The 135,799-nt window shown below is 42.7% G+C and overlaps 1 protein-coding gene across 3 annotated transcripts; it reads left to right on the forward strand.

The window, feature by feature from the left end:
- Positions 1 to 32,346: 32,346 nt before the first annotated feature.
- Positions 32,347 to 94,161, forward strand: LOC138645022 (lipopolysaccharide-induced tumor necrosis factor-alpha factor homolog). Of its 3 annotated transcripts, none has more exons than XM_069734011.1 (5): positions 32,347 to 32,488; positions 77,607 to 77,668; positions 81,684 to 81,743; positions 86,836 to 86,998; positions 93,407 to 94,161. In XM_069734011.1, exons 2-5 carry the CDS (start codon positions 77,623 to 77,625, stop codon positions 93,513 to 93,515), a joined length of 378 nt encoding a protein of 125 aa, XP_069590112.1. In that variant the 5' UTR covers positions 32,347 to 32,488; positions 77,607 to 77,622; the 3' UTR covers positions 93,516 to 94,161. The 3 variants fall into 3 exon arrangements, with proteins under 3 accessions (XP_069590112.1, XP_069590113.1, XP_069590114.1); XM_069734012.1 differs by lacking the exon at positions 32,347 to 32,488 and adding an exon at positions 57,637 to 57,656; XM_069734013.1 differs by lacking the exon at positions 32,347 to 32,488 and adding an exon at positions 73,002 to 73,148.
- The last annotated feature ends 41,638 nt before the right edge of the window (positions 94,162 to 135,799 follow it).

Here is a 135,799-nt window from a genome sequence, read left to right on the forward strand (position 1 = left end):
GGAGGCGCAGGATGGAGCAGCACATGACAGGATGGGGACGCAGGATGGAGCAGCGCATGACAGGATGGGGACGCAGGATGGAGCAGCACATGACAGGATGGGGACGCAGGATGGAGCAGCACATGACAGGATGGGGACGCAGGATGGGAGCAGCACATGACAGGATGGGGACGCAGGATGGGAGCAGCGCATCACAGGATGGGAGCAGCGCATCACAGGATGGGGATGCAGGATGGGAGCAGCGCATGACAGGATGAGGACGCAGGATGGGAGCAGCGCATGACAGGATGGGGACGCAGGATGGAGCAGCACATGACAGGATGGGGACGCAGGATGGAGCAGCGCATGACAGGATGGGGACGCAGGATGGGAGCAGCACATGACAGGATGGGGACGCAGGATGGAGCAGCACATACCTGGATGGAGACCATATACCAATATAAATGCTCGCCACCCGGGCGTAGAACGGGTTCAATAGCTAGTCATATATACTCTAAAATGGTAGCAATAAAAAAGTCAGCTCAGTGCAAAAATAACAACCCCTAAGACAGGTCTATTGTCAGAAAAATAAAACTATTTTTTTTAAAAATAATGACCTAAACCAATTTTTCTTTTTTTTATATTTTCCAAAAATGTTCACCTCTTAAATAATAAAGGAGAACTATGCAAGTTTGGCATCACTATAATCATCCAGATCCGGAAAATCTAGTTTCTAGTTCATTTTCACTTCACAATGACCATTAAAAAAAAAAACCAAAACAATTCTGGTAATTCAGAATGATTTTTTACCATTTCACTGCACATTTTTCAGTTCATTATATAATAAATTTAATGGTGTCATTCACAACTTCAACTCTTCACACAAAAACAAGTCCTCACGTCAATGATAATGTCAACGGAGTAATAAATTTTGAAAGAAGATGAGGAAAAATCGAATGGGCAAAAATGAACGAAAAATAAGATTAAAATTGCAATGTTGTTTGTGTTTTACAAGCACTTTGCAGTTTTTAATCATTATTGATGTTGAGACTGCCTCTTTAAGAATCCAGACTTTCAATAAGGGATCGACCCTAACAATACTTATTAGCACAATAGAGGCCTGAGATCATTTTCTCAACTAGTGGACAACAAATCATAATCTCATCACACTCTCCAAACTCTCAGAGACAAAGTCCATGAACTTCACATCCCAACATTTCCCTACTTACAGGCATCCGGCTACATTCATAACTGCTTATACCACTTCACTAATGCTGAGTGGACCTACACATTGTATGGTGCCTTGATCTTCCACAAGGGGAAGCTCTCCACCTTGTTAATGTGTCTTTTCACCTTTGTCAATCATAATACGGCCATAACAGGTCTTCTACACAAGAAGAGGAAGGTAGTCAGTGTAAATGTAAGTTACGTACTGGTAATATTGAAATATTTACTTAAACCCTCCTTTTAGCGAGATGTTTGGAGAAGATGGCTTTAAATATCTTCTATAGAACCTATATCACTTAATCTAGAGATTGGAAGATTGGAATAGGCTGTTGTGATGCATTAAATGTGGAGCGTCATAGAAGATTTGACCCACTGTTTGTGGTCCAGTTGGGTATTCCAGGATTTTTGGCCCATAAATCAGCAATTTATTCAAAAGCACCACATCAACAGTGTGCCTTTTAATATTATGTGGGGCTTCTTTGGTTGGGCACACCTAAAAAATTTAGATGCAACTTGGAAACTACTCCACCTGAGCTCCACAATAGGCTATACTCCTGACCTATACTGCTCCTTAGGCCGGGATCACACATACGCGAGTTACGGCCGAGTCTCGCAGGTTAAAACCCAGCTCTGGCGCTGGCACTCCGGAGCGGAGCGTGCAGCCGCACAGCAATACATGGAGCTGCATGCTCCGCTCCCAAGTGCCGGCGCCAGAGCTGGGTTTTCACCTGCGAGACTCGGACGTATCTCGCGTATGTGTGATCCCGGCCTTAAGCACCACCTTGCAGACCATTTTTGTAAAAAAAAAAATCTTATTTATTTTTGATGGACTAGGTGGAGGCATCAGTTTACAAAAATCTCAAGTATTTTGACCTCTGAGATACTGAAAAGGGATAAAATACACTTCTAACATGCAAGTTGGTATCTTGAAAGGGAAATACAGGATAACGTAGTGTTGGGGTCACAGTCAATGCTGTGGAGTACTACTTTTTATAGAGCAGGGATCAAATGTCAAATGTAGATGTTTGCTGCGACATGTCAGTGGGTTTTTAACACTACATTTATACATTAATGTATAATATTTGGATGTGCGGTCCATGTAATTTTTTTCTACAATATATTGCATAGCATATCTCCTTATTTTTTTTTTGCTTTCTTTGATATTGCTTTGTCTGTGGGGTGGTGGGGCCCTATGTATGGCGGCCAGGTAGTTGTGGCAACTGGCTGTTCTGTTCCCACACCCTGGCGCCTCACAGATAAAATACAATGTCCCTGTATGTGCAGCGTGCGCAGCAGTACACTTACATTCACTGCCAGGGTCCTCTCCAGTTCTGTCACTCCGATTCTGGGTTCCTGAACTCCACAAAACATCTCAGAGTCACAGTTCTTTTCCAACAGTTTAGCTTTACTATTCAGCAGGACATTCAACATACTGGCAGCACAGGTTATGCAAATAGACTTCTTCCAATCTTTCCCTGCCATCCAGCTAGCCCATATCCTTTCTATCAGCTCTGTCTCCCTTCTTGGGCAATCCCTGCTGTAATGTAATAATAATAATAATAATAATCTTTTATTTTTATATAGCGCTAAGATATTCTGCAGCGCTTTACAGCTTGCACACATTATCATTGCTGTCCCCATCTGTCTTTGGAATGTGGGAGGAAACCGGAGAACCTGGAGGAAACCCACACAAACAAAACACTATAGAGTTTGTCTATAGAGGGTGCAATATACAATATAGAGTCTGTATTTGGGGGGTGCATTATACTATATAGAGTCCACTTATGGGGGTGCTCATTATATTAGAGTGCCTATTGGGGGTGCATTATGCTATATAGACTAAAGAGGTAAATGACGCGCACTCTGTTGATATAGTTAGGTGCAGGCTGAACTTGGACCATGTCCAGAAATCTTCACCATGAGAAAACAGCCGCACTCAAAAATGTTTTGCTATAATTGCAGATAGAGAACACTAGAGTTTATTTTGTGTACAGTGTAATTTCACCTCAGGAAAATTATCAAGGTAGCGAGGGGAACGAGATAACGTTTTGACCCGGTTCCGGGTCTTTATCAAACCTCACTGTAAAAACAAACATACAAAAAATAAACATACAAAATAACATGCAAAAATAAATATGCTGTGCAAATATACTGTACATGTGGGTATAAAGCACAGACAGAACAATAACATGGTCTGAAAATATATTTTAATACATAGTCCCTAAGGTAGTAGTAACTAATGGAGCACATAATATCAGAGCAACAGCATAAATCATAATTACAAAAGAGATGCTTGGGAGATTAGGATCTATACATGTTTTAACACATTAGATGCTGATAGGTGAAGCGAAGACATGCTGGAAGGAGAAAATACTGACCTTAAGAAGTAGAGAAAGTCACCAATAAGTTGTACTAGACAAATAGAAAACGGAAAACAGAAGTCCCAGCTAACAGATCCTAATCTCCCAAGCATCTCTTTGCTAATTATGATTTAGTGGGTGTTCACTATATTAGAGTCTGCCTATGGGGAGGACATTATACAATATGGAGGCCTATGGGGAGTGCATTATACTGTATTGAGGACTATGGTGCATTATATGGTGCATTATACTAAATGGAGGCTATTTAGGGGGCCATCATACAGTGTGGGGATTACAGTGACATACAATGTTGGAGCCATCAAACAGTTTGGGGGACACTAAGAGATGAGCATATATACAGTGAGGGGGAAATTATACTGTGCATAAGAGAGCCTCATACTGTGTATAGGGGAACTATACAGGGGGAACTCAGGACATTATTAAATGTAAAGTGGTCACTTATTGTGACCACTTATTGTGGGCACACATAGGGCATTATTACTTTCTGGGGGCAAAATGTGGGCACTGTTTTCTAGGGCACTTGCACCCAGCATTACTATATTCTAAAGCAGGGGTCGGAAATCTTTTTTCTGCCAAGGGCCATTTGGATATTTATACCATCTTTCGGCGGGGCGTACAAACTACGCCCAGGATGAGGAGTTTGTGCAGGCTGGGAATAGTCCCATTGGTGACAGTGCTAAAAATATAAAACGTGAAATGTGCCTTTGTTGTAATCTATGCAGACGAGTAATGGCTGGAAGAAGTTGTCATGTCGGTCTGGGCCAGATGGAAAAGACGTGAAAAGTGAACGATTCCATCAGAAAGAACGTCAGTGGTAAGTCACCATCTGTAACTGTGCTGTGGTCGCTTATATGTTCGGTAGGACTGGTGTCTACCACTGACCATATGGCGGTAATATCGATATCGGTCTTTATATAGAGATTACTTTTAGCAACAGCATGGTCATCTGCTGAGGTTCTCCTACATCCACTATTAGGGTGCGTCACCAAGTTGTAATCAAGGTTACCTGGTTAGGGGCCCACTCAGAAGTTTTGCCCTTCCTGAACCAAAACCCTAGCTATGCCTCTGCCCTTGACCGATGTGTTTATTTTTGACTGTTGCTCTCCATCACTGAAGTTCTCATCATCTGGTCCTTGCCTACCATAGTCATCGGTAAAATGTGGCCTGTAAGGGCGTAGCACCCACTATAGCACAAGTCCACACACCCACTCATGACCCCCACCTTCATCTAGCATGCCGGGGCATAAGAGAGTACCTCACCCACGGCTCCGCCCAGCGCCACGTGTTTACACAGGCTTTGTGTGAAAAGACGTACGGTTTAAGGGTTTTTTCCAGTGTAAGGAGGTTACTTTGATGCAACAGTGCAGACAATGAAGAGACAGTGCTACTTAACCAACACTATTGATTAGACTAACACAAAAAGGAAAATCTATTTAGAAGTATAAATATATATAAGTAAGCACTCTATGGCGGGTTGCAGTAACAGGGTCAATGCAGTATATTATGACAGCAATGAGACTATGTACAATTTCTATGCAACATTTGATTACATACACCGTTCTTGTTATCTAGCAGTTGAACGACAGTTAATGCCTTTATGTCTCAACTTCACTGGCGTCACTCTGAGTACTAGGCCCATCCCCATCGTAGTCTCTATAAACACCTCTGATCATTACACTGGTCCTAGCAGGGGTCACCAGTATTTCCCCCTAAGCCGTAAGTCCTAGGTATGCGAGCCACTGGGTATACATATACATATCTGTACAAATCCCTAGTTAGACCGCACATGGAGTACCGTGTCCAGTTTTGGGCACCAGTGCTCAGGAAGGATATAATGGAACTAGAGAGAGTACAAAGGAGGGCAACAAAATTAATAAAGGGGATGGGAGAACTACAATACCCAGATAGATAAGCGAAATTAGAATTATTTAGTCTAGAAAAAAGACGACTGAGGGGCGATCTAATAACCATGTATAAGTATATAAGGGGACAATACAAATATCTCGCTGAGGATCTGTTTATACCAAGGCAGGTGACAGGCACAAGAGGGCATTCTTTGCGTCTGGAGGAGAGAAGGTTTTTCCACCAACATAGAAGAGGATTCTTTACTGTTAGGGCAGTGAGAATCTGGAATTGCTTGCCTGAGGAGGTGGTGATGGCGAACTCAGTCGAGGGGTTCAAGAGAGGCCTGGATGTCTTCCTGGAGCAGAACAATATTGTATCATACAATTAGGTTCTGTAGAAGGACGTAGATCTGGGGATTTATTATGATGGAATATAGGCTGAACTGGATGGACAAATGTCTTTTTTCTGCCTTACTAACTATGTTACTATGTTACTATGTATGCAGAGAGAAAAACAAGTAAAATAAAAAAAAAGATGCAAGTCATACAATGGCCAGAAGTGTTGTTATTCTTCAAGAACACCAATGCTAACCTTATGCTGGAAAATCACATAAAACAGGTTATACTTAATGTTAGATAATTACAGTAAATAAATGGTTACATGCCCTACCAATAACACCTAATTTGCAACACTTCTATATATATAATCGTCTAAGGGGCACTTCCGTCTGTTTGCCTGTCTGTCACGGAAATCCCGCGTCGCTGATTGGTGACCAATCAGTGCCTGGCACAGTCCGGCCACGAAATCGCCCCTTCCTACTCTCTGTCAGTGCCCCCTCCAGTCAGCGCTCACACAGGGTTAATGGCGGCATTACACCGCGTTATGCTGCGGTATAACGCAGTCCGTTAATGCTGCTATTAACCCTGTGTGACCAACTTTTTACTATTGATGCTGGCTATACAGCATCAATAGTAAAAAGATCTAATGTTAAAAATAATAAAAAAATAAAAAATCATTATATACTCACCTTCCGGCGCATTTCCCGCTCCTCACGACGCTCCGGGCCATGCATTGTGGTCTCGCAAGATGATGACGTAGCGGTCTCACGAGACCGCTATGTCATCTCGTGAGACCGCAATGCATTCTTGGGACTGGAGCATCGCGAGGAGCATCGCTAAACGCCTCGCCTGGATCCGGGGGCTGTGCTATATACTACGTGGCTGTGCTATATACTACGTGGGCTGTGCTATATGCTACGTGGGCTGTGTTATATACTACGTGGCCTGAGCTATATACTATGTGGCCTGTGCTATATGCTACGTGGCTGTGCTATATGCTACGTGGGCTGTGTTATATGCTACGTGGGCTGTGTTATATGCTACTTGGCTGTGGTATATTTCTCTGCTGTATCTGTGCATCATGAATCGTGGTATGTGTTAAAAAGGGAGGCCCACTGAGACTCTTTCGCCCGGAGCCCTCAAGAACCTGGAGCTGGCCCTGGCTTCACTGACTGGCCACACCCGGCTGGCCGCGAACAAGTAGCGACAGGCTCAGTCCGGACGCGAATTGGCGCAGAGTTTGAACCACGCTTCACTAATTGGTCGCGCCCAGCCGTCCGAATCCTGTGAATAATTGCATTATTCTGAAAACTTCATAAATAAACTACATACATATTCTAGATTACCCAATGCGTTAGAATCGGGCCACCATCTAGTATGCTATAAAGGCCATTAGTATGTTAATAAATTACAAAATTGTGGAAGCACCTTCTTAGACAGCACGAATGCAGTTTTAGCAAATTAAGCTTAAATATTATATGAAGAAAAGTTTTACAATCTACATCATTTCAGTGATCTCGTTAGCGCAGGAGAAAGTGTTAAAGAGGACAAGGCATCTGAGATCACCCTGTCATGCTGATTATAAGAGTGGACTGAGGCTGGTTCTGGAAATCATTGTCTTCTTCTGTTGTTACCACCAAGAAAACACATGCAATCACCGTTAGTTTGCATCAAAGGGCTTTACAGGCAAGGACATTGCTGTTTTAAAGATTTCCGTTAATTCGATCATTTATGGGATCATTGAAAACATAAAGAAACGTGGGTAAATAACTATGAAGAAAAATTTAGGGAGTCCAAGAAAGACTAGCAAGTTCCTGGACTGTCTCCATCTGCACACATAGTGAGGCAAAGGCTTTTGGAGGCTGTCCTGGTGTCAAAAAGGGCACAAAGAAGTCTCTCCAAGAAAAACATCAAGAAAAGACTGACATTCTGCAAGAACTACGGGGATTGCCCTGCAGAGGACTGGTGTAAAGTTATGTTAACTGATGTTGCTTTCTTTAGCTTGTTTTGGATATCTGGAAGAATGATTGGATGGAACAATAAAGGTCAGCGTTACCATGAGTTGTACCTTAGTCCAACAGTAAAGAATGCTGAGAGCATTCATTTATGGGATTTCTTTTCATCCAAGGGAGTGGGCTTACTCACAATTTTACCTTAAGGCCCCTTCACATTAAGCGACGCTGCAGCGATACCGACAACGATCCGGATCGCTGCAGCGTCGCTGTTTGGTCGCTGGAGAGCTGTCACACAGACCGCTCTCCAGCGACCAACGATGCCGGTAACCAGGGTAAACATCGGGTAACTAAGCGCAGGGCCGCGCTTAGTAACCCGATGTTTACCCTGGTTACCATGCTAAAAGTAAAAAAAAACAAACAGTACATACTTACCTACAGCTGTCCGTCCTCCAGCGCTGCGCTCTGCTTCTCTGCTCTCCTCCTGTACTGTCTGGGAGCCGGAAAGCAGAGCGGTGACGTCACCGCTCTGCTTTCCGGCTCACAGACAGTACAGGAGGAGAGCAGAGCACAGCGCTGGAGGACAGACGGCTGTAGGTAAGTATGTACTGTTTGTTTTTTTTTACTTTTAGCATGGTAACCAGGGTAAACATCGGGTTACTAAGCGCGGCCCTGCGCTTAGTTACCCGATGTTTACCCTGGTTACCAGTGAAGACATCGCTGGATCGGTGTCACACACGCCGATCCAGCGATGTCAGCAGGAGTCCAGCGACGAAATAAAGTTCTGGACTTTATTCAGCGACCAACGATCTCCCAGCAGGGGCCTGATCGTTGGTCGCTGTCACACATAACGATTTCATTAACGATATCGTTGCTACGTCACAAATAGCAACGATATCGTTAACAATATCGTTGTGTGTGAAGGTACCTTAAGAACACAGCCATGAATAAAGAACGGTATCTAATTATCCTCCAAGAGCAACTTCTCCCAAAGATTCAGTAGCAATTTGATGATGAGCGATGCTTTTTCCAGCATGATGCAGACCATGTCACGAGGCAAAAGTAACAACTAAGTAGTTTGAAATTTTGGGTCCATGGCCTGGAAGCACCCTATATCTCAATTACATTGAGAACCCATGGTCAATCCTCAAAAAATGAGTGGATAAATAAAAGCACAGAGATTGAAATAAAATCTAAACACTGATTAAACAATGAGGTCAAATCCCATTGCAAAAGTCTTGAAAAATAGTGGTTAACATAGTAAGTATTAACTCATTGCATAAACTGGATATATTTGTCAGTAAAGGTTTAAAAACGTATGAATGCTTATAAGGATACATGCCCACTATCAGAAATAGTAGCCTTTTGGACGCAGTTCACCTGAGCGGCATCCAAAATGCTGCGTTCTATGATGCAAGCACAATGGATGGGTTTATAGAAATCCTATGCCCACTGTGTCTCTATTTGCCTCTGTGTAATCTCACCTGTGGTGTGGGTTTACGAGCCACAGCATGTCAATTTCTGTTGAGGAAACACTAGTTCTCCACGACAGAATTTTCTACAATTGAATGTATTGTATGATGTAATTCCACATTGTTCAATAAGCACATGCAGATTTAACTGTGTGATTGAACGCAGCGTTTTGGACTCATCGAAAATACACTGCGTCCAAAGCGCTGCTATTTCCCTATCGTGGGCATGTACCCTAATTGCACTTCAGCAACTACAGAAGCATTTGACTAACAGATCTAAAAACACTCAAACAGTAAAGTTTGTGAAAACCCAAGTCCAGGCCAAAGAGGAAAATTAGATGTCACGCCGTGATGCAGTAAAACAATCAATCCTTTCTTTATTCATTACAAGTAGTACATGGATGCAGGGGAGAAGGTTCAGCGGAGGACAACGGCCAGGTCCTGTTGAAGCATCTGATCAACGCGAAACAACCATCGCCCTCCACTACATCCATGTACTACTTGTATTGAATAAAGAAATGATCGTTTTACTACATCACAGAGTACCATCTATGTTCTCCTCTTTGGCCTGAACTTTGTATGACGCTGATCATTTCAGGTGTTGCACCCAGGCTGCATTATACTCTATAGGGTGGCTGCATTGTATTTTATGAGGTGACTGCATTATACTCTATGGGGTGGCTGCTTTATACTCAGTGGTGTGGATGAATTACTCTCTGATGGGGCTGCATTATACTCTATCGAGGCCTGTGGGGTGCATTATACTATATGGGGGTGGCATTATACTCTGATAGGGGCTACATTATACTCTATCTTGGACTATGGGGAGTGTATTATACTATTTGGAGAATTTTGGGGAGTGTATTATACTTTATGGAGGACTATGGGGCACATTATACTATATGGAGGACTGTGGTGTACAATATACTATATGGAGGACTATGGTCACATTATACTATATAGAGTACTAAGGGGGTGCATTATTCTATATGGAGGAATATGGGGTTCCATTATACTATATAGAGGACAATGGCTCATTTTGCCCTTCTAGCCATCTAATTCTTCTCTTTTCCATTAAGTCTATGACATCACGTGGTTAAAAACTGACTAGCTGAATGCTTCTAAGCTCTATGTAGAAAGAGAAAGTCAATTTCCTTGTATGAGTCTTCACTGCAAAAGGCCTTGGCAGAGGGGAGGAGGGAGCAATGGGGTCAGGAATTAAGAGGATGATAAAAGCAGAGATAAGAGACATCTTGTTTCTACATAGAAAAGGGAAGAATGAACTGGGTAGAAGGGCAAAATGAGCAATTGTAAGTACACAGTGCTATATAGTATGATGACTGTAATATTTTAAGAGGTGGGAGCTTCTTTAAAATTTGTTTTAATGGTGACTTTTTCCATTGCGCCTTATTCATTATTTGATCCTTTTCTTTTTATCGTTAACTCTATTATGTGTGGTCTTTTTTTATTAACTCAACAACATGGGTGTGTTTTTTTTCTTATACAGATATTTTAGCCTTATTCATGATTTGAAATTTTTTTGAAATGTTGCAAGAAAAATTAGCATATTTGTCTTAGTGCAGAAATTCACAATCTCTTTAATACATTAACATCACCCTATTGTGTCATTACTATGGTTGGTGTCCATTAAGGGTGTTTTTTCTGATGCCCCGCCTTTTTATGGCTATGCAATTAAGTTGGCCTCAAATCATAAAAGTTTTTGGATGCCCTGGTCTTTGACAACCTCATCATCTAAGGTGTCTGATAAAGGTAGGAGCTCCTTGAGTCAGCCCCCTGTGATGAAATCCAATGTTCTTTTATGGCCTCACGGACCTCACACAGGACCTTTAATATGCCATGAATATGTCACTATTAGGCCATCTCAGCCTTAGTAGATTGCCTGCTTATAGAACACTAGCATTGCAATCAATAATGCTTTACAATATCATGGTATTCAAAGCATTCACGTATATCTGGCTAAGTTCCGTAATGGGGCAAAAAGAAGAAGAAAAACAATGGGAGAATTGCTGATTTTTTGCATATCATTTATGGTGGAGGTGTGGTGTTTAATACTGGAATGGGCTAGTGTGACTTGTCCACTGTACTCATGGTTGATTTGTATCTCAATCTTTGTGTAGTGCAGCAATTGCGCACTTAATTTTCTTAGACACTTTTTCCTATCGTTTGTTGTGCGTTTAATGAGGTTATCAGCTTTGCTTGCTATCTAAAAAAAAAAAAATCCTATATAGAAAAGAAATACCAATCAATATTTGATAAATAATCAATAGTAAATATTACCAATAGATATATACCCCAAAAAATATTTACTAAATAAATAAACTCAATTAAGTCAAATTATTTTATTATCATAAAAGGCAATATGACACAATATACAAATTAAGACGTAATGTTTTTATTAAAAATAATTAAAATTGATAACAAATAATTCCTGTGTGTGAGGGGGGGGGGGGGCACATCGGACTAATTGTAACGAGATTTATACATATATAAAATAATATAAATAATAAAAAATAATAATCATACAGATTAATAGAATATAATAAATCTCACATGACTGGAACATGAAAAGAAATATAAAATACTAGATGGCAGCCCGATTCTAAAGAATCGGGAGTCTAGAATCCATATATACTTTATTTATTCAAATGTAAGAATAATACAATTAATAAATAATAGTAAGAAAGAACAAAAATAATAGGCAGTATATGGAGAAAACACCAAACAAAAGTTCAAAATTGGTGTGAAAATGTCACTGAACCACTTCACAACTAAATATATATAGTTTTGGTAAATGGTATTATCATTTTTTTGACGAAATTCGGCAGGAGCTTGAAGAGCAACGTCACTGGGCCCGCCTCCACGCAGTAGAAACTTGCTGTGAGGTAAAAATTCAAAAATCACACCAAAATGGCGGGCGGAGTGTGTCACAGTACGGCACGTTTCTGATTGGTCGCTCGCAGCAGGCGGCAACCAATCAGACAGTGGACACTGTTGACGTCACTTATCTCCGGACATTAGCTCCGGACATTAGCTCCGGACATTATCTCCGCACATTAGCTCCGGACATTAGCTCCGGACAAAGCCACGGAAGTTGGCACAAATTGCAGGAAGTAGTATTCTAGGCAATTAATCTCCGGACATTAGCTCCGGACATTAGCTCCGGGCATTAGCTCCGGACAAAGCCACGGAAGTTGGCACAAATTGCAGGTAGTAGTATTCTAGGCAATTATATATTAGATATAAAATTGGTACAAGATCTTCTCAAAATTTCATATATAAACAAAGTACAGATGGTAGTAATAATATAGGAGTATATATCAACTGACAAATACGCACAATACAAAGAAATATATATAAAAAATACCGTAATATATGAAAAGTAATCAAAATCCAATCTTTGAAGTGCAATAGGGAAAAGTGGAAAAATAAATAAGTAGAATCCAATCTAAAAGAAGTAAAAATAACAAATTAAGTTGAGCTATAAGTATGCAATAATATTGAAAACGTGAATTTGTTGGATTATTAATAAAAGTAAAAAAATGTATACGGTATGTAAATATATGTATATGAAATATATAGTGGCCACTAAAAATGCATGATACTAAAAACTCATAATAATTGTTAATTAGAATTAATATGTTGTAAAAGAAAAATCAATATATGTAAAAAATTCATAGGTGTGATAGTGAATAATATATATTTCTATATAAATATCAAAAGGACATGTAGCCAAAAAGTATATAACCTAAGAAATATGTATATATAAAGGGCGGAGGAGCAAATAAATCGGTAGAAAATAAATCAATAAAAGACAAAAAAGCCAGACATGTGTATCAACCAAAATGACGTGCCGCAGCCCCCCGCACACACCACTCCAACGCACGATTCGCAACCGCTTCGTCAGAGAGCTATCAATTTTAATTATTTTTTAATAAAAACATTACGTCTTAATTTGTATATTGTGTCATATTGCTTTTTATGATAATAAAATAATTTGACTTCATTTGAGTTTATTTATTTAGTAAATATTTTATTGCATGCTATCTAACCTGAAAAATAATTTTTTTCTTTTGAAATTTGACAATTAAAGAGATGATCTGAATGCGAAATAATTTTTATTCTAAATCCCTATTTATTTAGTGCCATAGTCCAAACTATTTTCTAATATACTTTCAATAAAAATTCCCTTTCCTTCCCTAACTACACTATCTAACTGCTATTCTTTTTTTCCCTACTTCCTTCCTGATGATGCTTCATTTGAGAATCCCAGTGCATTCTGGGATACTTAAACGAAGCATCATCAGGGGGCTTAGGCTGTGTGCTTGTAAGTGTGTGTATCTTACCAGTTTGTGGTAATCATATAGCGTTGTCTACAATGTACTATATTAAAATATAACCTTTAATGATACACTGTGTGCAGAATTATTAGGCAAGTTGTATTGTGATCACATGATACTTTTTATACATGTTGTCCTACTCCAAGCTGTTCAGGTTTGAGAGCCAACTACCAATTAAGTAAATCAGGTGATGTGCATCTCTGTAATGAGGAGGGGTGTTGTCTAATGACATCAACACTCTATATAAGGTGTGCTTAATTATTAGGCAACTTCCTTTCCTTTGGCAAAATAGGTCAGAAGAGAGATTTGACAGGCTCCGAAAAGTCCAAAATTGTGAGATGTCTTGCAGAGGGATGCAGCAGTCTTGACATTGCCAAATTTTTGAAGCGTGATCACCAAACAATCAAGCGTTTCATGGTAAATAGCCAACAGGGTCGCAAGAAGCGTGTTGGGCAAAAAAGGCGCAAAATAACTGCCCATGAATTGAGGAAAATCAAGCGTGAAGCTGCCAAGATGCCATTTGCCACCAGTTTTGCCATATTTCAGAGCTGCAACGTTACTGGATTAACAAAAAGCACAAGGTGTGCGATACTCAGGGACATGGCCAAGGTGAGGAAGGCTGAAAAACGACCACCTTTGAATAAGAAGCATAAGATAAAACGTCAAGACTGGGCCAAGAAATATCTTAAGACTGACTTTTCAAAGGTGTTATGGACTGATGAAATGAGAGTGACTCTTGATGGGCCAGATGGATGGGCCAGAGGCTGGATCAGTAAAGGGCAGAGAGCTCCACTCCGACTCAGACACCAGCAAGGTGGAGGTGGGGTACTGTTATGGGCTGGTATCATCAAAGATGAAGTTGTGGGACCTTTTCAAGTTGAGGATGGAGTGAAGCTCAACTCCCAGACCTACTGCCAGTTTCTGGAAGACAACTTCTTCAAGCAGTGGTATAGGAAGAAGTCGGTATCGTTCAAGAAAAACATGATTTTCATGCAGGACAATGCTCCAGCACATGCCTCCAACTACTCCACAGCGTGGCTGGCCAGTAAAGGTTTCAAAGAAGAAAAAATAATGACATGGCCCCCTTGTTCACCTGATCTGAACCCCATAGAGAACCTGTGGTCCCTCATAAAATGTGAGATCTACAGGGAGGGAAAACAGTCCACCTCTCGGAACAGTGTCTGGGAGGCTGTGGTGGCTGCTGCACGCAATGTTGATCATAAACAGATCAAGCCACTGACAGAATCTATGGATGGAGGCTGCTGAGTGTCATCATAAAGAAAGGGGGGCTATATTGGTCACTAATTTTTTGGGGGGGTTTTGCATGTCAGAAATTTTTATTTCTAAATTTTCTGCAGTTATATTGGTTTACCTGGTGAAAATAAACAAGTGAGATGGGAATATATTTGTTTTTTTATTAAGTTGCCTAATAATTCTGCACAGTAATAGTTACCTGCACAAACAGATATCCTCCTAAGATAGCCAAATCTAAAAAAAAAACACTCCAACTTCCAAAAATATTAAGCTTTGTTATTTATGAGTCTTTTGGGTTGATTGAGAACATAGTTGTTGATCAATAAAAATAATCCTCTAAAATACAACACGCCTAATAATTCTGCACACGGTGTATATTCTTAAAAAATCTTTGTGATGTACAGATAAACAACAAAAGTTGAAAAAATAACCACAATTGTATATAAAAGGCTACTGTTACGTGTTACGGAACCACTCAGCACCCAGAATATATTGTGCAGTTATATGTATGTATAATAGCTTCCATGTGAGATGCATGTCCCTAATGCATCAGCCCACAGGCTGCGGCCCTGGGCAGAGGGGACACGATATTCCCCTTTTGTCCGCCCCCCCTTTTTTATTCCCACAGTAAATATCGCCACCTGCGGCTATTGTAATGTATGTCTGGCCTGCCGCTTTTCTATTGGCCTGCCCTCTGTATCTGTGTTATATATTCTGTGTCCTGTGAGTAAAGTGTTGTCAGACTGGAAATGCGTGATCTTTTATTTGCGCCCATGTAACTGTGGACCTCCGGAAACACGGGCTGGTACTGAAAGAGGTACCCCAGATTGGTAGACCCCGTTACAGCTACCAATTAGACATTTCCAATAGTCCAATCGGAAATGTATTTTTTGCTGAATTATAAGTAGAGGGATATAGTGTTGTTGACTGTTGTGCTTAGTTCCGGATTGGCAGGAGAAATGATTTTGCTCTTTACACAATGTACGTCATTCATCACTGGATTTTAGTGAGTCACCAAGGACTGGAGTACATTCCTTTACTTATGTCAACACTAATGAGGAAGCGCTGTTCCAAGGAAATTATACCATGATATAAAGTCATCTGATAGTGAAAGGGCACAGAATGACTGTTCAATCCAAGTACAGGCTCTCAATGCAGCCCTGGCACGGCCAATCATTTAAATGCATCTTCTTACCTGTTTGTTTCCCCCTATCTCCACCCGTCTCTGACTCTATAAAGACAGCACTGTCAAAGAAAGGGGTTGGTGGTAAGGGGAAACAAACAGGTGGGAAGGTGAACTTAAATGTTTGACCATGCCGAGGGTGCCCTAAGTGCCTGTAAACAGTCATCCTGTACTGACAGAGCCCCTTTAATTCATATCTACTAATTTCGGCAATATTTAAAGGGAATCTGTCAGCAGGTTTTTGCTATGTAATATTAGGGCAGCATGAGGTAGGGGCTGAAATACTGATTTCAGTGATGTGTCACTTATTAAGCTGTGTGCTGTTGTGTAAATACAATGAGTGTTTTGTCAGCAGGAGATTATCACTAGGGGACTAAAGCTTTTGTGCATCCTGGTCAAACGCCACCCCAGTACTGCTTATCAGCTCACTGCCTATAGACAATGTATATACAGAGCCTGGTGTGGGCGAGGGCAGCTTTCTGAGTTCTGTTACATGCTAAATCTAAAACTTCTGATTGTATCACAACAGCTGCACCCAGTAAACTAAGTGATACATTGTTGGATTCAGGGTCTCATTGCCTACATTATGTTGCTTTCAGATTAGGTGGTAAAAACCTGCTGGCAGATTCCCTTTATTCAAATTTGTTTTGCCTTGGCAGCTGCTCATTGTGAAAATATACGTGGGCAAAAGCTCCCAGCACATATGTTAAAGGAGTTGTCGAGGCCTACAGTCATGTGCTGCGGTTTGCTTCTTTCGATGGAAATGAATTAAGAGAAGTCATAAAAGTCATTGCAAGAATGCAAATCGCAAACATCCTGTGACCATCCACTCACACTGGGAATTGTGACAAGTGTGCACAATACTTGCTGTCACCATTCAGCAGGATGCGGTCACATAGAGTAGTGTCTGCAAGCTTTTGTCCCAAGTCTGTAATAAGGCTACTGTATATCCACATGTCCACTAATGATCCATTAGAATGGATCCAGCAGAAATCCGCAGACACAACTTTTTTTTTTAGTACATTAGTCACTAATTGATCTCTGCCGGATCCATTTTTTTAACATTGGCGTTAGGCTAACGGATCCATTAATGTGATATCCATTGTCGTCTATTTCTAATGGATCCAGCAAGAAAAGGCTTTGGGGCTCACAATCTAAATTCCTTATCAGTATGTCTTTGGAGTGTGGGAGGAAACCATAGTCTGTAAAGTGCTTTTGTAACAAGGTGGCACAGCACACTCACAGGCTCTGTCACAGGCTCTGTCAGATTCCCCTCAGCTGTTGCCACTTCAGAGAAGAGGTCTTTTTCCAACAGCTTAACCTAACTAGACAGCAGCGTATTCATCTCACAGACAGCACAGTTCAAACACAGAGACATCTTCTTATCTGCATTATCTCGTCAGCCCCTTGTCCGGTTCCAATAGGGAAAGGTACCGGGAACGACATCTCAGCCTCTCCCGCCCTGGTCATAGACCCCGGATCCTTCTTGGGGATGGTCCTGTTGAGCTGGTGTCCGATTGCACTATTCTTCAGCCAGGGGACCCCTTACTGTCATCTGCAGACTTATCCCCCACAGCCTGTAACTGTCTCACTGTATGCGTTCTGCCCCTTGGACAGATTGCCCGGGTGTCTGACAGAACCAGGAAATGTCTGTCCTATATCTCCCTGCTTTGTGCTGCTCTGCTGTCTGTGCCTAAACTAATACTATCCTATTTTCTATATCTAATGTGCCCCCTCTATTCTAATCCCCTTATGGTCCTATACTGTCCCTAAGCTTACACACAGTATATAACAAATGCATCACATTACAATACATGACACACATTAATGAACATTAGGGAACCGCACATTGCATTAGCATTAGTGAACATGAATAACTGTCGGGGTGCCGCAATTGACACATGGGAACAGCATTAAGGAGACAGGAAGCACAAGAGGGTCACTGCCTCCTCCTTACACTTTATAAGTATAAATCACCCTAACAAGAAACAGTCAAAAGTCTAAGTATGTAAGGATTACAAAAAACTTTATTAGTATCAACAGGCATAAAAGAGCAAATGGGAAATCCCCTGTGCCACCCTCAGCACGTACAATAGGACAGTCACAGGTGCATGTGGCAATACCTATCAATACCAGTACTGTTAATCACAGCCATAAATGTACATTGATACTCAGATCAAAAGATATTGCACACAGTATTGGCATGTGGTGTCACAAAAAACTAAACAAAAATTTGGATTGAACATTCAAGGTTCAAAATCAAGAGAATTATACCAAGAAACCTTGTAGCTAACCGATGCTGAATAAAATTACGTTTTTATTATTTAAAAACAACACAGCCACCATACACACAACCGTGCTTAACTACAACATAACCCTCACACTGTAAATAATCTAACTTTCCCTGCCTATACAGCGGAGGTTGGCACCCTAGATAAGTTCGAGATTGGCGCCCCCGCTCACCGGTGGCTGTCCCTTTTTCTCCTGTCCAGCCCCTGATAATGATGTGATGCAGTTAAATATCAATCAAACACGACAGGGAAAAATATGAAAAAGACAGTGATTGCTTTTAAACATATAACCTCCACAGTTAGGCAGGTTATCAGAGCAGGGAACAGTTGTAGAGAGGTACTCTATGTATGTTATGCACTATTTTGCACTTTTACATTAGTCTGTCATTCACCCTACCTCACACTGTCTATTTGATTGCTATAGATGATATATGTTTAAAAGCAATCACTGTCTTTTTCATATTTTTCCCTGTCGTGCTTGATTGATATTTAACTGCATCACATCATTATCAGGGGCTGGACAGGAGAAAAAGGGACAGCCACCGGTGAGCGGGGGCGCCAATCTCGAACTTATCTAGGGTGCCAACCTCCGCTGTATAGGCAGGGAAAGTTAGATTATTTACAGTGTGAGGGTTATGTTGTAGTTAAGCACGGTTGTGTGTATGGTGGCTGTGTTGTTTTTAAATAATAAAAACGTAATTTTATTCAGCATCGGTTAGCTACAAGGTTTCTTGGTATAATTTTCATGTGGTGTCACAGTCATATACAGATGTATAAAATATACATACCGATAGGCAGAATGGCAAAAGCACACAGACACCAGCTCCCGTCCACCCCGACGTGCGTTTCGGCAAATGCCTTCCTCAGGGGGAATAAAATAAATCGATAAAAAGTACACAGAAGAAACCCATCAAGCACATGGAGAACATACAAACTTATTGCAGATGTTGTCCTTGGTTGAATCACAGCAGTACAGCGCTACAAGGCAACCGTGCTAACCACTGAGCCAACGTGCTGCACTAGTTTGGATTAGTTTCCTCATTGTTTGGTCAGTGTGTTAGTTTTTGCCATCAGGATTTTTCACTTATAGATTCAAGGCTTCTATCTTCTGCAATGTTAATCAGATGAATTATACACCGATGCTATCCATGTGCCATGCGTGTGCTGTCTGTGATTTTCACGGACCCATAGACTTGTATCAGTACTTTTCATCCGTGCTGTCGATAAAAACCGGACATGTCTCCTTGATGTTTGCACGGACACACGGTCTACAAACAAAAGCACGGACATGGGAATAGCAAAATAGACTAAAATAGGCACATGTTCTATCAATGAAAATCACTGACACGTGTGAAAAATGGATGTCTGGATAGGGCCTTAGGCGGGAAGCAGTTGCTAAAGTAATATGAAGTGAAGTGTTTTGAGCCGCCTCTGCTGGTTAATAAAAATAAGATAAACCCCACCAAAATTTTATTTATTTATTTAATTATTAGATAAATACAAGTATATATATATATATATATATATATATATATATATATATATATATATATATATATATATTTACACACAGGTGCTTCTCACAAAATTAGAGTATCATCAAAAAGTTAATTTATTTAAGTTCAATACAAAAAGTGAAAATCATATATTAAATAGAGTTATTACAAACAGAGTGATCTATTTCAAGTGTTTATTTCTGTTTATGTTGATGATTATGGCTTACAGCCAATGAAAACCCAAAAGTCATTATCTCAGTAAATTAGAATAATTAACAAAAAACACCAAAGATCCCTTAGTCTGTTTCACTAGGCTCCACAATCATGGAGAAGACTGCTGACTTGACAGATGTCCAGAAGGCAGAGTCATTGACACACTCCACAAGGAGGGGAAGACACAAAAGATTATTGCTAAAGAAGCTGGCTGTTTACAGAGTGCTGTATCCAAGCATATTAATGGAAAGTTGAGTGGAAGGAAAAAGTGTGGTAGAAAAAGGTGCACAAGCAATCGGGATAACCGAAGCCTTGAAAGGATTGTTAAGAAAAGGCCATTCCAAAATTTGGGGGAGATTCATAAGGAGTGGACTGCTGCTGGAGTCAAGCTGCTTGAGGTCTAGTGTGAAGTTTCCACAATTAGTGATGGTTTGCGGATCCATGTCATCTGCTGGTGTAGGTTCACTGTGTTTTATCAACACCAAAGTCAGTGCAGCCGTCTACCAGGAAATTTTAGAGCACTTCATGCTTCCCTCTGCTGACAAGCTTTATGAAGATGAAAATTTCATTCTCCAGCAGGACTTGGCACCTGTCCACACTGCCAAAAGTACCAATACCTGGTTTAAAAACAATAGTATCACTGTTCTTGATTGACCTGCAAACTCGTCGGACCTTAACCCCATATAGAATCTATGGGGTATTGTCAAGAGGAAGATGAGAGACACCAGAACCAACAATGCAGACGAGCTGATGGCTGCTAACAGAGAATCTGAGCTTCCATAACACCTCAGCAGTGCCACAGGCTGATCACCTTCATGCCACGCCACAATGATGCAGTAAGGAGCCCCGACCAAGTATTGAGTGCATTTACTCAACATACATTTCAGTAGGCCAACATTTCGGATTTTAAAATCATTTTTCAAGCTGGTGTTATAAAGTATTCTAATTTACTGAGCATGACTTTTGGGTTTTCATTGGCTGTAAGCCATAATCATCAACATTAACAGAAATAAACACTTGAAATAGATCACTCTGTTTCTTATGACTCTATATAATTTATGAGATTCACTTTTTGTATTGAGGAACTGAAATAAATAAACTTTTAATGATATTCTAATTTTGTGAGAAGCACCTGTGTATTTGCATATACTGTATATATAGATATATATATATATCTATACGAGGGGTGATCCAAAAGTAATGATAATCGGTTATTTCTATTGCACACAGAAATTAAAATAAAATGTTTTCTTCTCTCTTAGGTACCCACTAGCCCAGGAAAAAAAAATTACTTAAATAGACCACGATTCCCGGGAGCTACATTCATTTGAATATGAACTGCCGAGGAGTGAACATCAAAATGGAAAAAAACGAGCTCAGAGCTGTCATCAAATACCTCTGCTTGAAAAAAAATGACTACCAAAGACATACACAGCGACTTGGTGGAAACATTGGGGGACTCTTCTCCTCCATATTCCACAGTTGCACGCTGGGCCAAGGAATTTAAGCTGGGAAGAACATCGACGGAAAATAACCATCGTGAAGGACGCCCATGCACGTCCCTCAATGAAGAAAACGTGAAAAAAGTTGAAGAAGTTGTATTGGCAGATCGAAGAGAGGGTCAAGATCAAGAATTTTTTTGGAAGGGAATTCTAAGTTTAGAAAAGAGATGGACTAAATGTATAGACTTGTTAGGAGACTATGTAGAAAAATAAATTTATTTTTTGACTATATTCATTGTGTTTAGTATTGATTATCATTACTTTTGGATCTCCCCTCGTATATATATTGTCCAGAAAGATGAAGGCAGCACTCCAGTAGAAAAAATAAGAGTATTTTATTGGCCCATGTGCCCATGTACTCTTATTTTTTCTACTGGAGTGCTGCCTTCATCTTTCAGGACAATAGCATGAGGTTTGGTATATACCTGGAAGAATTTTTTGCACCCTCTGTCTTCTTTTGGTGCTGCTTTTTGTTTTCTTTTTCTATATCTATATATATAATTGTCTAAGGGTTTTTCCGTCCGTCTGTCTGTCTTTCTGTCTGTCCTGGAAATCCCGCGACTCTGATTGGTCGAGGCCGCCAGGCCTCGACCAATCAGCAACAGGCACAGCGACGATGATGTCATAAAGGACGTAGACATCCCGCGTCTCTGATTGGTCGAGGCCGCCAGGCCTCGACCAATCAGCAACGGGCACAGCGACGATGGTCATAAAGGACGTAGAAATCCCACGTTTCTCATTCAGCGACGGGCACAGTATCGACGTAAATGTCATAATGGTTGCCATGGCGATGATGATGTCATAAAGGTTGCCTCGACCAATCAGCGACGGGCACAGTCTGCCGCGAATTCTGGAATCATCATTGTGCATATACTACGGGGACATGCATATTCTAGAATACCCGATGCGTTAGAATCGGGCCACAATCTAGTATATATATATATCTATACTAGATTGTGGCCCGATTCTAACGCATCGGGTATTCTAGAATATGCATGTCCCCGTAGTATATGGACAATGATGATTCCAGAATTCGCGGCAGACTGTGCTCGTCGCTGATTGGTCGAGGCAACCTTTATGACATCATCGTCGCCATGGCAACCATTATGACACCTACGTTGATACTGTGCTCGTTGCTGATTGGTCGAGGCCTGGCGGCCTTGACCAATCAGACGCGTGATGTCTACGTCCTTTAATGGTTGCCATGGCGATGATGATGTCATAAACTTTGCCTCGACCAATCAGCGACGGGCACAGTCTGCCGCGAATTCTGGAATCATCATTGTGCATATACTACGGGGACATGCATATTCTAGAATACCCGATGCGTTAGAATCGGGCCACAATCTAGTATATATATATATATATATATATATATATATACTAGATTGTGGCCCGATTCTAACGCATCGGGTATTCTAGAATATGCATGTCCCCGTAGTATATGCACAATGATGATTCCAGAATATATATATATCTATACTAGATTGTGGCCCGATTCTAACGCATCGGGTATTCTAGAATATGCATGTCCCCGTAGTATATGGACAATGATGATTCCAGAATTCGCGGCAGACTGTGCCCGTCGCTGATTGGTCGAGGCAACCTTTATGACATCATCGTCGCCATGGCAACCATTATGACATCATCGTCGCTGTGCCCGTTGCTGATTGGTCGAGGCCTGGCGGCCTCGACCAATCAGAGACGCGGGATATCTACGTCCTTTATGACATCATCGTCGCTGTGCTCGTTGCTGATTGGTCGCCAGAGACGCGGGATTTCTATGTCGATGCTGTGTCGGTCTCTGATTGGTCGAGGCCTGGCGGCCTCGACCAATCAGAGAGCCGGGATTTCCTGGACAGACAGACAGACGGAAAAACCCTTAGACAATTATATATATAGATTATATATATATAATTGTCTAAGGGTTTTTCCGTCTGTCTGTCTGTCCTGGAAATCCCGGCTCTCTGATTGGTCGAGGCCGCAAGGCGTCGACCAATCAGAAACGGGCACAGCATCGACGTAGAAATCCCGCGTCTCTGGCGACCAATCAGCAACGAGCACAGCAACGATGATGTCATAAAGGACGTAGATATCCCGCGTCTCTGATTGGTCGAGGCCGCCAGGCCTCGACCAATCAGCAACGGGCACAGCGACGATGATGTCATAATGGTTGCCATGGCGACGATGATGTCATAAAGGTTGCCTCGACCAATCAGCGACGGGCACAGTCTGCCGCGAATTCTGGAATCATCATTGTCCATATACTACGGGGACATGCATATTCTAGAATACCCGATGCGTTAGAATTGGGCCACAATCTAGTATATATATATACAGTATATACATACAGTGCTTTGCGAAAGTATTCAGCCCCCATGAACTTTTCAACCTTTTCCCACATATCATGCTTCAAACATAAAGATACCAAATGTAAATGTTTGGTGAAGAATCAACAACAAGTGGAACACAATTGTGAAGTTCAACGAAATTTATTGGTTATTTTAAATTTTGGTGGAAATTCAAACTGAAAAGTGGGGCGTGCAATGCTATTCGGCCCTTTTAACTTAATACTTTGTTGCGGCACCTTTTCCTTCGATTACAGCTGCAAGTCACTTGGGGTATGTCTCTATCAGTTTTGTACATCGAGAGACTGAAATTCTTGCCCATTCTTCCTTGGCAAACAGCTTGAGCTCAGTGAGGTTTGATGGAGATCGTTTGTGAACAGCAGTTTTCATCTCTTTCCACAGATTCTCGATTGGATTGAGGTCTGGACTGTGACTTGGCCATTCTAACACCTGAATGCGTTTATTTGTGAACCATTCCATTGTAGATTTTGCTTTATATTTGGGATCATTGTCTTGTTGGAAGACATCTCCGTCCCAGTCTCAGGTCTATTGCAGACTCCAACAGGTTTTCTTCAATGGTCCTGTATTTGGCTCCATCCATCTTCCTATCAATTTTAACCATCTTCCCTCTCCCTGCTGAAGAAAAGCAGGCCCAAACCATGATGCTGCCACCACCATGTTTGACAGTGGGGATGGTGTATTCAGGGTGATGAGCTGTATTACCTTTACGCCAAACATATCATTTAGCATTGATGCCAAAAAGTTTGATTTTGGTTTCATCTGACCAGAGCACCTTCTTCCACATGTTTGGTGTGTCTCCCAGGTGGCTTGTTGCAAACTTTAAATGACACTTTTTACGGATATCTTTGAGAAATGGCTTTCTTCTTGCCACTCTTCCATAAAGGCCAGATTTGTGCAGTGTACGACTGATTGTTGTCCTATGGCCAGACTGTCCCACCTCAGCTGTAGATCTCAGCAGTTCATCCAGAGTGATCATGGGCCTCTTGGCTGCATCTCTGATCAGTCTTCTCATTGTTTGAGATGAAAGTTTAGAGGGACGGCCGGGTCCTGGTAGATTTGCAGTGGTATGATACTCCTTCCATTTCAATATGATCGCTTGCACAGTGCTCCTTGGGATGTTTAAAGTTTTGAAAATCATTTTGCATCCAAATCCTGCTTTAAACTTCACAACAGTATCACGGACCTGCCTGTTGTGTTCCTTGGTCTTCATGATGCTCTCTGTGCTTCAAACAACCCTGAGACTATCACAGAGCAGGTGCATTTATACAGAGACTTGATTACACACAGGTGGATTATATTTATCATCATTAGGCATTTAGGACAACATTGGATCATTCAGAGATCCACAATGAACTTCTGGAGTGAGTTTGCTGCACTGAAAGTAAAGGGGCCGAATAATATTGCACACCCCACTTTTCAGTTTTTGAATTTCCACAAAAATTTTAAATAACCAATAAATTTTGTTCAACTTCACAATTGTGTTCCACTTGTTGATTCTTCACCAAAAAATTACATTTGGTATCTTTATGTTTGAAGCACGATATGTTGGAAAAGGTTGAAAAGTTCAAGGGGGCCCGAATACTTTTGCAAGGCACTGTATCTGACATAGTTCTATCTATCTTTTAATCTATCATCGTTCTCTGTCTTTGCACATCTTACACCTAAACATGTCATTGGCATTCTTCATTCTATTCCAGTACTTGTCAGACTGATGGTGCACATGGATGGTGTCATACGGTCACACCTCACCTATACTGTTTTTTCCAGTACTGGAAATATCAGGACGCGTGAAGTGGGCTTTAGGAATTATTTAGTTTGGCAAATTCCTCGCATTTTTTTCTTTATATCCTGGAATTTCATGATTTGTTTTTTAGCTTTCTAGAATTCTTGTGGTATAATATTCTTTAAGAAAATTATACCACAAGATAACACTGTCTAAAAATTAGGACTAGTAAATTTGCCCTATGAATTACAATTATCTGCTTACAGTAAGTTTTGGTTCCTCAGTGGTATCAGGATTGGGATTGGCTGCCCTAATATATGAAGTTGTGTGAAAAAGTGTTTGCCACCTTCCTGATTTCCTTTTCTTTTGTATGTTTTTCACACATAAATCTTTCAGATTACCAAACAAGTTTAAATAATAAACAAAGATAATATAAGTTTTTAAACTATGGTTTTTATTATTAAAGGAAAAAGAAATCCAAAACTTACAGACCCCTGCGTGAAAAAGTGATTGACCCCTAAACCTAATAACTGGTTGGATCACCATTTTCAGCTGCAATCAAGCCTTTATGATAACTGTCAATGAGGAACAATGTTCTGGAGGAATTTTGTCCCACTCATCTTTGCAGAATTGTTGTAATTCAGCCACATTGGAGAGTTTCCATGCATGAACCGCCTTTTTAAGATCCTGCCAAAGTGTCAATCGGATTAAGGTCAGGACTTTGACTAGGACAGTCCAAAGTCTTAATTTTGTTTTTCTTAAGCCATTCAGAGGTGAACTTGCTGGTGTGTTTTGGATCATTTTCCTGCTGAAAAACCCAAGGGCGCTTCACTTTTAGGTCATGAACAGATGGCCAGATATTCTTCAGTGTTTTTTTAGGTAGACAGCAGAATTCATGGGTCCATTTACCACAGCAAGTCTTCCAGGTCCTAAAGCAGCAAAACAGTGCCATACCATCACAGTATCACCACCATATTTTACTGTTGGTATGATGTTCCTTCTCTGAAATGCTGTGTTACTTCTGCGCCAGATATAATGGGACATACACCTTCCAAAAAGTTCAATTTTTGTCTTGTCAGTTCACAGAGTATTCTTCAAAAACTTTTCGGGCTCATCAAGATGTTTTCTGGTAAAACTGAGACAAGCCTTTATGTTCTTTTTGCTCAGCAGTGCTTTTTGTGTTGGAACTCTGCCATGCAGGCCAATGTTGCCCACTCTCTTTCTTTGGTGGAGTCGTGAATACTGACCCTAACTGAGGCAACTGAGGCCTGCAGTTCTTTGGGTGTTGTCATTGGGTCTTTTGTGACCTCTTGGATGAGTCTTCGCTGCACTTTTGGGGTAACTTTGGTCAGCCTGTCACTCCTGGAACGGTTCACCACTGTTCCATGTGTTTGACATTTGTTGATAATTGCTTGCACTGTGGTTCACTGGAGTTCAAAAGCTTTAGAAATGGCTTTATAACCTTTTACAGACTGATAGATTTAAATTACTGTGTGTCTCATTTGTTCCAGAATTTCTTTGGATTGCTGCATGATGTCTAGCTTTTGAGAAGCTTTTAGTCTACTTCACTTTGTCAGGCAATTCCTGTTTAAGTGATTTCTTGATTGAGAACAAGTTTGACATTAATCAGGCCTGGATATCGCTAGGGAATTTAAACTCAGCTTCCCAAATATGTGATAAACCACAGTTACCGTATACATGGGCGGACATACCGCCGGTTCAACCTGTGCAACTGCACCGGGGCCCGGAGCAGGAGGGGGCCCCGAATGACAGAGAAAGCAGGGCGGTGAATGACAGCTAACAGGAGAAGCAGGGGGCCGCTCTGCTGCACGCATGTGATATGAAGTTCAAAAGGGCCCCCTGCTGACCTCACGTGTTAGTATTCATTATGCTGCTGTCCGGCAGTCACTGGTGCGGTAGCCATGGTGACGGCAGACGCTGGAAGAGAGGAGCGAGGGAGAGGGAGGGGGAGTGTCCGTGAGTCACTGAAGCTTCCGCTCTGTTTGTGAGTCCCTGTGCTGCTGCTGTGCGCACACTCAGTGATCCCTCGGGACTGGGATACATGAGAATGGGGGGAGAGGGGGTGGGGAGGGATCACTAGGTTAGGTAGGAGAAGGGCCGGGTACTAAAATGATCCACTATATAGGGGGATGGGATGGGGATCCCCTGGTGCAATGTCTAAGATTACATGGAGTGCACAGTGACATCTGTGCATCGTTACCTCGGGGATGTCTGTGCTCTGGAGTCCGCAGCTTGGAGCGGGAAGCTGCTGCAGACTCAGTGCAGAGGACGAGTGTGGACCAGGCTGACAGAATCTTTGCTGCCTGGTGGAAATGATGTAAGTATACAGTTTTGTTTTGAAAAATAAAGAAACAACAATTTATATTTGAACCATGTTGGGAGTAGTGATCAAGTCATAAGCGAGCATGTTTGGATAAGGCGTTATCTGAGCATGCTCAAGTGCTAATGGAGCATCTTCGGCGTTGTCTTATAATATGTCCGAGTCTCCACTGCTGCACGATTCGTGGCTTTTTGACATCCGCAACACAAGCAGGAATGATTCCCTGTTTGTTAGGCAACCCCTGCATGTGTGGAACAGCCGCGAGACATGAAGGTGGGGAGTCGAAAATAAATATTATTTAAGCACGCCAAGAACACTCCGCACACAAGCATGTTCAGATAATGCCTTATCTGGGCACGTTCACTCTTCACTAATGCCGGAGACCTAAGGAAAGTGACATATCCTCATATTTAGTGCACAGTGGCCCGATAGTGACAGCACCAGCCTGGTCTTTGTCCGCTGCAATCTCTTTCACATAGACCATAAGGGTGTGTTTCCACATGGCGGATTTGCTGCGGATTGGACACTGTGTTCATCCACAGCGGCAGATGTTACAGCATAGTGGGGGATTTTATGAAATTCCCTCCCCACTATGCGTACAAAGACGCAGGTGGCAGACCTGTGTATACGCACATGCAGCACGGTATATCTATCTAAAGTGTATGTATGTACGGTATATCGGTATATGTATGTAAGGTGTATGTATGTACGGTATATGTATGTGTATCTGTGAATGTATGGTATATGTATGTACCGTGTGTATGTATGTACGGTATATGTATCTGTATGTATGTACGGTATATGTATGTAAGGTGTATGTATGTACGGTATATGTATGTGTATCTGTGTATGTATGGTATGTGTATGTACGGTGTGTGTGTGTATGTATGTATGGTATATGTATGTGTATCTGTATGTACGGTATATGTATGTAAGGTGTATGTATGCACGGTATGTGTATCTGTGTATGTACGGTATATCGGTATATGTATGTAAGTTGTATGTATGTACGGTATATGTATGTGTATCTGTATGTATGGTATGTGTATGTACGGTGTGTATGTATGTACGGTATATGTATGTATCTGTGTGTATGTATGGTATATCGGTATATGTACAGTATGTAAGTTGTATGTATGTACGTATGGTATACCGTATGTATGTGTATCTGTGTATGTATGTATGGTATGTATATGTACGGTGTGAGTATGTATGTACGGTATATGTATGTAAAGTGTATGTATGTACAGTATATGTATGAGTATCTGTGTGTATGTACGGTATATGTATGTACGATGCATATGTGATCCATCGGATCGTGGATAACTTGCTGATCACTGGGCATTTGGCAACTGCCCCCCAGAGATTCGGAGAACAGGGCTCATCCTAGATGGAGCAAAGTTGTGCATGCTCGGCCTCAGCTCTATTCATTATCTATAGAGCTGCTCAGCTATTTCCATTGGTTCCATAGACAATGAATAGAACAGACACCAGACATATAATGTAATATAATATATACATGGTCGGGCTCTGCCGTTTTCAGCAGTTATCACGTAAGCACGAGGATAGGCTTTATGCACTTGCTGTCATGTGCCAACTAGCGTGTCAGCCATGTCTGCAGTGTTCTATTCATTGACATAGCCGACACTAGTTGTCACTTGGCTGCAAGTCTGACTGCGCCGGACCCAGCAGAACCAAACGATAATCAATAGATATATATATATTTATTACCCACACATATCGTATACAGTGTGTATGTATGTATTAGATGGTGGCCCGATTCTAACGCAGACTAAACCAGACAGAAAGGCCCACAAACAAACAGCCACTGAAAACCACCGCAGTGAAGGCCGGGCAGAGCATCAAAAAGGAGGAAACACAGCGTCTGGTGATGTCCATGAGTTCAAGACTTCAGGCAGTCATTGCCAACAAAGGGTTTTCAACCAAGTACTATAAATGAACATTTTATTTAAAATTATTGAATCTGTCCAAATACTTTAGGTCCCTTTAAAAACAGGGTGGCACATGTTAAGGAGCTGAAACTCCTAAACCCTCCATCCAATATTAATGTGGATCCCCTCAAATGAAAGCTGAAATTCTGAACTTCAACTGCATCTGAATTGTTTTGTTTAAAATTCATTGTGGTAATGTCTACAACCAAAATTAGAAGAATGTTGTCTCTGTCCTAACTGTATTTTTTAGAGCTATGGGGAGGCCCAAATAGAACTTTTGCTATGTGGCCCTGTGATTACTATGTACTGCCCTGCTTGCAGGTGGATAATGAGGGAAATCTGCCTTGAGTCACACTACCGTAGATTACGGATGAGTGCTATGCGATAAAATAATTGCATAGCACTCGGACCAGTATTCCTCTATGGGGCAGCTCCCATCACCATATTTTTTCTCTGCTGTTTTCAGTGTGCGAGTGAAATCGTAGCATGCTGCGATTGTCACGGACACTCGGCCGAGTCTCGGCTCACTTGCACCCATATAAGCCTATAGGTGTGAGTGAGACAACGCACATCACTCAGATATCATCCGAGTGCTGTGCGATATACGCTGACCCCGGCAATGGAGGAGATGCAGAAAGTCATTTCTCCGCTTCCTCCGCAGCTGTGTTCCGATTCTGTGCGAGAGGCTCGGAGCACAGACGCATGACATTCGGCTCCTGTTCGCAGCAGAGCAGGAGACGGGGGTCATTAGCATATCGCATCTGATGCCGGCCTGCGCAGCATACCGGGCAGGGAGGGGGGCCCAGACACATTTCTTGAACAGGGGCCCCAAGCTGTTAGTGTCCGCCCCTGACCGTATATACTTGAGTATAAGCTGAGAATTTCAGCCCATTTTTTTAGGCTGAAATTGCCCCTCTCGCCTTATACTCGAGTCATACCCAGGGGTCGGCAGGGGAAGGGGAGCAGCAGCTGTGTAATAATACTCACCTGCTCCTGGCGCGGTGTCCCTGGTTCTCCGGTGCCAGCAGCTTCTTCCTGTAGTGAGCGGTCACATGGTACCTCTCATTACAGTAATGAATATGGACCCCACTCAATACAGGAAGAAGCTGCCGGCGCCGGAGAACCAGGGACACCGCGCCAGGAGCAAGTGAGTATAACACAGTGCACGATATTCGACTTGCTCCCCGTTCCACCATCGGCACCGCTGCGTCTTCCCCGTCCTCTGCAGTGACGCTCAGGTCAGAGAGCGTGGTGAAGCAATTAGTGTGCGCACCGCCCTCTGCCTGAACAGTCAGTGCAGAGGACGGGGAAGACACAGCAGCGCCGATGGTGGAACGCGGAGCAGGTGAATATAGCAAGTGCCGGGGGCCTGAGAGGTGAGTATGTCATTTTTTTTTTTTTAATCACAGCAACAGCATATGGGGCAAATGTCTGTTTGGAGCATCTTATGGGGCCATGTACAGCGTTATATGGGGCAAATATCTGTATGGGGCCATGTGCAGCATTATATGGGGCAAATATCTGTATGGAGCATCTTATGGGGCCATGTGCAGCATTATATGGGGCAAATATCTGTATGGGGCCATGTGCAGCATTATATGAGGCAAATATCTGTATGGAGCATCTTATGGGGCCATGTGCAGAATTATATGGGGCAAATATCTGTATGGGGCCATGTGCAGCATTATATGAGGCAAATATCTGTATGGAGCATCTTATGGGGCCATAATCGGCATTTATGGAGCATTATATGGGGCAAATGTGTCTATGGAGCATCTTATGGGGCCATAATCAGCATTTGTGCAACATTATATGGGGCATATTTTCATATGGAGCATCTTATGGGGCCTATCATAAACTGTATGGAGCTTTATATGGGGCTCCTGATTCAATATGGATATTCAAAAACACTTAACCTACTGATGTCTCAATTAATTTTACTTTTATTGGTATCTATTTTTATTTTTGACATTTACCGGTAGCTGCGTCATTTTCCACCCTAGGCTTATACTCGAGTCATTAAGTTCTCCCAGTTTTTTGTGGCAAAATTAGGGGTCTCGGCTTATACTCGGGTTGGCTTATACTCGAGTATATACGGTAATTTACGTTTTAAAGGGGGGTGGCAATCAGTTTACACACAGGACCCTGCAGGTTTGGATTTCTTTTTCCTTTAATAATAGAGACCTTAATTTAAAAACTGCATTTTATGTTACTTGTGTTATCTTTCTCTAATATTTAAATTTGTTTGATGACTCAAAACATTTAAGTGCAAAAGAATAGGAAATCAGGAAGGGGCACTTTTGTTCACACAACTGTAGTTCCTCATTTATCTGTTGGTTTAACCCAGGTCTGTTTTTTATTTTACAATTTTGAAGAAGTAGATAATTGTTTGTCCCGCCTCAGAAATAATCATGGGGTTGCTGATCTAAAAAGTCATGTGAATAAATAGCTCCTATTTTCTGGGCTGCCTGGAAGGACTGTAGAAGTGACAGGGTTCACTCTGGGCTGTGGTCCAATAGTGACATCACACTACAATTACAGGACGCTTCCTCTCCTTTCTTGTGCTAGTTGCTCTCCGTTCCTCCCTGAGCTGCAGTCTCAAGCGTCTGTTGGTGAGTTATTATTTTATTTTATTTATACCCAATGAGCATTATTTTTTTATTTCTTTCAATATTATGTTTTTTTTTTCTTATTATTTCTGTTTGTACCGTTCAGTGGTAGAAATGATTGTGTCTAGTCACAGTGCATGGTTATCATTCAAGCACACAGTTTTGTTATCTTATAAACATATTAATACTTGTGAATTGTCATGTAAGATTGCACGAGATCGTCATGTATGTGCCCAGCTTAAAGGGATTGCCAGAAGAATAAAAACACTATTTTTGTCTTCAATACATGGGGCTATGCTACTTTACAAGGCAGATAGCAGTTTATTGTCATTTGTATCTCATGCCTTTACAATGATTCTTTTGTACACCAGTATGTAAAACTCTACATCACATACAAATATCTATTCAGTATTGTTCCAGACTTTACATGGGTAATTCAATATAAAGCCATATTATTTAGCTGTCTTCGTCACCTGTGAATGATATGCCTTAAGGGTACGGCACCTTCACAAACAGCATTTTTGTGTTTTGTTTTATTTTTTTAATTTTCACTTTGTTTTATATCATTGTAACATTTTTTCGAAATCGCATTAGGCTGTAGGTTTGGACCTCTAATGTTTTTTTTTCTTGTGTTAAAAAACACTTACTTTAACGTGAATTGCCTCCTTGGTGGTGTTTGTGTTGCAGTTTTGACATTACAGCTCATATGATTCTACGGCTATGCTCCCACGATGAGCTTTTGTTGAGTTTTCGGCCCATTATTTAAATGAGGTTACTTGCGTTTTTTGTTGCCTTTTTTTAGCATGTATTTTTATTGTGCTTTTGTCTCTTTTTGGTATGTCACGCTTTGAGAAAAAAAACAGTTTTTTTTAATGGATTCTGGTATTTAGCATTGACAAAACTGTATTAATATGCATAGGTGCGGATTACGTGCGTTTACGTTGCAGAAACAAACTAAAGACACATTTGCGCTTCTTCCCTGCAGATGTTTTGCATTTATTGTAAGTTTATGGGGAAAATCCGCACATAAATGTCAGCTATCTACAAGAGAAATTGGCATGTTGAGGATTTGAAGTCCTCAGGTCAGTTTACACTGTGTAAAAAAGAAGAACAGTGGTCACGAGATCTCTATAAATGCCATTCATTTTGCAGGAACTGTTAGACGCTATCCTTTTTGATGCAGCAAAAAATACACAGGGTCAAAAATTCACCCAAAGCTCATCAAGGTTATTCATGCAAGTGTTCTTTTTTAAAAGGACAGCACACACAAACCCATCGAAGTCAATAGGGCGATTCTCTGATCTGTTTTTCTCTGACCCCTGTCCCCGGTCTGAGATAAGCCCCCTGCCTGTCCCATTCTGGTCTGTATTTTTCAATAAGACTCTCCCATTCAAATCTATGATGATGAGAAACAGCAGAATACCCCTGTCAGCCATGCATAGGTGATTTATTTTAATAGATCCGTTTTTTATTGCGGAAGCTAACTTGAACAGTTTCATCAGAATGTATTCATGGAGAAAACTTAGAATCACGTGATCTATGAAACCCATGATTTATAATGTCACAAATGCAACAGAAATAAAAAATAACCCCACTGGTTTAAAAGCATATTACCGCAGTTTTAAAAACACATAAAAAATGCAGCAAAATATACTTTTTTGAGCCTGAAAATACTGTTCAAATTATGTGTGCATGAAGCCATAAAGTAGGTATTTACACAGTCAACATCTATTATAGGAATATGCAGTAATAAATGTCTTGTTCCTGCATGATGAAATGTGATCCACCTTTCCTTTAATATAAAGCTCTGCGACTGTCCCCACCTTGTAGTTATAAAGGTTACATCAGGACAGAAAAGAAAAAACCATGAGGTTTAAGAGACTCCATGTACAAGCAACAGAATATAACTGAAGACCACATCTACTACAGGACTAGGCGTATAACTGAGGGCCAGATGTACAATCGCATGATCATGTACCGCCATACTGTGCCACTGTGAGACATGTCAGTGACCATGAGATACATTTGCAGGGGCTGCTGTCTATGTGCTGAGTATATTCCATGTGTATAGATTAATGGAAATATGTGCAAGCAATGGTAGCTGCATTTTACAGTATTAGTTAACAGGGGTTGTCCAGATTTGGAATAAAAGTCTGAAGTCACTCCACGATGTCATCCACGATGTCACTCCATGATGTCACTCCATGATGTCACTCCATGGTGTCACTCTATGATACTCCATGATGTCACTCTATGATGTCACTCCACGATGTCACTCCACGATGTCACTCCATGATGTCACTCCATGATGTCACACCATGATGTCACACCATGATGTCACTCCATGTAGTCACACCATGATGTCACTCCATGGTGTCACTCTATGATACTCCATGATGTCAATCTATGATGTCACTCCATGATGTCACTCAATGGTGTCACTCCATGTGACTGCAGGCTTCTGAATCCTCATGGCACACAGTCAGAGACCTGACTAAGTTTCCTCTAAGACTCATGTTAGTGTGTTTTTACAAATCTTTGACTATGGTTCTCGGGGCTAATTAAGTACAAGGTGCTGTAAAGGGCACCATGTGCAAAAAAGAAAAGATATAGATAGCACTCACCGGTCCTTAAAACTTCATGCTTTATTCAGATACCTAAAATATCATGGCTTGGAGAACGGGTTAACAGGGTGTGCGAGCCAGTGTTGACGACCGCCGTTTCGCGTTGCATGGCGCTTCAACAGGTCAACGCCGTGCAGCGCGAAACGGCCGTCGTCAACACTGGCTCGCACACCCTGTTAACCCATTCTCCAAGCCATGATATTTTAAGTATCTGAATGAAGCATGAAGTTTTAAGGACCGGTGAGTGCTAACTATATCTTTTCTTTTTTGCACATGGAATGTCTTGTTTTTCTGGATGAGCACCCGAAGTCTAGAAGTGCGGTATAACAGAAATCTAACGAAGAGGGTAACAACCATGCATGTTGAGGTCTAGGCCAAAAGGGTGCCGTTTTATAAATCTCTTTTCTTTTCCTGTAAAGGGTACATTCACATTTTTCCCGTTGAACTTGTGTGAAATCCTTGGCAAAATATCTAAAGGCTGACCTTAATATCTGTGCCTCAGATTCTCAGGATGCAGACTATGTGTGTGCCGACCAGCCATGGTCTGCGGTAGGAAGCAACAGTGTCAGTAAGGGATGTGTGTCACTTGCTAAATCACTTTTCAAATCTGCAGTGAAAAAATCCCCCCCTCTGTGAACAAGGCCACAGTTAGTGGTCATGCCAAAATTAGTGTTAAAAATCACTTTTAACAGTTAAAACCTACTTCATACAGCAATTTACCGCTAAACAGGTAGATTAGTGTGCGATAAAAGGTGAAATACTCTACCATATGGGTTTTATAGTTCCATTCAGGGCCGGACTGGCCTTTGGGCAGTTCTGGCAAATGCCAGAAGGGCCGGTGGCAGTAGTGGGCTGCTCGAGTGTGCCGCTGTCGGCACACTCCCCCTGCTGTCGGCACACTCCCGGGCCGGCATTCAACTGTACCGGCGTCATAGACGCCGGTACAGTTGAATGCAATGATGGAGGAGAGCGCGTCTGCTGTCGCTCCCTCTCCCATCATTCCCTGCTCTGCCTGCCGCTGACACTGCGGGTGCGCGATGACGTCATATCGCGCACCTGCTGTGTGACAGGGCGGGCAGACTGCAGCTGCTGAGACTGGAGCCAGGAGCAGCGTGGGGCAAGAGGAAAAGTGAGTAGAGTGGTTTTTTTTATTATTATATATCAATGAGTAATAACTGGATTGGGGGGGCTGCATTACATTCTATGGGGGCTGGCTGCATTACTTTCTATGGGGCTGTGCTGCTTTACATTCTATGGGCCTGTGCTGCATTACATTCTATGGGGACTGGCTGCATTACATTCTATGGGAGCTGTGCTGCATTACATTCTATGGGGGCTGTGCTGTATTACATTCTATGGGGGCTGTGCTGCATTACATTCTATGGGGGCTGGCTGCATTACATTCTATGGGGCTAGCTGCATTACATTCTATGGGGCTGGGCTGCATTACATTCTATGGGGCTGTGCTGCATTACATTCTATGGGGCTGGATGTATTACACTCTGTGGGAGCTGTGCTGTATTACATTCTATGGGGCTGGCTGTATTACACTCTATGGGGGTTGGCTGTATTACATTCTATGGGGGCTGGCTGTGTTACATTCTATGGGGGCTGTGCTGCATTACATTCTATGGGGGCTGTGCTGTATTACATTCTATGGGCCTGTGCTGTATTAAATTCTATGGGGGCTGTGCTGTATTATATTCTATGGGGGCTGTGCTGTATTACATTCTATGGGGCTGGCTGTATTACATTCTATGGGGGCTGTGCTGTATTATATTCTATGGGGGCTGTGCTGTATAAAATTCTATGGGGGCTGTGCTGTATTAAATTCTATGGGGGCTGTGCTGTATTACATTCTATGGGCCTGTGCTGTATTAAATTCTATGGGGGCTGTGCTGTATTATATTCTATGGGGGCTGTGCTGTATTACATTCTATGGGGCTGGCTGTATTACATTCTATGGGGGCTGTGCTGTATTATATTCTATGGGGGCTGTGCTGTATTACATTCTATGGCGGCTGGCTGTATTACATTCTATGGGGGCTGTGCTGCATTACATTCTATGGGGGCTGGCTGTATAACACTGTATAGGGGCTGTGCTTCACTACATTCTTTGGGGGCTGGCTGTATTACATTTTATGGGGGCTGGCTGTATTACATTCTATGGGGGCTGTGCTGCATTACATTCTATGGGGGCTGGCTGTATTACATTCTATGGGGCTGTGCTGTATTACATTCTATGGGGACTGAGCTGTATTACATTCTAATGGGGCTGGCTGCATTAGATTCTATGGGGCCTGGCTGTATTACATTCTATGGGGGCTGGCTGCATTACATTCTATGGGGGCTGGCTGTATTACATTCTATGGGGGCTGTGCTGCATTATATTATATGGGGGCTGGCTGCCTGCATTACATTCTATGGGGGCTGTGCTGTATTACATTCTATGGGGCTGGATGTATTACACTCTATGGGGGCTGTGCTGCATTACAATCTATGGGGGCTGGCTGTATTACACTCTATGGGGGCTGGCTGCATTACATTCTATGGGGGCTGGCTGTATTACACTCTATGGGGGCTGGCTTCATTACATTCTATGGGGCTGGGCTGCATTATATTGTATGGTGGCTGTGCTGCATTACATTCTATGGGGTCTGTGCTGCATTACATTCTATGGGGTCTGTGCTGCATTACATTCTATGGGGACTGGCTGCATCACATTCTATGGGGGCTGTGCTGTATTACATTCTATGGGGCTGGCTGTATTACCCTCTATGGGGGTTGGCTGTATTACATTCTATGGGGGCTGGCTGTATTACATTCTATGGGGGCTGTGCTGCATTACATTCTATGGGGGCTGGCTTCATTACATTCAATGGGGGCTGGCTGTATTACATTCTATGGGGGCTCTGCTGTATTACATTCTATGGGGGCTGTGCTGTATTACATTCTATGGGGGCTGTGCTGTATTACATTCTATAGGGGCTGTGCTGTATTATATTCTATGGGGGCTGTGCTGTATTACATTCTATGGGGGCTGTGCTACATTACATTCTATGGGGGCTGGCTGTATAACACTCTATAGGGGCTGTGCTTCACTACATTCTTTGGGGGCTGGCTGTATTACATTTTATGGGGGCTGTGCTGTATTACATTCTATAGGGGCTGTGCTGTATTACATTCTATGGGGATTGAGCTGTATTACATTCTATGGGGGCTGGCTGCATTACATTCTATGGGGGCTGGCTGCATTACATTCTATGGGGGCTGTGCTGTAGTACATTCTATAGGGGCTGTGCTGTATTACATTCTATGGGGATTGAGCTGTATTACATTCTATGGGGGCTGGCTGCATTACATTCTATGGGGGCTGGCTGTATTACATTCTATGGGGGCTGGCTGCATTACATTCTATGGGGGCTGGCTGTATTACATTCTATGGGGGCCGTGCTGCATTACATTCTATGGGGGTTGGCTGCATTACATTCTATGGGGGCTGTGCTGCATTACATTCTATGGGGGCTGGCTTCATTACATTCTATGGGGGCTGTGCTGCATTACATTCTATGGGGCCTGTGCTGTATTACATTCTATGGGGGAGGGCGGTATTACATTCTATGGGGGCTGCGCTGCATTACATTCTATGGGGCCTGTGCTGTATTACATTCTATGGGGGCTGGCTGCATTACATTCTATGGGGGCTGTGCTGCATTACATTCTATGGGGGCTGACTGCATTACATTCTATGGGGGCTGGCTGCATTACATTCTATAGGGGCTGGCTGCATTACATTCTATGGGGGCTGTGCTGCATTACATTCTATGGGGACTGAGCTGTAATGCTGGATACAGCTGTAATTATATGTTATATAGTCGTGTTACACTCCCCTCACTTCTTGTAACCTACAAGTGTACAAAGATATTATACAGTCACCATGTGACAAGTGCACCTGTGTAACTTCAAATGCCAGGGCTGAATTTTAGTCCCAGTCTGGCCCTGGTTCCATTTACTGAATATTAAGGCGGATAAAGAACTCCATTCCCGTTCCACCAATAAACTTGTCATGATGTGAAGTATTGTGAAATATTAGCTTCTTTGTGCTCATTAAAAATATATTAGCTTTTAGTGCGTGTTCCCGATGTAGACATGCCGGTAGTAATGCTTCATGTGCTGGAGCTTGGCTGGCCGGTTTTCTGGTTGTTACTACAGTACATCAGCTCCAGGAACTGAAGGCTGGATATAAAAAGAGGAGCATTGAGTTACTTATTAAATCATGAAATGTTCGGGGAGGAAGAACAAGAACATGATGGCATAATGAATATAGTATTTGCATACATTGCGATGCCCAAAGGTTCCCTGATTCACGTTGTGTGCCCTGTACGCCATATCCCCCCAGAAAATATAAAAATAAAAAAAATTCTGTTATCTGAAACTAGCCCAAAATATAATAAAGCCACCAGTACAGCTAAAAGGCATTTTCGTTATGAGCCATACATGCAGCAAGGTGGACACATTTTGGTTTAAGTTTTGCAACGCGCAAAGAAGCAACTCTTTTTTTGGGCACTTTAGGGGTTTTGAATCTGATTTAAAAGTCAATATACCCTATTCAATAAAGTGATCAAGAGAAAACATTTTGAAAAGTTTCTTAATTTTTTTGGCAACGCAAAGTTGCACAAAAATTTTGTGACTTTTTCACTTATCACGAGAGTTTGGGGCTTCTACACCAATATGGACAGAGATGGTGAAGTGTTGGGGTGGGACTGAACATAGCTAAGCCCACACTCCAAATTCATAAGTACATGTCATTTCGTATGCCAAAAATGTAACTCTATGTAACTTTCACTGCATAGAGGAGAACTCAATCAAAAACTGCAGTGGCATTTTCCATGTATGAGACCATTTCGTCCTCCTTAAGTAAAGACGACTAAGTTGTAATATCAGCCCATTAATGTAACGCAAAGCTGCTCAAAAATGTTGTGGCTTTTGGTGGAATGGGGGTGTGTAGGAAGGAGCATGGTGACGTTCCTTACCCCACAAATCTTAATCAAGCCATTTGTAACGAATCCCACGCAGAAGGGCACGCCACTTCACGCCTCGCCTGCCCCATTAAGAGGCATGGGCCTTACACTCCAACCCAACCTCCTCATCAAGACCGGCATGAAAAATGACAGTTTGATGAATTCTGCCCAAAGAATCTGCAAAGTTTCATGATAAACGCGAAATTCACCAGTTATTCACCAGAAAGTGATAACACAATAGATAAAGTGATCAAACTGCCTGGAATTAGCAATACTAATCATGAATGAAGCAAATCATGTAGAAATTCACAGATGTATGATTTATTTATACATGTTCCTGGCGTAACCTGGTTTATGTGACGAGTAATCTCCAACATGACAAACCACCATAAATCTTCTGAACCTTCTTTAGACAGCGCTTTGTGACATGCCCTACATTGCTATTATTAAAGTGTAGGGTTGTCAGCTATACAGGACCCCTTTAGTGGAGCGATGCTATAAAGAGCAACTGCCCCATGGATAAACCATTTATTTCAAGCGCTATGACTTTATACTCTGTACCTAAGAAGTCACAATTGATGTTGTTCAACAAATTTGAGTCTTTTTTTTTTTTAAATTTCACAAGTCATATATAAAATACTGAACAGGAGGCGCGGTCAGAAACGAGATAACATTTTAGTCAAATATATTAAGAAGAAAAATAAAAATGGTGCAAAAATATGCCTGCTCGTGCCTTCAATGTGCTTGAATTATTTTCTTTACATAGAATAGTGTGCTATCCTAGTCTCCATGAATGTGAACCACTGTGTTCTTTAATTAAACTCGGTGATACAGAACTACAGTATGTATGTCATATGCTTAATATACGCTCATGAAAAATAAGAAAATCCCAAAGTATCCACCTTCCCTGGTCCAGTTCTTCACCACTGCCTCTCCACCACAGCACACATCACTTCCGCAGCCAATCACAGAGCTCAGCAGTTTTGCTGATGTTGATGACACGAGCCACTTAGCACAGTGATTGGTTGCAGCGGTGATGGGCACTAACAGCACGACATCACTACTGCAGGTAAAAGAGCCTGTGGCGGTGAGATGGCATTGGATTCAAGTGGGGGGGTAATTAAAATCTTTTTGGGACTACTTTTAAAAGTGGAAACCCCCTTTAAGCATGGGTTGATCATATATTCCATTACAATGATTGGTTTGTATCACTTGCAGAATTCCTCTATACAGGTAGATCAACTAAGTAGACAATCAAAAAGCCAATGATCCATGCTACCCTTATGTGATATTTACAAGTCAATTAGACCAAGAGAAAACCTGTTGGATTCCTGGAAGAGTTAGTAATTCTCCTAGTTGCAGTTTAAACCTCCCTGAAACTTACCGGAAACTTCCTTTTCCAGATTTTTTTTTTTACATTATCAGAATACTGGCATTCATTCTTTCTTTTGTAGGTTGGGAATAGGGTGTGGCAGGGGTGGAAGACGGCCAAAGAAGGCTGTGGCCATTTATGTGCAAATAATGTTCAAACTCTAAGCTCCCGAGCAGCTGCTGCAAAACTCGTCAAATATACAAAGTATTTTCTGCAAGGGACAATATGGGATGAGATGAACCAGTGCTAATGTGGATCTATGTTCCATGGAGAGGGCCTCCTAATATCACAAATAGACATCTATAACCACTATGACTAGTTCCATTGCAAATAAAATCAAACTGATGTCTAATATTCAAACCTAAATACATCACTTGTGTAGGGATGTGGACTGTCCTACCCTGTTCCTGCCCCTGAACACAAACTTATACTCACCTCCTGTGCTAGCTCCTTTCCCATGGTGTTGGCACTCGCGGTCCTGTGGCCTTGATGCGGTGAAATGACACGTGATGCCCTGCGCCCAAATCAGCACTGGTGTCACTCACTCAGTCTTCGGACAATCTGAGCATGAAGTGGAAGTCCGGGCTACAGCTGATCTTAGACTTCATGTTCATTTTGACAGGAGGCGGAGACAGTGACGCCAGCTCTGATTGGGCAACGGACATCATGTGTCATTTCACCGCATCACAGCCCTGGGGAGAGCAAGTGCCTACCCGACAACGCGGGAACCGAGCTGGCATGGGAGGTGAGTGTAGGTTTATTTATTTTATCAGGGTCGAACATTTTAGTTTAAGAAGGGGTTTTCCTAGTAGTGGATAATCCCTTTAAGGATATAAGTGTGGCACCCCTAGGGGTATTTGCCACAAAAATAGTTACTGACAGTAAGTACAAATACTAAAATAGCAAGACTGCACTACCACCTCCGGCCAGAAGGGGGAGCTCCAGAGACTCCCCTTGATCCATTCTGGTCTGAGAGAAGAAATGGCAGTTGGGCCAAGGAGCTGATAGTGAGAGGTCATACAGTTGAATCTCTAACAGCCCTGTGACTGTTTCCAGGCCTAAATCACCGGCCTGAGGAGAAGAGGGATAGAGAAAAAGGACATTGTGAGAACCGGGTAGCATTAATCACTACCCAGAACAGGCGCAAAGACGGATACCGGATCCGTGGCTGTATTCATTATACATAATACAGCAACCGGAAAAACGTGAGGTGATATCAGCTTCACTAGGGTCGGATGCAGCAACAGACACAGAGTTCAGCGGTACTCCCAGAGGGGGTAAACCGATAAAAGGACTCGGGTTGCCCGTCGAACCAGGACCCGGAGGGGACAGATTGGGCCGGCAGCCAGTTCACATACAGCAGCAGGGCCACACAGAAATTGCGCACAATAAGAGGCGAAGACCCCGGCAGGGTCAAAGTAACTCAGAGTTCCCATACAGACTCCGGTGACAGGACTGGTTGTAAATCCTTTTATGTTAAAGTAAACTGGTTAAACGTTTCAGTGCCTCAGTCTTTCATTTGGACAATAGCCATCTATCCAGGATCGAGATCGTCACCGCTGGGAGAACCTACTGCTGATCAAGTAAGTGCCTGTCCCCTCATGATACCCCTTACACTGTGCATTGCCTGAGGCCACAGCACCGGGTCAAGCCACCCGTGACATCCCCCTCAAGAGACAGACTCCATTCGTCCGGTGCTGGGTATCTCGGTCTCCTGGGCGTCACAATTGGCGTCACGAACAGGATCTAGCCAGCCCGTATACCGGGTATTGTGTGCCGTGATTGGAGCCCAAAACTGTGAAAACTGGGATGAAAAATCTTGAAAATTGACTTTATTAAAGAAAAATCCATTCCCCATTGAAAACTATTGAAAGTGACTTTTCCCCATTGGTTATAATGGAGTAAAGATGGCCGCCATCCCCTGAGGTAATCACTTCATAACCGTTAGGCACGAGACTGTTAATTGAGCTACGCCATCACCTGAGCCCCAGTCTAACTGAAAAACTTCAGAATCCGCCATTACAGAGCGCGGTGGGTGGGAGCAGCAGGGGGCGTGTCATTGTTGGCGGCACCAAGCTGAGCGCTCTGACATCAGAGCAAGGGGAAAATCGATCCTGCTGCACAGCGGAACGAATCTACACTATCCCGACGGAAGCGGAGGACCGGAAGGGTCCGGATTAACTAAGGGGGCACAGTATGTCGCAGCACGGAGACGCCGCAGCACTCGGCAACGCTAATGCAGCTGAAAGACAGAGTGTCAATAGAGAGTCCGGCAGCGCAGCGGTGCAAGGAGTGGTGCCCATCATGCCGGTGCTGATGCCATATACCCCGGGTGGCCCATGGCTTCCAATGTATGAAGGTGAGCCTAATACCCTTGACGATTTCAGAGAAAAGATGCTGGCCCATTTTGACATGTTCCCTGTGGGTAAAGTTCAGCGTGTTAGTCTCCTGATGATGCAGTTAAGTGGCCATGCTAAGCGAGAAGTCACAGCATGGGCAGCTGATCTAAAAGGCACTGTTGAACGCATATTTGCTGGATTAAAAGCTACATTTGAAACCACGGCCAGCAGCAAAGCTAAAATACGATTCTTTAGTTGCAAACAAAAAGCTAATGAGGGCGTGAGAGACTTTGCCTTAAACCTGCAGGAAGCCCTTAAATCACTTACACTGGCTGAACCCATTTTTAACACCGGAGCGGATAAACTGCTAAGAGATCAATTTATTGAGGGACTCTACACCCCTTCTCACCGGGGGCATGTGAGCATGCTTGTTTTTAAGAACCCTGAATTGACATTTGCCCAATTAAAGGAGAGCGCTATACGTCTCCAGCTGGCAGAGGCACCTCGAGATCAGGATCCTGCGCAACCCATGGCAGAGGCACCTCAACAACAGGGAGTGCCAGTGACATCAGCTATGTCTGGGGCCATTGCTAAGCACCTGGGGCCCAGTACTAATGAGGCTCTTCAACAAAAGCTTGACTCTTTAGCTGATGTTGTTGCTTCAATGGCTAAAACCATGCAGGAGATGAGAGGACACAAGATGGAGTTGGCAAACTGTAGAGAGGATGTTCCATGGATGAGACCCCGGAGATACCCGACATGGAGAGGACGACCCCGCAACCGCTACCAACCAGATGGACAGCCCATTTGCCGCCGTTGCCAGCAGCCGGGCCACTTTGCACGAGATTGTGATTTAAACGGGAATCCCCTGGGAATGCGGGCCGCTTCGCAGGAATGAACTTTCAAGGCCCAACACCCTGGCACGACAGGTACATCGGAGGACGACCCATTATCCCTATCGTGCTGGACGGAATTCCCCTCAACGCTTTGCTGGACACAGGTTCCCAGATTTCATCTATACCGTATATCCTTTATAAGAGGTACTGGGCTGATGCAGATATTGATAAAGGGCCCTCTGATGTTGAACTAGATATATGGGCCAGTAATGGTAAGTTGGTACCGAAACTAGGATTCAGGGAGATGACCATAAAGATTGGTAAAGTAGAACTGAAGAAACAGGGTATAATTGTTGTTGATGTTGACCGGCGGAACTGTGAACCAACTGTATTGATAGGAATGAATGTGTTAGAGAACTGCTTTTCCGAAGTCATTTCTGTCTTACAGCAAATTGCTGAAACTGCCCAATCCTGCCAGCAGAGAGTTCTCCGGAGGGAAATAAAAGTATTGATGTTAAGGCAACAGGTAGAAGTTGCAGGTGGAGAAATCGGCAGTGTGAGGGTAAGTGATCCAACGTCTATTGTAATCCCACCAAAAACAGAAATGCTGGTATGGTGTAGAGCAGCCATTGGTACTAAGGGACGAGATTATCAAGCCTTAATAGAACCACTGTACACCGACAGCAGGCCCACTATACTCACAGCACGAGGGATAGTCGAGGTACACCGGGGACGAGTGCCGGTACGACTTTTGAACTGTGGAGAGGAAGAGGTCACTTTGCCAAGGTATGCTACAATGGCAAAGCTATATACTGTTGACAACAATGCCATCACAACCATTGAGCCCTTAGAACCAACCTGTCAGGTGGAAGGCAATGGCTCAGATGGAGAAATGGAGGATTGGTGCCAACAGCTACACGTGGGCATAAATTCAACACCTACCCATCAAAAACAAGGGGTGTATAGGCTAGTGACGGAATATGAACAAGTCTTCAGTAAACACCCATTGGACTTCGGACGGATAGAAGGGGTAGAACACACAATCCCCACAGGTGACCATCCCCCAATAAAAGAAAGATATAGACCCATACCGCCCGCTCACTATCAATGTGCAAAAGATATGCTGAGGGAAATGAAACAGGCCGGGGTAATAAGAGACAGCTGTAGCCCCTGGGCGGCCCCTCTAGTGATTGTCAAAAAAAAGGACGGAACCATGAGAATGTGCGTAGACTACCGGAAGATTAATAACATCACCCATAAAGACGCCTACCCCTTGCCTAGGATAGAAGAGTCCTTAACTGCTTTGAAATCTGCTAATTATTTTTCCACCTTAGACTTAACAAGCGGGTATTGGCAAGTCCCTGTGGCTGAGAGAGATAAGGAAAAGACGGCATTCATCACACCAATGGGTCTATGTGAATTTAATCGCATGCCGTTCGGACTCTGCAACGCATCCGGTACCTTCCAGCGGCTGATGGAATGCTGCCTCGGACACAAGAACTTCGAGACCGTCCTCCTGTACCTAGATGATGTGATCGTCTACTCAAAGACTTACGAACAACACTTAATAGACCTGGCAGAAGTGTTCGAAGCCTTATCCAGGTATGGCATGAAAGTCAAGCCATCCAAATGTCACCTTCTCAAGCCAAAGGTACAGTACCTGGGACACATCGTGAGTTCGGAGGGAGTAGCACCAGATCCCGAGAAAATAAGCGCCATAAGGGATTGGCCAAGACCTACCAGCGCAAAAGAAGTGAGACAATTCCTGGGATTGGTGGGTTACTATCGCAGATTTATAAAAGGATTTACCAAGTTGGCAGCACCCTTGCAAGACACCTTGGTAGGGCAGACGAAGAAACCTTCAAACCGAAACCCTCCTTTTCAGTGGAACGACGAAAGGGAAGACTCCTTTGAACAACTAAAGAAGGCACTAACCGGAGAAGAGGTTCTGGCATACCCAGATTACCATAAACCTTTCATCCTCTACACCGATGCCAGTAATGTGGGACTAGGAGCGGTGCTGTCACAAAAGCAAGAAGGTCGGGAGAAAGTCATCGCCTTTGCAAGTAGAAAGCTCCGGCCTACTGAAAGAAATTCAGAAAATTACAGCTCCTTCAAATTGGAACTACTGGCAGTAGTTTGGGCTGTGACGGAGCGTTTCAAACACTATCTGGCCGCTGCAGAATTTATTGTCTATACTGACAACAATCCGTTGACCCACCTGGACACAGCCAAATTAGGTGCGTTAGAACAGCGATGGATAGCCCGGTTATCTAATTACAACTTCATAATCAAGTATCGAGCAGGTCGCAAGAATGGAAATGCCGATGCCCTATCCCGGATGCCACACTTGAGAGATGTAGAAGAGGAAACGGGGGAGCTTGAAGAAATTGAACTACCAGCCTTCCATCGTCCCAAGGCAAAACATCATCAGTCAAGTACCTATCAGAAACAACAAGAGGTGAATTTTAATCCGTTAGCACACCATAGATGGGCTGACACCCAAGACAGCAATCCGGCTGTGAAGTTGGTGAAGGAACTGTTGACTGAGCAAAGTGCATATCCCTATGAGGATGCCCCAGAAGAGACGCATCAGCTCTGGAAAGAGAGAGGCAAAATGTTCCTTTATCAAGGGAAGCTCTGTAGAAGATACACCAATCCGAAAACACATGAATTGGTTTGGCAGATTATTGTGCCTAAACAAGATGTGAAGATGGTCCTCGAAGCTTACCATAATGGTGCTGGTCACTTCGGTTGGAAAAAGTTAGAAGTACTTCTAAGAGAAAGATTTTATTGGGTCGGGATGAGAAAATCAATCGAACAGTGGTGCAGAAATTGTGGCCCGTGCAACCTCAGAAGAAACGATCAAAAGAACCAAAGAGCACCACTGCAGCCCATAATCACCAAACAACCACTTGAACTTGTAGCCATGGACCACGTGAAGTTGACACCAAGCCGGTCCGGCTATGTCTATGCCTTGACCATCGTGGACCATTATTCACGTTTCTTGGTAGTAGTACCCGTAAAAGATCTGACAGCAAAAACAGCAGCCAAAGCGTTCCAAACGTACTTTTGTAGACCCCATGGATATCCGGAACAGGTTCTCACCGACCAAGGTACAGCCTTTGAATCAGAGATCTTCAGAGAATTCTGTAATATGTATGGTTGCAAAAAGATCCGGACGACGGCCTATCATCCACAAACAAACGGCTTATGCGAGAAGATGAACCATATTGTAATAGACCTACTAAAGACTTTACCTGAGACAGAAAGGAATCAATGGCCAGAGAAATTGCCTGACTTGGTGGATCTGTATAATCATGTCCCGGTGAGCTCCACCAACTGCACCCCAGCTTACCTTATGCGTGCAAGACCCGGCCAATTACCAATCGATCTAGAAATGGTAATTCTGAAACCAGACGCAGAAGTTCAAGACTCCAATTGGGATATCATACGGCAAAAGCAGTATCGCCAAGTGCAAGAGAGTGTGGAAAGAAGCCTTCAGCAAACTAGAGAAAGACAAGAGCGAACTTTCAACCAGAATGCTCTAGCGACCCCATTAAGACCGGGTGACCAAGTGCTCAAGAGAAATCGTCGAACCAATAAACTGGACAATCAGTGGGAAGCCGTACCCTACACAGTTTTACCAACAAGAGTGGATAATCCTAAAATGTGTCTCATTAGCAAATACGGAGGCTTAACATCTGTACTAGTGTCAAGAGACAATCTTAAATTATGTCCGGAAGCATTGAAAGAGCCAGACGTTGTCCAGCCAGAACCAGAAGTTATTCAACCCATACAGGTTCAACCAGTAAAGGAAAAAGAAGAGGAAGTGTATCACACCTGTATAGGAGACTTTCCCAAAACCCTACTAACATACCATGGTGCAGTAGTGGTTCCCATGGTGGCCTTTTACCCAACACCGAACCCAATACCAGAAGTCCCAAGACAGGAAGAGGCTGACCCCGTACTACAGGAGGTTCCAGGCCAGGAAGAACAGATTCCTGGTCAGAGTAATCCCATTCACGGTGGACTTGCCAACTCCATAGTCGTGGAATTATCTTTAGCAGAGCGGGCAGATACTACATCCGCAGTAGACAGTAGTACACCACATGAAGAGACACCGCTATTACGTAGATCACAGCGTAGTACCCAGGGTCAATTACCGGCCAGGTATGCAGATTACCAACTATAAAGCTCATAATGTGAATTGTATATATGTTATGCCGTATATAGTTAAACAGAAAATGTAGTATAGTCATTGCTATCAGTCTGCAACGTTTAAGCCCAGTGCCTACAGAGACTTGTCTGTATGAACTTATTGCATATTCTTGAACTTTTTATCAGCCCGGAGGCACTAAATCAAAGCTCCGGAAAGACTGCTTTTTGAACTTTGCTTTTTGCTCTTTTTGAACTTTCTTTAGACTTTATATTGATAACTCCGTTGGAAAAATGGAACTAAATTCCTGGACACTAAGTACAGTGCCGTTCCTAATACCTTCAAGGATAGAACTGTATTAATGGACGCTATTTGAAGTGACTTTTTACAGAACTCTATTTTTGTTTCCTTGAGTGGTTTTTGTAACTTTTCATTTTTAAGACTCTGTACATATTAATTGTTATTTCAAAATGTTATTGTCCCACAGTCCCGGAGTACTGTTCTTAACTAAGGGGGAATGTGGCACCCCTAGGGGTATTTGCCACAAAAATAGTTACTGACAGTAAGTACAAATACTAAAATAGCAAGACTGCACTACCACCTCCGGCCAGAAGGGGGAGCTCCAGAGACTCCCCTTGATCCATTCTGGTCTGAGAGAAGAAATGGCAGTTGGGCCAAGGAGCTGATAGTGAGAGGTCATACAGTTGAATCTCTAACAGCCCTGTGACTGTTACCAGGCCTAAATCACCGGCCTGAGGAGAAGAGGGATAGAGAAAAAGGACATTGTGAGAACCGGGTAGCATTAATCACTACCCAGAACAGGCGCAAAGACGGATACCGGATCCGTGGCTGTATTCATTATACATAATACAGCAACCGGAAAAACGTGAGGTGATATCAGCTTCACTAGGGTCGGATGCAGCAACAGACACAGAGTTCAGCGGTACTCCCAGAGGGGGTAAACCGATAAAAGGACTCGGGTTGCCCGTCGAACCAGGACCCGGAGGGGACAGATTGGGCCGGCAGCCAGTTCACATACAGCAGCAGGGCCACACAGAAATTGCGCACAATAAGAGGCGAAGACCCCGGCAGGGTCAAAGTAACTCAGAGTTCCCATACAGACTCCGGTGACAGGACTGGTTGTAAATCCTTTTATGTTAAAGTAAACTGGTTAAACGTTTCAGTGCCTCAGTCTTTCATTTGGACAATAGCCATCTATCCAGGATCGAGATCGTCACCGCTGGGAGAACCTACTGCTGATCAAGTAAGTGCCTGTCCCCTCATGATACCCCTTACACTGTGCATTGCCTGAGGCCACAGCACCGGGTCAAGCCACCCGTGACATCCCCCTCAAGAGACAGACTCCATTCGTCCGGTGCTGGGTATCCCGATCTCCTGGGCGTCACATAAGCAACCCAGTGGGTGGGAACTAGTGTAAATAATAGAGGGACACTTCTGCCAGTGAGTGGTTAGAGAAGTGCAGTGTCAAGGTCAAGTTCAGGTGCAGTAATTTGCTAGGGGTAGCATGGGCCAATTGTTCAAGGCAGTGGGAGGCCATACTGATATCCCTGATGCACATTCCTGTAACGTCTAGAGCCTAGGGCTCGATCCAGGTACCAAGGAGCGGGCCTGGTTTTCTGACACGTTGAGCTCAGTGGACGTGGAATTACATGGGGGCATGTCGCTGATCCCGGGTGCACTGCTGAAGGGGAAAGAAGATCTCTGAGGCTGATGGAGTCAAAGGGCTTGGGGGTAGTCTAGGACGAACACCTGGTAGGGCTGAAGAGTTACTGTACTAATGAGGGAAGAAACATGAAATGCTGTGCCCTATCACAATTATCACCACCTGATGAACTTGAATTGACTAGTAATCGTTTGCCTGTTGTAAAGAACTTGGTGTCCCCTGAATTGTGGGTGGCATCTCCCGAGGATGGAAGCCTCGAGACAGCAGAGGCCTGTGGCCTACAAGCGAGTGTGATGCACTCCAAACTTGATAGCACACTGGACACCATTCGTCTGTAAAGTGCTAAAGCGTAACTGGACAGCAACTCGGTCAAGACTACCTACCACTCTCGCGCACTTTACATTTGCATAAGCTTATGCAGGCCAATATTTCGGAAAAAGCAGAGCAAATTTAGATACAGACTATACATTAGTAAGTGAAATAAGTTAAAAATTTGCACGCACTTTTTAAAAATCAGAAAACCCCAATAATTGTTGAAATATTGGTAATTTATGTTATTTGTATTATGCTGAGAAGGAGGAGAATAACACCATCCCTGCCTTCCCCATGCAATTATGGGAGCTTATAGGGTATTTGCACTTTTAAAATAAATAGTTTAATTGTTTAAATAAAAATGTCCCCAAGCAGTCTTGGATTTTTTTGTTAATATTTTTTTTAGCCTGCAGACTTCCAAAGGTTAAAAATAACAAACAAAGGCTTAATCATGGGCTCCTGTCTGCATCACTGCTCCTGGTAATTGTGTACTGGCTGCAGTGGTAATGTGTATTTGTGATATTACGGCTGCACCCTATAAACAGTTAGGCCATGTTCACACAGTGCGTTTTTTACCGCGGAACCGCGGCGGTTTTGCCGCTGCGGTTCCGCAGCTGTTTTCCATGCAGGGTACAGTACACTGTACCCTATGGAAAACAGGACACACTGTGCACATGGTCCGGAAATTGTAAAAAAAAAGCCGCGCTGAATAGCTCCCGGAAAAAAGAAGGAGCATGTCAATTCTTCTTCCTGAACCGCAGCGGTTCTGCACCCATAGACCTCCATTGTGAGGTCAAAATCGCAGTAAAACCCGCAGATCAAAAATATATCTGCGGGTTTTACTGCGATTTGATGTGCAGAACCGCTGCAGCAGGAAGTGCGGGGTAGCGGGCGGAAGTGCGTGGGCGGAGTGTGGCTGCCCCCCCGTGCTCCGATCCCGCCCCCCCGTGCTCCGATGCCCCCCCCCCGTGCTCCGATGCCCCCCCCCCCAGTGCTCCGATGCCCCCCCGTGCCCTAATCTCCCCCCCTTATACTTACCCGGCGTCCCGGTGTCCGTCCGGCCGTCTTCTCCCTGGGCGCCGCCATTTTGCAAAATATAACCTATCTCAGTGATCAAAATAAAAAAATAGTAAATGACACCCCCCCCCCACTTTGTCACCCCCATTGGTAGGGACAATAAAAAAATTAAGAATTTTTTTTTTTTTTTTTTTCACTAAGGTTAGAATAGGGTTAGGGTTAGGGGTAGGGTTAGGGGTAGGGTTAGGGGTAGGGTTAGGGGTAGGGTTAGGGTTAGGGGTAGGGTTAGGGGTAGGGTTAGGGTTAGGGTTAGGGGTAGGGTTAGGGGTAGGGGTAGGGTTAGGGTTAGGGGTAGGGTTAGGGGTAGGGTTAGGGGTAGGGGTAGGGTTAGGGGTAGGGGTAGGGTTAGGGGTAGGGGTAGGGGTAGGGGTAGGGTTAGGGTATTTTCAGCCATTTTAGCCCTAAAAAGCTTCCTAGGAAACACAGTAAAAAAAGGATAAAAAAACGCATCAAAAACGCATCAAAAAAGGACAAAAAAAGGACCTGCGTTTTCTGCCAAGAGCTGCAGTTTTTTAAAAAAACTGTCCTGAAAAAAAAAGGATGGAAATCCTGAACGTGTGAACATACCCTTACTGGGAGCAGAGGAGAGGTGGAGAGGCCACGCTGGAGCAAGGGTGGTGAGAAAACCCATGGAAGCTTAAAGGCTAAAAATTGTATAATCGTAAAACTTCCTTAGGGTATGTTCACACGTTCAGGATTTCCATCCTTTTTTTTTCCTGACTGTTTTTTAAAAAACTGCAGCTCTTGGCAGAAAACGCAGGTCCTTTTTTTGGTCCTTTTTTGGTCCGTTTTTGATGCGTTTTTTGATGCGTTTTTTGATGCGTTTTTTTGATGCAGTTTTCTAGCCAGAGTCTGTGTGTTTTCTAGGAATTTTTTTAGGGTTAAAATGGCTGAAAATACCCTAACCCTACCCCTACCCCTAACCCTAACCCTAACCCTAACCCTAACCCTAACCCTACCCCTAACCCTACCCCTACCCCTATTCTAACCTTAGTGAAAAAAAAAAAAAAAAAAATTCTTTATTTTTTTTATTGTCCCTACCTATGGGGGTGACAAAGGGGGGGGGGTGTCATTTACTATTTTTTTATTTTGATCACTGAGATAGGTTATATCTCAGTGATCAAAATGCACTTTGGAACGAATCTGCCAGCCGGCAGATTCGGCGGGCGCACTGCGCATGCGCCCGCCATTTTGCAAGATGGCGGCGCCCAGGGAGAAGACGGCCGGACGGACACCGGGACGCCGGGTGAGTATAAGGGGGGGAGATTAGGGCACGGGGGGGGCATCGGAGCACTGGGGGGGGGCATCGGAGCACTGGGGGGGGGCATCGGAGCACGGGGGGGGCGGGATCGGAACACGGGGGGGGGGGCAGCCACACTCCGCCCACGCACTTCCGCCCGCTCCCCGCACTTCCTGCTGCAGCGGTTCTGCACATCAAATCGCAGTAAAACCCGCAGATATATTTTTGATCTGCGGGTTTTACTGCGGTTTGGACCTCACAATGGAGGTCTATGGGTGCAGAACCGCTGCGGCTCCGGAAAAAGAATTGACATGCTCCTTCTTTTTTCCGGGAGCTATTCAGCGCGTCTTTTTTTTAACAATTTCCGGACCATGTGCACAGTGTGTCCTGTTTTCCATAGGGTACAGTGTACTGTACCCTGCATGGAAAACAGCTGCGGAACCGCAGCGGCAAAACCGCCGCGGTTCCGCGGTAAAAAACGCACTGTGTGAACATGGCCTTAAAATATTCTCCTGTTTTGTGTATACAGCTCCAATGCAGAATAATATTTTTGCTTTTGTGTACGCTTTTCTTTCTGATACTTTTTTGGTAACCTACAGAACAAAGATATGGCAAGCAAAAGAGATTAACATGCGGCATAAAACTTTACCTTGAGTATTTTATAGTTGATAACTATGTTTAGAAAAAGAGGAAATTTGGAGTCCTTAACCCCTTTCTGACATATGACGTACTATCCCGTCGAGGTGGGGTTGGCTCGTATGACCACCGACGGGATAATACGTTCCGGACCGCTCCTGGCACATTAACCCCTGGAACACCGCAATCAAACATCGCATGTTCCGGCGATATAAGGAAGCATCGCGCAGGAAGGGGGCTCCCTGCGTGCTTCCCTGAGACCCTCGGAGCAACGCGATGTGCTTGCGTTGCTCTGAGGGTCTTCTATCTCCTCCCTGCTGGCCCCGGATCCAAAATGGCCAAGGGGCTGCTTCCTGGTCCTGCAGGGAGGTGACTTACCAGCGCCTGCTCAGAGCAGGCGCTGGTAAGCCTGCAGCCTTGCCTGTCAGATCGCTGATCTGACACCGTGCTGTGCAAAGTGTCAGATCAGCGATCTGACCCTATAACATGATGCCCCCCTGGGGCAAAGTTATAGTGTACAAAAAAAAATATTCAGGTGTGTAAAAAAAAAAATCCTAAATAAAGAAAAAAATAAAAATATTGTTCCCATAAATAATACATTTCTTTATCTAAATTAAAAAAAAACAATAAAAGTACACATATTTAGTATCACCGCATCCGTAACGACCCAACCTATAAAACTGTCCCACTAGTTAACCCCTTCAGTGAACACCGTAAAAAAAGGCAAAAAACAACGCTTTATTATCATACCTCCAAACATAAAGTGGAATAACACGCGATCAAAAGACGGATATAAATAACCATGGTGCCACTGAAAACGTCATCTTGTCCCGCAAAAAATGAGCCGCCATACAGCATCATCAGCGAAAAAATAAAAAAGTTATAGTCCTCAGAATAAAGCGATGCAAAAATAATTATTTTTTATATAAAATAGTTTTTATCGTATAAAAGCGCGAAAGCAAAAAAAAACATATAAATGAGGTATCGCTGTAATTGTACTGACCCGAAGAGTAAAACTGCTTTATCAATTTTACGAAACGTGGAACGGTATAAATGCTCCCCCCCAAAAGAAATTCTTGAATAGCTGGTTTTTGGTCATTCTGCCTCACAAAAATCAGAAATTATAAGCAATCAAAAAATGTCACATGCCCAAAAATGGTACCAATAAAAATGTCAACTCGTCCCGCAAAAAACAAGACCTCACATGACTCTGTGGACCAAAGTATGGAAAAATTTGAGCTCCCAAAATGTGGAGACGCAAAAACTATTTCTTGCAATAAAAAGCATCTTTTGGTGTGTGACAGCTGCCAATCATAAAAATCCGCTAAAAAACCCGCTATAAAAAATAATCAACCCCCCCTTCATCACCCCCTTAGTTAGGGAAAAATAATAAAATTAAAGAAAAATGTAAATATTTCCATTTTCCCATTAGGGTTAGGGCTAGGGTTAGGGCCAGGGTTGGTGCTAGAGTTGGGGTTGGGGCTGGGGTTGGGGCTAGGGTTGGGGTGGGGCTAGGGTTGGGGTTAGGGCTACAGTTAGGGTTGGGGCTAAAGTTAGGGTTGGGGCTAAATTTAGGGTTGGGGCTAAAGTTAGGTTTAGGGTTTGGATTACATTTACGGTTGGGATTACGGTTAGGGGTGTGTCAGGGTTAGGGGTGTGGTTAGGGTTATGGTTGGGATTAGTGTTAGGGGTGTGTTGGATTTAGGGGTGTGGTTAGGGTTAGGGGTGTGTTGGAGTTGGGTGTGGTTGGGGTTAGGGGTGTGGTTGGGTTTTAGGGTTAGGGGCATGTTTGGATTAGGGGTGTGTTTGGGTTAGGGTTTCAGTTAGAATTGAAGGTTTCCACTGTTTAGGCACAACAAGGGCTCTCCAAACGCGACATGGCGTCCAATCTCAATTCCAGCCAATTCTACTTTGGAAAAGTAAAACAGTGCTCCTTCCCTTTCGAGCTCTCCCATGCGCCCAAACAGGGGTTTACCCTAACATATGGGGTATCATCGTACTCAGGACAAATTGCACAACAACTTTTGGGGTCCAATTTCTTCTGTTACCCTTGGGAAAATAAAAAATAGTGGGCAAAAAGATAATTTTTGCTATGCATTATAAACTTCTTTGAAGCACTTGGTGGGTCAAAGTGCTCACCACACATCTAGATAAGTTCCTTAGGCGGTCTACTTTCCAAAATAGTGTCATTTGTGGGGGGTTTCAATGTTTAGGCACATCAGAGGCTCTCCAAACGCGACATGGCATCCCATCTCAATTTCAGTCAATTTTGCATTGAAAAGTCAAATGGCGCTTATTCCCTTCTGAGCTCTGCCATGTACCCAAACAGTGGATTACCCCCACATATGGGGTATCATCATACTGAGGACAAATTTCACAACAACTTTTGGGGTCCAATTTCTTCTCTTCCCCCTGGGAAAATAAAAAGTTGGGGGCGAAAAGATCATTTTTTTGAAAAAATATGATTTTTTATTTTTACGGCTCTGCATTATAAACTTCTGTGAAGCACTTAGTGGGTTAAATTTCTCACCACACATCTAGATCAGTTCCTTAGGGGGTCTACTTTCCAAAATGGTGTCACTTTTGGGGGGGTTTCAATGTTTAGGCACATCAGGGGCTCTCCAAACGCAACATGGCGTCCCATCTCAATTCCAGTCAATTTTGCATTGAAAAGTCAAACGGCGCTCCTTCCCTTCCAAGCTCTGCCATGCGCCCAAACAGTGGTTTACCCCCACATATGGGATATCGGCGTACTCAGAACAAGTTGTACAACAACTTTTGGGGTCCATTTTCCCCTTTTACTCTTGGTAGAATAAAACAAATTGGAGCTGAATTAAATTTTTTGTGAAAAAAGTTAAATGTTAATTTTTTTTAAACATTCCAAAAATTCCTGGGAAACACCTGAAGGGTTAATAAACTTCTTGAATGTGGTTTTGAGCACCTTGATGGGTGCAGTTTTTAGAATGGTGTCACACTTGGTTATTTTCTATCATATAGACCCCTCAAAATTACTTCAAATGTGATGTGGTCCCTAAAAAAAATGGTGTTGTAAAAACGAGAAATTGCTGGTCAACTTTTAACCCTTATAACTCCCTAACAAAAAAAAATTTTGGTTCCAAAATTGTGCTGATGTAAAGTAGACATGTGGGAAATGTTACTTATTAAGTATTTTGTGTGACATGTCTCTGTGATTTAAGGGCATAAAAATTCAAAGTTGGAAAATTGCAAAATTTTCGCCAAATTTCTGTTTTTTCACAAATAAACACAGGTAATATCAAAGAAATGTTACCACTACCATGAAGTACAATATGTCTTGAGTAAACAGTGTCAGAATCATCAGGATCCGTTGAAGCGTTCCAGAGTTATAACCTCATAAAGGGACAGTGGTCAGAATTGTAAAAATTGGCCCGGTCATTAACGTGCAAACCACCCTTGGGGGTAAAGGGGTTAAATGCTTCAAAGGTACAAAACATTTTTTTGATACACAGCAATGAAAAATGCAAGAGAACAGAGAATAAAGTTATCACAGCAAAAGTCTGACAAAGTATATGGTGCCAAAATGTCAGGCAAAATATTTAATAACCCAGACCCACAACAAAAATGGCAATCATGATCTCATAGCCTTTATTATGAAATGAATGAACCTTTTGTGTGTGAAAGTTATAAGCATGCAATGACTCAATCTGGTACAGAAGAAGTCAGTTAGGAAAGCACCCCAGGGTCCCCGATGCACGTTTCACATATTACACTTTATCGTGGGGGATGGTGTGCGCTTCTTCTGACAGGACCTTAAATACCCTGGGTAACCAGTATAGCGTACAATGAATATGACTGGGGCGCGGGAGCGAGGACACGTCTGCATGGCTCTAAGGTATGCGCACCCATCACAGAGAAGTCATGGGATGGAAAGGACGCTTCACAGGAGGGCGCATGTGCACATCATAAGACATCGCTGGAGAGAATACCATGGTACCATGTTGTAATAGTTTACAGTGTGTAGTGTTTTTGGCTCTATTGTAACTATGTAGACACATGGGTCTTCGTAAGGACTGTATGCACAACTTGGTAGAATGCAGCAATAAATATAACAGGTTACAGGAGAATTTGGATACACTGCATATTTTTTTAAAGGGAATCTATCAGTAAGATGGACCTTACAAAGCCATCTATATGGGCATGTAGGTTATAAGAAGCTGATTAAAATGATACCTTGATATCTGCGATCAAATGACTTATTCAACAGGAATCCACATTTTTCTTATATGTGAATAAGCTGTTAAGATCAAGGCATTGAACAAAGATCTGCATAAGAATCTGCCTTCAGAGCTTATTTTAAATGAAAGGGGGCATTACCAGTGTGAGCAATGTAATTACTGACAGTCTGCTCTCCACATCTCACTATAGAGATGTTAGTGATGATAGCTAACACAGTACATCAGAGCTAGGCTTTGATTCATTACAAACACATGTGCAGTTGCAGTTGTCCTTTCATAGTGCTATCAGCTCTGAAGCAGTGCTGTGCCTGACTACAACTAACACTTTTTCAGCTTCCATCTCACATGTAGCCAGTGTGGAAGAGGGGCAGTACAACTAATATAACAGCACTGTGAGGAGAGCTGCAGATGTTTTCGTAATGAGGCACAACTCAATGCTGCTATATAATCACAATAAAGAAGCAAAGAAGGCAAATATAAAACTTAACTTTTACGTAATAGGTTAAAATTAGTCAACCACATAAGGTAAAAAACGGGTTACTCGCATCACATAAGTACATACGCACAAATACAGAAAATCCCAATCTCCCTGTATTGGACAAAACTGACAATGGTGTGCCTAAGGCAAAAGGTCTCACTTCCGTTGAGACCCATAATAATTAAATTACTTTACTCTAAGTTATAAAATCATACCTGTCAAGTCAATTAATGTGCACAACTGACAATAATAGGTAATGAAGGGAACAATCTCACCCAATTATGATGTAAGTGGAGTAGTCGCCAATGGTCTGAGTCTCCATGGTTCCTGTGGCCAGTGTAGGAGGAGTCCTGATGTTACCCTTGAGAGTTCCTATGATAACCGACTGACCTTTAGCATCCTCAAAGACTCACGTCCTTACAAGGACAGTCTACAGCTGACCTTCACGTGCTGAGTGGTCGTGGCCTGACCTTATGTGCCTCTCGTGCCTCCCTTTGTGCATCTCCGTATGTATTTAGGTGATGCAGGTGACCCATTTTTTATTTTATGTGGTTGACTAATTTTAGCCTGTTAAATTTTATATTCACCTTCCTTACTTCTTTATTGTGTTTATTTGGCCAATGAATGTGTATTTTAGAGGGGTGAAGCTTTTTCACCCTCCATCTTTGTGCTTTATCTGTCTAGTTCTAATCACACTCAACTCTTCAGTGAAATCAGGAGACCAGACTGTCGGTCATTACATGTCTCACACTGGTAACTCCCCCTTTAATTTAAAATAAGCTCTGGAGGCAGACTCTCAGGAAGATCAGTGTCCAGCCCATAGATCTTAACAGCTCATTTACATATTAAGAAAAACCTGGAAGATTAAGACATTAGATTGCAGATTTAATGGTATGATTTAATTTAACCTAAGAGGACCTTCATATAGGAGGGTGGATCCCACTGATAAATTCCCTCTAAGGAAAAACAGCTACATTATTGTGACTTTTTGTTTATAGTAATTTTAATTATATCTTTTGGGGATAAAAAATACATGTTGGCCAGATGGCTGTTTTGAATTATAAAATATACTACATACAATGTGGCTTATTTATCTATGCTGTGTAATCCATAGACAGTGCAATCTTAGATTAGACAGTAGAGATGGTGCATATAGATTCGCAGGAGTCGGTCCTATGACTCCGTTAATAATTTGTGGCTGCCGGATGGGAGCCAGGTGAACCGCCTCCTACCAGAGATCACCCCTGCCTTCTTTTTTGATTAGCCAACCTGGCACAATGTAATTGTTGCTGCATGATGTACATGTGATGTTACATCAGGCCAGCTAACCGAAAGAAATGTAGGTCCTACATGTAGAAGACAGTATTCTGGGCTACCTCCAGCAACAATAGATAACTGATGTGGTCGTTGGATTGGGATCTTCGAATCGATTTGCACCATCTCTACTAGACAGTTAGAAAATGTGCCAAATTTCTCAGAGTCTTTTGCTATTTGATAAATCTGACTGTCTAGTCTAAGTTTACACCACCAATTAGTTCATCTACTTTGTACCAGAAATTTACCGTACATCAAACTTGGTCGTGGCACATGGTGTCACAGAGTACACCATGTATCTTCCTAACAAACCATACCTATTACTTGTCAGCCCATATTCCCTTATACAGTGGGGCAAAAAAGTATTTAGTCAGTCAGCAATAGTTCAAGTTCCACCACTTAAAAAGATGAGAGGCGTCTGTAATTTACATCATAGGTAGACCTCAACTATGGGAGACAAACTGAGAAAAAAAAATCCAGAAAATCACATTGTCTGTTTTTTTAACATTTTATTTGCATATTATGGTGGAAAATAAGTATTTGGTCAGAAACAAAATTTCATCTCAATACTTTGTAATATATCCTTTGTTGGCAATGACAGAGGTCAAACGTTTTCTGTAAGTCTTCACAAGGTTGCCACACACTGTTGTTGGTATGTTGGCCCATTCCTCCATGCAGATCTCCTCTAGAGCAGTGATGTTTTTGGCTTTTCGCTTGGCAACACGGACTTTCAACTCCCTCCAAAGGTTTTCCATAGGGTTGAGATCTGGAGACTGGCTAGGCCACTCCAGGACATTGAAATGCTTCTTACGAAGCCACTCCTTCGTTGCCCTGGCGGTGTGCTTTGGATCATTGTCATGTTGAAAGACCCAGCCACGTTTCATCTTCAATGCCCTTGCTGATGGAAGGAGGTTTGCACTCAAAATCTCACGATACATGGCCCCATTCATTCTTTCATGTACCCGGATCAGTCGTCCTGGCCCCTTTGCAGAGAAACAGCCCCAAAGCATGATGTTTCCACCACCATGCTTTACAGTAGGTATGGTGTTTGATGGATGCAACTCAGTATTCTTTTTCCTCCAAACACGACAAGTTGTGTTTCTACCAAACAGTTCCAGTTTGGTTTCATCAGACCATAGGACATTCTCCCAAAACTCCTCTGGATCATCCAAATGCTCTCTAGCAAACTTCAGACGGGCCCGGACATGTACTGGCTTAAGCAGTGGGACACGTCTGGCACTGCAGGATCTGAGTCCATGGTGGCGTAGTGTGTTACTTATGGTAGGCCTTGTTACATTGGTCCCAGCTCTCTGCAGTTCATTCACTAGGTCCCCCCGCGTGGTTCTGGGATTTTTGCTCACCGTTCTTGTGATCATTCTGACCCCACGGGGTGGGATTTTGTGTGGAGCCCCAGATCGAGGGAGATTATCAGTGGTCTTGTATGTCTTCCATTTTCTAATTATTGCTCCCACTGTTGATTTCTTCACTGCAAGCTGGTTGGCTATTGCAGATTCAGTCTTCCCAGCCTGGTGCAGGGCTACAATTTTGTTTCTGGTGTCCTTTGACAGCTCTTTGGTCTTCACCATAGTGGAGTTTGGAGTCAGACTGTTTGAGGGTGTGCACAGGTGTCTTTTTATACTGATAACAAGTTTAAACAGGTGCCATTACTACAGATAATGAGTGGAGGAAAGAGGAGACTCTTAAAGAAGAAGTTACAGGTCTGTGAGAGCCAGAAATCTTGATTGTTTGTTTCTGACCAAATACTTATTTTCCACCATAATATGCAAATAAAATGTTAAAAAAACAGACAATGTGATTTTCTGGATTTTATTTTCTCAGTTTGTCTCCCATAGTTGAGGTCTACCTATGATGTAAATTACAGACGCCTCTTATTTTTTTAAGTGGTGGAACTTGCACTATTGCTGACTGATTAAATACTTTTTTGCCCCACTGTATGTTACTGTTTTAATTGGAACAATTTTGAGATACACGATCAATTTTTTTTAATAGATTTTTTGGGCTGAGGAAGGATCAACAGGAATCTTGCATGTTCTTTTTTTTTTCTTTACATAATTTGCAATATGGATTAAGTTATGTGATATTTTTTAGAGCTTTAGCATGGCAATGTGTGTGTTTTTATTTTCTTTTTTGTTGCATGATGAAAAAATGGTTTGAAATAAAGATGATTTATGGTTTTTACCTTTTTGTTTGTTTTTGTGCTACATGTTATATCATATTAGAAGATTAAAAGTTTAAAATTGCTGAAAAATTTTGTGTTTAAGATATTAATTTTTTCAGGTGTATTTTTTTGACCTGTGAACACTCCCTTATGGATACTCCAGCAATCCAGTCTAGCAAAAGTCATTGTGCTTATTGATGTAGGCAAACAACATTATATATTATTGTGACTCTCGGCATTTACAGTAATTTCTCCATGTAAATTGGCTCAGCTATTAACAAACTAAGATGAATTAGCCTGAGCATGTGAAAGGAAATGATAATTCCCTTGTGCAATAGTTCAAACGAAAGTACCAGGGAATCTTTCAATGAGCCAGCTCCATTTCACTTAGGGCATCTAATAGATATCAGAAAAAAAACATAAAAAGCTTAAATATTAAGTTAAATAGCTCTCACTTATATCAATATCAGTTCTATTACACCAGCTAACCAGATCCTCTAGTAACCACTTTGCCTCCAACAGCGTCACCATGTTATATCCTTACATGAACCTACTCCAGCGAGTTGACATTTGCCTACGTCACCAGGCACTATCACACTTACAGTAGTGTTTTTTTAAAGTGTGATTACTTCTGTCTGGTTGTTGTGATGCCATTTCCCTTGTGATTTTATTAAACCAGAAGCAAATAAGGATGAAAATTGTATTTAACATTGTTTTATCCCTTCATGTGTTGGTTTTCAACATTTGCTCAGCCAAATGTTTTTGCATATTTTGTCATGGGTAGTCAAATTTTGCCTAGAATTTTAGTTTTTGTTTTGTTTGTGTGTTAAAACATGGCAAAGACAAAGACAAATTTATCACCAGATGTCAGGAAGATTATTATTCTGAGAGTAAAGTCAAGCAAAAGCCAAAAAGAGGTAACTATGAAATTCAACTGTTCTCAGAATCAAGTGTTAATAAAGAAAGAAAAAGAAGCTTGTGGAACAGCTGGCAAACCTAGATGTGGACAACCACGGAAAAGTTCTTCCAAAGTTGATCGTAATGTTAAGAAAAAGTCAGTATCAGTCAGTAAAAGTAGATTTTGCATGAAATGAACAAATATGGAGGCAAAGTGAGTCACCAAACTGTGAGGCGATGGCTAAGAGCAGTAGGGTTGAATGCACGACTTCCAGTCAAGAAGCCTTTCATTTCTGCAAGGAATTGGAAGGTCTGACTTGAGTTTGCCAAATAACACAGCCAATGGAAAGAGTCAGATTGGTCTAAGGTGTTATGGTCGAAATAATCCAAGTTCAATCTGTTTGGTAGTGATGGAAAGCACTATATATACCGCCCAATTGGAAAACACAATGATGTAAGGTGCCAAACACCTACAGTGAAACATGGTGGTGGCCATGTCAAAGTTTGGGGCTGCTTTTCTGCATCTGCCAATGACCTTCTGCATAGAATTGATGGAAATATGAATGCTACCATGTACAAGGATATATTGGAGAATATAATGCTGCCACATGGTAAAACCAAAGTAGGCAGGGGCTGAAAATTCCAGCAAGACAATGATTTAAGCACTCATCCAATTTAGTAAAAAATTGGTTAGCAAAGAAAAATGTTCGCCTATTACAGTATCCAAGCCAATCACCTGATTTAAGCCCTTTAGATCACCTTTGGGATGAGTTAGGGTGAGGAGTTGGGGCCCATATCCATAGCAATACAGATGAATTGCAGATTTGAAAATGGAATGGAGCCAGATCCCTCAGTATGTCTTTAATAATATAGTGGCTTCAGTTCCTCATCGGCGTGGTGCAGTAATTAGTGTAAGAGGTTATGCTACAAAATACTAAATGGCATTGTAATCAATGAAATACTCTCTATGTTGTGATCAATTATTAGTAAATGAAAAACTTCTGGCAGTCAGTTTTCTGTAATTAAATGACCATACCTACTGTATATTCCAAAACATTTTGGTTACAATTAAGGTCTTGCATGATGACAACTTCATGCACTTTCAATTCATCACCAGGAAAAAGGCATCACAACAACCAGACAGAAGTAATCACACTTTTTAAAAAAAGCAAAACTTTTGTCCGCCACTGTACTTTGCAAGCAGGGCTGGTGATGGAGGGGGCAGCATTCACTGGGTGATGCGGGCACTGCCAAGAGTGTATGTGTGTGCTCTACAGCTGCTCAGTAAAGGTAATTAATTCCTATTTGTGGCAAGTTTGTAACCACCACATCCTATTTAACCTCCTAGCAATCTGATAGGAAATATTATTTGATTTACCTTATACATCTCTGATATTTGTCTGCTGATCTCCTGTGTATGACTTTGCTTGATTCTGACCTCCTATTCTCTATAATCCATCCTGACTTTGACTCTGGCTTGCTTGACTTCACTCTTAACTGACCTCCTTATATTTGACCCCAGCTATTCATCTTACTCCAGTTTATGTACTTAAAGGGGACCTGTCACCAGTTTTGGCAGATACGAAGTACGGCCATCACCTTTCAGGGCTTATCTACAGCATTCTATGATGCTGTATATAAGCCCCAATCTGACCTGGAAGAGAAGGATAAAAAGTTTTATTATACTCATCTGTGGGGTGGTTCGGTCTGATGGGTTTCGCAGGTCTTGATCTGGCGCCTCCCATCTTCTTGAGATGCCACCCCCTGCTCGATTGACAGGCTCCCCAGCATCGCACTCCTGCACAGACATACTTATCTGCCCTGTTGATGACAGAGCTAATTCCTGCAGTGCACAGGCGCCGGGCCTCTCTGACCTTTCCCAGCACTTGCGTACTGCAGTACTTTGCTCTGCCCTCAACAGGGCAGATAAGTATGCCTGCGCAGGAGCGCGATGCCTGGGAGCCTGTGTGGATGATGCATAGACGCGTCATCCCTATGAAGCAAGCAGGAGGACGGCGATCATAAGAAGATGGGAGGCGCCAGACCCGGACCGGATCATGCCCCAGGTGAGTATAATAAAACTTATCTTTCTTCTCTTGCAGGTTGGATCAGGGGCTTACCTACAGCATTATAGAATGCTATGGATAAGCACCGAAAGTCGGTTGCGGTAGCTCATATCAGCCAAACCTGGTGACAGGTTCCCTTTAATCTATCTCTGATTCTGTCCCTCAAGTTACTAACCCAACTTGTTTGACCACTCTTCCAGCCAGCAGCTACATCATGGTTGCAACCCAGGGGGTTTGTTGTAAATCCAGGTAACTGTGTAGTGGTTAATGGGTGAAGACAAAGGTTCCTGTGGGATCTGCTACATGGGGTAACTAACGAGAAGTCAATCCAAGTTTGTCTTTTGCCAATACTATTAGGCTAGGTTCACATTGTGTTAATGGGTTAACGCTAGCGGACTCCGTTACATGGCGAAATTGTCGCAATTAACGCCATGCAATGGATCCGTTAGCGCACCCATTGACAGCAATGTGCTAACGGATCTCTAGCGCATCGCTAGCGCATGCCATTTTCGGCACGCGCTAGCGATGTCCTGTTAGTTTCAGACAGACCGCGGACACTGCTTGCAGCGTCCGAGGTCCGTTCCTCACTAGCGCAGATCGGGTATCTGCGCTAGCGGGATAGCCAAACGCGATCCCTTTTGGGACATTGCGTTAGCGCAATCCGCTAGCATATGCGCTAAACGGATTGCGCTAACGCAATGTGAACCTAGCCTTACTCTGGAGAGGTGCATAAATAATATAGAAGGAAGTGCAACCAATATGTTAGTGCTCCTCCAGACTTATAACTGTAGTGTATGTATAATTCAAGACATTATGATTAAAGTGTTTGTACTAAGTTTTAAAGTTATTTCTTATCCATAGGTTAGGTGAAAACTTGCTGATCACTGGGGGTCAGACCACAAAGACCTGCAGAGTCACATCTAAATATGGATATGTGTTCATTTTAAAACTTTGTAAAAACTCATTAAGTCAATATCAAGGCAATATCTTGTTTTTCATGCCCTTTTAGGAACAAGACTGCTCCTTGGTAATTTAGATGTAATCAGAGGCCTTTGTTTCCAAAATATTACCTTCTTCTCATCACGTGTTGCTATCATTTGTCTATTTGTGTGGGCTGGTGGTCTTACAGCCGAGGTGGTATTTAACTTGTATTTGTTTTATAATCATGCTAAAAAGGATAGTTTTGCTGCTTGGTTGTGTCATTATTACTGTATATTGCAAAACACATTCCAGAGATCATGGGTGACTGAGTCACAGAAAGAAAAGTGGGAGGATATCAGCACCTGTGTGACTAAGATCCTAGACCGCTATAGCGGTGGAAACATGAAGAATGGCTCCTTTCACGTAAAACTTTATCCATGTTAAAACAAATAGCAACATATCATTTTAAACTATTTGCTTCCTGTTCAAACCAAACTGGTTTATAGTATTTCAACAGACCTTGATTACTCCTTGCGTAATCCTGTGTAGATTTTAAAGTGCAAGGAATTATAGGTTATAGAAACCTAACCTCGTATGTAAAAATCTACAGATTTTTTTTAAAGGGATATTTCATCCCAGACAACTCCTGAGAGTCACAGTTCTGACGTAACCAGATCACATTGTCGCTTACATTTCACCAAATTGTGGTGAACAGTTGGATTTGTATGACTTTTATTTGTAGAATAATATATTAAAAATAATTATTGTGTAATATATTGTATATTTCCCACTAGGTAAGATACTTTTTCACAACAACATTAACTTGTATTTAAATAATAAAAAACAAAACAAATAATTTTCCTCCTGTAAATGGCATCTCCAGGCATGGGTTATAGCTGAGGATGATGGGGTCCTGTCACATGTCTCTTGTGCTGGTTGTGAGGGAGTTATCATTGACAGCTGCAACAATATAATAATAATATAAATTATAATAATATTATATTAACTATAATAATGCCAAAATAAGTAATAATGTAATATTGAAGACAAGCACAGATTGCCTTCAGGAAAAAAGTGTGCCCAACAGGCTGAGCAAGCTGATGATTGGGCATCTGTTTCTACATCAGCATCATGTCCGTTTTTAGATGTCAAAAACTTGCAAAGTGCCATTTGCACACACAGCTAACAGAACCACCAAAAACAAATAAGAAATTGAACCATGTCCTCCATCTCATCCAAGTCCAAATGTCAATTGTTCATCTAAACCAATAAATAAGCTGGAAGAAGTTGCTGTGTAAAATATCTTCTGTAACCCACAGAGTGCAATGGCTTTGAAGAACAAATAGAGATGTCATTGTTGGAATTAAAAGTCCACAATGTAAATTAACTATTATGATCTTGTAGGAACAGGACTATGCAGAACTCTGACTTAAACTGATGGTGTCACTGTAAGAGGTAACAGCATCCTGCCATCACTGATATGATTAATGTGCCATACCTTCCATAACATCCTCTGCTTCTCCCTCACTAACACGCTGGAGGCAAAGAAGGCCAACTGTGTCCTGTAGTTGGTAGTATTCCTGCCAACAACTGGTGCCAGTAGTGCTGTTGATACTGTCACTTGTTTTTTTTCTATTACATTAGGTCCATTGCCACTTTTTTCACACTGTGGGGCTGGGAATCTGGCGCCTGCGCAGTGAGTCCCTCTGCGCAGGCGCCAGATTACCAGCCCCGCAGGAGTGAGATGGGGACAGCCGCAGAGAGACTCACTGCGCAGGCGCCAGATTCCCAGCCCCGCATAATCATAATAATCATAAGCATAATCATGAATAAATCATAGCACACTGTGGGGCAGGATCTGGGGCCTGCGCTACACGCAGGTGCGATCTCCGTACATCAATTGATCTAAGTTCGAGGGCAGCATGCACAGCGCATGCCCGAAAAATGATTGGACAGCGCAGGCGCCGGTGACATGAGGAGACAAAGAGGAGGTGGCGCCCGGGGGCCAAAGGAGGATGATAGACGGATGCGAGACGCTATAGTCAGGGGAGAAAATGTAGCCCCCGGACTCAATACAAGTACGCCGCCAAAATTATAAAAGTCATTATTTCTGCGGGAATAGGAATAAAAAACATAACAGCCACCTTCACAGAATGCAGCCTTAGTGCTGCAGAAGGTGGATTTTTTACCTTAATAGGCCCTGGGAGGTGACAGGTTCCCTTTAAGGTTATTAAGTAGTAGTGTTTGCTCCAAACACAAAACAGTAATGGGGTAAAGCATATGAGCAAAAACCCTAAACTGACCAAGGACGCCTAATACATCCTTTAAATCATTCCACTTAATGCAAGGCCTAAGAGGACTGTAATGAAATGCATCTTGAAAGATGGAAGTATTTTTTGCTATATTGGCTACATACTGTTTGAGACCATAGCATTTGTACAGTGCATTTAGTGCAAAGATAAAAAAAAACTATTTCCCTTATTGTAGCACTTATGTTATATTACGTTTCTACGGAAAAGTATTGCAATTACACGTGTTTTGTTGCACACATGTTTATTTCCTTTGTGTTATTCACAAACTTAAAAAAAAGGCAAATTGGACATAATTTCACACAAAAACTCCTAAATGAGTTGAAAAAAATTGTTGGCACCCTCAACTTAATATTTGGTTGCACACCCTTTGGAATAAATATCTGCAATCAATCACTTCCTACTGTATAACCATCAGCAAGCTTTTTATACCTATAAACTGGAATTTTGGGCCACTCTTCTTTTGCAAACTGCTCCATGTCTCTCATATTGGATGGATGCCTTCTCCCAGCAGCAATTTTAAGCTCTCCTCACAGGCGTTCAATGGGATTTAGATCTGGACACGTTGTTGGCCACTTCAGAACTCTCCAGCGTTTGTTTCTATCTATATCTGGGTGCTTCTTGAAGAATGTTTGAAGTCATTGTCCTGCTCGAAGACCCATAATCTAGAATATAAACTCAGCTTTCTGACACTGCGTATTACATTGCAGCCCAAAATCCTTTCGTCATCTTCAGATTTCATGATGACTTACACTTAGTCAAGGCACCCAGTGCCAAATGCAGCAAAACAACCCCAAAACATCTATGAACCTCCTCCATATTTGACTATAGGTACTGTGTTTTTTTCTTTGCTGGCCTCATTCCATTTTTGGTAAACAGTAGAATGACATGCTTTACCAAACATCTCTATCTTGGTCTCATGTGTTCACGAGATGGATTTGTAGAATAATTTTGGCTGACTCATGTACATTTTGGCAAACTGAAGTCTAGATTTTTTTGTCTCTGTTTCAGCACAGGAGTCCTCCTTTGTCTTCTGACATAGCATTTAATTTAATTGAAATGTTGACCAATAGTTCGCGCTGACACTGATACACCCTGAGCCTGAAGGACAGCTTGAATTTCTTTGGATCTTGATTAGGACTGCTTATCCAGCATGTATACTATCCTGCATTGCAGCCTTTCATCAATTTTTCTCTGCCGTCCACATCCAGGGACATTGACTACATTGACATGTGTTTTAAATTTCTTGATTATGTTGCGCACTGTGGGCAAAAGGACATCAAGATCTCTGGAGATGGGCTGTAACCTTGAGATTGTTGATATTTTTCAACAAGTTTGGGTCTTAAGTGCTCAGACAGTTCTCTTCTCTTTCAACTTCTTCCCTTTTTATCTGGTTTCAGGTGTGATTTTCATATGGCCCACACCTGTTACTTGCCACAGGTGAGTTTGAACGAGCATCACATGCTTGAAGCAAAGTTGTTTACCACCAATTTTTAAAAATGTGCCAACAATTTTGTCCTGCCCATTTTGAGGGTTTTGTGTGAAATTATGTCCAATTTGCATTTTTTTCTCATTTCTTGTGTTGTTCCAATACATACAAATGAAATAAACATGTGTATAACAAAACATGAGTAATTGCAATAATTTTCTGGGAGAAAATGCTTCATTTTCTGTGAACAATTTGAAGTGTGCCAACACTTTTGGCCTTGACTGTATAATGATCAAAACATGGAGAGCACCTGTTATATCTTTTATATCCTTCCATCTGGTGTAGATATGAGGAGTGTTGTAATGATGAGGCAAGTCTCAATACAAAGCAGTTACCTTATGTGGAGGGCATAAAGTGCCATAGTGCCATACACTGAAAAATCATGCTGTCGAGATCAAGACGAGAGCTTTACCTGCCAATTGTACCACTGATGAAACGTGTGGACATAGAGCTGTGTTCCTCTCCCCTTATATTTGAATTTTTTTTTTCTAATAAAGAATTAATTTGTAGATTATGTTGAATTTCACTAGTTTTTACTGGGTAAACATTTGAACCTGGTATATGGTTAGATTGCATTACTATTTCATGGATGTCTGAATTTGATCTACGGTAATTTATAAAATCAAAGGAAAATCTTTTAGGTGTCCTAAAGCCACCAAAAATGAAACCAATCAATATGAAATAGCACAAGTTAATAGGTAATTGGTTTTAAAAAGTGACCATATTTTGGGCAAAGTTATAAGCCATTAATGAACATTTTTTATTTAGGCACTAAGTATACAGATATACATTTTGCAGCCAAATATCAATCATGCAATCCTCCACAAAATGTGAGATCTGGTATAGGAACAATAGCAGCATGGTGTTTTGACCACTTACTTGTTTTCTGCTCACTAATAAGGCTACGTTCACATTTGCGTTGTGCGATGTTGCGTCGGAGACGCAACGCACAACGCAAACAAAAACGCAACAAAACGCACGCTAAAACGCTGCGTTTTGCGACGCATGCGTCCTTTTTTGCAGAAAAATGGACGCAAAAAAATGCAACTTGCTGCGTCCTCTGCGCCCTACGCTTGCAGCAAAAAAAACGCATGCGTCGCAAAACGCAGCACAACGCATGTCCATGCGCCCCCCATGTTAAATATAGGGGGGCATGACGCATGCGTCGCCGCAGCGGCGGCCGACGCTACGTCGCACAACGCTAATGTGAACGTAGCCTAAGTGAGGCTCTAAAATGAACATTGGGACTCTCAAGCAACAAGTCTGGGCAGAAGTATTCTCAACATAGGCAAAAAGGATTAACTTTGTGAATGGTTGCCATAGAGGGAAAGGCATGCCGTCTGCATGTGAAGCCTTCTGAAATGTAAACATCAGGTAAGCCAGGAGGCATGTAGCCACCTTAGAGCTCAAGTACATCGGAAACCTCTCCGGCAGCACAGAGAATGCCCAAATGTCCACACTTTTATTCCTTTACAATGCTTTTTGTGAGAAGATCTCTGTAAGGCTTGAAACATAATGTAACATAAAGCCAAAATGTGTTTTATCGCCTATATAGTCACTTTGAATGACCCAAAAAAATCAATTTCCAACAGAATACTTTTACTTTATATTTAGCTTAATTGAAAGTATAATCAACAAATCTTTTCATTGCAGTTAATAATAATAATAATAATCTTTAAATTGTCACATTACAAAAGACATACTGATAGGGAATTCATTAAGTTATTCCGCAATGCTTTACAGTTTGCACACATTATCATCGCTGTCCCCGATGGGGCTCACAATCTAAATTCCCTATCAGTATGTCATTTGGAATGTGGGAGGAAACCGGAGAATCCGGAGGAAACCGACGCAAACACGGGGAGAACATACAAACTCCTTGCAGATGTCCGTGGTGGGATTTGAACCCAGGACTCTGGCGGTGCAATGCTAACCACTGAGCCACCATGCTGCCCAGTTAAGGCAAAAGTCTGCTCTAGGCTTGTTTGCTGATAGTTGGGTGTCCCACCTCTTGGACCCATAACAATCGGCAAATTAATAAGGTTGTCCACTAGTCCAGCAAGACCTTAAATATTATATTCCCTAGTGTAAAATAAAAAAATAACAGATTCTCACCTCCTCTGGCGGCATTCTAGTGATGACCTGTGCTAGGTCTGAAGAGTTTACGGGTCATTTTTCTGCCTGAAGCAGTCGCTAATGAGCTCCTCCGCCCACACTTCCATCAGATGATGCTCAGATGTTCAAAGGACAGGTGAGAACTGTAGCCCAATAATGGCCGCTGATTGACTGCAGTGCTCATGTGAATTAACAATGCCTTGTGAGCCCCGGAAGGCCCGATGTTACCATCACTAGAATGGCGCTGATGGGGGAGGTGAGTATCTATTATTTTTATATTACATATGGAAATATACTATTCAAAAAAGAGTGGTGGTCAACCTCATTATTGTCTAACTCAGGAGAATTTCCCCAACATGCTGAATACCCAAAACATAGCGCCCACATGTGGAGTAAACAACCTCCCCGACCGGATTCTTTCTCATTCAGTTTTGAAATTTGAGGTACAGGCTTGGAACAACTATTCTAAAGAAAATATCTGCCTCCGTAAAAATAATATTATAGATAGGCAACCAGGTTCTTCCGGAATACCTTTATCAAATCTACCATAACAGCATAATGTGGCAGAGAGTACCATAATTTCACTGCTCTCACAGTGAAGAATCTACAATAATGATAATACCTATCATTTAGATGTCGTGGGTGCAGCTTGTTACAGTTGTAGTTATAGAAAGATCATATTTTCCAAACTGAATAAGCCCATGTTTAATAAACTGACGGTAATGCAATCCACGGTACTGCAATTTCCCTTGAGCTTTTTTTTTCACACTTAAATTAAAAATAAAATTTGTATAAATAATATAATAGAATTAAAATCACAAAGAAGCTGCAACAGCACTCACTGATCCTGGAGTTAGATAGTCCTTTATTCAAGCATGTCAGAAAACATCTTCACGGCTCGGGGGTGTGCAATAATGACAGGAGTGTGCAGGGATCGACGACGGCCGTTTAACGCTGTGAGTAGCGCTTCTACGGGTCCATGTATGGACAGGGGCTGTGGCTGGAGGTGTGGAGACCTCCATGGTCTGTGTGCGGAGAGAGAGAAGTCTTCCTGTGTATGTGGCTCCAGACCGAGCCTGAGTGCTGGACATTACCCCAGCCTGTGTGTCCACAGGCCTGAGAGAGCAGGATCCTGCCAGGACTTGTGTGAGGTCAGGGTCATGTGACCTGGCCATGTGAGTTAGAGGCTGTTGGTGTCTAGGGAGAGCAGGAACTTCCACATAGCTCTCAGAGGAGCTGGAGGACTGTGCTATGGACACTGATGCTGTGTTTATGCCTGCCTGTTTTTCCTTTCTGTTGGTGCTTCCAGGTTACGAAGCAAATAAACCCATATGGATTTTTGAAAGGAACATGTCTCCTGTATTCCTCCTGATGCACCTGAGTGAGTACAATCCCTACAGGGGATAAAAGTTTCCCATTATTCTGATCCTTGTGGGTCACAGTGGTCAGACCCCCAACTGATCAAATAGTTATTACCCATGATGTGGATCAGTGATAGCTTATTTTCAATAGACAAGCCATTTAAGTTTAAAGATGATTAAATCTGTTTGAGAGAAATTGAATTTGCGTTGAAATTTTCAAAAATTAGAATTCACCATAATTCTTTTTTTTTTTTTTTTGTTATTCGTTTCACTCAAATTCCATAAAATTATGAAGAGGCAGCCACTATTTTGCTTATTTGTAGCAGAAAAAAATGGTGCAAAAAAATATGTTACTGCTCAGCTGCCTATATGCTGCAACTCGCCGTTTGGTGCTCTCTGCCTCCTCTTGTATCAGCTTTACACCCTGATTTTTGACATCCAAGATCTAGTCAGCTCTGTAGGAAATGTGTGACATCATGGCGCACATTGAAATGTAACTGCGTCCTTCATGCCATAGTGATGTCTTAAGCTTGTTCGGCATCCTAAGCACCGAATCAATATTGCGGAAGAAGATGTGAGATGACAAATGGAGCTGCAGTGACAGGACAAGTATGTGGCAGTGTATTTTTTTTTCACCCCATGTTTGTTATGATGTAGGATCTGGAGAGACCCAAAGGCACAATAAGTACCATTCAATTCACATCAAGTAAGATTAATTCAAATTGAATTTTCCTTGCAAATTTTGAGTGATCTGCTGAATTCGAATCTCTACTTATGTTAAAGTATGTGTCTACTTTTTCATGGTTGTCTGGCTACTGAATGTTAAATCCCAATTTACAACTCCTAATTGGATTTGTTTGCATTTTGGCCAACTTCTATTTTTTAAGCTGAAAAGTGCCAAAATTGAGTCCAATATTTTATGCAAGTTTTTCAACCTGAAATTAATCTACAACTGTCTATGTACAAAACAAACAGACAAATATCATGCCATTAGATTGTACTTAGTCACATACATCGTCATTATGTTCAAAATTCTGTAACACAATATGGACATTTAATATATTTTACAGAACTAAGAGGCAGTGTAATCCCTAGTATTTGGTGGTATATCAAGGTTTAGAATGACAAATTCAGTACATTGAAGCGCTTCCTCAGAACGCCCTGGAGAAATGCACAAATTTGGTCTCAATTTCTCCAAATCCTTTTTTGTGATTGGGTCTGTGGGATTGTCTGGACAAAATATGGAGTGTTGGCCAGTATAATGAAATAAGAACTGGAATTTCATGTAAATGTCATACAAACACACTGCTCTGAGGCTATATTCACACTATCATGCCCATGTTTGTGTCTACAAAAAACAAGAAAAACGGTGACTATTGTGTGTAATCCCTTTTTAATGGAGCATCATAGATTTATATGGCTTGTGACAGAGTCACTGGTGAAGTGATGGAGGGGAGATACATACCACTGCGCATGATGGTGTCAGTGATGTAAAACCAGAGTAGTTTCCTCCAGCACACTACGTGTTGAGAGGATTAAATGAGAGTTATGTTATGGGCTGGTTTTAGTGGACCTCCATAGAGCGGGTGGAGGGGGTCCACCGTATCTCCACCGGCAGTGTCCAGTATGATGTTGAGATGATGTGATCAATCACATGATGGAGGAGTCACTTGGCCTGGGCTTAAATCGCTGACTGCTAGAGCTTTCAGTGTTCAGTGTGGGCTTGGAGAGATAGCACTCCAGGAAAGTGTGCTAAACCTGAACCGTGGTAATTGGTGCCTGTGAGCACGCTGACCCCCGCTAAGAAAAGGACTGTTTTTCTATTTGTTTCTTTGTTTTGCCCAGAGGGCCATGTTTACTTTCCCAAACTTGGTATAAGCTGTCTACAATAAACCAAGCCTTTTCTTAAAGAGATAGTGTTCCAGTTATACCTATGTGTCCAGCCGAGTGAGCCTCTCTACCACAGGCCTATTCTGATCAAAAACAGACCAGAATTAGATATACACAGTGTTACGGAGAAGCGGGGTCAGTGGGTGCTCTTGTCCGCTGGCCCGGCTGTCTTTAGCAAGACAGCATGGACCACGGCTCATACCACTGAACGCCCGCTCTATCTCCCAGTGGGCAATACACTACACAGACAACACAGGGTTAAGGTAAAACAGGGCGGCAATACTTTATTAAACCACAGCACACAATAGCAAACAGAGCATTCCCAACATGCCTGGAATTGTATGGGTACATGGGCGCATATAAAATATCACTGCGTCTCCACGTGTTTCCAGTTGACATGATGTCTGAGCTCCCAGGGTCGCTACTCCATCTGTGGATTAACGCACAGAGAAGGGGCAACGACAAGCATAGGGAGATGACCAAGAACTGTCCATAGAGTCCATACAAGGTTCAGAGCCAGTTGACATGATGTCAGAGCTCCCAGGGTCGCTACTCCATCTGTGGATGAACGCACAGAGAAGGGGTAACGACAAGCATAGGGAGATGACCAAGAACTGTCCATAGAGTCCATACAAGGTCCAAAGCCAGTTGACACGAGAGTCACCATCTGTCTTATCGGACCATCTCCATGGAACCAGGCGACCAGCGGGTCCCAACCCTGTCTTTCTCCAAACATATCCATGGTGCAGAGATGGTCACTGGATCAGATCTGTGTCCTTCCAACTGGAGCAGAAAACCACTAGGTTGTATCCTATAGAATCCTAGACCAGTGAACCTCGTGATGGTGCCATGATGAATTGGCTGCAGTCCGTTCTTCTGTCTGTAGTGAGGTTTGCAGAATGTCTTGCTGGTAGCTCTGTGTACTTCAGTCTCCCAGGATGTGAACCCTGAGTCAATTTATACCCAAGGCATGTAAGCTATTTTTAGAATTACCCAGTGTCCTTTAGTTCAACATCAAGATATAGCAAACAATGGTGATGGGATTAAGTAGCACTATTAGCATATAAACACACATCAATAAACAAAGCTTAACCCACTCAATGTACAGTCACTATTAGGGTACCGTCACACAGTGGCATTTTGATCGCTACGACGGCACGATTCGTGACATTCCAGCGATATAGTTACGATCTCGCAGTGTCTGACACGCTCCTGCAATCAGGGACCCCGCTGAGAATCGTACGTCGTAGCAGATCGTTTGAAACTTTCTTTCGTCGTCTAGTGTCCCGCTGTGGCGGCATGATCGCATGGTGTAACAAAGGTGTGCACGATATTGTATACGATGTGCGCATAGTAACCAACAGCTTCTACATCGCACATACGTCATGAAATTATCGCTCCAGCGTCGTACATTGCAAAGTGTGACAGCAGTCTACGACGCTGGAGCGATATTGTTACGATGCTGGAGCGTCACAGATCGTGCCGTCGTAGCGATCAAAATGCCACTGTGTGACGGTACCCTTACAGACTTACACAGTATGTTAGATAGTATATCAGTGGGCAGTCTGTCTTTTTGACCCACCAGACATAAACACTTAAATTCACAAGCCAATATACAGATAAAAAGTTCTTTTGTTTATGCAAAAACGTAGCTGTCTGGGTAATTAAAATACAATCTGGTTTCTTCACACACAGTTTTAGCATAGCGAATACACAGATCCATTGAAAAAACAGATATTTGTACAGGGGTGGTAACAGAAGAGAGTTCCTGTACAAAAATTCATTATATGGGCCCTCTGCAGTCTAATAGTTTATCAGAATGCACCCTGTTTATACTTGTGACAGAAACTGCTTGCTACTTTGCAGGTAGAAGTGGGCCCCCAAACCTCTTTGGGCACTCTCCAGCTGAACAGATTGTACCAATGGTATCTCCAACACTGTGATTAGCTCTATTGCATTGCATAGGTTTGTGTTCTCTCCCTTTTACACTAGCAAGTACACTGTAACCTCGCATTTACCTTGTGTCAATACAGCTTTTTTTTCTTTCACCCAAGACAAAAGTTCATTTGATGTCCTAGATCCAAATGCACTGGTCAAGGCTCAGTTGCTCATTAGCACCCCCTCTGGCACCCAGTGGTTTTGGGTGTAGTTCCACCCTCTAAACATGACCTTGGTATTCTTGAGATTTATGTTGTTAACATACTTACCTTACATGTATAGTTTTGTTCCACATGTGTTAATTCATAGTTTTGTTGCCTTCAGTGAGAATTTACAATTTTCATAGTCATGAAAATACAGAAAAATCTTTAAGTGAGAAGGTGTGTCCAAACTTTTGGTCTGTACTGTATGTGATTTCAGATGGATGTTATATTGGAGTCCATGAGTAGGCCTCTACATGGGATGATGTAGACAGCAGAAACACCAGGAACCTCTAGTCATAGGAACAATCTCTCCTTTGGATCAGCAGTGGTATTAGAAACAGATGGGGAAATATATTTTGTTGTCAGCATGGTGATCATTTTATACACTGGGATTAATATTCACAAACACGGAATTATGATTTTCAAATAATTTTTCTTTCTTTTCAGGTGAAAAATAACTACCATGTATGACTCCGATAAGGGTTATCCACCATCTCAACCCCAACCAGGTGGGTATGACAATGTTTAATACTTCTGGTATTTATTTAAAGAAACCCCCCCCCCATTAAGTATTTTTTTCCCTTAATTTGTGTGTATGTGTATGTAGTGTGGTATGTTTTAATATGCTCACCTACCACCGTCCTCTCCAGTGCCCAGGTTCAGTCAGCTCTTCTTCTGAGTCATGTGATGGCAATTTAGGCAATTCGGCTGCCTCTATGTGTGAACCGGAAATCTCTATTACATTGAAACCTTATAGGAAGCCATGACACACTTTTTATGTACAATTTTTCCACCCCTTTTTAGCAATACCAGACATTAGCTATCAGTGAATAGGGCAATATGAGTGAAAATAGAATTTTTTTCTGTTGGGGGTTTATTCTGTCATTTGTTTCCTCAAAAAATTGAATTATCAAGTAATGGCATTCGTGTTTACCATTTTTACCAAATAATTCACCAAAAAAAAAAAATGCATGAAATGTGTGCCATATGTTTTTTTACACATGCCAAAAAAAATAGCCACAAAAAAGCGTATGTGAAGATAGTCTTGAGCAAAATCAATAATTGTAAAGTTGTGAATTAAAGCGAAGTGTTAACATATTGGCTCCAATGACTAAAAATTCAGTCATGTCTTCAATTGACTGAAATCACATTTTTCACGTTACATGTATGAAACGCAACTTGATGGACCTAGATCTTTTTTTAATCTATATACCCATGTAATTATGTAATGTCCAGACGAACCATGGATCTCCTGACCTAATCTAAAAGTCACATACCGTATATTTCTATGAGGCTCTTAATTTGGGAAGGAAATCTGTGCTCACTCCAGGCATTGCGATCCATTCTAAGGACTGTGAAACCCAGACATCTGAATTTAGCCTTACCCTATATCAACCACACTCACAAGTGTTGAGAAAACTTAGACATTGTGGCCAAAATTTTGGCAACTACACACTTTAGAATTGTTATGATTTTTAGCTGTGCCCATGTCTGCATTTGACAAGAAGGAAACTGAAAAAAAAAATACTCTGCAAGGTCAGAACAATTTTTGAGCATCCGGCAGAGCGACCACTGAACGGTCAAAGAGATAAAGCCCTGAAGACTGTAGCTTTAAGAAAAAAATTCCGTGTTGAAAAGGTTACAGTTTGCCAAACAACACATTGACTGGGCTAAAGAGAAGTTGTGCAACAGTCTATGGACAGATGCATACTGTTTAAAGGAAGTGGACACCACCAACCTAATCAAAGTACTGGGATCAACCTCATGCATACAGTAATGCTCAAAGAGAGATGCAAGAAAAAAAGAAGTATGCAAAAACAGTGATCACCAAAAAATATACAAAATTTTATTACGACATTATGGACAACATATGGGAAAACAAACACATTAAAAAATTCAAGAGAAACCAATTTTGGCCCACAAGAACCACATACCAACAACAGCCTATGATATGGCCATTGGGGATCCCAGACATGTATGTTAGGGCATATATCCAAATTAAGGAGCAGAGTATGTAAACAGAGACAAGGTGCAGTAGTGCCAGATGATATCAGATATACAATAAGCACAACATATATAAATAATTAATCGGATCCTCAAATGCGCATATACATGCATATGTAAACCAGATCCCATAGGTACACTGTGTTGAGTATACAAAATCCTAAATAATCTATGTCATACATGATATTATGGTAAATACTGCAAAAAAAAGTGCAAAAAGCACAAAGATAAGTGAAAATACTGGTAAAAGAGCAATTCAAAGAACAGCTGTGAGCAATACTTAGCACTTATTCAGAGTGAGTGCCCCTATGCATCAAATATATCATCCATGGTGAGAGGGGGTTCCAGTGGTAGTGCTAAGAAGTCTTGTGGATCTTAAGATGAAAAAACCTCAGTTGTTGACTGCATCATCGATGTGGTTATACAGAGGGATTTGGCTGCATTTGTCACCTTAGTCACTGCCCATTTGGTCGGCACTACTACATAAACTGGATTAATTCATAGGGATACAAGCGGTTTCTCTATATAGGCGGTGCTCAAAAGACACAGTCCAACATATCATACTTACAGTGATTAGTGAGCTTGCTTGCAGGTGTTATCCGAGCATGCTTTAGTGATAATAGAATTGTCTGTTTGTTAGGCAATCCCTGCATGTGTTGCAGCTATTGAACAGCCGCGAGACATGCAGCCACGAACTAATGCGACATCAGATTTGCATCATGCCGCAACGATGAGGAGATGATCAGATAAGAAGTGGTTCTCAAGGCTCATGTCTGGTGGTCACAGATTATTGATGCGGGTGCTGGAAAGGGTCCTGTGAATCGATTCACACCATCTCTACCTTTGATTCAAACTCCCAGCCTTTATGCTTTAGGAGGGGTTGACACGCTTAGCTGCTTCTTCAGGTAGACACAGGAACACTTTGGTGGTGAAACACTGGCTGGTTTATTAATGTCAGCAGACACCAAAGCAGGGTTCAGAAAAACAAAAGCAGAGCCTTCCTGGTTTAACAGAAAACAGAACAAATAAATTATAGCAGAGTCCTTTCTCTGCAGGTTTCAACCTGCAGTTAACCCGACAGTCCTTAGCTCCTCCAGGAGTAAGGCTAGGTTCCCTTTGCGTTAATGGGACCGCGCTAACGGACAGCGTTGCATGGCGAAATTAACACCGTGCAACGCATCCGTTAGCACGCCCATTTACAGCAATGGGGACGCGCATCACTAGCGTGTGCCATTTTCGGCCGGTGTTTTGTGGCGCGCCGCGAACGCTCCTTGCAGCGTCCGAGGCGCGCCCGAGGTCCGTTCCCCGCTCTCGCAGATCGGAGATCTTGTTTAACGCGACCCCTTTTAACCACATTGCGTTAGCGCAATCCTCTAGCGCTAGGCGCTAAACGGATTGCTCTAACGCAATCTGAACCTAGCCTTTCTGGAAGTTCCTGCTCTCCCAAGACAGGACACCCACTGACTCTCATGGCCAGGTATTTAAGACCCCGTGTTATGATCGAATGACCTTGACATCACACATGTCCTGTCAGGACTCTGCAGGTGGAGATAAGGTGAACCCCCTCCCACCAACTCTATGGTGGTCCACTAAAACCACCCCATAACATAGGTTCCTTTACCCCTCTCGGCACTTAGCGTACTGGAGGCAAAAACACTCTGGTTTTACATCACTGACCGCAGTGTATGCAGTGACACGTATCTCCCTCACATACTGTGCCAGTGACTCTCTCACAGCTTATAAAGTTATTAATTCAGGCCACAATGCTCACTGTCAGGCCAGGTATTGTGGTCCAGGCACAAACTACATTATATGGATGCCAGCCCAAAAGAAGGTTGAGAAGAAGAAAGTTAAAGTTTACAAGAGAAAGGAGCTTTAGAACATGGGTCCCAAAAAATGTTAGAGTATGGGTCCCCAACCAGCGGATTATTTGTGTATCCCAGCATTCATAGCGTCATTAAACAAGAATTTGATATAAAAAATAAAGCAGATGGACAAGTGAGGGAACGGTAGGGATTTTTCAATTAATGTGTACTAGAAAAGAGATTAAATTATTACATGAAGTAAATAGACATTTAGGATTAAACCAGTGTTCGTTTAGGACCACCCCTTAAGAAAGGTTGGGGACCATTGTTCTAGAAGCTAAAAGGTAAACATTTGTTATGAAGCTCTATTGCAAAATTTCTGAAGGCAAAAACAAAACAAAACAGTCTATGGACAAGAATGGAGCTGTGCCTGGAAAAAGCAGACCCTTCTTTTACTTATGGAAAAGTCCTTTAATGGGTCAATCTGTCATTTGACAATGTAGCATAACGTAAGTATTGCTTTTATATATGTACAATACATACTTTGTCCCAAAAAGGCATTTTATAAATTGTGAAGATATTTGTGAGATTACAGAAGAGTTCGTCTGCATTACTGTATGGAATAATGTATTTCTTACATCATTTATATGTACGTCAGTAAATATCTCTTGTTGTCCAAGGGGCAACCTAAAACTTATATTTATTTTCTGTACAGGTTTTGGAGGAGCTTATCCACCCCCACCCCCATATGGAGCCGCAGGGCCACAGCCCACAGGTAGAGGGCAAGAATTTGTCTACATATTTGTAGTTTTTGTTTGGGGGAGAATCCGTTTTTCATAAGTAAATATACAAAACACTTTGCACGCAATATTGTGAAGCATCATTAGTCGCAAGTACTCGCACTATATCTACATGAAGAGTAATGGGAAAAGTAAATAGAAATCTGGTCACCACTGGGTCCAGTAAAAGCCTTCAGCAAATAATGATCCCATTGTTCGTTCCAGAATGTAACTGGAAAGAAATAATGATGAGGCCCCATGCAGGAGATGGTATAGCAGCACACAGGCTTTCCATTATAAAGCTGTATGCCCACTTGGTGTGTATTCTCACTGCTTCAAAAATGCAGCATCTTAGGCCGGGGGCACACTATCGTACAATACGGGAGAGTGCTATGCACTCGGACCAATGTTAATCTATGGGGCAGCTCACATCACTGTATTTTCACAGGCGTATTAGGCGTGCATGTAAAATCACAGCATGCTGCGATTGTACGCGTATATCGTCCAAGACTTGCCAATGCAAGCCTATGGCTGCGAGAAAAACTCAGACACCACACGGACCATCCGTCTAGCGTGCGACAATTTCATACACATTTTCCTGAAGCCAGTAGCCAGTCAGCTGCAAATAGGACAACAACCACAATAGTGTCAATAGTGGACAATATAAAAATTATATATACATATATATATATATATGAATAAAAAAGGAAAACAGCACAAAAAAAAATAAAGAAAAAAGGGCTTTAATGCCTGAACTGCGTGGCAACGTTTCAGATATGGTATCCTTTCACAACTGTGGTAATACTGGATGCTGTTCCAATTTTGATTTATATATATATACAGTATATATATATATATATATATATATATATATATATATATATATATATATTTGTGCTGTGCCTACTTTCCCAAATCTATATATATATTTGAGCTGTGCGTACTTTCCCAAGAGGGAGACAGGCCTGGAAGTGCAAAACAACAAGGGAAAATGGGATCCAATGCGCCAGTAATGTAGCTGTGATACTTGGTAAGTAGTTAAGGAATCTAAATGCAGTCAAGCCCAGTGGTAGTAGAAATGGCGGCCTTTCTATTCGAGCTAGATGGTATAGGCATGGGTTAAATCAAAGTAGACGATCACAATCTTGCCATACATAGATAGATAAATAAGGGACAGATTAAGATTCACAGTCTGATAACCCTCCGCTTAAGCAGGTAAAAGAGAAGGCTGTTACCTTTCCAATCTGTCCTCATACTTTATCATGTTATCAGCAGCATATCTGCAATTTTCACTGGGCGATGTGCTGCTGAGAACAAGGATTTCTCTTCCGGCATAAACAATCCAATCACTCGATGAATAAGCAGCATTTTGCTTGTTTAGTATAATGAATCCCATAGTCATCCACATAGGATAATGCACCCCATAATCCTCCATATAATATAACGCACCCCAGAGTCCTTGATATTGTATGATGTAGGTCTCATATAGCATAATGCAACCCCTATATAATGGTCCTTAATACAGTATAATGCAGCCCCTATATAGCATAATGCAACCCATAGTCCTCCATATAGTATAATACACACTCCATAGTCCTCCATATAGTATAATACACACTCCATAGTCCTCCATATAGTATAATACACACTCCATAGCCCTCCATATAGTATAATACACACTCCATAGTACTCCATATAGTATAATACGCACTCCATAGCCCTCCATATAGTATAATACACACTCCATAGTCCTCCATATAGTATAATACACACTCCATAGTCCTCCATATAGTATAATACACACTCCATATAGTATAATACACACTCCATAGTCCTCCATATAGTATAATACACACTCCATATAGTATAATACACACTCCATAGTCCTCCATATAGTATAATACACACTCCATAGTCCTCCATATAGTATAATACACACTCCATAGACCTCCATATAGTATAATACACACTCCATAGCCCTCCATATAGTATAATACACACTCCATAGTCCTCCATATAGTATAATACACACTCCATAGTCCTCCATATAGTATAATACGCACTCCATAGTCCTCCATATAGTATAATACACACTCCATAGTCCTCCATATAGTGTAATACACACTCCATAGTCCTCCATATAGTATAATACGCACTCCATAGTCCTCCATATAGTATAATACACACTCCATAGTCCTCCATATAGTATAATACACACTCCATAGTCCTCCATATAGTATAATACGCACTCCATAGTCCTCCATATAGTATAATACACACTCCATAGCCCTCCATATAGTATAATACACACTCCATAGTCCTCCATATAGTATAATACACACTCCATATAGTATAATACACACTCCATAGTCCTCCATATAGTATAATACACACTCCATATAGTATAATACACACTCCATAGTCCTCCATATAGTATAATACACACTCCATAGTCCTCCATATAGTATAATACACACTCCATAGTCCTCCATATAGTATAATACACACTCCATAGTCCTCCATATAGTATAATACACACTCCATATAGTATAATACACACTCCATAGTCCTCCATATAGTATAATACACACTCCATATAGTATAATACACACTCCATAGTCCTCCATATAGTATAATACACACTCCATAGTCCTCCATATAGTATAATACACACTCCATAGACCTCCATATAGTATAATACACACTCCATAGCCCTCCATATAGTATAATACACACTCCATAGTCCTCCATATAGTATAATACACACTCCATAGTCCTCCATATAGTATAATACGCACTCCATAGTCCTCCATATAGTATAATACACACTCCATAGTCCTCCATATAGTGTAATACACACTCCATAGTCCTCCATATAGTATAATACGCACTCCATAGTCCTCCATATAGTATAATACACACTCCATAGTCCTCCATATAGTATAATACACACTCCATAGTCCTCCATATAGTATAATACGCACTCCATAGTCCTCCATATAGTATAATACACACTCCATAGCCCTCCATATAGTATAATACACACTCCATAGTCCTCCATATAGTATAATACACACTCCATATAGTATAATACACACTCCATATAGTATAATACACACTCCATAGTCCTCCATATAGTATAATACACACTCCATAGTCCTCCATATAGTATAATACACACTCCATAGTCCTCCATATAGTATAATACGCACTCCATAGTCCTCCATATAGTATAATACACACTCCATAGCCCTCCATATAGTATAATACACACTCCATAGTCCTCCATATAGTATAATACACACTCCATATAGTATAATACACACTCCATAGTCCTCCATATAGTATAATACGCACTCCATAGTCCTCCATATAGTATAATACACACTCCATAGTCCTCCATATAGTATAATACACACTCCATAGTCCTCCATATAGTATAATACGCACTCCATAGTCCTCCATATAGTATAATACACACTCCATAGCCCTCCATATAGTATAATACACACTCCATAGTCCTCCATATAGTATAATACACACTCCATATAGTATAATACACACTCCATAGTCCTCCATATAGTATAATACACACTCCATATAGTATAATACACACTCCATAGTCCTCCATATAGTATAATACACACTCCATAGTCCTCCATATAGTATAATACACACTCCATAGTCCTCCATATAGTATAATACACACTCCATAGTCCTCCATATAGTATAATACACACTCCATATAGTATAATACACACTCCATAGTCCTCCATATAGTATAATACACACTCCATATAGTATAATACACACTCCATAGTCCTCCATATAGTATAATACACACTCCATAGTCCTCCATATAGTATGATACACACTCCATAGACCTCCATATAGTATAATACACACTCCATAGCCCTCCATATAGTATAATACACACTCCATAGTCCTCCATATAGTATAATACACACTCCATAGTCCTCCATATAGTATAATACGCACTCCATAGTCCTCCATATAGTATAATACACACTCCATAGTCCTCCATATAGTGTAATACACACTCCATAGTCCTCCATATAGTATAATACGCACTCCATAGTCCTCCATATAGTATAATACACACTCCATAGTCCTCCATATAGTATAATACACACTCCATAGTCCTCCATATAGTATAATACGCACTCCATAGTCCTCCATATAGTATAATACACACTCCATAGCCCTCCATATAGTATAATACACACTCCATAGTCCTCCATATAGTATAATACACACTCCATATAGTATAATACACACTCCATATAGTATAATACACACTCCATAGTCCTCCATATAGTATAATACACACTCCATAGTCCTCCATATAGTATAATACACACTCCATAGTCCTCCATATAGTATAATACACACTCCATAGTCCTCCATATAGTATAATACACACTCCATAGTCCTCCATATAGTATAATACGCACTCCATAGTCCTCCATATAGTATAATACACACTCCATAGTCCTCCATATAGTGTAATACGCACCCCATAGTCCTCCATATAGTATAATACACACTCCATAGTCCTCCATATAGTATAATACACACTCCATAGCCCTCCCTATAGTATAATACACACTCCATAGTACTCCATATAGTATAATACAGTCCCCATAGTCCTCCATATAGCATAATACATACACCATAGTGCTCCACATAGTATAATGAACACCTCATTGTGTGCCATACAGTATAACACACAAGGACCCAAGATCCTCACGGAAACAAATTTCAGCATGCTCTAGTCTGGTTGTATTTATTGCCCGCACTAGTGCATGTAAATAACAGGCAGCTCTCTGATCTGTCAGCACGCAGAGCTGTATATGAAGCCAATCATCTTCACGATCTGTAGACACTACTGGTCCTCCAAGTGCAGCGCTCATCTGAACCTAAGCCGGAAGCAGTTCCAGGGCCATTTTTCTAGCGTTGTTTCCTTACTGATACAATGTGGTTGCAGCTCTGTGTTTCTATTATCCTAGTGTTATATTTTCTATGAACAAAGTTGTTTCAAATGAATATTTGTCTTTTCCTTCACAGTGATCATGGCTCCTGTCACCTCGACGGTGATCATGACCACATCATTTGCTGACACTCCGACATCATGCACCTGCCCTGTGTGTCGTCAGAATGTAGTGACACGTATAGAGTATAACACGGGGCTCCTCGTCTGGCTTATATTTGGCATCCTGTGTCTGCTTGGGTAAGCATTGACATAAACAGACTATAACATTAATCCTGAATTAGAAAGGGAAAAAGGGACATTTAGGCTGTGTTCTCAGCATTTGGTGAGTTTTTGACGCTGCGTGTTTTCCCTGCATAAAAAAAATGCAACGTCTTACAGTTCCAGCAAAGTGGCTGAGCTTTATAGAGATCTCATGCCCACTGTGCCTCTTTTTTTTTTTTACTCAGCATAAACTGACCCACGGAACGTGTTTCAAATACGCAACATATCAACTTCTCTTGCGGGTATGCCGAGTTTTATTTTTCCGATAGACTGGCATTAGGTATGGAAAATCCACAGGTAAAAAACACACATGCCGTTTTAATGCATACAAAACACATGAACTCTACACCTTAGTGTATCAATAAAGTTTTCACAAAGCCAAATACCACAATGTATCAAACACAAAGCAGCTTTATTTAAAAGATGACAGACCAGCAATAGACAGAGAACGCAGCGTCAAAACGTGATAAAAAAGCATGTAAAAAAACACTCAAAAACACAACGAAAAAACAAAAGTGACCTAATTTAGATAAAGAGTGTAGAAATGGTGCAGAAAATGCGCAACATCAAAAGCTCGCCAAAACCTCATCGTGGGAACGTAGCCTTAGACGCTGTGGTTTTATTTTGAGCAGTGAAAATTCGCAGCTTAAAAAAACTTACTAAAAATTCAATGTGAAAACGTAACTTTAAGATTTTTTGGTTAAAAAAGGGAAGCCCAAATCAAGACTAACTCTAAATAAATAGAAGATCTGAATACCAACTTTTCTTATATTTTGGATCCACTTGACTGGGAGAGAAAAATAACTCATGCAACAATGCACCAACTTTGTACTGTACCAAATTCACATGTACAGTTGAAACCAGAAGTTTACAAACACTATATAAAAAGACACATCTGCATATTTTTCTCAATATCTGACATGAAATCAGAATAAACCTTTCCTGTTTTAGATCAATTAGGATTACCATAAGTATTACTATTTGCCAAATGCCAAAATAATAAGAGAGAATGCTTTAAGGCAGTGTTCCCCAAATCCGGTCCTCAAGAGCCACCCACAGGTCATGTTTTCAGGATTTCCTTAGTATTGCACAGGTGATAATTACATCACCTGCACAGGCAATAATTTCATCACCTGTGCAATACTAAGGAAATCCTGAAAACATGACCTGTTGGTGGCTCTTGAGGACCGGACTTGGGGAACACTGCTTTAAGGCATTTTTATTACTTACTGCAAAGTCAAACATTGACATACACTAAGATTACTATGCCTTTAAACAATTCTGGACTGCCAATGATGATGATGTCATGTGTTTGGAAGCTTCTTTTTGGCAACATCTAAGTTAATTAGAGACACACCTGTGGATGTATTTTAATGCACATCTGAAACAAACTGCTTCTTTGTGTAGCCTTATGGGAAAGTCTAAAGCAATCAGCCAAGATATCAGGAAGAGAATTGTGGACTTGCACAAGTTTGGCTCATCCATGGGTACAATTTCAAGATACCTGAAGGTGCCTCGTTCATCTGTACAAACAATTATGCACAAGTACAGACAAGATATGAATGTTCAGCCATCATACCGCTCAGGAAGAAGACGGGTTCTGTGTCCCAGAGATGAATGGGCTTTGGTCTGACAAGTGTGTATCAACTCAAGGACAAAAGCAAAAGACCTTGTGAGGATGATGGCAGAAGCTGGTAAGATTGTATCAATATCCACAGTGAAACGAGTACTCTATCAACATTGGCTGAAAGGCCACTCTGCCAGTAAGACTCCATTACTCCAAAAAAACAAAAAAGCCAGATCAATGAATGCAAATGCACACAAGAACAAAGACCTTAATTTTTGGAGATGTCCTGTGGCCTGATGAAACTAAAATTGAACTTTTTGGGTATAATGACCATTGTTACGTTTGGAGGAAAAAGGAAGAAGCTTGGAAGCCTAAGAACACCATCCCAACTGTGAAACACGAGGGTGGCAGCATCATGTTGTCGAGTTGTTTTACTGCAGGAGGGACTGGTGCACTTCACAAAATAGATGGCATCATGAGAAAAGAAGATTATGTGGTAATACTGAAGCAACATCTCTAGACATCAGCCAGGAAGTTAAAGCTTGGGCGGAAATAGGACTTCCACATGGACAATGACCTAAAGCATACTGCCAAAATGGTAACAAAGTGGTTTAAGGATAACAAAGTCAATGTCTTGAAGTGGCCATCACAAAGCCCTGATCTCAATCCTATTGAAAATATACTGTATAGGCAAAGCTGAAAATGCCGCTGCGAGCAATGCGACCTACAAACCTGAATCAGTAACACCAGTTTTGTCTGGAGGAATGGGCCCAAATTCCGACCAACTCTTGTGAGAAGCTTGTGGAAGGATATCCCAAACGTTTGACCCAAGTCAATCAGTTTAATGGCAATGGAACCAAATAGTAATGAAATGTATCTAAAATTTTGACTTTGAAGTACCGTATTTTCCCAAAATGTGGAGGAAAATGGGGGATGCATCTTATAGTCCGGATATATTGGCTCTGGCTGTGGTGGAGAGGTGGGAGAGCGGTATCAGAGGAGCAGCGGGTCACAGAAGCAGGAGCCGGCGGCTCCGGCTAACTCCTGTGCCTGCTGCTAAAGAGAAATGAATATGCACTGCATTCCACTCCCATGGGCGTGGATTGCAATGAATATTCATTTCTTCTTGGCATCCTGGTATGATTGATTGGCCCCATCCCCTTGCTGGTATGATTGGCTCCATCCCAGTCCTGGTATCCATGGCCCCATTAGAAAAAAAAATAAAAAAACAAACCTTTCTCTTACTTTCCTCCGCTCCCTCACATTCGCAGCGTCCTGCTCCGGTGCCAGCAGCTGCTTAATGCTTGTAAGCAGCAGACGGCAGGGACATCATGCGCTGCTCACAAGCAGAGCACAGCTGCCAGAATAATTAATAATTATGGTAATGCAAAATTGACCTAAAACAGGAAAGTTTATTCTGATTTCATGTCAGCTATTGAGAAAAACATGCAGATGTGTCTTTTCATATAGTGCATGTAAACTTCTGGTTTCAATTGTACATTATCAGCAAAGAACAGACTCTGACCCTATCTTCTGTATTGAAGCATCTAATAAGTGGGTGTAAAGGTCATTGGTAAGAGAGGCAGAGCAGGGTCAGCTTAGGCTACTTTCACACTTGCGTTTTTTGGTTTCCGTCAACGTGCAGTGAATTGACTTATCGACGGACGTCATGAAAATAGCGAAAAACGTGTGTGACGGATCCTGTGAAATGACGGATGAGTCAAGGGTAAAATTTCCAGAATTCAAATGAGAGAGAGAGAGAGACTTTTTCCCGGACTTGTAAACCCTTCTGGGCATGCTCAGAAGGGAAAAACTGGATCCGTCGCTGGATTCCAGTGTGTGACGGATCCTGCGTCCATAGGCTTCCATTGTAGCCGACGACGGGCAGCGCAGGATGCGTCACTGACTGATTTTCCGACGTGTACAAAAAACATTACAATCAACGTTTTCTCTTTACGACGGATCCAGTGCACGATGGATGAAACGGATGGCCATCCGTCGTTAATACAAGTTTATGCGAAAATGCAGGATCCTGCATTAAAAGAAAGGAATGTCCAGCTTCACCGAGTCCGTAAAAAAGAGTTTTCTTTATTCACAAACTTTAAACATGGAGGATACAGACTTCAGCACAACCATATGGGTAAGAATCTCAACGCGTTTCTGGAGACTAGGCTCCCTTAATCATGATTAAGGGAGCCTAGTCTCCAGAAACGCGTTGAGATTCTTACCCATATGGTTGTGCTGAAGTCTGTATCCTCCTAGTTGTGCTGAAGTCTGTATCCTCCATGTTTAAAGTTTGTGAATAAAGAAAACTCTTTTTTACGGACTCGGTGAAGCTGGACATTCCTTTCTTTTTTTGGACCTTGTACGCCTGGACACAGCGGGTCCGTGCTCCCGAGGTTTGGTTCTTGCATCACGGGTGAGCTGGTTTATTTTCCTTCTTACAAAGGATCCTGCATTCTCAAAAATCGACGGATTGTGACGGCTCTGTAAAAACAGAAGTGTGAAAGTAGTATAACCTGTTGTAAAAGGTGAATCCTGTGTTATCAGCTATACACAGAGGTGCAGAGGTGATACCTGTCATTGTTATCCTACCTGTGATGATAAGGAAACTGCAAATTCTTACTGGAAGGACGGGAAGTATAAGTCATAAATTAAACAAATACATGCAGCTCAAAAAACTAATTTTAACAATAGGTCAATTTCTGACTGCACGATAAAAGAGCATTGGATTTGATATAGTAATGACCCTCGGCTCCTGCTGTGCTGCGAGAGTGAGCCAAGTGTCATTGCTCTATTCTTCGATCCTTTGGAATGCGAGAATCAGAGCACAGGTGCAGAGGAGATGGAGAAAGTAATTTCTCCATCTCCCCATTGCTGGCGTCCATAGGAATTGCACTGCATTCGGTTGACATCCAAGTGCATTACAATGTTTCACACTCACCCATAGACTTGTATGGGTCCGATCCGATTCTCGCAGCCATTCGCAGCATGCTGCATTTGTTTTCACATGCCAAATAGACATGAGAAACTGCATAGAGTAACGCTGGTCGAGTGCAATCCGATTTTGTATCGGATTGCACTTGTCTGATTTATTCGCTCTCGTGATCGAGCCATTATTCTCTAATTGTGGATCGAAAAAGAGAACATAAAGAGATCTGCAGTAGTTTTGGATCCAATCCTAGCCTGTGGCTTTTTAATTTCTAAATTTGCACTATATGAACACACCCGGGTTAGTTTATGAGCAACAGGCTGTAGACTTTTATTAAACAGTTTATAGTCTGATGAATGGCTACAATCGGCAGTGTGCTTGGATTCAGCAGTAAAGGAATAGAGTGCAAATAATGAAATTGCGCTAAGATTTTAGCCCACGGTGATCTGACACTACTCATTGTTAATTCTGTTGGTACATTCAGTCCACAGACAGAATCTGTAACATGGCCCTTATACTACTATATGCTATACAGTGGGGGGGAAAAGTATTTAGTCAGCCACCAATTGTGCAAGTTCTCCCACTTATGAGAGAGGCCTGTAATTGACATAATAGGTAGACCACAACCATGAGTGTCAAAATGAGAAAACAAATCCAGAAAATCACTTTTTGCAAATTATGGTGAAAATAAGTATTTGGTCATTAGCAAAAGTTCATCTCAGTATTTTGTTATATATCCTTTGCTGGCAATGAGAGGTCAAATGTTTTTTGTAAGTCTTCACAAGGTTGGCACACACTGTTGGACAAGTTTTGTTTCTACCAAACAGTTCTGCTTTGGTTTCATCAGACCATATTACATTCTCCCAATACTCTTCTGGATAACCCAAATGCTCTCTAACAACCTTCAGACGGCCCGGGACATGTACTGGCACTGCAGGATCTGAGTCCCTGGCAGCGTAGTGTGTTACTGATGGTATCCTTTGTTACTGTGGTCCCAGCTCTATCAAGGTCATTCACTAAGTCCCCCCATGTGGTTCTTGGATTTTTGCTCACCATTCTTGTGATCATTTTGACCCCTCGAGGTGATATCTTGCATGGAGCCCCAGATCGAGGGAGATTATCAGTGGTCTTGTATGTCTTCCATTTTCTTATTGCTCCCATAGTTTTCATCACACCAAGCTACTCACCTATTGCAGATTCAGTCTTCCCAGCCTCGTGCAGGGCTACAGTTTTGTTTCTGGTGTCCTTCGACAGCTCTTTGGTCTTCACCATAGTGAAGTTTGGAGTGTGTGAGTATTTGATATTGAGGACAGGTGTCTTTTATACTGATAACAAGTTCAAACAAGTGACATTACTGCAGGGAATGAGTGGAGGAGAGAGAAGACACTTAAAGAAGAAGTTACAGGTCTGTGAGAGCCAGAAATCTTGCATGTTTTTAGGTAACAAAATACTTATTTTCCTCCATAATTTGGAAAATAAATCTTGCCAAATCAGACATGGTGATTTTCTGGATTTGTTTTGTCATTTTGACTCTCATAGTTGTGGTCTACCTATGATGCCAATTACAGGCCTCTCTCATCTTTTTAAGTGGGAGAACGTGCACAGTTGGTGGCTGACTAAATACCTTTTTTCCCCACTGTATCTATATAACATTGTGTCGTTTGGGGCAGCAGGTCTTCTGGGGATCTTGAGGTTCCAGCTCAGGTCTCTAGAAGACTAGAAATTCCGACATATTGCAATATCGCCATAGGAAATGACAGTCTAATCAACAATAAGTAACATATGTTCAAAACCTTCATAGGGATAAAACCCAATCATCACTGAGCCTGATTATTTTCTATGAAATCTGTTTTTTTATATTAACCTATTGTACTTTCTCCCGTAGTTGCTGGTTAGGATGCTGCCTGATTCCTTTCTGTTTGGACAGCTGTAAGGATGTCGACCATTTTTGTCCCAACTGCAATCATCACCTATCGAAATACAAAAGGCTTTGAATAAGATTCCTTAAAGTGGTTAACTGGGACTTTTACTATAATGGCCTGTCCTTAGGAAAGGTCATCAACATATGATCGTGAGGGTGTGACTTGCGGTACCCCTGCCAATCAGTTGGTTGTGGTGATGGCCATATGTGCTTAGTTGTGGCATTGCACAGGACAGCTCCGTGAACAGTATAGTGGTCGTGGCCGGGAACTACATACCTGTCCCCTAATCCATTGCGGAGCTGCTCAGCACAACCCTGTCAACGGTATAGTGCAGCCACAATATCGTTAATGGAGTTGTGCTGAACAGCTCCGCAATTGAGTACTTCCAGTCGCCGCTGGCACCGAGAACAGTTGATCGGCAGTGGTGCATGGTGTCACACCGCCAACAATCATAAGGATCATCAATTTATAAAAGTCCCGAACAACCTTTCTAACTGCAGAAAAAAAGGATATTTTCTTTTTCTAGCAAAATGTAAAGTTATTACATCAATAGTTTTGTTCAGTATAAAAATGATCTCCATGTATGTATGAGAATGTGATCTGGTTTGCATTGTGGATTTTATATGGCATGGTAAATTGCACTGGTTTACCCTGTTTATATTTCTTTATATTTTCATTTGCAAAATCTACCCAACTTTTATAAAGAATTATTTCCAAATATCTTGTCTGGTTTCCTATTTTTTCTCAGCTAAATTATTTGAGAATATAATTTTAAATATAATTTTACACTGTAAAATAATTTGCAATTAGTAAAATATGGTAGATATAGTACATTATGGTTGCTTTGCAGATCATAGAATCATAGAATGTTGGAAGGGACCTCAAGGGTCATCGTGTCCAACCCCTGCTTAATGCAGGATTCACTAAACCATCTTAGACAGATGTCTGTACAGCCTTTGTTTGAAGACTTCCATTGAAGGAGAGCTCACCACTTATCATGGCAGCCTGTTCCACTCATTGATCACCCTTACTGTCAAAAAGTTTTTCTAATATCTAATCGGTATCTTCTCCCTTTCAGTTTCATTCCATAGCTTCTCATGTTTCCATGTTCAAGTGAGAATAAGGATGATCCATCTACATTGTGACCTCCCTTCACATACATATTTGTAGACAGCTATTAAGTCTCCTCTTAGCCTTCTTTTTTGCAAGCTAAACACACCCAGATCCTTTAACCGTTCCTCATAAGACATAGTCTGCATTCAGCTTACCATCCTGGTAGCTCTTCTCTGAACTTGCTCTAGTTTTTCAATGTGGCACTCAAAACTTGACACAGTATTCCAGATCAGGTATGACTAAGGAGGAATAGAGAGGGATAATTACTTCACGTGATCTAGATTCTATGCTTCTCTTAATACATCCCAGAACTGTGTTTGCCTTTTTTTGCTGCTGCATCACACTGTTGATTTGTGTGCAGTCTGTGATCTATTAGTATATCCAAGTCCTTTTTTACACGTGATGTTCCTTAGTTCTATTCCTCTCATTCTGTAGATGCAATTTCCATTTTTCTTGCCCAGATGTAGAATCTTGCATTTCTCCTGTTAGATACCATTCTGTTTATTGCTGCACATTGTTCAAGCTTATATAGATCCTTCTGAATCCTTTCTCTGTCTTCTCTAGTGTTAGCTATCACTTCTATCTTTGTATCATCTGCAAATTTGAGTAGATTACCTTCAGTTCTCTTATCTAGATCATTTATTAAAATGTTGAACAACACTGTGGCCAAGACAGGGCCTTGTGGTACCCCACTTGAAACAGTCTTCCAATTAGATGTGCAACCATTTATTATTACCCTTTTAGTACGATCACTGAGTCAGTTATGAATCCACCTAAATGTAACCTTGTCAATACCATACTTGGTCAATTTTTAATAAAGATAGTGTGAAATACTTTATCAAATGTTTGCTGAAGTCGAGATATACTATATTTACAGCATGTAATTTATCCACATAGTCAGTGCTGACTTTGCTTAATTACTGTTTTCATATCTGTGACGCTGAGTCACTACTCCTGGGAACGCCGTTAAACAGGCTAGTCAGGAGTTTCAATGTCAAATACCAGGAGGGCTCACAGTACAGAGGGGTAAATCAAAGGCATGGCCAAGAAACAGTCCAGGGTTAAATGCCAGCAGGGTATGTCAAAACCAGGGAGTACACCAAATGGATAGTCAGAGGCAAAGACAGGGATCAGATATCTGAAGTTAGAGAGCATCAACTACAGAAGGGATAATCCACATGATTTGTCACAACAGATTCAAGGTCATAAACAAGATCACAATACAGACACAGCAAGTACATACACCTAACTAAAGCAAAGCTACAACTGACAATCTGCTGCTCACAGCAAGCCAGCTAAGTACCTACAAAATAATCTGAGGATGGGAGATACCTGGAGAAATGCTCACAAACTAAACCAGATTGAGCAGAAGGGTTGTCAATCAAAATGCTGACAGCCCAGCATGCCCTAGGATCAGATTGGATGACTGACCAGTCACTCACAAAACCAAAAGTGTAGCACACTCCAGATTCCATAAAGCGGCTGAGCTGTGACTCAGTGTCACAAGGCCACAGTCAGTTATGAATCCATGACAATACCCCCCTCTTCTAGGTGGGCCACTGGACCCCCAGGCTTCCCAGGAAACCCTGCATGAAAGGCCCTGACCAGCTGATCGACCCTCATGGATCGGGCAGGAACCCAGGATCTCACTTCCGGTCCATATCCATTCCAATCTATGAGATACTGGAGGGAATTTCTGACCTTCTGGGAATCCACAACCCTTTGTACCTCATACTCTAGAATGTCATCGACAGCAACCGGAGTAGGCGAGGATGAGGGTGACACAGTGAGGGAACAAATTCCTTCAACAGGGCTCTATGGAAGACATTAGGGATGCGGAGAGATGGAGGAAGCTTCAACCTAAATGCCACCAAATTAACTTGTTCTGGGACCTAATTGGGACTGATAAATTTCGGACCATACTTCACCAACAGTACCTTAGGTTTAATGTTTCTGGATGATAGCCAGACCCTATTGCCTACCTTAAAAACAGGAACTGCTGAAGTCTTCTATCAGCCTCCTATTTTTGGCAAACTTGAGCAACCCAAATATTCCTTTGAATCTCCTATCAAACCTTACCAGGCTTCTGTATAGCGACCTCCAGAAGCAGGGCGCGTCCGAGGGTGAGTATATTCCTATTAGGTATATACTCACCCTCGGACGCGCCCTGCTTCTTTCCGGCAGCCTTCCTTCCTAAGAATCAGCGCTTGAAGGACCTTCGGTGACGTCGCGGCTTGTGATTGGTCGCGTGAGCGGTCACATGGGCGGTCGCGCGACCAATCACAAGCCGCGACGTCATCTAAGGTCCTTCACACGCTAATTCTAAGGAAGGAAGGCTGCCGGTTAGTACCAGGGCGCGTCAGAGGGTAAGTATAGCAATATTTTTTATTTTAATTTTTTTTATTTTACACTTAAATATGGATCCCAGGGCCAGAAGGAGAGTTTCCTCTCCTTCAGACCCTGGGAACCATAGTATCCCATTGCACTGCATTGGGTTTCGTGTTTCGGCCGACCCCGACTTTTCTATAGGATCGGCCGATTTCACTCGACCCGACTTTTGAGAAAGTCGGGTTTCGTGAAACCCGACCCGATCCTATAAAAGTAAAAGTCGCTCAACCCTAGTGATGGCGTTAAGACCCCTGTAGTCTATGCATGGACGTAAGTCTCCAGTCTTCTGTACGAAGAACCCAGCCCCTGCAGGTGACACTGACTTCCTAATGAATCCTCTTGCCAGATTCTCTTGGATGTACTGAGACATTGCCTCCGTCTCCGGGAGAGATAACGGGTAGGCTCGACCCTGGGGAGGCTCAGCACCAGGCAAGAGGTCAATAGGACAGTCATAGGGGCGGTGAGGCGGAAGGGTCTCCGCAGCCCTTTTGGAGAACACGTCAGCATTGGGCCAATAGTGCTTGGGGAGAAAGGAAAGATCTGCGGGTACCTGTGTTGTAGCAACCTGAACGCACTCCCTCTGACATCTACCCTCGCAGGATTTACTCCATCCCAAAATTCTCCCTGAGGACCACTCTATATGAGGAGAATGATAGCGTAGCCGAGGTATCCCCAACAGGACCTCATCAATTCCCTCAGGAATGACTAATAGGGAGATAGTCTCCTGATGTGATGGAGACACAAAGCATGATAGGAATGGTTTGGTGGGTAATCTGTGAGGGTAGTGTCGACCCATTTACCACTCGAATGGTTACTGATTTGGTGAGCATCACCAGGGGTATTGCGTGACGCTGGGCGAAAGCAGATGACACAAAATTACCCTCTGCCCCAGAGTCCATGCATAGCTCTACCATAAGAGTGGATGGGCCTATGGTAAATGTCCCCTTGAAGGACAACTTTGAGGCAAACGTCGCCGTGTCTAGTGTACCTCCTCCAACTGCCACTAGACGCTGACGTTTCCCCGACCGCTGAGGACACTTGGAGGCAAGATGTCCTGACTGCCGGCAAACATGACAGACCTTATGTGCATGAGCGGACTGGGACTTGGATCCCGCTCGTGTCACTTCTATGGCCTCATGTGACTCGGACGCCTGGACTGGAGATTCCAAAGGTTTGGCGAAGGTGGGAGCCAGCCGAAACCTCTGCCTACACTGGGCTCGCTCCAACCTTCGCTCGTGAAAACGAAGGTCTATGCGAGTAGATACAGTTACAGTTAGAACCCTGAATCAAAGCCAGCAGTTGGAGCGCTGTATCATGGGTGACTTGAGGTCCTACAAAGACCTGATTCAGAGTGTCCAAAAACCGAGGAACACTCCACACCACATGATCGTTGCGCTCCCACAGCAGCGTAGCCCACTCCAACACCCTGTCCGACAAGAGAGATATTATGAATCCCACCTTTGTCCGCTCTGTGGGAAAACGTGCAGCCAGGAGCTCGAGGTGTATACCACACTAGCTCACGAAACCCCTACAGGACTTACTGTCCCCAGAGTATTTCTCAGGCAAAGGGAGGTGAGATAGGGTCGGAACAGAGGTGGCAGTGGGTAAAGCTGCTGCAGCCACGCTAGCAGCCTGAACAGGAAGACCAAGAGTCACCTCTGCTCCTGAGGATAAATTTATCCGAGTCATCAGCCTCAGAAATCGCAGGTTAACAGCAGCTCAGATTAGAGACCAGGTCAATGCCACACAGAGTTCTAGCAGCAGACACATCTCTACAACAACTGTTAAGAGGAGACTTTGTTTAGCAGGCCTTCATGGTAAAATAGCTGCTAGAAAACCACTGCTAAGGACAGGCAACAAGCAGAAGAGACTTGTTTTGGCTAAAGAACACAAGGAATGGACATTAGACCAGTGGAAATCTGTGCTTTGGTCTGATGAGTCCAAATTTGAGATCTTTGGTTCCAACCAAAGGTGAACGGATGGACTCTACATGCCTGGTTCCCACCATGAAGCATGGAGGAGGAGATGTGATGGTGTTGGGGCATTTTGCTGGTGACACTGTTGGGGATTTATTCAAAATTAAAGGCATACTGAACCAGCATGGCTACCACAGCATCTTGCAGTGGCATGCTATTCAATCCGGTTTGCGTTTAGTTGGACCATCATTTATTTTTCAACAGGACAATGACCCCAAACACACCTCCAGGCTGTGTAAGGGCTATTTGACCAAGAAGGAGAGTTATGGGGTGCTGCGCCAGATGACTTGCCCTCCAGAGCCACCAGACCTGAACCCAATCGAGATGGTTTGGGGTGAGCTGGACCTCAGAGTGAAGGCAAAAGGGCCAACAAGTGCTAAGCATCTCTGGGAACTCCTTCAAGATTGTTGGAAGACAATTCCCGGTGACTGCCTCTTGAAGCTCAACAAGAGAATGCCACGAGTGTGCAAAGCAGTCATCAAAGCAAAAGGTGGCTACTTTGAAGAACCTAAAATCTAAGACATAATTTCAGTTGTTTCTCACTTTTTTGTTAAGTATATAATTCCACATGTGTGTATATAATTCCACATGTGTTAATTCATAGTTTTGATGCCTTCAGTGTGAATGTACAATTTTCATAGTCATGAAAATACAGAAAAATCTTTAAATGAGAAGGTGTGTCCAAACTTTTGGTCTGTACTTTATATGCAAACACTGATAACAAACGGCACCGGGACGAGAGGGAAAGGCAAAGGCAATAACATATTTTACCATACCCCCTACAAAGACGTTACGGGGGCGGTGATCCAAGGGTAGAGGTGCTTTCTTCCCTCTGCCTGCTCACTAAATGTTGCATTTAAGGAGTTAATGTGCCATCTGGGGCAGCATGGTGGAGCAGTGGTTAGCACAACAGCCTTCCTGGGTTCAAACCCCACCTAGGACACATCTGCAAAGAGTTTGTATGTTCTCCCCGTGTTTGTGTGTGTTTCCTCCGGGCTCTCCGGTTTCCTCCCACATTCCAAAGACATACTGATAGGGAATTTAGATTGTGAGCCCCAACGGGGACAGTGATGATATGTGCAAACTGTAAAGATTATTATTATTTATTATTATCATTTTAAATTTTTATTTAAAAAATTAATAGTACACGTGAAAATAGGCAACATTAAGCTTGTCTTGTTCCAGATTCAATATTTGAGCAAAACTTAAGTTTTCTTCCATATGAAAAGGTTGATGGTTATATTTGATGATAAGGAAAAACTTCCTCAATTGTAGACATTTTTCTAATACATATCAGGGTTGGCCTGAGACTTTGTCCAAGTTTTAATTTTGACCCTTTGTGTATGTGAGTTTGACCTCCCTGTAGGGGAGCCTCAAATTGTTGAAATACTGCACATCTGGAATACAACACTTTACTTTCTTGCTGATAGGAAAATGACCTGTGGTATCACACCTATAGCAAACTGCTTTCATTTCAGCCAACCACGGCTTGCATTTCCTATACACATCACTGCCCCAGCGACCCGCTCGGTTCTAAGAAAAGATGCTACCAAAAAGTCTAAAGAGGAATTACTAAGAGACATGTTTGGGAAGATGATAGTTTCCCTTTAAGCGGGAACTTTTTGTGACTACAGGATTGGGGTCTGAATCAAAAAGGCATTTTACTGGCTCTTACACAACTATAACAAGCTGGGTCATGCCCTTATACAAAGGCATTAGGTGTGGCGGCTCAGGTCTTAGTCACACATACAGTCACGAACAGATCAAATTCCATTTGTGATATAATACTAACCGTGAAAAAGTCAGGATAGCCATAAACACCATAAACACTCACGCTGGATCTCTGATCGCTAGGGCAGGGCAACACACTTTTCGAAATGGGTTTCACCCCTGAAGGACTTGTTTATTTTAGGCCTTTAGAACAAAATAATTTTTCTTTTTCATTTTTTCCATTGACACATTCCAGGGCAAATAGTATATTTTTTTCATCAATGTAGTGGTATGAGGGCTTGTTTTTTTCAAGATAAGTTGTATTTGTGAGTGGCAGCATTTTGGACTTTATAACTAATTACCTAACTTTCATTAACTATAGGGGAAAATAGAATAAAACAGCAATTCTGGTGTTTTTTGATGTTTTATATGTTTTGCTGTCCATATGCTGCACAAACAAGGGGTTAATTTTATTTGGTGGGCCAGTGCGTATATATGGTGATAACAAATGTATAGAGGTCCATTAATTATGGGTTCTATTTTCACCTATTACCCCGTGTGATACATTTCAAGCTAAAACAATATTTTATTGAAATTTTTTTTTCTTGTTTTCATATCTAAATGTTTTAAAGTTTTGGTAATCACCTGTAGGTTAAAAATGTTCAGTACACCCCTAGTTGAATTCCTTGAGGGGTCTATTTTTCCAAAATAACTACACTTGTGGGTGGGTTCTGCTGTTTTGGCAAACACATTTTGCTGTCTATTTTGACATTTTATCCATTGTTAAAAAAGGGGAAAAACTGGGACAAAAGCAACATTTTACAGGAAAAAGTTAAATTTATATTTTTTTCATTCCACTTTGCATTCATTTCTGTGTAGCACCTGAAGGGTTAAAATATTTCCTGACAGCAGTTTTGTCAGTTTTGAAGCTGTCAGTTCAGGTCCCTAGATCCACAGCTGGGTCAGCTGATTTTTCTTATTAAGAAGCTGAGATTGCTATTTATTAGAATGTGTAATTGGGTATTTTATTTTAAAGAGCATGCTGTCTTGTGTGCCTCATAAAATAAGAATTCTAAACCATCTTTTCTTAGAACTCTATGTTGTGCTGTTCTTCTGTTATTTCTCCTGGAAGAGTAGGAATGAACTCTGTCCATTTCTGTGAAGAGCTTGTTGAAACTTTTTGCTTTTCACTGTGTAAAACACTTTTTAGTCGTTGTACTGCTAAAGGTGTAAGAAAAGCTAGGAAAAACGAGCAAACAAGGCATCTCCATGCCCCTCTTCAGTTGATTGACAGGTCTCTCCCATGTGTGCCGCATCAGAATGCTCAGGTCTCTCTATAGTCCTTGGCCATTTTTTCAAACCATATTTCCTCTTAAACCCTGCAATGTTTTAGTTGAAAACATACCTGATTGTGATTGTGCAGTCAGGCTCTGATTCATGTCTGTGGAAAGCACAAATCTAATGACAAGTTCCCTTAAATTCTTTTTGCTTTTCCTTTCGATAAAACCAGATTGGAGCAAACTGGAATGCTGTGAAAATGGGTGATGTGATGTATTCTGCTTTTATGGTGGTAAAATACATGCAAAGCCTTTCAAGTTAAAAATTGTAATTTCGCTAACCAGTTAACACACATATAAAGTCTCTATTCTGTTCTTTACTCAGTGACTTCAGAGAAATAAAACCACCACAACAGTAGTTAAAACGCATGATGTTCCTCTGTACTCGAATTCACAGTAATAATTCTTGCCATTTGTAATGATCCCAGTGCTCTGGGGTGCACCCACCAATTTAGCTTGGTGGTAAGGCTCCATGGTCCTAGAGATTGGGACAAATGATATGTGCAATGTAATGTAAAAGGCTGATTTGTTGTACAACTAAAAGCACAGTGACCAATACTGCAGTGGGGTCCACCTAGTAGAAGTGATGTCCTATACCCAGAAATGCCGAGTAGAGTTAAGCAACTTTTTAGGATCAAGTCGGGTTTCGCGAAACCCGACTTTGTCAAAAGTCGGGTCGGGTGAAAATGGCCGATTATTTTGGAAAGTCGTGGGCTGACTGAAACACGAAACCCAATGCAAGTCAATGGGGAATCAAAGTCGGCAGTTAGTGGAGGACAGGAAAACACCTACAGTGCCTATTTTAATGCCAAAAACATCAATTCTTATTTCTTAAGCTTGTCAATCTTAATTTACTTTATAATAATAGTTAGGAATTGAAAACAGGGGGTCATTTGGCTAAAGTTGTGGGGGGTTTGGCTGGCTCAAGATTTTCGTGGGCCCAGGAAACTCGGAATACGTCACGGCGGAGGAGCAGGGAGAGGTAAGTATTTCAACTTTGCATAAAAGAAAAAAAATAGCATATGGACGGCACTGCCCCAACTAAATCCATAATCTTCAGGAAAGCCGGTACTAAAAAGCTATATCATGTCAGCAACAGCCATGGCGAAAAAGATATCGGGTGCAAAACCATAAATAACATATGTGCTACCTATTTCAACTTTGCAAGTGCTGTGATCCTGAGCAAGCGGGGGGGGGGGGGGGCACTCGTTGGCACTGGCACAGGGCCCCTCATAGTACGGCGGTGTGGTGCCTCCCACTGCCAGAGACACTTTTGCGTACTATGAGGGACTCTGTGCCAACGAGTATGCCCCCCCCCGAACTGATGAAGGAACCTGCACTTTCATCTGTACCTTCCTCTTTGTCCCCGTGTAAGGTGGTATAGTATGTGGGAAGGGGAACCTGACTTTCAGCAGGGTCAGCTTCAGGCTGTGTAGAGTGCAAGGGGAATGTAGTGGTCTGGGTCAATGTACCAGCAGACTCATCTAGCAGTGGCTGGGCAATGGGCAGGATGAGGAGGAAACACAGATATAGGCCCAAATAATAAAGTAGGCTAAATGCAGTTCAAAATTGGTAACAGGACTAAACAGGCGGCATTGCTTTGTTCAGTGGAGGACAACTGTAATGAGTGGCGCAGACACAGTTAGTAGGCCCAAAATAAAAAAGTTGGCTAAAATCAGTTCAAAATTGGTAACAGGACTAAACAGGCGGCATAGCTAGGTACTGAGGTGGGCTCCTCTGCTGAGTAGCAGACAGTGGTAGTAGGCGCAAAGTATTAACTGGTCTAAATGGAGGCCAGGGCCCCTGTATATTTTAACTATCATCTATCATTTCAACAAATTTGTATTGGCAGTGCCATTGAAGGATTTAACAGCACAGACTACACAGTGGTGGAGCAGGGAGAGGTAAGTATTGCAAGTGGTAGAGCACTGTACAAGCTGGGGGGGAACACTCTCTCGTGGGCAGCGGTACTGGCACAGGGCCCCTCATATTACGACGGTGTGTCTGACGTTGGTTGTGCACCACCACCGTCAGAGACACTTCATTCTACTATGAGGGACCCTGTGCCAGTGCCGTCGCCTAAGAGTGGATGCACCCACCTTTCCAGGCAAACGGCACTCGCACGGGTGCTTGCGCCAGGTGGTGACCACGGACCTGTGGGGGGAGTCAGCCCATTTAGGGAGGTATAAAAATGGCCTATGGTGGACATTCAGCAGCTGCAAATGGCGGAATTGGAGAAGTCAGTAAGAGGAGGCCAAAAGCAAGACATTTTTCAGGCAAGCTACGTGTCAGCAGGAGAAGGTGGGGCAAAATAATTTGAAATCCATGATTGGTTCATTTTAATGAAGGTTAGATCATCAACATTCTGGGTAGCCAGATGTGTCCTTTTTTTCAGTCAGTATTGAACCAGCAGCACTGAAGACTCTTTCTGATAGCACACTAGAAGCAGGGCAAGCGAGCTCCTGTAATGCATATTCTGCCAATTCAGGCCAGGTGTCTATTTTAGATGCCCAGTAATCAAAGGGCATCTATGTCATCACGCTGCCCACACTCTGCGTCCTCCTTCATTGGCTGAAAAATGGCGCTGAAAGCGTCATACGAGACGCGACTTTGGTGCGACGATCGCCGACGTCATGGCCTATCCCACACTAGGATCGGGTCGGGTTTTATGAAACCCGACTTTGCCGAAAGTCAGAGATTTTTTAATTTGTCCGATCCGTTTAGTTCAACCCTACTAGAGACCCTACCGACAGACATGCCATGGTTTTCATTACCCACTGTACAACCAAGATATCGGAGGATTTAATTTTACTAAGCATGGACAGTGCAAAGGACATTGGGGATCTTTGCACACCCAATTGTGCACAGCGACAGGAATACTCAGCATTAGGGTTGAGCGGATCGGACAATTTCAAAAATTGCCGACTTTTGGCAAAGTCGGGTTTCATGCAACCCGACCTGATCCTAGTGTGGTTGATTTCACCCGACCTGACTTTTGAGAAAGTCCGGCTTCGCGAAACCTGACTCGATCCTAAAAAAGTAAAAGTCGCTCAACTCTAGTCTCTGGTAACTACGCGTGGCATGTGGATTGTGGGAAGGTATGTGATGTCACTCGGCTGCTAACAATTGTGTCCTGTAAGTACCAAAATACCAACATGTTTAATAGAATTGTGGTTCCTCTTTGCCAGGGTCTGGCTGCAAAAGACCAACATGTTAAATAGAATTATAGTTCCTCTTCATCAGGGTCTGGCTGGTAGCTGACATGGGTTACCTAATGTTCTCTAATGTTTTACTCTGAATAAAGAAGGAACAAAGGGGGTCCATTCCTGCAGGTTGTACAAGGAGTAATATTAAATTGTAATGGCACTAATGGTATAGTATGTTAAAAGTATATAGTGTGTGATATAAACTGCTTAAAAAAATAAAGGAAACACTAAAATCCCACATCCTAGATATCACTGAATGAAATATTCCAGGTGTAAATCTTTATTCATTACATAGTGGAATATGTTCAGAATAATAAAACCTAAAAATGATCAACGTAATTCACATCTAATATCCCACGGAGGTCTGGAGTTGGAATGATGCTCAAAATCAAAGTGGAAAATGAAGTTACAAGTTAACCCTAAAACCACCTAATCCCAGAAACTCAGCAGACCATGACAAAATGATGCATGACAGAGCACATGTGGACTCAGTCAGCACCAATATAGTCAATTGCCCCATTGGTGAATAACCCCAAATCCCTTTTTTTGGGCAAGTATGCACTGTGAAAGGGGCCTTGTTCAAATAGGACTCTTGCTTCATTGCCTTACGGTCTAAGATTGTAATTGCGTAAACAAGTATGGTATATACACTGCTCAAAAAATAAAGGGAACACTTAAACAACAGAATATAACTCCAAGTAAATCAAACTTCTGTGAAATCAAACTGTCCACTTAGAAAACAACACTGTTTGACAATCAATTTCACATGCTGTTGTGCAAATGGAATAGACAACAGATGGAAATTATTGGCAAGACACACTCAATAAAGGAGTGGTTCTGCAGGTGGGGACCACAGACCACATCTCAGTACCAATGCTTTCTGGCTGATGTTTTGGTCACTTTTGAATGTTGGTTGTGCCTTCTCACTCGTGGTAGCATGAGACAGACTCTACAACCCACACAAGTGGCTCAGGTAGTGCAGCTCATCCAGGATGGCACATCAATGCGAGCTGTGGCAAGAAGGTTTACTGTGCTGTCAGCATAGTGTCCAGAGGCTGGAGGAACTACTGGGAGACAGTCCAGTACACCAGGAGATGTGGAGGGGGCCATAGGAGGGCAACAACCCAGCAGCAGGACCGCTACTTCAGCCTTTGTGCAAGGAGGAACAGGAGGAGCACTGCCAAAGCCCTGCAAAATGACCTCCAGCAGGCCACAAATTTGCATGTGTCTGCACAAATGGTTAGAAACCGACTCCATGAGGATGGTCTGAGTGCCCGACGTCCACAGATGGAGTTGTGCTCACAGCCCAACACCATGCAAGATGCTTGCCACAGAACACCAGGATTGGCAAATTCGCCACTGGCGCCCTGTGCTCTTCAGAGATGAAAGCAGGTTCACACTGAGCACATGTGACAGACGTGACAGAGTCTGGAGATGCCGTGGAGAGCGATCTGCTGCCTGCAACATCCTTCAGCATGAATGGTTTGGAAGTGGTTCAGTAATGGTGTGGAGTGGTATTTTTTTGAGGGCCACACAGCCCTCCATGTGCTCACCAGAGGTAGCCTGACTGCCATTAGGTACCAAGATAAGATCCTAGGACCCCTTGTGAGACCACAAGCTGGATGGCCTCACTCTGGGATTCTGGGAGGCTTTTTACAGCTTCATTGTGGAGTCATCCTCTTTACGGTAACTCCTAGTTGATAGACAGTCCTGCTCCACAAAAATGGTAATGTCCAAAACTTCACGCTTACAGAACTGAACATGGGGTGTAAATTCTTAACCAAAATCATTGTGCTTCAGTTCCATAAAAAAATAGTCAATGCATCTTGGGATCCTTCCTCCATGAAAAAAATGTCAAACAAAATGATGCTACACGACCAGACCTGTTCGTAATACACTTTGCCAATAGACTGTAGCCTCCTCCCATTTGCCTACATTCAGGTTGGTGTTACTGGGGGTAAACATAGTCTCCATAGTAGTTCCCCATGTTTACAGAAAAACCTCATGATCATAAACAAATCATTGTGTACTAAAATAAAATTAATACTTTCTATAATAAATTCAGTTTATGTGTTGGCATATTTGTCTATTTTGCCTCTTGCTAGTCAATTATCATATACGATATAATGGCCAAAAGTACCATAAATATATTGTTTTTCCATTTAATAAATTCCCAAAAAATTTTCATTTAACATGCTCATCTCATTTTCTCCAATTAACTGTGCTTAGACAGCGCATAGGACATTGGTGATCTCTGCATACCAAATCGAGCACAGAGACAGGAGTACTTTGCATCTACGGAGATAGAACATCACATCTAGCAAGTGGACCCCATTGCAATATTCCTGCACTGGAAGATTTATTGCCTTATTTTATGCTGCTATCATGTTATAAAGCAAAAAACTGATGACAGATTGGCTTTAATTGTACAGAAAAATTGTTTAGCTCACTGCACAGTTTTACCCACTCAAACAACATGCCATGGCCCATGAACCATCTCACCATCTCTTATTTTTGTCAACAGTGCTTGCTTGCCCAGAGCTAGTGCTGCCTGTATTGAATCCCGGTTCTCTGCACGTCCTCACTGACACTACAGGAGCACAGCGAGCGCACACAGTGTCAGTATGGGTGCACTCTCATTCCTCCCTCCTGTCTGCAGCAGCTTAGGCTACTTTCACACTAGCGTTGTACGGCGCATGTCACAATGCGTCGTTTTGGTGAAAAAATGCATCCTGCAAAATTGCTTGCAGGATGCGATTTTTCTCCATAGACTAACATTAGCGACGCTTTGCTACACGTCGCAACCGTCGTGCGGCGGTTGCGTCGTGTTGCGGCGGACCGGTGAAACAAAAAAAACATTGCATGTAACGTTTTTTGGTGCGTCGTGTCCGCCATTTCCGACCGCGCATGCGCGGCCGGAACTCCACCCCCTCCTCCCTGCAGCTCAGAATGGGGCAGCGGATGCGTTGAAAAACTGCATCCGCTGCCCCGTTATGCGGCGCTTCCACAGTATGCGTCGGTACGTCGCAACGTCGCATTGCGACGTGCGTCGTACGACGCTAGTGTGAAAGTAGCCTTATTGCAAACATTGGCAAGTGACCACTGCAGTAAGGAGAGAGTTATCAGAACGCAGCCGCACTGACACTGGGTGTAAGCACTTTCCTTGGGCTCCTGTATTGTTAGCATGGACATACTTACTCTGGATAATCAAGCTAAGGAAAGGTGTGCGGCATACTAACTGAGGGGTGAACGGTGCACAGAACGAGAAGAGTTTTCTGAAAAACAAAACAAGTTAAATCTGCCTAAAGGTACCTAAAGGTACCTTCACACTCAGCAACTTTACAACGAGAACGACAACGATCTGTGACGTTGCAGCGTCCTGGATAGCGATCTCGTTGTGTTTGACACGCAGCAGCGATCAGCATCCTGCTGTGACATCGCTGGTTGGAGCTAGAAGGCCAGAACTTTATTTCGTCGCTGGATCACCCGCTGTCATCGTTGGATCGGCGTGTGTGACGCCGATCCAGCGATGTGTTCACTTGTAACCAGGGTAAACATCGGGTTACTAAGCGCAGGCCCGCGCTCAGTAACCCGATATTTACCCTGGTTACCATTGTAAATGTAAAAAAAAAAAACACTACATACTCACATTCCGGTGTCTGTCACATCCCTCGCCGTCAGCTTCCCGCACTGACTGTGAGCGCCGGCCCATTTACAATGGTAACCAGGGTAAATATCGGGTTACTAAGTGCGGCCCTGCGCTTAGTAACCCGAAGTTTACCCTGGTTACCCGGGGACTTCGGCATCGTTGGTCGCTGGAGAGCTGTCTGTGTGACAGCTCTCCAGCGACCACACAACGACTTACCAACGATCACGGCCAGGTCGTATCGCTGGTCGTGATCGTTGGTAAATCGCTAAGTGTAAAGGTACCTTCACACATAACGATTTCGTTAACGATATCGTTGCTTTTTGTGACGTAGCAACGATATCGTTAACAAAATTGTTATGTGTGACAGCGACCAACAATCAGGCCCCTGCTGGGAGATCGTTGGTCGCTGGGAATGATCAGGACCCTTTTTTTGGTCGCTGATCACCCGCGTGTGTGACGCCGATCCAGCGATGTGTTCACTGGTAACCTGGGTAAATATCGGGTTACTAAGCGCCGAGCCGCGCTTAGTAACCCGATGTTTACCCTGGTTACCATTGTAAAAGTTAAAAAAAAAAACCAGTACATACTCACATTCCGGGGTCTGTCACGTCCCCCAGCGTCAGCTTCCCGCACTAACTGTGTCAGTGCCGGCCGGCCGTAAAGCAGAGCACAGCGGTGACGTCACCGCTGTGCTCTGCTTTACGGCCGGCCGGCGCTGACACAGTGCAGGGAAGCTGACGCTGGGGGACAGACACCGGAATGTAAATATGTACTGTTTGTTTTTTTAAACTTTTACAATGGTAACCAGGGTAAACATCAGGTTACTAAGCGCGGCCCTGCGCTTAGTAACCCGATGTTTACCCTGGTTACCCGGGGACTTCGGCATCGTTGGTCGCTGGAGAGCTGTCTGTGTGACAGCTTTCCAGCGACCACACAATGACCTAAACAGCGACGCTGCAGCGATCGGCATCGTTGTCTATATCGCTGCAGCGTCGCTAAATGTGACGGTACCTTAACGGTACCTTAAGTCCATTCTAAGTAGATTACAATGAGTTTTGGCAGTGACAGACTATTGTGCAAACTCACTTATCTAAATTGATATACTAATTTCCTTGTTTAATCTGATTTCCACGCTGAGTACATTGTCCTCCAGGCGATGGGCCAAGATGAAATTATCACCTCCTTGGCTCCTGTCTTTAACAGATTTCTGAAGACGCTGAACAATTATTATCACATGGATAAGATGTGTGTGTATTATTATTATTTATTATTATAGCGCCATTTATTCCATGGCGCTTTACATGTGAGTAGGGGTATACATAAAAACAGGTACAATAATCTTGAACAATACAAGTCACAAATGGTACAGGAGGAGAGAGGACCCTGCCTGCGAGGGCTCACAATCTACAAGGGATGGGTGAGGATACAGTAGGTAAGGATAGAGATGGTCGTGCAGTGGTTTGGTCGATCGGTGATTGCAGGTTGTAGGCTTTCTGGAAGAGGTCGGTCTTCAGGTTCTTTTTGAAGGTTTCGATGGTAGATGAGAGTCTGATATGTTGGGGTAGAGAGTTCCAGAGTAGGGGTGATGCGCGAGAGAAATCTTGTATGCGATTGTGGGAAGAGGAGATAAGAGGGGAGTAGAGAATGAGATCTTGTGAGGATCGGAGGTTGCATGCAGGAAAGTACCGGGAGACGAGGTCACAGATGTATGGAGGAGACAGGTTGTGGATGGCTTTGTATGTCATGGTTAGGCTTTTGTACTGGAGTCTCTGGGTAATGGGGAGCCAGTAAAGGGAATGACAGAGGGGAGAGGCCGGGGAATAGTGGGGGGACAGGTAGATTATTCGGGCAGTTGAGTTTAGAATAGATTGGGGGGGTGCGAGAGTGTTCGAGGGGAGGCCACAGAGCATGAGGTTACAGTAGTCGAGGCGGGAGATGATGAGGGCATGGACTAGGGTTTTTGCAGATTCTTGGTTTAATAATGTACGGATCAGTGAAATATTTTTGAGTTGAAGGCGGCAGGAAGTGGAAAGGGCTTGGATATGCGGTTTGAAGGAGAGATCAGTGTCAAGGATTACCCCGAGACAGCGAGCTTGTGGGACTGGGGAGAGTGGGCAGCTGTTTACTGTAATGGATAGGTTCGTTGGGGGGGTTGCGTGAGATGGGGGAAAGACAATGAATTCTGTTTTGTCCATGTTAAGTTTTAGAAATCTGGCAGAGAAGGATGAAATAGCGGATAGACATTGAGAGATTCTGGTTAGTAGGGTGGTGATATCTTGTCCAGAGGTGTAGATCTGTGTGTCATCAGCATAGAGATGATACTGAAAACTGTGAGATTCTATGAGCTGTCCCAGGCCAAAAGTGTAAATGTAGTAATAGGGAATGGTCCACTGTGTCAAAGGCAGAGGACAGGTCCAGGAGGAGGAGTATAGAGTAGTGTCGCTTGCTCTTGGCGGTTAATAGGTCATTGGTGACCTTAGTTAAGGCAGTTTCAGTGGAGTGGTGTGACCGGAAGCCTGATTGTAAGCGGTCGAAAAGGGAGCAGGAAGATAGATGGGAGGACAGTTCAAGAAGGACGTGTTGTTCCAGTAGTTTTGAGGCATAGGGGAGAAGTGATATAGGTCTGCAGGAGCTAGCAGAAGATGGTAGCTGCAACAACACCGCACGGAGCTGCGCTCAACAGCTGCATTCAAAGTGTTAACATTAAGCTTCCCCTGGAACAAAAAACAGCTGATCAGTAGGTGTGCCAAGTGACAGACCACCACTGGTCTATTCATGGTCTCTTATCAAATCTGTAAATCTGGACAATCCCTTTAAATTAACTGTTTATCTCATATATTGACAGATGTGCAAATTTTGCATTTAGCATCTGCTACCACTTCTCTGTGCAAACATCTAAAAGCTTTTGGAATTTTTATCTGCTACAGTCAAGAGGAGGAGATTTAGGTTAAGCCAGGGCCAGACTGGCCATCTGGCTGTCTGGCAAATGTCCGAATGGCCTGTCTGGTTGTGGGCTGCCTTGTCTGCTATGTTGTTAACAGAATCCGTGTTCTCAAGATACCCATACTGCTAAGAGTTGTGATAGAGCACAAAGTTGCTGACTCGGTCACTTACGCCAGCAGGCCACATGTACATCATTAGAAATATTGGTCTTGTAGAAAATCCTCCTTTCCTCCATCAAGGGTAATATTAGTAATATATCCCATCTAGTTCATGGGGACTGGGACAACATGGGCCTGTGTGATTTCAAATGCCAGGACTGAATTTCAGCCCCAGTCTGTACCTGGGTTAATCCCAGAGGGAGGACTATCTGGGGCCCATTATTCTGCATGGAGGTGCTGTATGGAGGACTATGTGTGGCCCATTATTCTGTATGGAGGGCTATGTGGGGCACATTATACTGTATGGAGGATTATCTGGGGCTCATTATTCTGTATGGAGGTGCTGTATGGAGGCCTATGTGTGGTCCATTATTATGTACTAGATGGTGGCCCGATTCTAACGCATCAGGTATTCTAGAATATGTATTTATGTATGTATATATAGCAGCCACATAGTATATAGCACAGGCCACGTAGTATATAGAAGCCATGTAGTATATAGCAGACGAATACTACGTGGCCTGTGCTATATACTATGTGGCTGCTATATACATACATACTGTATTGTAGAATACCCGATGCGTTACTACAGGGTACAGGCCACGCATTATATAACAGTGGCCACACAGTATATAACACAGGCACGTACTATATAACACAGCCCATGCAGTATATAGCAGCCATGCAGTATATAACACATGCGACGTAGTATATAACACAGGCCACGCAGTATATAACACTGGCTATGTAATATATAGCACAGCCCATGCAGTATATAGCAGCCATGTAGTATATAACACTGCCCACGTAGTATATAGCAGCCACGTAGTATATAACACTGCCCACGCAGTATATAACAGTGTCCACGTAATATATAGCACAGCCCACGCAGTATGTAGCACAGCCCACGGAGTATCACACAGCCCACATAGTATATAACACTGCCTATGTAGTATATAGCAGCCACGTAGTATATAACACAGCCCACACAGTATATAGCAGCCACGTAATACATAACACTACTCACGCAGTATATAGCAGCCGCGTAGTATATAACAGTGCCCACGCAGTATATAACACTGCCTATGTAGTATATAGCAGCCACGCGGTATCTAACACAGCCCACGTAGTATTTAGCAGTGTGGGCACCATATTCCTGTTAAAAAAAATAATTTAAATAAAAAATAGTTATATACTCACCCCCTGGGATCCACCGAAGCTCCGGTGATAAGCGCGCAGCTGCCGCCATCTTCCGTTCCCAGGATGCATTGCGAAATTACCCAGATGACTTAGCGGTCTCGGCGGACTACGGAGGGTGAGAATACCAGGTTTTTTGTTTTTTTTATTATTTTTAACATTACATTTTTTACTATTGATGCCGCATAGGCAGCATCAATAGTAAAAAGGTGGGAACACACAGGGTTAATAGCAGCGGTTACGAAGTGCGTTACCCGCGGCATTACGTGGTCCATAACCCTGTGTGAGCAGTGACTGGAGGGGAGTATGCGGGCGCCGGGCACTGACTGCGGGGAGTAAGGAGCTGCCATTTTCTTCCGGACTGTGCCCATCGCTGATTGGTCGTGGCTGTTTTGCCACGACCAATCAGCGATTTGGATTTCCATGACAGACAGAGGCCACGACCAATGAATATCCGTGACAGAAAGACAGACAGAAGGACAGATAGAAAGACGGAAGTGACCCTTAGACAATTATATAGTAGATGGATGACTATATTGAACCGATAATACTGAATGGAGGACTATGTGGGGCCATTATACTGTATTGAGGACTATGTGAGGCCTATTATTATGCATTGAGGACTATGTGGGACCCATTATACTTTGTTGAGTGCTGCGTGGGGATCACAGTTGGTGCATCATATTATGTTGGGAAAGGAAATCCTCCACCAATGATACAAATTGTGGATTTAACCCCTTAATGACAGCCAATACGTCTTTTAACTGACCTGAGATATAAGAGAATATCATCCCCATACAGGTAACAATCCAGCATCTGTCGGTTGTACACTATAGCTGACAACTTGCTGCATCAGCCACGATCAGTGTTTGCACCGTCCAACTCTGTTTAACCCCTTAGATGCTGCTGTCAATAGTGACTACATCATTATAAATGGTTAACAGAGTATGGGGGCTTCCTATTTAACCAAATTGGTGCCTCAGATCATGATTTTGTTGTCCTGATGTTTGCCATGGCAATTCATGACCAAATAGCGGCCTTAGAGTCTGCCGGCTGTAGTAATCTGTTCAGAAGTTAGAGACATTTAGGTGGTAACAATGCACATTTTCATTCCTATCATGCCACTTTGCATTAATTCCTGTATAGCACCTGAAGAGTTAATAAACTACCTGACTGCAGTTTTCAATATGTCTGGGGGGTGCTGTTTTTAAAATGATATCACGTTTGGGGGTTTCCCAATATATGAGACCCCTAAAGTCACTTCTAACATGGATAAGTCCCTAAAAAAATAAAATTTTGTGCATTTCCTTGAAAAAATGAAAAATTGCTGCTACATTTTTAATCCTCCTAAAATGCTAACAAAATAAAATAACATTTTACAAATGGTGCTGATGTAAAGCCGACATGTGGGAAATGTTATTTACTAATGGTTTGCTGTAGTATGGCCATCTGGACTAAAGGGATAATCATTCAAAGTTTGAAAATTGCTAATTTTTTAACATTTTTATAAATAAACACAAAACATATTGACCTAAATTTACCAGGTGGTGATGGCGAACTCAGTCGAGGGGTTCAAGAGAGGCCTGGATGTCTTCCTGGAGCAGAACAATATTGTATCATACAATTATTAGGTTCTGTGGAAGGACGTAGATCTGGGGATTTATTATGATGGAATATAGGCTGAACTGGATGGACAAATGTCTTTTTTCGGCCTTACTAACTATGTTACTATGTTACTATGTTACCATTATCATAAACTATAATGTGTCACAAAAAAACAATCTCAAAATCACTGGGATTTGTTGAAACGTTCCAGAGTTATTACCACATAAAGTGACACTGGTCAGATTTCAAAAATTTGGCTCCGTCACTAAGGGGTTAAAACTTCACATTTAATTCTGCATTAAAAAAATGGTGGTGCTTCCTTTATGAGAACAAACCTGCGCGTTTCAGCTACAAAGCCTTAATCATGGTTCAAGTATTCTTAAAAATACCATCATTAAATAGTGTATGTTGAAAATCACAAGTCTATTTAACAGCCAATGGGAGTAAAGTGCACATTACGCTGCACGTGTTGACAAATACATAATACGAACAAATATTACAAACATACTAGATTCAAATACTGAAGCAACATATAATATATTACATATACTGAAGAATGATATCCTGTCTTACGTTTAGACCCAAACGGGTTCTTGTGTTCAGTCTGAAAATCCAGAAGGATTCTATGTTGAGAATTTAACTTTTCAGATTCCCACCCCTAATTGGTTTGAACACCCTTTCAATGCCAACAAATCTCAGAGTGGAAACGTCTCCTTTGTGCACATGCAAAAAGTGCTTGGAGACCGCAGAGATACTGACGGCTGTAGTGCTCACTGCGTCTGACATATGTCTCCTGATTCTTTTCTTAAGTGGCTCTATAGTGCATCCCACATATTGTACCTGGCATGCTGTAAATGCAATTAAATACAGTACTATTGCAGATTATGAAGCTTTTATGCTATAACGCTGATCCGTGGTATATGAAGAAAAGCTTGTACTTTTAAGCGCATATTCACATGGAACACATCTTGAATGAACACATCCAAAAATCCCTTAATTGTAAGCCAGGTATCAGTAGATTGGTATCTTTCAAAAAAGGTTGGGAGATAGCTGCAAAACGTATATTCATATTATTGACTATGCTGGATAATTTAGGGTCTTGGTACAAAATGGGTACCGGTAGATATTTTTTGCTAATGGAAATTATGGCATAGTATTATAGATTAAATTCGGTAGAAAAATTGATAGGATTGTTTTGTTAACCGGTGTTATAAGATAAAAAAATCTGTTTAATTTATTAAACCAAAGACATGCCCTTAATATTAACCTACACACCCTAAATCATTTTGTGCTAGGGGCTATCACCCTAGATACACAGTTTTGTGTCCCTGCACACAGGTCGGCCATCTAAGAAGATCCCACAATGGTCCCACATACAGCACACTGCCAGATTGGTTAATTAATTAATTAATTTATTTGACTCATTTATACAGTGCCATTAATTGCACACATTATCATCGCTGTCCCCGATGAGGCTCAAAATCTAGATTCCCTATCAGTATGTCTTTGGAATGTGGGAGGAAACTGGAAACCCTGGAGGAAACCCACGCAAACACGGGGAGAACATACACACTCCTGGCGCATGTTGTCCCTGGTGGGTTTTGAACCCAATTTGTTGATATTTTTAATCTTGTTTTGCTACTGGTAACCACACCATACCCTGAGCACCATCATACAAACGGCCAGATTACTGTGTGGTTTCCCACTTACTGACATAAGATATATCAGTTTTTCACTGTGAATGGTCTAGATTTGATAATGTTATGGCTACATATCATGTAATCTCTATAAATCTGCCCTAGGGTCTAGGATAGGGCCTTGCAGGGACATTAAGGGCAGCTGCCGAGGAGCGGGGGCGCCAATATCGTTTCCCATAGGGTGCCAACCTCCGCTGATAAGCAGGTGACCATGGAGGGTTATGTGCAGGGTATTGTCGGTTGTTAGCACATTGTAGTATACTGATGCCATTGATTAGACATTTACCGTCATCATCAGCTGCTTCCTGCATTCCTTGATTGGTCCCACAGAGATACTGGCTCTGACTATTCACCATTTTCTTGGACACATCAGTACTTTTTCACCAGATTGGCTGTCAAGGTAACATTTTTTTGTTTCATTTATCCTCTACCTACACCTGCACACATTTATCTGTCCCTTTATATATTTAGGGTTATCTAGGATCAATAGGGACAGCCATTGAGGAGTGGGAGTCCCACTTTCAAAACCCCCTAGGGTGCCAACCTCCGCTGGTAGGCAGGTAGGGATAGGTAACAGGATAGGGTGTGGGTAGCAATTTCCTTTTTTTACCTACATTTATATTTATTACTTATCCTTTTTGTATGTATGTCTGTTTTTGGATGCTACCCATTCTTTTTAATATATATCTTATAAATATTAAGTTTTAGGTCTTTTTTTCTATGTTATCTAACCTATTAGAGACCGCATGTTCATTTTACTTTTTTAACTAAAGGGTTGTGAATGTACCCAAAATAGTACTTATATTCAGAGTTTTTCTTGTGATTTCTATGGATGCAAGATTATCTTCTTGTCATGAGCACAAGCAATTACAAGGGAAAATGAAAAATAAATGTTATTACTTTTTAAAATTGTAACACCTACATGGAATCATGGGGCCTCACAGCATAAGTCCTAATTGGGCCCCTCCCCCCCCTCCAAGAAAAAAATAAAAAAAATAATATTTAATGGGGTCACAGAAGAACATATCTCACAACTTTTCAGCCCTTAAAAAGTAATTTTGCTCATATTGAAGAATCTCAGTGTTCCCGTATACATTCCCAAAATACAATATTCATGACCCCATAAAGTATGATGACAACAAAAGTGCTCCCCAAACACAGTATACCTCACAGTGAATTCCTCCACAGTACCCTCTACACGCACAGTATGATGACTGTACAGTACCCTCCCTTGCAAAGTATGATGCCCCTATAGTGACGCCAACACAGTAGGATAGCTCCGACACAGCCTTCCACATAATGTTATGCCCTGACACAGCCATCCATACAGTATAATGGCCTTTCAAACTGCATAATGACCCTCCATATAGTATAATGGGTCCAGCCCAACACCCCATTCACACAGTATTAGGGCTTCTCACAACCCTCCTCACAGTATTATGGACCCACCACAACCCTCCATACATTATAATAGCCCTCCATACAGTAGAATGGACTGCACACAGTATTATTGCTCCCCACGTAGCCCTCCAAATAGTATAATGGCCCTCACCCAGCCCTCCATACAGTATGATGATCCCTACACAACCCTCTTCACTGTATAATAGCCTGAATACAATATAATGGAGCCCACTAGCCATCCAAACAATATAATGCCCCCTCCCTTGCATAGCCCTCCAAATAGTATAATGGCCCCACATAGTTCTCCAAACAGTATAATGGCCCTCACATAGCCCTCCAAACAGTATAATTGGTCTCCTCATAGCCCTGCAAACAGTAAAATTGACCCCCACACAACCCTCCAAACAGTATAATGGCCACCACATAGTTTGTTGGCCCCCACATAGACTTCCAAAGAGTATTATTGTCCCCCACAAATTCTTCCCAATAGCATAAGGATCCCCTATAGCCCTCCAAAAAGCATGATGGCTCTCACATAGCACTCCAAAGAGTATAATGGCCTCACATAACCCTTCAAATAGTATAATGCCCTAAGCATAGCACTACAAACAGTATTATGGTGTCCACAAAGCCCTCCAAGTAATATTATGGTCCCCACAGAACTCTTCAAATAGTATTATGGTCCCATAATGTACTGATTGTTTTAAAACAAAGCAAAAACAACACACCTCTCCCTGTTCCTTCCGATCTCTGCAGTTTGTGGTCTGAAGGGCTGCACAGCGGGCACAATGTAGTGACGTCATCACACCTGCTGCACTGAGACGCCAGAGCTCAGACCCAGAGGGAGATTGATGGCGGAAGGAGCTGGTGGTTCCTTGATCCATCACTGCTTTCAACTGTATCTGCATCCAGGATGGTGAATAGTAGTTCAAAGCAAAACATAACGTGCATTCACTGTACATTGCAAGGTTGCGGTAGGCACAGAAGCTGTATCTGTGCAATCTGCCGCAGGAACAGGATGTTTCATAGGCCTGGGTCACACTCACAATGTGAGAAACTCATGCGAGTCTCTCGCCTCAACACCCGGCACTGCCGCCGCCACTCAGGACGGGAGTGTGTGGCTGTATGTATTTCTATGCAGCTGATCGCTCCGGTCCCGAGTGCCGGCGACAGTGCTGGGTATTGAAGCGAGAAACTCGCTTCAAAACCTTCAATGTTGGCTCACATTGTTCTAGCAAGTATCTCAGCCATATGTAAGCTATGAGAAAGTAACAGACGTATATATATATAATCGTCCAAGGCGTACTTCCGTCCGTTTGTCTGTCTATCTGTCTGTCTGTCATGGAAATCCCGCATCGCTGCGACGGGCACAGTCCGGACGCGAATTCGCCCCTTCCTACTCTCTGCCAGTGCCCCCTACAGTCAGTGCTCACACAGGGTTAATGGCTGCATTACACCGAGTTATGCTGCTATTAACCCTGTGTGACCAACTTTTTACTATGCAGCATCAATAGTAAAAAGATCTAATGTTAAAATTATTAAACAAAATAAAAAATCTTATTCTCACCTTCCATCGCCTTTCCCGCTGCTCCTCGCGACGCTCCGGGCCGTGCATTGCAGTCTCGCGAGATGATGACGTAGCGGTTTTGCGAGACCGCTACGTCATCATCTCGCGAGACCGCAATGCATTCTTGGGACCGGAGTGTCGCGAGGAACATCGGTAAATGCCTAGGCTGGATCCGGGGGCCAACAGAAGGTGAGTATATAACTATTTTTTAATTTAATTCTTTTTTTTTAAAGGGATATGGTGCCCACATTGCAATATACTGGGCTGTGTTAGATACTGCATGGGCTGTGTTATATACTATGTCTCTGTGCTATATACTATGTAGCTGTGGTATATATTACGTGGCTGGGCAATATACTACATCGCTGTGCTCTATACTACATGGCCTGTGTTATATACTGCATGGGCTGTGTTATATACTATGTGGCTGTGCTATATACTACGTGGCTGTGCAATATGTTATGAGGCTGTGCAATATACTACGTGGCTGTGCAATATATTACGTGGCTGTGCAATATATTGTGTGGCTGTGCAATATATTACGTGGCTTGCCAATATACTACGTGTCTGTGCTATATACAACGGGGGTTGTGCTATATACTACGTGGCTGGGCAATATGCTATGTGGGCTGTGCTATATACTACGTGGGCTGTGTCATATACTACGTGGATTCTATGCTACTTGGCTGTGCTATATTTCTCTGCTGTATCTGTGCATTATGAATCGTGGTATGTGTTAGGCTAGGGTCACATTGCGTTAGTGCAATCCGTTTAGCGCTAGCGGATTGCGCTAACGCAATGTTTTTAAAGGGCCACGTTTCGGGGTCGCGTTAACGTCCCCGCTCTCGCAGATCCCCGATCTGCGAGAGCGGGGAACGGACCTCGGGCGCGCCGCGGACGCTGCAAGCAGCGTCCGAGGCGCGCTACAAAAGACCGGCGCGTCGCTAGCGCGTGCCGAAAATGACACGCGCTAGCAATGCGCTGGTACATTGCGGGCAATGGGAGCGCTAACGGACGCGTTGCATGGCGTTAATTTCGCCGTGCAACGCTGTCCGTTAGCGCTCTGACCAAAACGCAATGTGACCCCAGCCTTAAAGAGGGCGACCCACTGAGACTCTTTCGCCCGGGGCCCTCAAAAACCTGGAGCAGGCCCTGGCACCACTGATTGCGAAAGGCGCAGTCCTGCCACGAATTGGCGCGGAATTTGAACCACGCTTCGCTAATTGGTCACGCCTGGCTGGCCAAATCCTGTGTATAAATTGCATTATTCTGAAAACTTCATAAATAAACTACATACATATTCTAGAATACCCGATGCGTTAGAATCGGGCCACCATCTAGAATATATATCAATACACAGTACACTCACACATACAGTACAGACCAAAAGTTTGGACACACCTTCTCATTTAAAGATTTTTCTGTAATTTCATGACTATGAAAATTGTACATTCACACTGAAGGCATCAAAACTGTGAATTAATACATGTGGAATTATATACTTAACAAAAAAGTGTGAAACAACTGAAAATATGTCTTATATTCTAGAATCTTCAAAGTAGACACCTTTTGCTTTGATGACTGCTTTGCACACTCTTGGCATTCTCTTGATGAGCTTCAAGAGGTAGTCACTGGGGATGGTCTTTCAAGAATCTTGAAGGAGTTCCCAGAGATGCTTAGCACTTGTTGGCCCTTTTGCCTTCACTCTGCGGTCCAGCTCACCCCAAACCATCTCAATTGGGTTCAGGTCTGGTGACTGGAGGCCAGGTCATCTGGCGTAGGACCCCATCACTCTCCTTCTTGGTCAAATAGCCCATACACAGCCTGGAGGTGTGTTTGGGGTCATTGTCCTGTTGAAAAATAAATGATGGTCCAACAAAACGCAAACCGGATGGAATAGCTTGCCGCTGCAAGATGCTGTGGCAATCATGCTGGTTCAGTATGCCTTCAATTTTTAATAAATCCCCAACAGTGTCACCAGCAAAGCACCATCACACTTCCGCCATGCTTCACGGTGGGAACCAGGTATGTAGAGTCCATCCGTTCACCTTTTCTGCGTCGCACAAAGACATGGTGGTTGGAACCAAAGATCTCAAATTTGGACTCATCAGACAAAAACACAGATTTCCACTGGTCTAATGTCCATTCCTTGTGTTCTTTCGTCCAAATAAGTCTCTTCTGCTTGTTGTCCTTAGCAGTGGTTTCGTAGCAGCTATTTTACCATGAAGGCCTGCTGCACAAAGTCTCCTCTTAACAGTTGTTGTAGAGATGTGTCTGCTGCTAGAACTCTGTGTGGCATTGACCTGGTCTCTAATCTGAGCTGCTGTTAATCTGCGATTTCTGAGGCTGGTGACTCCGATAAACTCAGAAGCAGAGGTGACTCTTGGTCTTCCTTTCCTGGGGCAGTCCTCATGTGAGCCAGTTTCTTTGCAGCACTTGATGGTTTTTGCCACTGCACTTGGGGACACTTTCAAAGTTTTCCCAATTTCTCGGACTGACTGACGTTCAGTTCTTAAAGTAATGATGGCCACTCGTTTTTCTTTACTTAGCTGCTTTTTTCTTGCCATATTACAAATTCTAACAGTCTATTCAGTAGGACTATCAGCTGTGTATCCACCGGACTTCTGCACAACACAACTGATGGTCCCAACCCCATTTTTAAGGCAAGAAATCCCACTTATTAAACCTGACATGGCACACCTGTGAAGTGAAAACCATTCCTGGTGACTACCTCTTGAAGCTCATCAAGAGAATTCCAAAAGTGTGCAAAGCAGTCATCAAAGCAAAAGGTGGCTACTAGAGTACCTAGAAAATAAGACATATTTTCAGTTGTTTCACACTTTTTTGTTAAGTATATAATTCCACATCTGTTAATTCATAGTTTTGATGCCTTTAGTGTGAATGTACAATTTTCATAGTCATGAAAATACAGAAAAATCTTTAAATGAGAAGGTGTGTCCAAACGTTTGGTCTGTACTGTATATATATATATATATATATATGTTTTTTTCTTTCCAAGATGACATGTTACAATATTAGTCAACTGACATTGCAATATGCTTTCCATTATGTAATATCGCACAGAATTACCGTAGATTAGATTAGACCAGGAATATGACTGTGACTCATTGTTTCTCATGTGATTACTTTTCCACCGTTTTAAATGGAGAGACCATTTTCTGGCTCAACAACCTTTGCATAAGTCTATAGCACAGGTGAATATAGGAAACTTTGTAATATTTCTTATCTACTCATATTTCCCTTGCCTCCTGATCTTATTATCTACTCTGAAGAATAGGTCAAATCCATCTTGGTGAAAGCGAGAAGGACTGCCAGCATAAAGACATGACATTACACAGTGAATTGAATTCTTTGGAAAAGGGAGGGTGCGAAGGAGCAGAGTGATACACAGGCAGGGGAGCAAGCACAGATGTTCAAGAGTTAGGCCGGAGTCACACTAGGGTAGAATATGGGCGAGTGCTATGTGAGAAAACATTGCATAGCACTCGCACTAGGGTTTATGTATGGGGCAGCTCACGTCACCGTATTTTTTCTCAGTCGTATTCGACGTGCGTGTAAAATCGCAGCATGCTGCAACTGTACACGTATAGTGTCCGAGAATCGCTAATGTAAGTCTATGGGTGCGAGAAAAACTCGGACACCACATGGACCATTCGTGTAGCTTGCGACAAATACGCACACATTTTCCTCATTTCTTCCCATCGAGCCCCACCCCATACAAAATGTTTCTTAACCATCTCTGCTTTCATGAATGAATAATACTGTTTCCTGTTAAAACAAAAACAAGAAAAAGAAAGAGAATTTCAAGAAGGCCAATGCTAGTCCAAACCATTGTTCCCAGCCTCACCGAGGGATAAAAAAAGATAAAAATAAAAATATGCATAGCTGAAAGGAGAATACAAGACAAAATATTTATTAGTGGTACTTCGTGGTAATGAAAAATGTGAAAAACAAGCAAAGTATTTTCTTCTTTTACTTTATATTTTTCCTCAGTATCACAAAAACTGTAAAAAAAAAAAAAAAAAACAGACCATTTAAAACCACTGATGCAAAAAAAATAAAAATAAAAAAAAGTGAAAATCTTGCCTTGTGCAGGCGTCTACTATGGAGGACAGAGAATGAACTTCAATCCAATATTGCAGCCAGCATGCAGCCAGCGGGTAAGGAAAGGGTGAATCAAACACCCGAAAACCCCGCCCCTATGGCTGAAAATTGTTCCCTCCAAATTCAGGTGACAGAGTCCCTTTAAATTTTGTGGGATTAGGCATTGCACCCTCAGAGGTACAGTACAGAAACTCGCGACCATGATGTAGACTTGAACAACTGGATTCTTTGTTATCTAATCTTAATTAATCTTAATCTAATCTAATCTTATGTCATTTAGTGAATTACTATTTTTACGGCCGTTTACACTGCCAACAATCAGGAACACTCGTTTTTAGATTATCGGCCACAGTCAGGCAATCACTGAATGCTCGTTCATCAGGTGAAATGATTTTTAAGCTCGTGAAAAATCATAGTTCTCGGCGGCACATCTTCATGTGTAAACAGGATATGTGCTGTCGAGAACAATGGTATTCTTTACTCAAAGAATGATAGTATTAAGGGTAGTTCTGTGCACATGGAAGTACAGTCGGCCTGCCGTCCAAAGAGGCCATTATAAGATTGCCGATCAGTATACATGGGGCCAATCGGCATTCATTTAATGGCGGCGATCGGATTGGCTAAATGCCCATTTATATTACCTGATAACCAGCAACGAGCTTTTCTAGGAATACTCATTTTCCGATTATCCGTCTGTCTAAATAGGCCGGTAATCACCCTATGAACGAACACAATGCTGATTGAATGATTTTTAACCCCTTAACGACCGCCGATACGCCTTTTAACGGCGGCAGTTAAGGGTACTTAAACCACAGCGCTGTTAATTAACAGCGCTGTGGAAAAAGTGAATAGCGCCCGCCAGAGTCGGATTTTCTCTGGGGTCTCGGTTGCCGGGGGTAGCCGAGACCCCAGAGAACATGATTAGGGTTTTTTTTTACCAACCCCCGAGTTGCGATTGCCGGTAATTAACCGTTTACCGGCGGTCGCAAAAAAAAAGCAATTTCCCTCTTAATTTCTCTGTCCTCCGATGTGATTGCACATCAGAGGACAGAGAAATGGGGTCCCCGATAGCCCCCCGATACTCACCTGTCTCCCCCGGTGCTCCTCGTGGCTCCCGATAGGCGTCGCTATCTTTTTCCGGCAAAAAAATGGCGGGCGCATGTGCAGTGCACCCACCAGCTGGCACCCGGAGGATCTTTGGGGTCTCGGCTGCCGGGGGTAGCCGAGACCCCAAAGAATATGATCGGGGTTGGTTTTTACCGACCCCTGTTTTGCGATCGCCAGTAATTAACTGTTTACCGGCCGTCGCAAAAAAAAAGCGATCTGTCATTCTCTGTCCTCTGATGTGATCGCACATCAGAGGACAGAGAAATAGGGGGATTCAGGGACCCTGTTATACTTACCGGTGTCCCTGGGTCCTCCTGCGTCCCCTCCTGCCAGCCGGCTTCTTCATCGGGAAAGAAAATGGCGGGCGCATGCGCAGTGCGCCCGCCATCTGCTGGCCAGCAGGAGAGAGGAGTTGGGGCTAAAATTAAGGTTAGGGTTAGGGCTAAATTTAGGGTTAGGGTTGGGGCTAAATTTAGGGCTAGGCTTCTTTCACACTTGCGTCGGTACGGGGCCGTCGCAATGCGTCGGCCCGATGTACCGACGCACGTTGTGAAAATTGTGCACAACATGGGCAGCGGATGCAGTTTTTCAACGCAACCGCTGCCCAGTCTATGTCCTGGGGAGGAGGGGGCAGAGTTACGGCCACGCATGCGCGGTCGGAAATGGCGGTCGTGACGCACAAAAAAAAGGTTACATTGAACTTTTTTCTGTGACGACGGTCCACCAAAACACAATGGTCCAGTGCACGACCGACGTGACGTGTGGCCATCCGTCGGCAATACAAGTCTATGGGCAAAAAAGGCATCCTGTGGGTACATTTGCATTTGCAGGATCTGTTTTTTGTCCAAAACGACGGATTGCGATGGATGCCACACAACGCAAGTGTGAACGTAGCCTTAGGGTTAGGGTTGGGGCTAAAGTTAGGGCTAGGGTTAGGGTTAAATTTAGGGTTAGGGTTGTGGCTAAATTTAGGGTTAGGGCTAAAGTTAGGGTTAGGGCTATGGTTGGGGCTAAAATTAAGGTTAGGGTTGGGGCTATAGTTAGGGTTAGGGTTGGGGCTAAAGTTAGGGTTAGGGTTGGGGCTAAAGTTAGGGCTAGGGTTGGGGCTAAACTTAGGGCTAGGGTTGCGGATAAAGTTAGGGTTAGATTTAGGGTTAGGGTTTGGATTAGGGTTGGTATTAGGGTTAGGGTTGACATTAGGGTTACGTTTGGGATTAGGGTTAGGTTTGGGATTAGGTTAAGGTTAGGGTTGGGATTAGGGGTGTATTGGGAATAGGGTTAGGTTTGAGGTTAGGGTTGAGATTAGGATTAGGGGTGTGTTGGATTTAGGGTTTTGATTACGGTTATGGTTAGGGTTGAGATTAGGGTTGTTTTGGGGTTAGGGTTGTGATTATCGTAAGGGTTGTGATTAGGATTATGGATCGGGTTGGGATTAAGGTTAGGGGTTTGTTGGGGTTAGGGTTGGAGATAGAATTGGGGGGTTTCCACTGTTTAGGTACATCAGGGTGTCTCAAAAAACGACAGCCAATTTTGCGCTAAAAAAATCAAATGGTGCTCCCTCCCTTCTGAGCTCTGCCGTGTGCCCAAACAGTAGTTTACCCCCACATATGGGGCATCAGCGTACTCAGGATAAATTGGACAACAACTTTTGGGGTCCAATTTCTCCTGTTACCCTTGTGAAAATAAAAACTTGGGGGCTAAAAAATCGTTTTTGTGAAAAAAAAAATATTTTTAATTTTCACGACTCTGCATTATAAACTTCTGTGAAGCACTTGGGCATTCAAAGTTCTCACCACACATCTAAATAAGTTCCTTGGGGGGTGTAGTTTCCAAAATGTGGTCACTTGTGGGGGGTTTCTACTGATTAGGTACATCAGGGGCTCTGCAAACGCAACATAACGCCCGCAGACCATTCTATCATAGTCTGCATTCCAAAACGACGCTCCTTCCCTTCCGAGCTCTGCCATGCGTCCAAACAGTGGTTTACCCCACATATGGGGTACAAGCATACTCAGGACAAATTGGGCAACAACTTTTGGGGTCCAATTTCTCTTGTTATCCTTGTGAAAATAAAAATTTGGGGGATAAAATATCTTTTTTTGTGGAAAAAAAATATTTTTTGTTTTCACGACTCAGCATTATAAACTTCTGTGAAGCACTTGGGCATTCAAAGTTCTCACCACACATCTAGATATGTTCCTTGGGTGGTCTAGTTTCCAAAATGGTGTCACTTGTGGGGGGTTTCCACTGTTTAGGCACATCAGGGGCTCTCCAAACGCGACATGGCGTCCGATCTCATTTCCATCCAATTCTACATTGAAAAAGTAAAACGGTACTCCTTCTCTTCCAAGCTCTGCGGTGCGCCCAAACAGTGGTTTACCCCCACATATGGGGTATCGACGTACTCGGGAGAAATTGCACAACAACTTTTGTGGTTTAATTTCTCCTGTTACCCTTGTGAAAATAAAAATTTGGGGGCAAAAAGATCATTTTTGTGTAAACAAATGCGATTTTTTATTTTCATGGCTCTTCATTATAAACTTCTGTGAAGCACTTGGGCATTCAAAGTTATCACCACACATCTAGATAAGTTCCATGGGGGGAACTAGTTTCCAAAATGGGGTCACTTGTGGTAGGTTTCTACTGTTTAGGCACACCAGGGGCTCTCCAAACGCGACATGGCGACCCATCTCAATTCCCGCCAATTCTACATTGAAAAAGTAAAACGGCACTCCTTCTCTTCCAAGCTCTGCGGTGCGCCCAAACAGTGGTTTACCCCCACATATGGGGTATTGACGTACAACTTTTGTGGCCTAATTTCTCCTGTTACCCTTGTAAAAATTTGGGGGCAAAAATATAATTTTTGTAGAAAAAATGCGATTTTTTATTTTCACGGCTCTACGTTATAAACTTCTGTGAAGCACTTGGGGGTTCAAAGTGCTCACCACACATCTAGATAAGTTCCTTAAGGGGTCTAGTTTCCAAAATGGTGTCACTTGTGGGGGGGTTTCCATTGTTTAGGCACATCAGGGGCTGTTGTGAATTCTGTGGCAGAGTTCACTCCTGTGGTCACAAGTGGTACTTCGGCTGATTCTCTCTGGGATCTTCCGTTTGTGGAGGAAAGTGGTACTGCAGCTTCTGAGTTTCCTCCCTCAGGTGATCTGGTGAGCTTGTTAGCTTCTTCTCTACTTAACTCCACCTGATGCTTTGATCCATGCTTCCTGTCAATGTTCCAGTGTAGGACTTGTTTTTTCCCTGGATCGTTCCTGTGGCCTGCTGCTCTGCAAAGCTAAGTTTTGCTAATGTTATTTTGTTGCTATTTTTCAGTCCAGCTTGCTTTATTGGTTTTTCTTGCCTGCTGGAAGCTCTGAGACACAGAGGGACCACCTCCGTACCGTTAGTCGGTGCGGAGGGTCTTTTTGTCCCCTCTGCGTGGTTATTTATAGGTTTTTGTGCTGACCGCAAAGTTATCTTCCCTATCCTCGTTCTGTTCAGCTAGTCGGGCCTCACTTTGCTAAATCTGTTTCATCTCTATGTTTGTGTTTTCATCTTACTCACAGTCATTATATGTGGGGGGCTGCCTTTTCCTTTGGGGAATTTCTCTTTAAAGGTCTGTCTTCATGTGTGGATCAGCTCACGGCAAGAGTTCAAAATATTCAAGATTTTATGGTTCAGAATTCTTTGCTAGAACCGAGAATTCCTATTCCAGATTTGTTTTTTGGAGATAGAACTAAATTTCTGAGTTTCAAAAATAATTGTAAACTATTTCTGGCTTTGAAACCTCGCTCTTCTGGTGACCCAATTCAACAGGTTAGGATCGTCATTTCTTTTTTGCGCGGCGACCCTCAGGACTGGGCGTTTTCTCTTGCGTCAGGAGATCCTGCATTGAGTAATATCGATGCGTTTTTCCTGGCGCTTGGGTTGCTGTACGATGAGCCTAATTCAGTGGATCAGGCAGAAAAAAATTTGCTGGCTCTTTGTCAGGCTCAGGATGAGATAGAGGTATATTGTCAGAAATTTAGAAAGTGGTCAGTGCTCACTCAATGGAATGAATCTGCTCTGGCAGCAATATTCAGAAAGGGTCTCTCTGAAGCCCTTAAGGATGTCATGGTGGGATTTCCTATGCCTGCTGGTTTGAATGAGTCTATGTCTTTGGCCATTCAGATCGGTCGACGCTTGCGTGAGCGTAAATCTGTGCACCATTTGGCGGTATTACCTGAGCTTAAACCTGAGCCTATGCAGTGTGATAGGACTTTGACCAGAGTTGAACGGCAAGAACACAGACGTCTGAATGGTCTGTGTTTCTACTGTGGTGATTCCACTCATGCTATCTCTGATTGTCCTAAGCGCACTAAGCGGTTCGCTAGGTCTGCCACCATTGGTACTGTACAGTCAAAATTTCTTCTGTCCGTTACCTTGATCTGCTCTTTGTCATCGTATTCTGTCATGGCATTTGTGGATTCAGGCGCTGCCCTGAATTTGATGGACTTGGAATATGCTAAGCGTTGTGGGTTTTTCTTGGAGCCCTTGCAGTGTCCTATTCCATTGAGAGGAATTGATGCTACGCCTTTGGCCAAGAATAAGCCTCAATATTGGACCCAGCTGACCATGTGCATGGCTCCTGCACATCAGGAGGTTATTCGCTTTCTGGTGTTGCATAATCTGCATGATGTAGTCGTGTTGGGGTTGCCATGGCTACAAGCCCATAATCCAGTATTAGATTGGAAATCCATGTCGGTGTCCAGCTGGGGTTGTCAGGGGGTACATGGTGATGTTCCATTTCTGTCAATTTCGTCATCCACCCCTTCTGAGGTCCCAGAGTTCTTGTCTGATTACCGGGATGTATTTGATGAGCCCAAGTCCAATACCCTACCTCCGCATAGGGATTGTGATTGTGCTATCAATTTGATTCCTGGTAGTAAATTCCCAAAAGGTCGATTGTTTAATTTGTCCGTGCCTGAACACACCGCTATGCGCAGTTATGTGAAGGAGTCCCTGGAGAAGGGGCATATTCGCCCGTCATCATCGCCATTAGGAGCAGGGTTCTTTTTTGTAGCCAAGAAGGATGGTTCGCTGAGACCTTGTATAGATTACCACCTTCTTAATAAGATCACGGTTAAATTTCAGTACCCCTTGCCATTGTTATCTGATCTGTTTGCTCGGATTAAGGGGGCTAGTTGGTTCACAAAGATAGATCTTCGTGGTGCGTATAATCTGGTGCGAATTAAGCAAGGCGATGAATGGAAAACTGCATTTAATACGCCCGAGGGTCATTTTGAGTATCTCATGATGCCATTCGGACTTGCCAATGCTCCATCAGTGTTTCAGTCCTTTATGCATGACATCTTCCGAGAGTACCTGGATAAATTCCTGATTGTGTACTTGGATGACATTTTGATCTTCTCGGAAGATTGGGAGTCTCATGTGAAGCAGGTCAGAACGGTTTTTCAGGTCCTGCGTGCTAATTCTTTGTTTGCGAAGGGATCAAAGTGTCTCTTTGGTGTGCAGAAGGTTTCATTTTTGGGGTTCATCTTTTCCCCTTCTACTATCGAGATGGATCCTGTTAAGGTCCAAGCCATCCATGATTGGACTCAGCCGACATCTCTGAAAAGTCTGCAAAAGTTCCTGGGCTTTGCTAATTTTTATCGTCGCTTCATCTGCAATTTTTCTAGTATTGCTAAACCATTGACCGATTTGACCAAGAAGGGTGCTGATGTGGTCAATTGGTCTTCTGCTGCTGTGGAAGCTTTTCAAGAGTTGAAGCGTCGTTTTTCTTCTGCCCCTGTGTTGTGTCAACCAGATGTTTCTCTTCCGTTCCAGGTCGAGGTTGATGCTTCTGAGATTGGAGCAGGGGCTGTTTTGTCACAGAGAGGTTCTGGTTGCTCGGTGATGAAACCATGCGCTTTCTTTTCCAGGAAGTTTTCGCCTGCTGAGCGAAATTATGATGTGGGCAACCGAGAGTTGCTGGCCATGAAGTGGGCATTCGAGGAGTGGCGTCATTGGCTTGAAGGAGCTAAGCATCGCGTGGTGGTATTGACTGATCATAAGAACTTGACTTATCTCGAGTCTGCCAAGCGCTTGAATCCTAGACAAGCTCGTTGGTCGTTGTTTTTTGCCCGTTTTGACTTTGTGATTTCGTACCTTCCGGGCTCTAAAAATGTGAAGGCGGATGCTCTGTCTAGGAGTTTTGTACCCGACTCTCTGTCCGGCGGGTATCCTCAAGGAAGGAGTAATTGTGTCTGCCATCTCCCCTGATTTGCGGCGGGTGCTGCAAAAATTTCAGGCTAATAAACCTGATCGTTGCCCAGCGGAGAAACTGTTTGTCCCTGATAGGTGGACGAATAGAGTTATCTCTGAACTTCATTGTTCGGTGTTGGCTGGTCATCCTGGAATCTTTGGTACCAGAGAGTTAGTGGCTAGTTCCTTTTGGTGGCCCTCTCTGTCGCGGGATGTGCGTGCTTTTGTGCAGTCCTGTGGGATTTGTGCTCGGGCTAAGCCCTGCTGTTCTCGTGCCAGTGGGTTGCTTTTGCCCTTGCCGGTCCCGAAGAGGCCTTGGACACATATCTCTATGGATTTTATTTCTGACCTTCCCGTTTCTCAAAAGATGTCGGTCATTTGGGTGGTCTGTGATCGCTTTTCTAAGATGGTCCATCTGGTACCCTTGTCTAAATTGCCTTCCTCCTCTGATTTGGTGCCTTTGTTCTTCCAGCATGTGGTTCTTTTGCATGGCATTCCAGAGAATATTGTTTCTGACAGAGGTTCCCAGTTTGTTTCGAGGTTTTGGCGAGCCTTTTGTGGTAGGATGGGCATTGACTTGTCTTTTTCCTCGGCTTTCCATCCTCAGACTAATGGCCAGACCGAGCGAACCAATCAGACCTTGGAAACATATCTGAGGTGCTTTGTTTCTGCTGATCAGGATGACTGGGTGTCCTTTTTGCCTTTGGCTGAGTTCGCCCTTAATAATCGGGCCAGCTCGGCTACCTTGGTTTCACCGTTTTTCTGCAATTCTGGGTTCCATCCTCATTTCTCTTCTGGACAGGTTGAGTCTTCGGACTGTCCTGGTGTGGATACTGTGGTGGACAGGTTGCAGCAGATTTGGACTCAGGTAGTGGACAATTTGACCTTGTCCCAGGAGAAGGCTCAACTTTTCGCTAATCGCAGACGCCGTGTGGGTCCCCGACTTCGTGTTGGGGATCTGGTTTGGTTATCTTCTCGTCATATTCCTATGAAGGTTTCCTCTCCTAAGTTTAAACCTCGTTTTATTGGTCCGTATAGGATTTCTGAGGTTCTTAATCCTGTGTCTTTTCGTCTGACCCTTCCAGATTCTTTTTCCATACATAACGTATTCCATAGGTCATTGTTGCGGAGATACGTGGCACCTATGGTTCCATCTGTTGAGCCTCCTGCCCCAGTTTTGGTGGAGGGGGAATTGGAGTATATTGTGGAGAAGATTTTGGATTCTCGAGTTTCAAGACGGAAACTCCAGTATCTGGTTAAATGGAAGGGTTATGCTCAGGAAGATAATTCCTGGGTTTTTGCCTCTGATGTCCATGCTCCCGATCTTGTTCGTGCCTTTCATGTGGCTCATCCTGGTCGGCCTGGGGGCTCTGGTGAGGGTTCGGTGACCCCTCCTCAAGGGGGGGGTACTGTTGTGAATTCTGTGGCAGAGTTCACTCCTGTGGTCACAAGTGGTACTTCGGCTGATTCTCTCTGGGATCTTCCGTTTGTGGAGGAAAGTGGTACTGCAGCTTCTGAGTTTCCTCCCTCAGGTGATGTGGTGAGCTCGTTAGTTTCTTCTCTACTTAACTCCACCTGATGCTTTGATCCATGCTTCCTGTCAATGTTCCAGTGTAGGACTTGTTTTTTCCCAGGATCGTTCCTGTGGCCTGCTGCTCTGCAAAGCTAAGTTTTGCTAATGTTATTTTGTTGCTATTTTTCAGTCCAGCTTGCTTTATTGGTTTTTCTTGCCTGCTGGAAGCTCTGAGACACAGAGGGACCACCTCCGTACCGTTAGTCGGTGCGGAGGGTCTTTTTGTCCCCTCTGCGTGGTTATTTATAGGTTTTTGTGCTGACCGCAAAGTTATCTTCCCTATCCTCGTTCTGTTCAGCTAGTCGGGCCTCACTTTGCTAAATCTGTTTCATCTCTATGTTTGTGTTTTCATCTTACTCACAGTCATATGTGGGGGGCTGCCTTTTCCTTTGGGGAATTTCTCTGAGGCAAGGTAGGCTTATTTTTCTATCTTCAGGACTAGCTAGTTTCTCAGGCTGTGACGAGGCGCCTAGGTTCTGGTCAGGAGCGCTCCACGGCTACCTTTAGTGTGGTTTGATAGGCTTAGGGATTGCGGTCTGCAGAGTTCCCACGTCTCAGAGCTCGTTTTTTTTATTTTGGGTTGTTGTCAGATCACTGTATGTGCTCTGACCTCCATGTCCATTGTGATTCTGAATTGCCTTTCATAACAAGGGGCTCTCCAAACACGACATGGCGTTCGATCTCAATTCCAGCCAATTCTACATTGAAAAAGTAAAACGGCACTCCTTCTCTTCCAAGCTCTGCGGTGCGCCCAAACAGTGGTTTACCCCCACATATGGGGTATTGACGTACTCAGGAGAAATTGCACAACAACTTTTGTGGCCTAATTTCTCCTGTTACCCTTGTGAAAATAAAAATTTGGGGGCAAAAATATAATTTTTGTAGAAAAAATGCGATTTTTTATTTTCACAGCTCTACGTTATAAACTTCTGTGAAGCACTTGGGGGTTCAAAGTGCTCACCACACATCTAGATAAGTTCCTTAAGGGGTCTAGTTTCCAATATGGTGTCACTTGTGGGGGGTTTCCACTGTTTAGTCACATCAGGGGCTCTCTAAACGTGACATGGCGTCCGATCTCAATTCCAGCCAATTCTGTATTGAAAAAGTCAAACGGCGCTCCTTCAATTCCAAGCTCTGCGGTGCACCCAAACAGTTTGTTACCCCCACATATGGGGTATTGGCGTATTCAGGAGAAATTGCATAACAAAATTTATGGTTAAATTTCTGTTTTTACACTTGTGAAAATAAAAAAAAATGGTTATGAAGTAAAATGTTTGCAAAAAAAGTTAAATGTTCATTTTTTCCTTCCACATTGTTTCAGTTCCTGTGAAGCACGTAAAGGGTTAATAAACTTCTTGAATGTGGTTTTGAGCACCTTGAGGGGTGCAGTTTTTAGAATGGTGTCACTCTTGGTTATTTTCTATCATATAGACCCCTCAAAATGACTTCAAATGTGATGTGGTCCCTAAAAAAATATGGTGTTGTAAAAATGAGAAATTGCTGGTCAACTTTTAACCCTTATAACTCCCTAACAAAAAAAAATTTGGGTTCCAAAATTGTGCTGATGTAAAGTAGACATGTGGGAAATGTTACTTATTAAGTATTTTGCATGACATATCTCTCTGATTAGAGGGCATAAAAATACAAAGTTTGAAAATTGCAAAATTTGCAAAATATCAAAAAAATGTTACCACTACCATGAAGTAAAATATGTCACGAACAAACATTCTCAGAATCAGCAGGATCCGTTAAAGCGTTCTAGAGTTATAACCTCATAAAGTGACAGTGGTCAGAATTGTAAAAATTGGCTCGGTCATTAAGTACCAAATTGGCTCTGTCACTAAGGGGTTAAAACTGCTACTTAGGGGAAAAAGGACACATTTCGGGCAATCCCTTCTATTTTAACCCATACGGGACAATCATCATTGGAAGCCTGTCCTGCGGTGGACACTTTGTCACTTCATATATAATATTGGTTAATATCAGTCTTCTTGCAAAGAGTTTAACATTTTTGCTTAAAGTTTAAAGACGCTGATAGACAATGTGTAGTTTGTAAGATTAAGGAAATCACTGATGTATGTTTGACTTTGCAAATTACAGAATCAAAGCTCATGAGGTCAGTATTTTACTAAGCAAATGGCTGGTGATGAATGGGTACTGTCACCTACAGACTGTATACTGTATGGAAAGTCATATGTTAATGGCTGTCATAAGGATGAGAGGGGAATGCATATATAGATATATGTACAGTGGGTGCCAAAAATATTCAGACCCCTCTAAATTTTTGACTCTGGTGTTTCATTGCAGTCATGTGGTAAATTTTCAAAAAGTTCATTTTTTTCTCACTAATGTACACTCTGCACACCATGGACTGGAAAAAAAACAAATGTAGAAATTTTTGCAAAAAGAAAAATTGAAACTGAGAATAGCAGAGCCAACAACCTTGAACAGCACTACTGCAGGAGGTGAGTATCCACTATTTTTATTTTGAATCATAGTCTGAAGTGATTAAGCATGGGGTGTCCAGTAGGGGATGTCCAGTAGAGGACAGCCATTTAATATATAGAAGGGCACATGTAAATCTCAGCTTTTTTGTACATTTTTTCTGCAGCTGAGCCCTGCGTACAAGCAGCTTAATTCTGATGCTCACTTCTCATACATTGTTTGAAAGATCTCAGTTGTAGAGAACTGCCTGTTACACACTTAAGGTCAGGAAGTGCGACTAAACAACCAGCACAAGGTGAAGAGATGAAAATGTGGAACCAAGTGGAAGGCAGTATAAAGTCAGAGAGAGCGGATAAAAAGGAATCTGTAACCTCATTTTTCACATATAAGCTGCGGCCACCGCCATTAGGAGCTTATCTACAGCATTCTGTAATGCTGTAGATAAGCCCCCGTTGTAACCTGAAAGATATGAAAAACAAGTTAGATTATACTTTACTGGGGGGCGGTCCGGTCCGATGGACGTTGTGGTCTGGGTCCGGCGCCTCCCATCTTCACGTCCTCTTCCTTGCTTGTCACGGCTCCTGCGCAGGCGTACTGATTTGCCCTGTTGAGGGCTGAGTAAAGTACTGCAGTGCGTAGGCGCCGGGCTTCTCGGACCTTTCCTGGCACCTGCGCACAGCAGTACTTTGCTCTGCCCTCAACACGGCAGATAAAGTACGCCTGTGCAGGAGCCAACACACGAAGCAAGGAAGAGGACGTGAAGATGGGAGGCGCCAGACCCAGACCGTGACGTCCATCGGACCAGACCGCCCCCCCCAGGTGAGTATAATCTAACTTGTTTTTCTTATCTTGCAGGTTACATTGGGGGCTTATCTGCAGCATTACAGAATGCTGTAGATAAGCCCCTAAAGGCGGTGGCCAT

The sequence above is a fragment of the Ranitomeya imitator genome, chromosome 7 (assembly GCF_032444005.1).
Source record: "Ranitomeya imitator isolate aRanImi1 chromosome 7, aRanImi1.pri, whole genome shotgun sequence".
In the NCBI taxonomy this organism is placed as follows: Eukaryota; Metazoa; Chordata; class Amphibia; order Anura; family Dendrobatidae; genus Ranitomeya; species Ranitomeya imitator.

Coding starts and splice junctions, on each gene's coding strand:
- LOC138645022 (XM_069734011.1), top strand. CDS start 77,623: ATGTATGACTCCGATAAGGGTTATCCACCATCTCAACCCCAACCAG. Junction 77,669..81,683: donor ACCATCTCAACCCCAACCAG/GTGGGTATGACA, acceptor TTTTCTGTACAG/GTTTTGGAGGAGCTTATCCA. Junction 86,999..93,406: donor GGCATCCTGTGTCTGCTTGG/GTAAGCATTGAC, acceptor TTTCTCCCGTAG/TTGCTGGTTAGGATGCTGCC.